This window comes from Neltuma alba, unplaced genomic scaffold, assembly GCF_004799145.2.
Source record: "Neltuma alba isolate B1F8T4 unplaced genomic scaffold, ASM479914v2 tig00011705_pilon, whole genome shotgun sequence".
In the NCBI taxonomy this organism is placed as follows: Eukaryota; Viridiplantae; Streptophyta; class Magnoliopsida; order Fabales; family Fabaceae; genus Neltuma; species Neltuma alba.
The window spans coordinates 123,188-267,366 of NW_021636342.1; the positions used below are offsets into that span (position 1 = coordinate 123,188).

A 144,179-nucleotide genomic window follows, 5' to 3' on the forward strand; every position below is an offset into this window, starting at 1 on the left:
TTTTACATATTCAAAACGTTTTTGTCGTCAAACTAAAATGCTATATCTTCGCAGCTAAATTAAAGCACTCTTAATATAAGGATGGAATAAGAGGAACTGCATGTCTTGGCTGCCGTTATTAAAATTGTCTTCAATGTGTCAGATAAACCAAAAGGGAAAAGAATATTAACAATTGCAGACATTGAAGTGACAAATATTATAACTACAGAACAAATCAAAAGTTATGTTTTACCTGTGATCTGTAGGCCTGAAGCAGAAGTTATTGACACGGTAGTTAAGGAGCTGTGGACCAAATTACGTTCCAGACTGCCACCTTATGGTGATGAACTAATTGGAATTGACAGTAAAGTGCAGAAAATGGAGCCACTGTTGAAGATAGGTTTGAATGATGTTCGCTTTGTAGGAATATGGGGCTTACCGGGTGTGGGTAAGACAACAATTGCTAGGGCTGTTTTGGAGAAATATCGTGGCCAATTTGAAATTAGTTGCTTTCTTCATAATGTTAGGGAAACTTCAGAAAGAGATGGTGAGGTTCACTTACAAAGTAAACTTCTTTCTCATCTCAAAATTAGAAACATGGAAATTGAAGACACCTATGAAGGGAAGAAAATAATCCAAAACCTTTGTTGCAACAAAAAAGTTTTACTTATCCTTGATGATGTTAGCCATACAACCCACTTAGAAAATTTGGCTAATAGCCCGAATTGGTTTGGTGCTGGGAGCAGAGTGATCATAACAACTAAAAATCGGCACTTATTGCGTAGAGCGCATGCAGTGCATGAACATGAGGTTAAAACTATGAACCCACATGAATCCCTTGAACTTTTCTGTAAGAAAGCATTTGGAAGACGTGAACCTCAAGAGAATTTGCTGCAGTTGTCTAAATCTGTTTGTGATTATGCAGGAGGCCTTCCTTTAGCTCTCTCTGTTTTGGGTTCTTTCTTTTGTGGAAGAAGAAGTGTGCCAGAATGGGAAGATGCTTTGGATATGTTGAAGAAAGATCCACATAAAGATATTTTTATGCCACTTGAAATGAGTTTTAATGCGTTAACCTCTATAGAAAAGACAATACTTTTAGATATTGCTTGCTTCTTTAATGGCTGGAGCAAAAAGGTAATAACACAAATATTGGAAAGTTGTGGTTTTAATGCAAAAATTGGAATAACAACTCTTCATGAGAAGTCTATGCTAAACGATTATGACAATCATTTAGTGATACATGATTTGCTAGAACAAATGGGTAAGAAAATTATTATAGATAAATCTTCTAATGAGATCGGAAGTCGTAGTAGATTGTGGTCCAAGGAAGATATTGATGAAGTTATGGAAAACAATTTGGTAAGTGTTGATATTATCTCTTATTTTTAAATTTATATCTCATTAATTAGTTTCTTACCAATTAATTTTGATGTCCTTTTCTTGGTGGCTATTGTTGTTTATCAGGGCACAAAAGAAATACAAGCTATGGTTTCATCCACATCTTGTGAGGCATGTTGGGATTCTGAAGCCTTTTCAGCATTGGGTAACCTCAGGTTACTCATGGTATCAAGTAATTTTTACCTCCCTCATGGCCTTAAATGTCTTCCTCATGCTTTGAAAGTACTTCATTGGACAAAATATCCTTTAGATACTCTTCCTTTCGGAACTCATCTTGCCAAACTTGTTGATCTTAGAATGCGTGATAGCAAATTAAAGAAATTTTGGAATAAAAGCTTGGTAAGATGCCTTATTCTTTGATGTTATAGATAGTGTAATTGATTATACTGGTTAGCACAACTTTCAATGACTCTCATATATTTGTTTGACCAGTGCTCAAAGAATTTGAAGTTTTTGGACTTGAGTTATTCCAAAAACTTGATTGAAAGTCCTGATTTTTCTGAACTTCCAAACCTAGAAAGATTGGAACTTGAAGGTTGTGAAGATCTTGTTGACCTTCATACTTCAATTGCACAACTCAAAAAGCTCCAAGCGTTGAACTTAAAAGGTTGCAAAACTCTTAGAGCTTGTTGTCCAAAAAAATTGGAAATGACTGCTCTGAAAGAATTTGTTCTTTCTGGATGTCTTCAAGTAAAATTTCTCCCAGAGTTTGGAGAAAGTATGAAAAATCTAGAAACACTTGATGCTGGGGAGACAAATTTAGTCAAACTTCCTGAGTCACTTGGCTTATTGATTGGTCTTAAGACTTTGAAATTAAGGGGCTGTAAAAATCTTGTTTGCCTTCCTCAAAGCATTCACAATTTGAAACGTCTTGTAGTTATTGATATATCTGGCTGCTCAAAGTTTGCTAGATTGCCAGAAAGGTTGAATGAAATTGAAGGCTTAGAGGAGCTCGACGCAAGTGAAACCGATATAACAGAGATACCTCCTTCCATTGGTGGTTTAGAGAAACTCAAGAAATTGTCATTTCGTTGGTGCAAAAGGTCAATGTCATACTCTTGGAGCATGATTCTTCCTTGGAGGCATTCAGTTCATAACGGCTTAACATTGCCTTCTTCAATACTGAGTATTAAATCATTGATAGAATTGGATTTAAGCTACTGCAGGATTGATGATGCATCCGTTCCGGATGACTGGAGGGGCTTATCATCATTGGAGAGATTAGATCTGAGTGGAAACAATTTTAAGAGTCTACCTGCTGGCTGCATATCTAATCTTTTGAAATTGAAACGTCTGGATTTAAATTCTTGCTCAGAACTTCAGTCGTTGCCGCAGCCTCCGCCAAGTTTATGTTTCCTGGAAGCAGAAGAATGTGCTTCGTTGGAAACAGTGGGAGGTGAACAATTATCACATCTCTTTGCTTCAATGGACCAAGTATGTAGAAATATCCACATATCATTATAGAACTCTATGTATTTATTTTGATTTTAATTATACATGTATATTCATTGGAAACAGTGGGAGGTGAAAACAACGCCTTGGATGGATGAAACTCTTTCGGTGACTATTCCTGGACGTGAAATACCATCATGGTTTGAGAATCAAATTGATCTTTGTCCGGATGAAGATGGTAGAGCTTTATTGATTGTAGACATACCTTCTTGGGAAGAAATGTTGGGAATTGGATTATGCATTCTGTTAGAAAGTAAGTTTTATAATTCCACTGAACCCGACACCAGAGAATCAGCTTTCTTGTGGTGGATTGTTGATTTTGGTAAAAATCCCGAAAATCGCAAGAAGATAAGGGCATTTGATTGTGATGGTGAGAAGAAAAGAAAGTCTTGTCACCGTTGGCTCGCGTTTTGGAAATATACAAAGGAATTCTGTGCTATGGTGTACTCAAGGAAGCATAGTCAGATTCCCTTTTATCTTAATGCGGGCCGTAATAATGCGAAAGTTTCAATGAAGTGTGGATGGCGTGTCATACGCAAAAGTGATTTTGAAAACAGCGGTAGCTCAATAATGAGCCGAAGTCGCCTTCCAAAATGGGACCACCTGTACCAAGTAAGTCACTTCGGTTTTACTTATTATTTTCATTTTTATTTCAAGCTACCCCCTCTATCCCTAGTATTTTGTAAACATTTGCCCCACATTATATACACGCTCTTTCATGCCTAAATATAGTTACCATTAGTATTAAGAAAATTTGTGCAATTAGTTATTTGTAACTAACTTGTCAAATCCCCTTTAACAATTTTTCCTAATATTTAGTGAGATGTATTAATTAGTAAATGTTTTTTTTACCAAAGTGAAAATTAAGCCTTTTCATTTACGAAAGGAAGATAAGTATTAACTAGGTAGGGGTATATTTTGATGTAGGAGAGAAAAGGGATGGATGGATTCTTGTAAAGGATTATTAAAGCTAAGTGAGCAAGAGGCTTCTACTTATAAAGGAGTAAATTAAACAAGCAGCCTTTCATATTTAGAAAGTTGGAAAGACGAAAAAGATGAGCATTAATTAAGGATATAAGTGAGAAAATATGATCAATTTTCAAATATTAACCAATCTGCTTAACTATCTTTTTAACATTTTTAGGCTAGATAGTTTTCTTTTATAGATGGCAGCAAGAGCCCAGAGATGGAGGGAGTGTGTGTGTGTGTGTGTACACACAAATAATAATTTTCTGCCTGCCTACTTTTCCAGTCCTTAGTTATTGAAATTTAGGGCTCTTTCAATGTTCAATTGATTCGCCGAAATGAAGCCATTATCAACACCCGCGCACATATGAGATTAAAAGTAAAATTAAAGTATTGGCGGAAGACGAAAACAAATGATTGTAAACTTACTCTTTAATTTCTGTAAATTGAGTGAATGTGTGGGGAAAATGGAGCAACGACGAGAAGTTAACTTGGTCTGTTATCATAAAATGAAAAACAATCAGGACATAGTAGTTACGTAGATGGTGGCATGTAACTTCAATTAATGGTAACTAAATAATGTAGCAGCAGCTTAGTTATTTTTGTGATTTGATTATGTTGTTATGATGACTGGGGTTGCAACAAACTGTGCAGGATCTTCGTATGCCTGGCCCCCCATGTATGCATACAGCATTTTACAGGTCCACTGCATTCACGAGGTATGGTTCCATAATGCTCCCTGGCCAAGGTTCAGGTTCAAGGCTCGGTAAGTTCCACCTAAACGCCACTAATATATTGCCTGATCTGGTTTCATGTATTATCCATACTCTACAATAAAAAAAAAAGAATTTCCATATATTAACCATTTTGGACCAAAAACTGAAGTATTTATTAAAATTTTAAATTATCTTTATTTACAACTTTAATATTTTTAATTAAAAATATACTTATAAATAAAGCTAAAGCATATACATTAACCACAAAAAAACAACAAATTAGTGATAAAATTTCTGTTGCTATCAAAATTAGTGACGAATTATCATCACTAAATATTTTTATTTTGTAAATTTAAAATACCACATGGCAATCGTCATTTGCTGTCATGTGTCACGGCTGCAATGTACCACTACCTCACCACCTTCTTTATACCATGTCGCCATGTGTGCATCATTCATAGTTATTTTCAAAATAACTATGATTATTAGTAAAAAAATTCTTTATTTGAGACTAACAATTAGGGTTAAAAGATTAAAAATATACTTTTTAAAAATTTTGTATAAAATTAAAGGATTAAAAGTATGTTTTAGCCTATAAATAATAGTAGACTTCAAATGTCATTTCATTTTAAAATTCCTTTAATGATTTAACTATATGTTTTATATTCTGATAAAATAATTAGAAATAAGTTATTATAATTAGGATTGGAACAATACTTTAGTATGATATTTATATGATATTAGTTCTTGAAAAAAGGAAAATGCTAGTATCAATACGTTGCAACCCCCCTCCTTTTATTTATGAATCTTATGTTTTAATAACTTTTAAGCCAGGCTGAGGCGCCTGGAAATTAAATGTAGCGGAGAGTGTGGATGGAGCTTGATACAAGAATGCTCAAATATGACTAATAGACCTCAATATTTTTATACATTTACATGTATAATTTTAGGTTTTTTAGCACTAATTATTAGTTAATTGGGGCATAATTAATGGTAAGTATGCACAAAGGGTAGTGAAGTTATTTTCGAGGTTTCATGTGCTTGTTTGTTGTCTGCGTGATTTTCTATGTTAAGATATTTAATCCCTTCGAGTTGATTGTGCGTGTAGGTGACCCTAGATGCAAGTTATGTGAATTGGAGATAAATACACAAAAATGGCAACAAGGACCATAACCTATTGCACTTGAGATCCAGAGAAATTACAGAAGAGACCAATCCAGCAAAATGACGATGAAGGATTAGACGAGATAGAACGCTACGTTTTGCTGAGGTTCCCATATTCGATTCGAGGTTGCACATGTTCAGATTCTCCTAACTCTCATCTATGTTTTGTTTGCCCATTTCTCTCGATCCTCCACCTCCGGTTGTCATCTTCTCCATATCCACCATCTCCATCTTCATCGACCACCGTCTCGGTCCTCTCAATTCCACCATCGATCTCCTCTCGTCCTTCAGTTGCAATTCCGTCGTCACTTGCTGAGAGCCATGATCGAGAGCCCTGTGAACCTCGGTGAAATGTGTGTCCGTCCATGAGCCGTTAGTCCTTCGATTCCTTGATGATGGAGGAGCCAATCTGAGTTCCTCAAGCTCTTGATTAAATGGCCAGGTGTCTAGGTCTGATTAAGAATGGACAGATACTCCTATCTAGTTTCAGTTTCCAATCTCTATGTTTATTGATTATAGTCTCTAGGTGTCTATGATTGTAATTGGTGCATATAGTTGAGGATTATCGTTGGTATGTGTAGTCTGAAGATTGATACTCAAATTAGATGTTGTATTCTGTGGATTGTTGATTGATTTGTGGCACTTTCTTTGCTATTTTGATTAACTCTCCATGTTCTCAAGCTCTTGATTAAATGGTCAGGTGTCTAGGTTTGATTAAGAATGGAGAGATCCTCCTAGCATTGGGTGGGAGTCTAATATGAGCTCAGCAGCATCCATAATAAAGTACAGGAATATAGGTGTCTATGTGAATTTAGGGAGTTACTGGTGTTGGCTAGGGATAACTGTCTTCGCTAGTTAAATTGCTTAGTTAGGTAATTGAAAGGGGAACTAGAAAAATTAGCTAAGTTATTCGTCAAAGAAGTCTCCTATCACTCATTCCATAATCCATTTCATTCATAAAATTGGGAAACCATAAAAAGTAGACCAGCTCATCCTAGTTTAAAATAGTTAATTTACTTCACTGCATCCCATTTGATTAACTTGTAATCAATACTTAATTAGTCAGAAATTTAGTAATTGACTGCTCAAAAGATATCCATCTAGATTAGCATCGCTATATAGTACATAGTTAATCTAGTTTATTTTATAATCTCTGCAGTATGGCTTGAAATAATCATATAGCTTTAATAACCATATAAACCATGGAAGTCAATTTTCAAGTCTATGGGGGAAGATATCAAAAATTTTTATTTCAATTGGGTCAAATCAACTAGCTTTTGTAATCTTCACTTTAAAAGATGAGCCATGTTTTTAAAAAAATATAAAAAATTTCATGAATAACTTTCTAAATTTCAGAACCGTCATCATCATCATTATGCCCGAAAGAGGAAGAGAAATTATATGATTAATGGCAATAGTTCATGACAGAAGACCAAGATGCGTGTTATGATTGTTCAAATTGGTTCGGTAACAGGAATCAACAATCTCAACTCGTTGCTCAATTGATGGCACACAAGTTCATACTTGAAAGCAGAATCATTCCAGGGAGAGAAATCATGCTGCCAGTGCTGAGGAGATATCAAAAGAACCTTCTCAAGTTCCAGACTTAGCAGACACTGATTTGGTGCAAATTTATATAATAGTCACTAGAAATCAAAGAGAGTATGAGTCATTTAAGGCTCTTCCTACTCCCTTATTGACAAAGCTTATATCAATCCAGATTACAAGATATTTCACTTTATTTGTAACCTTTGCAAGGTTTTGGTACAATAATCATTTTACTGGCTTGGCATTTTTTTTTTATGCTTATGAGGATTATGCCTTGGTAATGGAATTGGTTTTCGAGAAATACCGAAATGTAATTTTATTTTGTACTAGTTATATCCATATTCATGCTGATGCAATTCATATAATTGTAAATCGTAACGCGTAGTGCTTTCTTTTGTGTTTAGATGAATACGGGATTATGTATATTCTAAATTATAATAAAAAGGGAATATGCTGTAATATATATTCATAATTATTATAATACTCCTCCGGTTCTAAATATAAGATCCACTCAACATCTCCTTTGTTCTTAACAGGTCCCCTATTTGCTTAATAAGTTTGGCCAATCTTTTTTCAAAAGATTTTGATCATTTTTATAAAATAAATTGAATAATTTAACTTTCTAAAATTCAAAAGCTCATTTTTGTGGATCATTTTTAATTTTTTTAAAAAATTAGTAACATAGACACATATTTGTAGGTTAGATAAATATCAGTTACTTTTCAGAAGAGAAAAGTCATTACATGAGAACAAAATGTAAAAATTGTAGCATATTAAGGGAAGCATGGAGTCTTCACGTCAGGTTGACTTGACTTTGGTGATGCAAGTTGCAGTCATGCAGGAAGGAGCACGGAAACAATATCTTCAAGCTTGTGACAAATAAGTTGGCAATGGAAGTAATATTTCCTTAATTTCCCATTCATTTTTCCAAGTCTTTGGTAAATATCAGCATTTATGTCTTTGCTTCTATTTCATGCTACATTCGGTCCGTTAGTTTTTTTTTTTTCTGTTACAATATAAGTGTGAGTTGAATTTGATTTGGTCTTAAATATTATACTTTAATTCACCTTATATCCAATATTTATTCATTTTCTACTTAAGTAATTCTTATGAATTATATATGCTGTTAAGGAATTTCTATCAATAGATAATCTAAATTCACATGATTAATAAAGATACTTCTTCGATTCTAAATATAAGACTCTTTTTGTAGTGTAAATTAAACTATAAAAAAGGTTTTATATTTAGGATCGAATGAATATTTTAAAGAAAACAATATCAATTTATCATAAATAACTAATTTAACTAATTTTTTTAATATTTAAATTAGTTATCTCGTTTATTATTGAAAAAATAAAGATAGTATGATACAATTAATTGGAAGGAGTCGTGAGGGCAGGGCAAGGAAGGAAGGAAGGAAATGGGTCCTCTGCTCATTCTTACGTCTCCTTTTCTTGACTATTTTGGCAATTACACAGGCTAATAGAGCCCAACGGGTTCTGTTTACTAGATATATTGGTGCGTTCAGACTGGAAAGTGAGAAAACCATTCCCATCTATGCAACACAATTTTCTAATTGAGAAAAAGCAGAATTTTTTTAAAAAATTATTTAGAGCCTAAATAAAAATGGGAGAAACTGTGGAATATGAGTTTTGAGGACTTAGAAATTTTATGAAATAGTCTATTTCCAAAAAGCGTGTTGAATAATTTTAAAATTATTGTTCAGAGCAAAAAACGGCTTATTTTTCTAGAAAATTCAGGGAAAATGAGTTGAAAATTTTAGAATAATTATTTTATGAGGCAAAAATGCTAATTGAGATATAAAATCCTTAAAATGAGTTGAGGATTAATTTCTGAAATTAAAGGCTATTTTTTTGAAAAATTCAAAAAAAATTAAGAGTTGGGTTTTGATCCGAAATTTTTAGAGAAATTACTTTATAGGTCAAAAAAAGCTAATAGATACTCCTTTTGGTTTAAAATATAAGCTAAATTTTGTTAGAAAGGCTTAATTTTTTTTATAAGATAACATTCACTATTGTCTAAGCATTCAAAAAAAGCTAATAGATACTCCTTTTGGTTTAAAATATAAGCTAAATTTTGTTAGAAAGGCTTAATTTTTTTATAAGATAACATTCATTATTGTCTAAGTATTCAATGAATTTTTTTTTCAATTTTACCCCATATATTCTCTTTCCTTTTTGATTCATTTATCATATCTTTTACTTATTCTCTTCATTAATAAGGGCATATTTGGAAAAAAAAATGCATGCCTTTTATATTTATTGTTTAAAACTGATTTTAACTAGCTTCTTGATTAGTGTAAATGGATAAAATTTAGTTTATATTTTGAACTGGAAGGGGTAATATAAGTCCATACAAAACATTTTGGATTAATTTCTGGATTAACTTGTTGATTTCAGGAAACTTGAGTGAAGGACGGGATTAGAAACAACGGGTTGAAGCTTGCGCTAAATGGCCCAATTACATAAGGGGTGTTTGGATGAAACCAAACCATGGTTTGAAAAATAGCTTTTGAAAAATAGATTCTGGAAAAAAATAGATTTGTGAAGAATAGATTTTGTGAAAAAGTGATTCTGAAAAGTGAGGGTGTTTGGATAGTTATTGTCAAAAGCACTTTTTACATATGGAAATTACCAAAAAGGGTATAAGTTAATATACTAATTATATAAGGGATATTTTTATAATATATTTTGATTTGAAGAAATAAAATTGTTAATGAAATAATTTTTACTCACATAATTAATAATTTATAAGATAATATAATTAATAAATAATTAATATGTGTGTATATATATTATAAAACATAATATTAAAAACTTTTATAGAAAAAATGATTTTTTTTTGCTAACAGAAAAGTAATAATTTTTTTTCAAAGATTTAAACATGAAATCCCATAACATTTTTTCACAACTAGTTTTTGTAATAACATACTACCTCCGATATTTAATATCATTAATTAATTAATTGTCACCACATGTATATATATATATTCATAAAACATAATAGTAAAAATATTTTTACTATAAGGTATAATGTTAATTGGCGTGAGAATATAAGGTATAATGTTAATAAAAGGAATATAAATAAAGAAGTGTCATAATAATTAAGATGATGCATCGATACAGAGCATTTGTAATAGGTTTTTTTAAACTACATAGTACAATCTATGATAAAAGAATACAAATAAGAAATGACTACTATCTTTGTCTTTGTAATGAATTAACAAGTTCGTCTCTTATGCTGTCACGAACTTGAGCCATGTAAGATGAAGATTGAATTGATGAATGTATACGTGAAAATCCGACCCCATCATCATCTTCTTTTGCATAAGTATCTTCTTCTTCCAACTGAATGAATCCAGGATCAGTAATAGATGTCATTCTAATAAAATTATGTATAGCCATTGTTGCACAAACGATTTTAACTTGTGTTTCATACTCATAGGATGGCATGTTTCGTAAGATTGCGAACTTATTTTTTCAAACTTTGAAAGTTCTTTCAACTATACGCCTTAAACTTGAATGGAAATAATTAAAGACCTCATTGTCATTTTGAAACACAGATGTCCTTTGGAAATCGGGCAGATGGTAACGCTCCCGTCTGTATGGGCCGAGATATCCATCTGGTGTTGGATATCCAGCATCCACCAAATAATATTTTCCTATATCAAAAATGAAATTATTGTAAATTATGTTTCTATTGTTAAGGTAAATATAAATAAAATGTAAGAAATAAAAAAAATACCTTCAGGTGGATGGGGAAAATTCATTGAAGGAGTTGTGAGGGCATGATCAAATATCTGAGCATCATGTACGCTACCTTCCCGTCTGGCCAAGACAAAAGTAAAACACATGTCCCAATCACAAACTGCCATGACATTTTGCGACACTGTTCCTTTTCTAGAAATAAATTTAGTTTGATCTGTTGCACTGACAATGCAGGAAACATGTGTGCTATCAATTGCTCCAATAGCATGTTTAAAAAAAGGCTAGTATTTACCAAGCTGAATTTTTGTATGAATATGCCAGAATGTTGGATCTTTCGGTTTGATATTAGACATTGCAAGTCTACAGCATGCCATTAAGACATTATGAAAATGTCTGCTAATTGTCTCCCCTGAATGTTGAAATCTTTCTTGTTGCATTCTGCTACTAAGTGTATGGCCAACAGTATGTAAAAACATTACAACTGATTCATGTGTCCCTATATTTTTAGTTTCTTTTAGACCATGTTGTTGCAATTGTTCCACCTGACTTAAGAACACATGTTATAACAACGACTGGAGTTGCCATCTAAAACATCCCTTACCCATAAGCTGCTTGTATAAGCACTTATATGCCGAGTCTCTTTACACAAGTTCAAAGTAGCGTATGCATCGACCAATGCTGCAACTTTGTTAACCCTTTTTTTTCGTCCCTTAGCATGCTCTTCCACACGTTTAATTTCATCATCCATATTCGTTTTATCATGTGCACATACACATAAAGTTTAGAATTCTTACGTAGAAATTACGAAATATTTATAAAAGTTACAGAGTTGTCTAATTCATATAACAATCCACTAGTCACATAAAACGATACACATATGGAACTGTCTAATATAATAAACAAGTCATAAATTCCTAGTGTAATACTCCAAAATAGGCAGAAGTTGTTCCTTCTGATCCTTCAGAGCTGCATACATTTCCTGTGCCTCCGGCTGTTCCATAAAGAGTTGTGTGCACCGTCTAAAGAAATCAGGATCATTGACAACTTTAGGAATTGTTTTGAGGTGAGACAGGACTCCCCTAATTGAAATCTCATAAGCACGCGCTTCTTCTTCCAACCTTCTAGCTTCTTCTTCCAACCTTCTAGCTTCTACTCATGAAATGACCTCATTTCCACGCTCAGCCTCAGAAATATTTGTTTCAGCAATCTTGCTAAGTGCATCTGCTATTTTCATAGAGGGAGATGTGCGTTTCTTCATGACTTCACTCTTCCTTCTGACCCCTAGTGAGCTATTAGGTCGACTCCCACCTCTGTTTGTACCCCCACCACTGTTATCCTGCCTCAATTCAGTGTTGCCCCCACTACCTCCACTATCCTCATTAAAGTTTACTGAGTTAAATTCCCCACTTATACCAGTTGGTGCACCTAAAATTTCATCACTATCTCCGGACCCTTCTTCCAAATCTTCATTCGATGTTCCTTCACTTGGAAGTGTCATGGAAGAAGGTGCCCATGTTTGTGGTCCAGTTGCAGCCACACTCTCGAACAGTTGAGTTAATTGATCCCTAAATTGAAGTCCTCTTTCTCTAAATTTTTCGTAGTTTGGAACTTCCTGCACATTAGACACCAATAATATCATAAAATATTCAAAAAACAGTAAATATACACAAAACATTAATAGGTAGAGAAAATGTAAGATCAAAAGGCTCAATAATTACCCTTATTTTCCTCTCCCACCAATCATCAGTTGCATTGACAGTATTCCTTTCAGTATCCCATCCCAATCCTGTCTCACGAAGCAGCCTATCCCATGTCTGCCACTCCTTTCGTAGGGAATCATATTTATTCTTAAATTGAGATTTTTCATACACTCTCCCAGTTTTGGCCGTAAACTTATCACCAAGAATATCCCAAGCTTTCTTTGTTAAGCTAGTACCTTTTCTTTCCCCTTGTTGCACAAGTTCAATGCACAGGTCAAGAAACACTTTTGTGGTTCGTAGGTCCCAGGAAGCTTTCACCATATTCTTACCCATTATGCTATAGCACAATTACAGCTCGTCAGCCATCACGGGTTAATCAACTCAAAATCAATTGAAATAACAAGCGTGATTGTTACCTAAATCAACTATGAATACCATATTAACATTTTTCTTTCCTTCATTTTTATTTAAAACAAAAAGAAATTCATTCTATGTTTTTATAACATGTAATTAATTTTTTTAATCCAACATAAAATGAAACTATGTTCCCATTCCTTTCATGACTAGAAAAAAAATTAAATAAATTAATTTTAATTACCACAAATACAACATCCTATAATTTCATTTAAATAGGATTACAAAAAATAAAACATAAGGATTACAAATATATCTCTAGAAAAACTAGTCAAACTATATGGACCGAAAACCGATCCTCTGGTCCCAAAAGCAAAGACCATCCCTGAGAGTAGCACGATGTTTTGGTTTCAACAAAGGAAGCAAACCGAAATCAGATAAACCAAGTTACACAAATGAATCCATGAATGAAAATCAACCCACCACTGAAAGCAAAATGTCAGCCACAACTATCAACGAAGCAAAATCAGCACCAACCAAACACCCCAAGCCAGCACTGAAAAAAAAATTACTATGGTCAGACGACAAACTGTGATGCGACAAAAATTATGAATGTTGAACATTTTTGTTATCATGATTCAAACATTAAACACAAAGATTTGCATTTGGTATATTTGTGCGTCAGATAAACAGATTTAAGAACCAAAAAAAATTCAGAGATTATAAACCAACCGAAAATACCATATATCAGGCTCAAACCAACCGAATAATTTCTGTCCTATGGCATTCATAAACCAACCTAATATTAATAAGCAAGATTAAGCCGTGAGCGAAAGGGACTGAGAGATCGAAAGGCAGAGCTGGAGCTTGAGAGAAAGAGCTAAGAGAGATTGATGGAGTTTATGGGTGAGGTGCCGAACAAGTGAGGGACAAAGGGAACTAGAAGACCCTGTTTGGCTTCACTTTCATAGAATGTTTCTTCATAACAGACAAAAGAAGAAGACCCAGAAGCAGAAGGTCCAACTCGCAACACGCCAAATAATTGGAGTCGTAGAGGAAGAAACAGAGGTAGCTTTGGTTTTGGCTTGCAAGTTGCAAATTTGCAATTACAAATATGATCCAAAATCCACAAATAGTGAAACGAAAATTGAGCTAACAGCAGGAAATTAACAGACATTAACAGAAGAGCATGAAAACTCAAAAGGTATCAAGCAGCAGAGGATAATAGCAGGGACTATTTCGACACCATGGAGAAGAAGAAAACATCAGATCTGAGCCAGGGAACACCGACCACCGCCGAATGCTTCACAACGAACCTGAGCGCTAGAAATAGCTACGATCTTCTTCCGCAGAACTGCAATGTCTCTCACCGACACCTTCAAACCGTGGCTGGACGGCGACTTCTTCACCTGTGGCGACTCGTTCTGTGAAGGAGGAAAGGAAGACTGTGGACGACTGGGGAATGAGGACCGACTAGGGAAGAAAGCGTGAAAGAGGAGAGGAAGAAGAGCAATTATTTGAACACGAAAAAGAAGAACCTGATAATTGGAGCCTTTGGTCATCTGTTGAGGGGCCCACCGTGAGTTTTTAGTAATTGGAGCCGAGAAGCAGATCAGAGTTGCTTCTGATAAAACCATGGTTTCACCGGTTGAAACCATGGTTTTACCTGAACCAAGGTTTGCTTATTTTGTCTGTTTGTTTGGATGACATTGCAAACCATGGTTTGCAATGTCATCCAAACATGCCCTTAATTACTCACACTCCAGACGTGTTCGCCCCACTTGGTAACCTTCGGAATGCTTCTTTCCCTTTTCATGTTCCTTTGCTGCTCGAATTGAAACCAGAGAGAGGGTTGAGAGTATGAGAGAGACCGAAAAGGGAGAAGTGCTCGGAGGAGAGATTCTTTGCATGAAAAGGTGAAATCCAAGAAAGGTAAGCCTCCTGAATCTTCTCTTATCTTTATTCTCCTCTGATGGGGCACGTTTTGCAAAATGATGAAGATAATAAAACCTGGTTTTAGAGGGAAAAAGTGTAGAGTTTGGTGGCCAAGTTATGCAAACCGTGTTTAAAGGTTAGAACGGAGTGTATGGCTGTGATTTCTGCTCATGCATGTGCGTTTGTTGCTTTGCTTGTGTTGGTCGAAGAGAGCGTTGGGTGTTCAATTTTTGTGGCCCAAATTTTCTAAGATCTAAAGTAGTGAAAAATGTTTATGCATGAGATGGTGGGACTGTTTTGTGATGCTGTCAAATCTGTTACTCTGTTTTATTTTGATTATAGTGTAGAGTTCTTTGGAGTTAGGAGGAGATGTGATATAAACATATGTTAAGTGTTAGTTGTTCGGTTTGATATGGGTATATAATAATTCTTGAATCTGGAAGAGAGAAAAGCTTTAAAAAAAAAATTGATATGGAAACCGTGAGCTCTTGATGCTTGATATTGAGTCACTCAAATGTTGTAATGGAAAATTCTTTTAAAGGGATGGAGTGTCTTTGTGCAATGAAATGGTATGACTTAAGTGGAGATGAGTGCTATGGCTCGGACCCATTTAGTTGAACAAAGCTAAGATAAGGAATGTTCTCTGTTGCTCTAAGTTGCTGGACTATAATTTCAGAGTAGAAATGGAATCTGGAAATTCTAGATTAAACACCCTAAGTCACTTTAGAGCTTATAGGAAGGAAAATTTAAATTAATGTGAATGGTCTAAGTGTTAATGATAGGCTGGAAAAATAACTCCAGATTTAGAAGAATTGATTGAGATTCAAGTATGATGTTTTAAAATGATAGTTAGGCATTTCTATTGAAGTTAATTTGATGTTTTTATAGTTATAGATTAAAGGTATTTTAGAAATGAGGAAGGATTGTAAAGTGATTTGTGGATATTATACTATAAGTACATACTTGTATGGTCTTTTGAATTTGATGATGCTAATTAAGCATTTGGGTAGATTAAAAAAAATTTTACCCCATTATTCCCAAGTTAGAAACTTGGTGTTGGTGATTCACAGGCATTAAAATAACCCTATTAGTATGTAAAAGGTTAGGTGTTATATTTATGGTATCAGAGCAGAGGCTGATAGAACATAAGGCTCTATAGAGTTTGGCTCCATAGGATACCTTCTTTAAATACCGGCAGCATTAAAATGCTCTATAGAGTCACGTAAGGCTGATATGAACATGTCAATGAATCCTTCAGTTAAGCTTGTATATAATCCTCCTATATCTTGAAGTTCTCCAAAAAAGGAAGGTAACAGAACCCCCAATAATAATATTTAAAAAACTTTTCCCTGGCCATATCAATTCATCATCAATTGCCTTATACCCACCCATCACTGCATCAGCTATAATGGCATTTAGTTCAGCCGCAGAAGCAATTAAAAATAGGAAAATAACAATCTGACTATTTCTGCTCCAGCACCTAAAACCATTCTGCACTTCAAAGAATTCCAAACATCTACCATCCCTCAGATTAATTGATTAACCCTATCTTGATCAAAAAATCATCAAATTTCAACACACTTCCATCTTCCATCACTAAAGCAAAGCTGAAGTATATGTGCAGATTTAATGGCAGCAATTGCAACAGCATGCATATGAACAGGGAAGTCCATATCACTGGCATTATGAGCAGTTTGCAGTAGCATGGAGTAGATAATAACATACTGACAAAGCCAAGCGAATTGGAATGCTAGAAAGGGTTTTGTTGGCCCAAGTTATTGTGATTGTACATAATGCTTTTTAGACTCTTTGGAATTTACAGAGTTGCTGACTCACTAATAAACACCTTGCAATTTTAACTCAGTAGAATCAGTTCTTTATTTCTGCTTCATCTTCTAGTTTTTTAAATGGAAAGGAGGGGGGTTTAGGACATTCAAGATATACCTGTCCACGTTCCAGTTGCTATTTCTTCCCTGTTGATAAGGCTGAGAGCTTTATTCCGGTTATCTTTCAATAAATGCATGCATTCATTGTATTTTACACGCTCATGCAGACTGGTATAGTGGGAAGATTTCAGGGAGCCTTTTGATGAGCTTTCAAATGTTGATCTTCCAATGAAACAAGATCTACCGTGCCATTTGCTCATGGTTGGCTTATACTTCGTGCAGTCCTCTTCCTTTTCATCATCCATCACCACCAAAAAAAAAAAAAGATGATGCTGGCCCTCTACTGGTAGCGGGTCCTTGGGTTTTGGAGTTTTGCCACAACAGCTTCAGCTGACGAGGCTGGATAGGCCAAGCTATCCCATGAGATCCTCAGTTCACATGATCATGCTTCGTGAGTACGATTTTTTCACTCCTCCCTTACTATTAATGGTAGTTAGCACGTTTGAAACTTTATAGGCCTAAATATGGGTTTATATTTTGATTTCCTGGGACAGAAATTGCATCCTTTTTAACTCATTCGAGAGGGATAACATTATATGATCCTTATTTTCTTGGTGGAGCAATCACCATGCCTAAAACGCTTAATGATGGTGCTGTTGAATATGACTACATGAGAATCTCAGGTATGTTAGGTTGAGGAACTGTTTTAAGATCTTTACTATTCTGAACAATGTTTGACTTTTCTTTTTCTTTTCTTCTCTTTTTTGGGACACGCCCCCTCGCAATATCACAATGTTCACAACAGTAATTGCAAGAGGTAGCCCCTTCGTTGGCATTGTTAATCTCTGGTCATTAATTAGAAGCACTTTAAAAAGCTTGGCCTTCACAAAACAGGTACTCGACATGTAATTTAGGAGATATTTGGGTTGAAATCAAACTACGGTGATATATGAAATAAGTATGTTAGAGAGGTTTTGTGTGGACTTATGTGAAAATATTTTTTAAAAAGTTTTTTTTTTTTTTTAACTGAACCTCCCCTTTTAGTCTCTTGACAAAACATGAGATATATGTAGAAGCTCATCTAACAGAATCCGAATTTTAAATTAACTTCAAGTTGTCATAATTAAACGAGAAATCTAAGTATACGTGCGTAATAATGAGCAATAATGTTATGAAGACCCGATGGGTTAGTGGACTAGTCAAGTTTCTTATTTATGGTTTAATGGTTAGACTTATTAATCACCTTCGCATCTATTATAATTAAATTATTAATATATTTTATATAATAGTACTATATACTTAAAATAAAAAGATATCGATCGACATCCCATAATATGCGTCGACATCCATAAAATGGTGATGTTTAAATCTGATAAAGAAGGCCATATTATTTTGGGAAAAAGTAAAGCATATGAATTCCATATTCATTTTATATAAATAGTAAATAGATATGTTTCATGTTGGCCGTTTGGCTCACCTCTTTAAATTTTATTTAAGCACGAGGTTGAGTGTCTACGGACTATGGATATGTCAGATGCACAGATTCTTTCCATTGGGTGAAGAATAAAAGGAAAAAAAAAAACGTTTTATCTTTTTGACAAAAAAAATCAGCAGCGTATAAAATTCATAAAAATTACAAGAAAATGCTCCATTTTCAATTTTCATTGTGCATAATTTCCCATTGTGCTCAATAGCATTTCATATAATTAATGTAAATTTAAAAAATTAATTCATAAATCTTTATAGTTTTATATAAATTTTAGTTGGGTCGTAGTAGTTTTTTCTATTGGTACAATTTCTTCAATTATAGGTATTGGTCGTTATATTAATAATTTGTTGATCTGTAAAGGAAACATTGTTAATAGCTAATGACAATGTTGTTGGCCTAATTAACTCATATAATAGAAGGACTAATTTTTCACATAGATCTAAATAAATTTAACTTAAAATAAACTAGTCAGCAGATTGTATATACGTTCAAGGAGACAACCATAAGTATAATAATTTTTTCTTATGTTGATAGAAAATAAATGGTATTCTGCCATTTTATTTAAAATTTTTATTTTGTATTTTGCAATAACTTACATGTGACTTAGCATCCATACCAATCAAAATAATACATTATGAGCTAACAACTAATTTCTATGATTGAGAAAAGCTGTACGCACCTGATTAAAACTAAAGTAAAATTATAGAGACATACAATTAATTTTCTCAATTAAAGTAATAAGAAAAGTTGCTGCAAATTTCAGTTTCCAGTTGAGTTGCTTTATCTCTCTCTGCTCAATGAAATTCACCCTTGGAGAATTGTTTTATGCTTCTCAGTTTAAACCTTCCCAACCAGTGAAAAAGGTTTCAAGGATTGAACATGAAAATACCTGTAGAAACGTTACGTATGAGTAGGCTTGATTGATGTATGGAAAAAAAAAATGCTACTTTCAATTTTTAAGACAAAATTTGGTTTGCAATTTAAATTGAACTGTAAATTAAATCTTATATTGAAAATAGAATGCAATAATAAGATCCTCCACTGCATATAATTTAACTTGACAACAGGTGAATATATCCATACAGCCCGTGCACGCAAAAAAGCCCATAAACTCGTCACCCTAAGCCATGGTAACAATTTAACAAAGTCCCATCAGTATATTGTAAATATAATTGTGTTTCTGCCAATAATAAATACTCTTCCGATCCTTAATATAAGACTCATTTAACTAATTTAATTAGATTAAAAAAGTTAGATAAGTTAATTAATTATAAAAAATGTAACACGTTTTTCCTAAAATATTATCTTTTTTAATACCCCATCTCTCTCTTCTATTTGATTATAGTTGAGGAAGTATCTATAGGAGTAATTTAGAGAAAATTGATAAATATAAGAAATAGGTGTTATATTTAAGACCAAAATCAACTCAACAATTAGGTTCTATATTAAGGACCGGAGGAATAATTATGCATGGTGCATGTGCAATATGAATGAATTCAAAATGATCTCAACAAGTTGTAACATCCAGATATGAAAGATGCATAAAATGCAAATTCGTGTTCTTTGATTTGCGTGAAAACGAAAATAATTGCTAATTTTTACTGATTTTGCATATAATTCAATTTAATTACTTTTTCCTATTACTAAAAAGAAAATTAATTTGCCAACTTAATACTTTTGTTTAGTATGTATTATTTAGGGGATGAGTCCGTTTCTTGCCCTTAGCATTGTGTCTTGGAGACAATTAACGTCATGGAAAGATATATCTTAAAAAAAAAAGGGTTAGGCCGGTAAGATAAACAACAAAATCACAGAAAAATAGTTTACATTACATCCACTATATAAAAGTGAATCTTACATTAAAGATTGGAAATAATGTATGTGCATATATTAGCTGGATTAAATTAAAGAACACCATCTAATAAAAAAAATTGGAAAAGAGAAGTCTTTTACCCAATTATTTGGATTATCTTTTTAGAAATAATTTTATAATATACGAGATGATAAGCATATGAGAAAAATTTTATCTTGATTATGTGAAATGTTTTTTTTTTTTAATCCACGTCCCTGTGGATCACCCTCATTGGACTTATATAGTTTGGCAGGACATCTTTTAATTGATTTTTCATGACATAAAAACAAATTGTAATTAATATAGAAGAATAAATACATTAAAGACAAATAAGTGGTTGCTCCGTATGAATTCAATAGATGGAGGTTTTCTGCCGTGTATTGCATTTATTTGGAGCATGAGTGTTTTTGGAATCCAGAGTTTATAATTGCAAATTAGTCATAAAATTTCCCTACCTTTTGAAAATCCCAAATAAAGTTAATTAGGAGGGGAGGCTGAAGTCCAAACTAGCTCTTTTTCTTTATTTAAGGGTGAATATGAAATTCTGAAGGGAAAAAAAACTAAAGACATTTTCTCTATAATGTTTTCAAACAAATTACCTTTCCAACACAGCCTATTAGTTTTTTCAAGAGAAAATTCCAGAAAAGGTCCTTGAAATATATGAAATTCCAGATTGGGTCTTGGAATTTCAAAAATGACAGAAAGGGTCAGTGACCCAATCTGTCATTTGTGAAATTAAGACTAATTGACAATTTTGCCCCTGACTAAGCAAAAGTGAGTAGTTATTCTCTACACAAATCTATGTAACGCTTGCACTGTTCTAATAATTATATGATTAGTTGTAGTTAATAATAAGGTACCTGACAATAATAAGATACCTGATTATGAAAAAGTGAGTAGTTATTCTCTACACGAGTCTAGATAATGCTTACATTATTCGAGTTATTACAAAATTAGTTGTAGTTAATAACAAGATACCTGAATATGAAAAAGTGAGTAGTTATTCGCTACACGAATCTAGGTAATGTCTAAACCCTTATAGTGATTCTTTAAATCATTGTAGTGAATGAATACAAATGAGGGCAAAATTGTTAATTCCTCTTGATTTGACAAATGACAGATTGGGTCATTGACCCTTTCTGTCATTTTCGAAATTTCAGGACTCAATGTGAAATTTCTCATATTCCGAGGACCTTTTCTCAAATTTTCCCTTTTTCAATGGGAAATAACATAAAAATAACCTCAAAATTGTTATATTCTAATTAAGTAGAAATCTAAGAGGCCAAAATATTAGGGCAGGAAGTGATGCCTGATATGGTATTTTACAAATGTAGTTAAATAATAAAGATGCCATTGTATCAAAAAGCTTATCAACAAGTTGTGAACTGGTAATAATAAGTGTTAAGCAACAAATGACAAAAAATATAATGGAATGACAAGTTATTTATTAATAAGTTATGAATTGAAAATAACAAGTTTTGAATAATCAATGACAAGAAATGTACTAGCTAGAAATGACAAGTTTAATAGTTTTTTTCTAAAAAAAATCTAATACAAAAATATTTTAGTCATTTGACTGTATCCACAAAATACCAAATTAGGTATTATTTTCTTCACTGAATTTTTGACTTTTTAAGTGTCTGAATTGAAATATTATAATTTTCAGCTTCTTTTTACATGATTTTCCCTTTCTCAATCGCTCCATTCTTCTCCAATTAACATAGGAAAAATTGCAACAATGTCCCACTAATGGAATTAAGTATAAAAAAGTTTTTTAAAATTATCAAATTATTCTGAAATCCTAAGAAATCTCATTACAAGAGAATATATTTTTTAATTACCAAATTGCCTTTTTTTTAAAATTTGTATTGACGACTGTAAGAGCAGTTATTGGCAACTTAAGGTATAAAGATTAACAACTATCATAGCAAGTATTAATAATTCATGTATTATATTTTGTGATGTGTTGAAAAAATGTGTTGTCAATACTCACCGCGATAGTTGGTAATCCTTACATCTGAAATTGTCAATGACTACTTTTTCAGTTGTTAATATAAACTTAAAAAAAAAGAGAGAGTAATTTGGTAATTAAACAAATAAAATTCTCTTAAAATTTTAGAATAATTTGATATTTTAAAGGGTTCTTTTTTGTATTTAAGTTTCTTGAGTGGATTTATTGCAATTTTTCCATTAACATAAACAAGCCATTAGGATTTAGGACACGTTAAAATTGTACGGAACAAGCAGAAGAAGAATCAGAGCGTTTACGTTAGGTTGACTTGACCGAAGTCATGCCCTGCCTTCCATCATGCGCATGCCCACGTGGCCACATCACAAAGCAAATTACGGACTCTGCTTCTTTCCTCCGGTCAAACAGTGATGAATTCCATTTTCACTATGAAATTTCACGAGGATCATGAAAGTAAAGGGCAAAATTATATAAAAACTTAAAACCATTAATTTTATTTTCATGTACATATAATATCCAAAAATTCTGACTTAATTATATTTTAGCTCTCTAATTAAACTTTAAGTCATCCGTAAGTAAATAATAAAAAGTAATAGTGTGAAAGTTTTATGCAAAGTTGAAGGAGGTAATTTGTTGTAAACTTTTAGACTTACTCGAACATAATTTTTTTTTTTTATCTGGCACTGATGGGTAATTTTTCCTTTAAGAATCTCTTATTAACTAAATTTGTACTTGGGCCGTTGGGCCTCCTTCATAATAAAAAAAATAAAAACTGAGCTGTAAATTTTGTAGAAAGTCATGTGATGATGATTTATTTAGCATGGAAATGATTGAAGATCAATAATAAAGGGATAATGGCCGTTGATACAAAGTTTACGTGTTCATTATTACTTGTCCAAAATTTTACTGCAGTTCTACCATATTTTGCATCCAACTCGTTCAAATGTCCAAGAAATGAGTGTCATTATAAGATAGATAATGCATTACTCTTATAATATTATTTATAAGTCACTTCTAACATACTCTTTTAGTCCTATTTATAAAACACTTCCAATATATTTCACACAGATTAAAGAAAATCTTGAACTATATTAACTTTTTATTAAAATATAGCAACTTTTTTTTTTTTTTGATACAAGGCAAGTAAACTTGATTTAATAATTGGTAGCTGACATATTGGCTAGGGCCACATCCTCTTGTAGTCGTGAGAGGCACTCCTGTGGGGGTTCCATCCAGTAGACCAATTCCTCATCTATAAACTGGGCCTTTTTTGCCATCAGGTATTGGAGTGCATTCCTTGGTGCATATTTGATGCTAATGTCCCAATCTGAGTAAATTAACTCCCGGATCTCCGTTATCTCCGTGTGCAAGGGATGATTAGCACCTCTTTCAGTTTTGATCAGCCTAATAGCTTCTATAGAATCAGTGAAGACATTTATCCTGCTGAATCCTTGCTGTTTACACATTTGCAGACCCGTTCGGAGGGCCATAAGTTCTACTGCAGTTGGTGGGAAAACTCCTAGTCGTCTCTGAAATCCAATACGCCACCTACCTGCTGTGTCTCTGACTAGTCCTCCACATGCTGCTTGCCAGCTTTGATTGACTGAACCATCTACATCGAGCCTCAAGACACCTTCAGGTGGCAGCCTCCAGACTTCCTCTCTATCCACCACAAACCCAAATATTCTATGCTGTAGTCGTCCTCTCTCCGTAGTTTCCATTAGTTGGTGGAGTATCGCGTGTCTAACTTCTTTAGCTGAGTAGCGTCGACCTTCAAGAACACCTCTGCATCTGTTCTTCCAAATGAGCCAGCATGTTATGGTAAAGACCTTAGCCCACATCCACTTTGAGAAATATGTATTACCAGCTCTTTTTGAAAGGTTCTCCTTTATCCAGACCTGCAAGTTAGAACGAAAAAAACTAAAGAGAAGGTTAGGGTGTACAATATTAATCCATACTTCTCTAGCAATCTCACAGTCTCTCAGAATATGAAGTGTGTTTTCCTCACTTAAGCACTCAAAAGGACACTCTTCACTGGTTTGAATGCCTCTTTGTTTTCGAAGTGCATTGGTAGGTAGTCTCTCTTGAATTGCTTGCCACATGAAAAATTTCATTTTCTCCGGCACCGGGAGTTTCCAGATTGCTTTCCATTGAGCTCTAGTGTCTGTGGATGCTTTCTTGAAAACCATATTGTAAGCAGTCTTAACACTGAAATTCCCATCAGCGGCTGGGCGCCAACTAAACTTGTCTTCCTCACTGCATCTGGGGACTTTTATCCTCTCTAATATTTCGACAATTTCTTGAGAAAAGAACTCCCTCCATCTATTTGTGTCCCAACGTCCATTAGGGTGAATGAATTGGCTCACTTTCTCACCAGGAGTGATGTTTGTTATGTTTCTCTCCGCCAATTGTATTAGTGGTACATCAAGCGGTGTCCAGAGGTCCCACCAGAAATGGGTTTGATTCCCGCTTTTAATGCTCCGACCCATACCTTGATAGAATTGGTTCCACACTTTTGTGATGCTATTCCAAACTGTTGAGGCATTCTGTTTTTTACAAACCATAGGATACATTCCTTCCCCACATCTATATTTGTTCCTCAAGCATTGCACCCACAGCGCTTCTGGTTTGGTAAGAATTCCCCAACACAGCTTCATAATGAAAGCGATGTTCTGACTTTGGAGATCTTTCAACCCTAACCCTCCATGCATCTTATCCTGCTTTATTTTGTCCCACGAGATTAGGTGCATTTTCCGCCCTGTTGGTGTCTGATTCCATAAGAATTTCCTACTAGCTTTCTCTATTTCTTTGAGGACTCCTTTGGGCAGAAGCATGGTTTGCATATAGTAACTGGGAAGGGCGGAGATGACTGACTTTATAAGAGTTGATCGTCCCACCATTGAGAGAAGAGTACTCTTCCAGGAATTCAATCGGGCACGAACTCGCTGGATGATAGGGAGATACAAGGCTTTTGTCACCCTTTGATGTAGCAAGGGAATCCCTAGATACTTCCCTAAGTCAGCAGTAATCCCCACTCCCAAGTTGTGGCTGAGCTCTCTAGCTCTGTTGAAATAGACATTTCTTGAAAACTAGACTTTGGACTTGCTAAGACTGACTTTATGCCCCGACACAGCACATAAGAGACTCATAATGCTACTCATCAATTCAGCTTGTTCAGTAGAAGCTTCACCAAACAACAACAAATCATCCGCAAAGAAAAGATGGGACAGAATAGGTCCTGTAGAAGTGAGGCGCAGACCTTTCCATCTTTCAGTCTCTACTGCTCTGGTAATCATTTGGCTTAGTCTTTCCATACAAAGTACAAACAGGTAAGGGCTAAGAGGGTCCCCTTGTCTCACACCTCGTGACGGGAGAAAAGTGTGAGAGCACTCCCCATTCCAGAGCACTTGCATGGTCGTAGAGGAGATACATGCCATGATCAGATTCACGATAGGTTCTTCCAGTCCAATACTTTAAAGAGTTTCTCTGATGAAGTCCCAATCCAATCGGTCATAGGCCTTCTCCATATCAATCTTGACTGCTACAAATCCTTTGTGTCCTTTCTTAGTTCTCATGGTGTGGATTGCCTCTTGTGCAATAATAACATTGTCACTACTCTGCCTGCCTGAAATGAAGCTGCACTGTTGGGGAAGTACCAAATACTGCATTGCCTTCCTCATTCGATTTGCAAGAATCTTCGTGACAATCTTAAAGATTACATTGCATAGAGAAATCGGTCGAAAGTCCTTGAGAGTGGTAGGATGGTCCACTTTAGGAATCAACGCTATGTTAGTTTGGTTGACCTCCTTGATTTTATTTGGATGTAACCAAACCTCCTTGATAAAAGAGCAGACCGCAGCACCAATATGTTGCCATTGTGATTGAAAGAAGTGGGCTTGAAGTCCATCTGGTCCAGGTGCTTTGAAAGCCCCCATGACAAACGCTGCATTCTTAATCTCTAGGTCTGTTACTTCACTATGGATACTCAGATGGTCACTAGTTGCAAGTTGGGGAAATTCAGTATCCCAATTATACCTACCTGTTATAGCATTGTCCTTGGTGTAGAGTTTTTCGAAAAAATCACTAGCCATCTTTTTCAACTCTTCTTGGTTAGATATCCAATTCCCATGGTCATCCTGTATAGCTTCCACCCTCTGTTTCCTTCTTTTGATTTTGGTAGAGGCATGAAAGAATTTTGTATTTCTATCTCCCCATTGCAACCATTGGCACCTAGACTTCTGGTACCAAATAAGCTCTTCTTGTGTTGTGAGTTTGTTGTATTCCCTCCATAATTGCTTCTCTAATTTAAAGAGGCCTGAAGAGATTTTGTCACGCCTTGCTCGATCAATTCCTTCTAGCCGCTTCATTACCTGCTGCTTCTTCTTTGGGATACTGCCCAGATTCTCCTCATTCCACTTTGTGACTTTTTCTGCGAAAGTAGCAGCTCCGTCACACCAAGTTCTGTCCCCCCAGGAGTCTTGAACCACATTTTGAAAGCTGTCTTTGAGGGCCCACGCTGCATGATATTTAAACTTTCGTGTGGTTCTTCGTGGAACTCCCTGTTCTTGGACTGTTTTGATCACAACTACTCTGTGATCAGACTTGAATTTTAATTGGTGGCAACATTTACTATTTGGAAATTCAGTCTCCCAGCAAAGATTTCCAAAAGCCCAATCTAACCTCTCTTTCACATTTCTTTTCTCCCAAGTGAAGTGCTCGCCCAAAACTGGAAGTTCAAGAAGCCCCAGTGAATTAATACACTTTGCAAAGCTTTCCATTGCACCCAGTTGAGGTGGAGAGCCGCCTATTTTATCGGAGGGTGCTAGGTAAGTGTTAAAGTCTCCAACCACTAGCCAAGCCTTTGAGACTGAATCAGCAATTTCTTTAATGGAGTCCTAGAGAGAAGCCCTTCTAATGCGTGAAGGTTTCCCATACACAAACGTAGTCAGGAAGTCTTCTCCAGTATCCTTATTGGTGATCTGGCAATGTATCAACTGGGTTGTAGAGCAGATATAATTAATAGTGCACTGACTCTCGTCCCACAGAACCCAGATGCCACCAGCAAAACCCGTCGCCTCTAAACGAAGCCAATTATTGAACCCAAGATGGCGGACAACATTATCAGCTCTCTCACCACTGATTCTTGTTTCTAGGAGACAAAGCACGTCAATTCTGTATATTTTAACTATGTGTTTGACGGTGCTAGGAAAATTCCTGTTTCCCGCACCCCTACAATTCCAAGCAGCAACTATCATTTTAAATAAAAGGATAAAGAAGCAGAGGTACTTAGTAGTCAACTGACTCTCCATCCATCCATGTAGGCTCAGGTGGCTCCTCTATAATCTGGTCTTCATTCCTTTTATTCACCACAAATGGTCCCTCTATCTCTGTTTTCCCAGCCAAGTTCCCTATTCCTATTTCTAGGTCATCAGACATATTCCGGGCGCAGTAAGGAGTTGTGATTGGTTGGGCGTTTTGAATATTTCCATTATCTTCAGCCACAATAGCCTGTCCGCTTGTCCTCTGTAATAAGCCCAGAACGGGCCTTACTTCATGGGAGCCCACTTCCTTTAGGTGTCCACTCACCACAGTGTGAATTCTTTGGCCTATTTGTCCCTTTGCTCAGTTCTGTTTCCCTCCTTCAAGCCTCTTTTCTGTTTGCCCATCATTGGTTTGGGCCTTCCCCATATTTGTCTGCCCATTAATTTTAGATCCTCTATTTTCCTTCCCTTTAAATGCCACACTTGGCGCTTCTTTTTGTACTTCTCTCTTACTTTCCCTTTTTTTCGCAGCTCTTGTAGTTGCTCCCTGCCCTGCTCCAGATCTCCTTTCTCCATTTGGGGTCTGATTGTGGTCACCAGAAATCACGGGTTCAGAGCTGGCTTTCCTGCCGTCAGTAAACTCTTCTGACATTAGATCATCTTCTTCCAGATTTGCCAGTACCTCAAAGCTCGTCTGCAGCCCGCTTCTTCTGCTCTGTCTGACATACTTTTGTCCTTTTTCTTGATTAATTTTGCTTATTTTCAGCTCTTCCTTCCTCAAGTTACACACTCTGTTACCCCTTGCAATCATCCACATGCCAAACTCTTCCTCCACTATAGGACTTTTCTTCTCCGGCACCGGCACCGATGAGGATGATGGTTTATTATTTTGCGTTGGTTCTACATAACTCCAGGAGCAGCTCTCTTTTTTGTGCCCGTAGCGCCCACAGGCAAAGCAGATTAAGTTCAGCCCTTCATATTCAACATGGAAGAGCCTGTTCGCAGCCATTACTCTAGGTACCAACCTTTTTTGCAGATCCAGCTCCACGCATATCCTCGCGTAGCGACCCCTTTCCACTTTTGAGTCTTCTTCCGTTGACTAGGTTAATGTGTTCATATCGACTCTAAGTGTTTTGCCTATTCGGTCTCCCAGTCTGGATATGAACGTATTGTTATAGCATTGCAGGGGCACATGTGGAATACGGACCCAGGTGATGATTCTGCCAAGTGGGTTACAAAATGGGTCAAATTCCGGTTGCCAGCGTTGTACCAGGATACACTGTTGCTTCACTACCCATGGTCCCTCATACAGAATCTTCTTATAGAGTTCTGTCCAACCTTCCTTTTTGTGGAGCTTAACTACAAAGTAGTTATTTGGTATGTCGATAAGGTCGAAATTCGGTGTTGCCCAAATTTTCATTAGATGGTTTTTCAATGTGTAGACATTATATTTCCTCCCCAGTACTGTAACAATAAGTGAAGAATTCCATGGTCGGCACCATTCACTGTACTCCTCTGGCGTGATCGGCACAACTGGTATTTGGTTCATGAGTGCTTTCAGTTCGTCCGAGAATTCTGGTAGCTCCCATTCTTTACTCATAACGTCGGAGAGCAACTCGTCTTCCTCCATAGAGCTTCCTTGATTAGCTATTCCATTAAATCCCAATAGCGAATCTCGGTATGACACCCGAGGGCCTTTTGGTCCTTCTCCAGTACTCTTTGTCCCTGCGTCATGTTCCATTTCTCCCGCCTTCCCAGCAGCATCAGCTTCCTTTTGTGAATCCTGCATCACTGCATCACAGATGGGTGGTAGTGCCAGCACTTGCTTTGTTTTCTTCTTGCTTCCACAAACAAGAGCATCAGACGGTCGGTCCGGAGGAACTCTCCGATGGGAGATGTCTTCCATTTTCCACGGCTCGCAATTCAAGAGAGAGCGTTTTTTAGCAACTGCTTGTGTTATCCCCTTAAATATAGCAACTTTCCAATTTTACCCTATTTAATATATATACTCCTTTAAAAAAAACTATCTATAATATAAAAAATGAAGGACAATATGGTATATTCATGCCATTATCCCTATTTATAAAGCACTTCCAACATATTTCACATAGACTAAAGAAAATCTTGAACTATATTAACTTTTTATTAAAATATAGCAACTTTCCAATTTTACCCTATTTAATATATATACTCCTTTAAAAAAAAACTATCTATACTATAAAAAATGAAGGAGAATATGGTATATTCATGGTAAAAATTTAATGAAGTAACTTATAAATAGGATCTAAAAAAATATTTTCTCTCTGTCCTATAAACAGGACCAAAAAAAAAAACACTGCAATTCCTTCTCAAACATGAGTGCTATGTTAAAAAGAATAGCTAGTCTCGATTTGTTTGCCCACGTTTACTAATTTGTGCAAAACCAAGACTGTAAAAAAATTGACCTGTTTTTTGGTAACCTCAACGAGAGAGAGAGAGAGAGAGAGAGAGAGAGAGAGAGAGCTTTATTTTTTGGCAAGACAAAATATGAAACTATTGTAATTCGCTTGATGAGCAGGGTAATAGACGTAGGCATTTGCCTCTCTAAAAGCATAATTTAAAAGAACTGTCCAATCTTGCGTGAAGAGATTTTTTATAACCTAAATATTTGATGAAACACTTCGTCTAATTTCTCCCTTGAGCGTCCTAGATGAGGCCTTCGCATATGGGACTGCCCCATTGTAATCAACTGATCCATTAACATCAAATCTAAGCCATCAGGTTGAGGCGGGTGCCACTTGGAGTGCATATTCCTTTGTCTTGGTCAAGACTCAAATAGTAAAATTATTAAAGATGGGATAATATGTCACGATGATTGCATAATTGTAAATAGTAAATGTGCTCTCATTTCAAAAGTAACTATTTCGGACAACAACTCTAATATATGGAGAAAATCTATCCGAAAGGAAGCTATTCATTTACTTTTCATATCTTAAGAATATTGCTCTCTGAGTATTCATCAAGCATGGTCCCATGGAATATAGGAATTGATAAGAAATATGTAAGATTTCATTTTAGAAAAAGATGACTTTGCTATTGAGTTTTTATCTTATATTTTTAGTTTTCTTAGGGTGAAAGAAAATTAAGTTTTTTTTTTCTTTCTATTTTTGAAAAGTCAACATTTGCTGCTTGTTACTTTTTGTACTTAAGTCTCTTCACAGAAAGGAAAAGTAGTTTACTTCATAAGAAAGAAATCTCCTATAAATACCTAGGTTTCATTTGTTTAAAAAAAAAAAAAAAACGACTTGTTGAATGATATTCTGAGCTATGCGAAATCTCTTCTTTCAGCCTCTTTTCTATCTACATCTGGTCTGATCCTCTCTCCCTTTTTTCCTATGTTTCTGTTTGTTCTTTCCCTCCCCATCCCTCCTTCTATTTGCTTCCCTTAAGTCCATTTGTTTGCAAATTATTATGACCGTGAATGTGCGTTACATCAATTTGGTATTGGAGCTTAGGTTCCTACACTCCTAGGCCGCTTCTACCGGCCAGAAAACCCAAAAACACTAACACACTCACAACAATTTGCAATCTTAGAAGAATGGATATTCGACCAAAATATGTATAGCGATTTCTATCTACATGTGAATGGATAGTAAAAAAAGGGGGCTAATCTTTTTTCTCTCCCTTGTGCCAATAGACTATTCTTAAACCATAAATACACAGATTTTTTTTCTAAATAATTTTCATAGTATAAAATTGTTGCACTTGAGTTTAGCTAATCTAATCAGCACAGCCCTTGATTATGAAGAACTGCTAAAGGAGAAATCATTTGGAAATTACATGAATCCTCATACAATAAAACTAACTGAACAAAGAAAAAAGGACAAACTCAACATTACCGTGTAGCTTTTTCTTCTTCTTCTTCTTCTTCTTCTTTTTTTTGTTGCCCTCACATTACCATGTAGCTATCCTTACAAGATTTAACCAAGTGCTGTATTTCTGAGGAAAAAAAGGTGTGCTGTTTCTTTAATTTTCACAATTTCCACTATTAATTGCCTTTTGGCCAAACCATACCAATTCAACAAATTAAAGTTATGAAGGAAAAAACATATACTTTTTATAAGATCTTTGATTGATAGTCTTAAGGACTATTAAACACAGCGTAAGCTGCACTTTCAAGGATTATTAATCGTAGATTCTATATTAATTCCAAACCAAACCAATTCAACAAATTCCAACCCTCTCAAATCCTCAATCATCATCAAAGCAAAACCAAGAGACAAGTGCTCAGGTGCCCTTGCAACAGATAAAGTAGAGTGGAAGTGCCGCGTTTTAAGTACACGAGTCAAACACCAACCACATTCAGGACCTCAGGGATCAAAATTTCATATGGTAGTAACTAAAGCAGAAACTCAGTCCAGTATCATGAGAAAATTGGCAAATGGCAGAGGGGTAGTTTCCCACCAGTGATAAAGGTACACAAGCAAATGTGGAGAAGTATTTCTCTAAGTGAACGTTTGACGCAGAGGCATCCTCAAATCCTAGACATAATTCTTTCGTCATTGATAGAACCGAAGCGCCTTGTTCTCGGCAGCACAAAACTATAAATGGGCCAAAATCTCCAAAAATAGTTTCTGAGTATTCATCAAGCATTGTCCTTTGCCCATCCACTGTAATAACTAGATACTTTAGCAACCATATGACAGAGGAAAAACGAGCACTATTTTAGCCACCAGGGTCGAAAGTATTTGCCATGGAGTCTGACAAGCTACTCATATAGACATGAGGAGTTTGACTGCTTAAGAATACCTCCTGTAAATATCAGAAGCACTAAATGCTCTATAGAGTCACGTATGGCTGATATGAACGTGTCATTGAATCCTTCAATGATAGCTTGTACATAATCAACCCACAATTGAGGGACAAAATATTTACAAACTATAAAGTGAACCCATGGTCAGATACACTAAAGGTAACCTCTTCCAATAACATAGAATGGGCTTGAGCACACTGAAGATGCCAATTTCTATTCCATAATCCCCTATACAGAACATAGCTGTCTTTATCTAGAAGCTTTTCAAAAAAGGAAGGAAATAGAACCCTCAATAATAATATTTGGAAAATTTTTCGCTGGCCATATCAGCTCATCAATTGTCTTATGCCAACTCATCACTGTATCAACTCTAATGGCATCTAATTTAGCCGCAGAAGCAATTAAGAATAGGAAAATAACCGTCTGACTATTTTTGCTCCAACACCTAAATCTTCAATTATTAGAGCATAACTGAGGACGTATATGTGCAGATTTAATGGCAGCAATTGCTACAGTATATATATATATATAAACAGGGAAGTCCATATCACTGGCATTATAAGCAGCTTGCAATAGCATGGGATACATAGTAACATACTGACAAAGCTAATTACTTTGGAATGCTAGAAATGGTTTGCACTAGAGTACCCATTTTTCTGTGTTTTATTTCCCCAAGTTTATTGTAATTATACACAATGCTTTTCAGACTCTTTGGAATTTACAGAGTAGCTGACTCATTATTTAACACCTTGCAATTTTAACGCACTCTCCATGTTCTAGTTATTTACATGGAAAGGAGGAGGTCCAGGATATTCAAGATATAACTGTCCATGTTCCAGTTGCTATTTTTTCGCTGTTGAGAAGACTGAGAGCTTTATTCCAGTTATCTCTCAGTAAATGCATAAGGCATCGTACAGTGGGAAAATTTCAGTAACTTTTTGATGAGCTTCCAAATATTTTCTTCCTATGAAACAAGATTTACCGCGCCATTTGCTCATGGTTGGCTTGTACTTTGTGCAGTCATCTTCCTTTTTATCATCCATCATCACGGAAAGAGGTGATGCTTGAGAGCACTTGCATTAATTAAAGCCAGAGTCTTTGGGTTTTTGAGTTTTGCTCGATGCATAGAGATTTTGTTGTATGCGTTCTCCTCCCCTTTCCATTCCTTTCCTTTCCGTTTGGGGTTTGAAGAGCTCATGTGTTGTTGTTGAGATCACTTTACAAAACTTCATGAAGAGCTCACATTTTAACTTGCAGAATCATGCATCATTTCCATGGCATGTCCTTTCGATGGTGCTTGCAAACCCAAACAACACCCCTTGTACTTGCCTTTTGCACGCCTCTCAACCCATCTCATCGTTACACTTTCGGCCCTTGTAATTGGAATATTGACAAACAATTAACACTATTATAATTTGCAACAAAATTGAGTTAAAAAAATTCCACAAGTTGAGTTAAAATAAATCCAATAATATGAGTCGAGTCTTGCATGTTATGACAGCTTTATGTTGGCAAAATGCCACCTCCCGAATTCGGCTTGTTTCAAGCGGCACCCGTGGACTATCGCTTTGTAACTCGCCAACTCATGGGTTGGTTCACTTTTTCTTTTTTAATAATTTTATTATTCACTCTTAATAAGAAAATTTATTTTTTACTTATAATTTAAATTTAAAACTATTTTATATTAAGAACTTGATTCTATTTTTGTTTTCCCACCTCTTTATTCACTCAATATTTTTATATTAATAGACTATTTATGTAAAATAGATTATATGTTTATATTTAGGAGTGTTGGGGTTAATTTAATTATATACATTTATGAAAGTGCAAAAATAATTTGAATTTAGTGACCAAAACTTTTCATTTATTTTTTAAAATTTTTTTTAAAATATGAAAATATTACAAAAGTAAATTTGTTTTGTAAAGGAGGAGTTTGGCGGACTGTCAACCCATCTTAGGTGGGCTCGGGTTGCTGAATGCCAACCTGTCTGGAAGTGGGCCTTTTCAGCCTGCATCATACCTTCCAACCCGTGGGTTAATTAGTCCGCATTACCACCTCTTAAAATATAAACATAATCTTTTAGCTGTCGTTATAATTAACCTATTGTCAGGTCAAAGTGTGTGATACATGTGTTCATTTTTTATTTCCACACGTGTCACAGTTATGGCAAGTTGATTAGTTGAGCTGTGTCTGTTATAGAGAATTAACGGAATAAGACCAAGAGTGCAAGCTGCCATGGTCGAGAATGGTCGTCTTCGGCTGGAGAAAAACTCGATGGATACTGGCGAAATGGAACATTCAATGTCAAGGATCGAACCTTGCTCTCAAGATTTGGCTAATACGATCACGACTCTGGTTCAAACTCCTCATGATCAACCTGGAGGCTCGTCCAACAACTATCATCAAACCAAGAATGTTCAATTTGGCACGCCTTCGGAAGCGGATCTTCTTATTCACTTCCAACCAGGAACACTCGTGTTGAATTTCCTAAATTCGACGGCTCTGACTTTCGCAGGTGGGCATATCGCTACAAACAATTTTTCAACGTGGATGGTGCTTTAGGCGAGCAACGTATCAGAATGCTTAGCATTCATTTGGAGCGGAAAGCACTTAAATGGCATCAGAATTTTATGCGGAAAAGAAGTGAAGATGACATTTCTTGGGAGGATTATTTCTCACAAATGGAAGCCAGATTTTCAGAGGTACGTCATATTAACCCTATGGTTCAGATTAAGCAATTACACTAGTTATCGTTAACTGTGGATGAATATATCGAGGCTTTTGATGATCTTCTCTCTGAGGTGCATATAACAGAAGAGGTAACCATGTACTTTTTTTTAGGAGGTTTATGTGCTAATATCTAATTTGCTGTTGATGCGTTTCATACCTCCATCCTCGCTAGTATGATGAAAATGGCTAGAATCCAAGAATGCACAATTCGTGCCCTGTATGAGCCTGCTCCATCTTATCAGCGTTCTACCTTTCGTTCTTTTTCTTCCTTTACTTCTGGTTCAGCAACGACTCCTTTATCATCCAGACCGTCCACTATCAACAATTCTGAGACGTCTTCGTCAAATTCGCAATTGCCTGGCGGTGCCTAATAATTCCTCTGCTAGGAAGGTCGTGACCCTGTCAAAAAAGAAGATAGAAGATCATCGAAGAAAAGGGCTCTGTTACTGGTGCAATGATAAATATTGGTCTCACACAAAAGCAAAGAATCACAAATCATGATGTTGGTGATCCAAGAAATTGATAAGGATGACTCCGTTGATGCCCAGGACCAGTTGGAACTCAGTTCTGAACCAGTATCGGCGACTATCAATGCTGAAGGTCGCGATGGGTGCTCCACTCTGAAAATTGAAGGATTCATCAACAAGCAGCGCATCACGATTTAAATCGACACTGGGAGTACCCATAACGTCATCCATCCCTCCTTGGCCGAACGATTAGCCCACTTTGTTCTGCTGGATCGGAGTATGCGAGGGGGAGTTGCAGGCAGCAGGACGTTGATGGTCGATAGATTTTGCAATGACCTTACTTGGTCCATAGCAGATGCTTCTTTTTCTAATGATTCCTTGGTTATGGACCTAGGTAATTTTGATCTCATCTTGGGGGCCCAATGGCTTGGTAGATGAGTATTTTATGACCTTTTATTATAATAATCAATACCATGAGCTTCATGGGTTGGGTTTTCCGAAAGTGGGCTTAGCTATAGATGATCTGCGACCTCGTGATTTGGTGTACAACATATCTTCCTCATTTACGCTGCGTTTCAAGAGCAGCGAGCAAAGATTGCAGCTTGTGAGGTTACTTTCTTCCACCGACCCAGCGAAAACAAATCGATGATCTTCATTTTTCTTTCTCTGATGTGTTTGACGAACCTCGGTCCTTACCGCCTTTTAGAGATTTTGATCATCGTATTCGTATTCACCTCACACAAGAGCAGCCTATTAGTTGCAAACCATATAGGTATGGTCCATTACAAAAAGATGAGATTGAGAAATAGGTCTGACAAATGTTGACTACGGGAATTATTCATAACAGTCATAGCCCATTTGCTGCGCCGGTTGTGCTCGTTCACAAGAAGGATGGTATTTGGAGATTCTGTGTTGATTATTGCAGATTGAACAATGCTATCATTAAAGATAAATTTTTGATTCCCTTGATTGATGAGCTGTTGAATGAATTACATGGGGCTTGCTATTTCTAAAATGGACCTTCAATCCGTTTACCACCAGATTAGGATGCATCCAGATGATGCTCACAAAATAGTGTTTAGAATGCACGAGGGTCTCTACGAATTTCCTGTCATGCCCTTCGGTCTCAGTAACGCTCTAGCTATATTTCAGGGCTAAATGAATTTCATTTTTAAACCTTATTTACGAAAATTCATTTTAGTGCATTTTGACGATATTTTGATCTATTGTAGTGATTAGGATTCTCACTTAGACCATCTTACTAAGGCATTGACTATATTATGTGCGCACAGGTTATTTGCTAAAGTTAGCAAATGCACCTTTGCAGCCAACCAAGTCGATTATTTGGGGCACTATCTCAGCCAAAGGAGTAGAGGCAGATCCCCAAAAGCTTGCTACTATTTGGTCTTGGCCAGTTCCTTCTTTAGTCAAGGCTTTGCGAAGCTTTTTGGGGCTCACTGGCTATTATCGACGATTCATTTGCAATTATGGCGTTATGTGCTTGCCCCTGGCCAATTTGTTGAAGAAAGAAGAGAAGTTTTATTGATCTGCCGAAGCTGACTCTGCCTTTACTACCTTGAAGAATGCTATGATGACACCACTTGTGCTAGCTCTACCTAACATCAATAAACGCTTTATCATCGAAGCCGATGTTTCTAGTATTGGAATGGGAGCTGTCTTAACTCAAAAGGGTCAACCTTTGGCTTTTGTTAGCAAACCTTTTAGTATTAGGAAGTGTAACATCCTTAAAAATATATATATATATATTATATTTTATTACTATTAAATAATAATATTTTATTAAAAAAAACAAAAAAAATGGGGAAGGGGACAACACGTTCAGCTTTCCACCAAAAGCTGAATGTATTTAAGAGGAAGAGGAATTTGGGGGGAAGTTTTTGACTGAAGGAAGAAAAATATAGAGGGAGCATTAATGAATGAAGAAAAATTGAGGAAGGACGGTGGAATTTGAAGGATAAAAGAGAAGTTATCACAAAATGGAAAGAAAGAGTGAGATGCGCAGAAGGAGAGACTGAGAGAAAAGAAGAGAAGTGTTAGCAGTTTGAAAAGTCATACAAGCTTTGGGGATCATAGAGGTACATAAAAACACTTCTTTCTATTAAATTTTCCTTATGAATATTTCCTATATATTTAGAGCTTTATATTAGTAGTATTACTACACTGTTTAGAGAAAATTTTGTGATTTGGGTATAGAATAAATATTGAGTTTCGAAAATATTTAACAGTAGAAATTTAAAGATATATTATTAAGAAATTTTAATCGGTTTAGATTTGTCCATTTATTACTTTTGGTATTTAAAATTAAATTTATTTGTTGAAAAATCTGTCATTTATGATATATATCATAATTATACCGACTAAAATTAAGTTAAATAATTTATTTGGGTTGTTTGATATATTATTAAAATTTTAATCGGTTTATATTTGTTTATTGATTGTTTTGAGAATTTTAAACTAAGATTTTAGTTGGAAAATGTATTATTCAAGATATATAGAATGTTTTTACCGATTAAATTTAAGTTAAATAACTTATTCGGGTTACTTAATATATTATTGATATTGTAATCGGTTTAAAATGTAAAATAGGTTAAGACTATATTATTAGAAAAATTTTGAAACTAGCAACTTAACTGATAAATTGAGATTCTTATAATATTAGATAAAAACAATATTTTATAAATATTTATAATTTAAATGAGTTATTTGGGTAGAGAAAAATCGTTATTTGAAGTAAGAATTTTTGGATAGTAAATATATGTATAAATATTAATAATAATAAATTCTATGTAATTTAAGTTAATTATTTGTATGTATATTAAATTGTATCTATATTATTTGTAGATTATCTTGTACTTCGAGGTTTGTAATTTGTGCTCTTATTTCTCAAGCTGTGAGGTTAAAACTTGGAGTAGAGGTAACCAGAGTTAATTTATTTTATATACATGCCTTGGGATTGTAAGGTGTTTATTATGTTTTTATTTTCTCAAGTTAATTTGTGAAAGTATGCCTATGAATAAAATATATATTTTCTTATATGACAAATTTTGGTGAAGTGGGAAGTATGTTGATTTAAGTATGCTTGAGTTGCGTTTTATTGTAAATTTTGTTTTCTTGTGGTGCTGAATTTAATATACTAATATTTTGTTATTAAAAAAAATGAAAATGATGATGAAAATGTATCATACTTTGTTTGAAATTATATCATCTTACTTTGAAAAATTATGAGATTTTTAATATATATATATATACACACATATATTGTGACTACGCATGGGGTTCATATGTGGAGGTTGGGATTTTGTTATGTGGAGGATAATTGTTCTTGAAGCCCGCGCGGCATGCCTACACTATTGATCCCAGTGTTTGGCTTTTTTTTGTTAGACCCCTGTAGTTTTTCCTTTTCCTTGGCTCGGAATTGAGAATGAACTCTTGGGTAGACACCTCTTGCACCATAGTCCATTCTTGGGCGGTGTAGGTACAGGAGGGGGCCCGTTGCTTGATGTGAGTGGGGCGACCTTTGGCCGGGTTACTCAGCACAGAAAGCCCGGGTCCTTGTCAAGGAGTCATAAGGAGGAGCAAGGTGATGAGAGGATACATTTCATTGTGTTGTTGCATATATGTACTTTTATATGAATTGTATTGTGGATGGAGAGATATACTCTTTTTATGTGATCATATCTATTAAAGTACCATTTATTTCTTAAACTATATTTAAACACTACTTCACCAACTTGCCATCCTATTTGTATATGTCATAAATTAATACTTGGTTACTGGGACTTTACGTCTCACCCCGCTGTTCATCAATACTTTTCAGGAGAGCCATCTAGTTTGGCTCGGCTTGAAGGGAAGCAACCAGAGGCATAGGCGAGCATAGCCTAGTAGTCCTCTTTTGGTTTACGCATGTAATGTTATGTATATTGCCATCTTAGGGCCCACAACTGTGTTGACATATACTTTCTTTTGTTTGGATGACTGTATTTGATGGAATGCTGTTAAAATGGCTGAAGGCCATAAGACTCTGCTGTATGTGATACTCTTATGTGTATGCCTTATGGGCTGGGTTGAGCAACCTATGTTTCTTGTGCCCTAAGTCTCTGTGGGATGAATATTATGTTGGGCTTATGGGCGGTTACTGTGCCCTGAGGCTTTGTTCTACGTTGTTAAACCCATAGGTGTTTTATGTATCCTGAGCTACTTGGAACGTTTTCGAAATAAGTCAAACTCTTTATAACCATGGTAGTATTTTAACACTCTAACTCAATTCTTTTTCTACCATGGTTATCATTTTAAAAATAGTTTTATAATTATGTATTAAGAAGAGGTCTTTTCAGGAAGCGTTCTTTATCAGCTTATTAAAGGGAATTGATGGCAATCATTTATGCAGTACAACAGTCTCGATCATATTTGGTACGGTGTATGTTTACTATTCGTACTGACCATTTACCTCTTAAGCATCTTCTCGAACAAATATCATTCTCCCCTAAGCAGTTGAAATGGTTGAACAAGCTTTGTGGCCTGAGTTATGAAATTGAATATAAGAAAGGGCGTGATAACTTAGCAACTGACGCACTTTCTCGCCAACATGATGATCTTGGTGCCTCTGTGGCAGCTATTTCTAGCCGTGTGATGGATTTATATGATCGGGTTCAAAAGTCTTGGCACACTGATGATCAACTTCAAAAGCTTATTACTGAAATTCAACAAGATCCTACTTTCCATTCTCATTACTCTTGGGAAAATGGTATGCTTAAAAGGAAAGGTCACCTATATTTGGTACAGATAGAGGCCTCAGGACATATTTATTGACTTTCTTTCATTGTGACTCTTGTAGTGATCACTCAGGGATAACTCCAACTTATCGACGACTTTCTTCAGTTTTCTACTGGAAAGGCCTTGAAAAAGTGGTTCGTGAGTTTGTTCGCACTTGTGTTGTTTGTTGGCGATTTAAGTATGAGACAGTGCCTACACCAGGCCTCTTACAGCCCTTACCCATCCTCGAACACATTTGGACAGACTTGTCAATTGATTTTACTTGTAGATTGATGAAATCTTATGGTAAGATCACTATTTTAGTAGTTGTGGACCGACTAAGTAAAGCTGCTCACTTTGTTACTCTCAGGCACCCTTTTACTGCTGTTGATGTCACCCAATTGTTTATGGATTACGTGGTCCAACTTCATGAATTCCCTAAATCCATTTTTTGTGGGAAATTTTGGAAAGAGCTATTTTGGTTGCATGTTGTCAAGTTACAATATTCTTCAGCCTATAATCCTCAATCTGACGACCAAACTGAAGTTTTGAATAGATGTCTTGAGTCTTATCTTAGATGCATGACTGGCAATTTTCCCAAACAATGGGCCAAATGGTTATCCCTTGCGGAATTATGGTATAATACAACATGCCATTCGGCCACTGGTATGACACCATTTCAGGCAGTGTATGGCATTTCTCCTCCAACACACTTACCTTACATTCCTGGTGATTCAAATAATGAAGTGGTAAATAGGGGCTGTTTATCACGGGAATTGACCCTGCAATTGTTGAAAGACCACCTCCATAAGGTCCAGCACAGAATGATACAGGAAGCTAATAAACACAATACTGTGGGTGATTTTGTGTTTCTCAAGCTGCATCCATTTCGAAAGAACCTGATTAATAACACTTCCCTCCATAAATTAGCAGCAAGGTATTTTTGACCCTTTGAGGTCCTCAAACGAATTGGCAAGTTAGCTTATGAATTGAAATTGCCAGTAGGGTCTAGGATTCATCCTGTATTCCACGTATCTCTACTTAAAGGATCCACTCGAGCTGGAACTTCCCTGAGTCCTTAGTTACCATTAATTGATGAGGATCGTCAGTTTGCCATGGAACCAGCGGCCTTGCTGGGCAGGAAGATTGTTAAACGTGGCCATCTACCTGTCACACAAGTTCTTGTCCAGTGGAAGCATGCAAAGCCTAAAGATGCCCACGTGGGAGGACCTCACTTTTATTCAGCAACAGTTTCCAGACTTCCCTACTATGCTCCACCCACTCAAACGATCCTTGCGGACGAGGATGTCTTTTAGGGGGAGAGTAATTGATATATGTGTTCATTTTATATTTCCACACGTGTCACAATTATAGCATGTTGATTAGTTGAACTGAGTCTGTTACAGAGAATTAACGGAATGAGGCCAAGAGTGTTAAATATACAAAGGCCTACACGTGTATTACATGGATGGGCAATAAGAATTTAACTCATTCTCACTCTCTTTCCTTCCTCTTTTTCTCTCTTTCGCTGTGATTCTGCACTAGTGTGTTGCTCAGTTCATTATTTTGGTGACAAAAGCGTGACGCGTTAAAAATTTGACAACCAACTCTTTGTATAAGGTGATAGTGTTCTTTTTTTGGTTGAAAAAAACGATACTGTTCTATTCACCCAAATGTGGCAAATGTTTTAACGAATAACAGTAATATTTTAAACAATAATTATTTAAGTAGTAATAATAATTGGCTGATGTTTGATCCATTAGCATTTATTCATTACTTGTGCCCACCTCATCTCTTTGAACCTAGTTTATCGATTATAATTATCATTTTTTATCTAATGAAGAAAACTCGTGTATTCATTATATTTATGAAGGTCGAATTTATAACCTTTTATTTGAGCTCTTATTTAAGGTAGGACTGAAGGAAGTGATTGGTGTGACTTGAGTTTAAACGGCTTCCGCGCATTAATTTTGTTTTATCCATTTCAAAATGGGATTTTTGATGCATATTGATTTATAATATTTTACCATATTAAAATTTTTTTCACTTGTATCAAGCACCAAATGAGAAATTAAAATCTTGAAGTCCCCAGTTTACACAACGTTACTAAAAGCAAAATATGAGAGAAGGTTAGAAAGGTCCCATCCATGCTGCCAAGTGCAAGCAGAGTGTGCGTGTGTGTGTATATACTACCTCCGTTTAGAGTTTGGACACTTCACCTGTAATTGTAAGCCCAGGTCAGTATATTATCCATTTCCTTTCTTCTGTATTGATCATCTGATCGTCTCTTATTTGATTTGCTTTCCTTTAAGGCTAATGATATGGTTTAGTTGTTGTAAGTCCTAATTCATCAATCATAAGTTGGCTCACGCATTTATGGCAAGTCACCAAGAAGCATCTTCCTCAAGCTCTTCCGACTCCAATTCAATCTGAAGAACCTGCAGTAAGTTCGATGTCTTCTCAAGTTTTAGGGGCGAAGACACTCACAAAGGCTTCACAAGCCACTTGTATTAGCTGTTAAAGAGGAGAGGATTAAGAGTTTTTAGAGATGATAATGAACTTAGAATTGGAGATTTTAACTCGCAGGAACGGCCGCAAGCAATTGAAGAATCTTGCTTTGCAATTATTATTCTCTCCAAAAATTATGCTTCTTTTTCATGGTGTTTAGATGAGCTCTAACATATTCTTGCCTCAAGAAATAAACTAGGTCAAATAAGTTTTCCGATAGTTTATGATGTGGATCCATCTGTTATAAGAAACCAACGGAAAAGGTTTGGTGAAGCTCTCGCCAAACTTTAACACAGGTTCCAAGAAGACCAACCGAAGGTGCAAAAATGGAGGGATTCTCTAAGAGAAGTGGCTAATTTATCTAGTTTTTGATTCCAGTCAATATCGGCAAGCCTTTTTAATAATAAAATTGAATAACTTGTATATAATATTTGTATCAATTCATTGAACGCTGCATAGGTGCATCCAAGATATTTGCATGTGTCAACAAGTTCTTTTCAGACATATAAAACTTTTAGTTGAGGGTGAAAAATTTAATAATTACTTCTTACCATCAAATATATAAAATCCTTATATTGTTTATCTAGTTTCTTCAAGGCATGGTTCATGTCAATTATTTTTGTAAAAAGAAAAAGTTCACTTCTGGTTATTACAAAATATTCATTTCAAAATACATTAAAGACAAAGATCTATATCTCGCTAATAATGTTGTAGGAAGCCATGAATGTGGTTGAACATTTATGGGACCAACTTTGGTCTGAACTGCCACCTGTTAGTTTAAGTGATGCACTAATTGGAATTGACTAGAGAGTAGACGAAATGCTTTCACTCTTAGGGATAGGGTTCGATGATGTTCGGTTCATAGGAATATGGGGAATGGGCGGTGCTTGCAAGACCACTCTTGCTAGAGCTATCTATGAGAGGTTCCATCACCAATTTGACTTCCATTGCTTACTTGCCAATGTTAGGGAGCTTTCTGAAAGAAAAAATGGCCTAGTTCACTTACAGAACAAGCTACTTTCACATCGCAAGATAAAAAGCATGGAAATTGAAGACACTCATGAAGGAATTAAAAAAATGGGATGCCTATTTCGCTCTAGAAAGATTATGCTTATCCTCGATGATACAAGTCTTATAAGTCAATTGGAGAATTTAGCTGGAAGCCCGGAGTAGTGGTATGGTGATGGGAACAGAGTAATCATAACTACTAGGGATGTCCCCTTATTAAGATCTCATGAAGTGGATGAAATATCCGAGGTTAAACTGATGAACCATGATGAATCTCTTCAACTCGTGTCAAAAACCATTTAGAAGAAGAGGTGTCCCTGATGAAGAACAATTTCAGCAATTGGCTCTACCAGCAGTTCATTATACAGGAGGCCTTCCTTTGGCTTTGTGTTTTGGGTTCCTTCTTTTATGGCAGAGAGGATTTAAAAGAATGGGTAGATGCTTTGAATCTGTTAAGTGATGACTCAGATAATGACATTTATGAGACACTTAGAATAAGCTACTTTGAATTGAACTATGCAGAAAAGATTATACTTTTAGATATTGCCTGTTTTTTAATATGTGAGGCAAAGATGAAATAATTCGAATATTGTAAAGTTGTGAACCTCCTGCAAGAACTGTTTGCAAACCCTTTGAGAAAAATCTTTGCTTGCTAAAACTCATATTGGCAATACTATATATATAGAGATGCATGATTGGTTTCAATACATGGGTATTCTTATTGTTATTTAGGAATCTCCTGTTAATGTTGGAAGAAGTAGCAGATTGTGGCTTTCCAATGACATTGACTGACTACTAGAAAGAAATGCGGTAAGCAATTAATTTCTAGAAGTACTAGTCTTCTTATTTTTTTGTGAATGCTGAATTTTTATATTCCTTATTTGCACACCTTTTTCTTATTATGAGATCTCGGTGATTATAGTGTTTGTAATCTTCAGGCAACTGAAGCAACAAAAGGTGTGGTTTTGCCTCATACTTATGAGAAAGATGAAGTAAGGAATCCTAAAGCCTTCTTAAAAATGTTTTGGCTTCAATTAATTATCATATCATGTAAGTTTGACCTTCTCCTTCACCTTAAAAGCCTTCATGGGACATTAAATGTTCTTCATTGGTATGGATATCCCATTGAATCTCTTCCTTCTAATGCGAACATAGATAAACTTGGATATCTCAAAATGTTCAATAGCAAAATAAAGCACTTTCTAATGATAAACAGGTTAGATACTTTATAAGCATTCTCGCATAACTCAATGATCAGGGTAAAGTTTTTTTTATGATTGATTTCTCCAATCTTTTATTTGACCAGCCTATGAAGAATCTGAAGATTTTGGACTTGAGCATTCCAAAAACCTCCTTCAAACTCCAAATTTTATTAGATATCAAAATTTAAAAAGACTAGTTTTTGAAGGCCACACATCACTTGTTGAAATTCACTCTTCGTTAGGGCAGCTTCACTATCTTGTTGAAGTAAATTTGCAAGGTTGCTTGAATCTCAAAATCCTTCCAAAAAATTTGGAAATGAATTCTCTAGAAAAATTAGTTCTTTGTAGATGCATTCAAGTAAGAAATCTTCTGGAATTTGGAGAAAATATGGAAAAGCTCATAACAGTTGATGTCAAAGAGACAAGTGTAGCCAAACTTCCTTAGTCACTCCGATGTTTAATTAGGATAGAAACTTTAGATTTAAAGGGTTGCCAAAATCTTGTTGGCCTTCCCCATATCCTTTACAAATTGAAGTACCTGAAAGTTCTTGATGTCTCCGGCTGCTCAACTTTTTTCGAATTGCAAGAAAAGCTTGATGCAAGTGAAACAGCTAATCGCAGGAGTACCTCATTCTATATGGCGTTTAGAAAAATTAAAGACACTGGCATTTCATGGATGCAAAAAGCCAACTTCCAACTCAAGGATCTTGTCTTTTCTATGGAACCAAATGTTTCTTCGGCATTCATTTCCTAAGGGCTTAAAGATTGCCTGCTTCTATCTTCAAAATTGAATCATTGACGGAATTAGATTTGAGCTACTGCAATATTGTTGATGGAATCACTCCTAATGATCTCAGTGGCTTATCATCATTGCAGAAATTAGATTTGATTGGAAACGAGTTTGGGAATCTACCTGATGGCCGCATTTCTAATCTTTTTAATCTATAGTCTCTGTTTTTAAATTTCTGCTCAAAGTTTCAATTTCTACCGCAACCTTCGCCAGATTTAAATGTAATGGATGCAGGAGAATGTGGTTCGTTGATCTTTGCTTCAATCGAACTGGTATGTAAATACCTTGTCTTCATAATTTCCATCCTCAAACCCATATATATCTTTTGTTGTTAACTATATACAACTTGTCACATTATAAATTTCTTGATTTTAGGATGGCAAACTTGCTCAAGGATTAAGAAGAATTACAACTTTTTCAGTGACTATTCGAGGGCGTGAAATACCGTCATGGTTTGAGCATCAGAATCATCTTCATCTCAAAGAGAAACAGGTAGCTTCTACAACGATAGACATCCCTGAAGATGAATGGTGGGGAAGTGGGCTGTGCACTGTAATTGATGATAAGGTTTGTTTGCCTCGCTGGGGGTTTATTTTAAAGCCTCCGATGGTAAGTATGTAACTTTAGCAAGGACACGTCAAAATGAGAAAGAAACAAAACCTTCCCATCTGTGGATGGTGTTTTGGAAAATTAAAGAGGAAAACAGAGATGAACCATCAAGGAATTACAGCCTGGTAGCTTGAAGTATTGCACCAATGATTGGGAGGATTTTCATTCGCAAAGGGGATTTAGAACGGTTCAAGGATCGAGTAAGTTGCTCTCTCTCTACAGTCTCTGTCATGCTATTTTCTACTAGTATTGTTATTACTTTTTAATTGTTTTAGAAGCAGAGAGAAGTTAATAATAAACCAGAATTTAGATCTCTTTTAAGAATGAAAAAATTGTTATTTGACCACCTTGCAAAGATATTTTTACTGTACACTTCATGTTGTCGAGGAAAGCACAATCAGCTCCTGAAGAACAATGGCAATGCAGTTTGTTACAGAGTGAAACCTCCAAGACTATAATCAAAGAATCTGAATTTAGATGCACTCCCTTTGAGTTTATCGGATAAAATCTAACAGAGGAAAGCCACAAATACAATAACTAACGTCATTTGGTAAGCTCTCATCATGGTTCTTCACGTTTTATCAGTTCTTCCTCAATTGCCGCCTGCTTCAATTCATAAATTAAATACAGATTAACTTTCATTGCAGTATAATGCTTGCTACTACTGATGCATTTAAACCAATTTCAGGTGTTGGTTTTAGATAGATAAAGACAGCAATGAGCTTACTCATATTCCTGAATCTATTTCAGTCAACAGAGCCCATGGCCTAAGGCCTAATGTATTGTGGCACCCAGATGAAAAGATAACTTTACCCTTGACGGTTGGAAATTTATATGAAAAGCAGATACTAGCTAGTATTTATCAGATATCGATTATAACAGAACAGCCACATTTTATCTCTAGATTATGCACATATGAAAATGTTGATCCAAAACGAATCAAATGCACATAATATGGATATTAGGTTCGGTTTCATTGTTGAATAGTTAGGAAAGTCACAGGGTTTCTGTGTGTGTATTTATTAACCTTAATCCGATTTGATTTGGAAACGCAAATAGCTTCACTCGGTTTTAAACCAAACAGAGCCGCCTTTTGCTCACTTTTAAGTCATAAAGCGCCCCAGAAGGGGGAATAAAGCCTCGTTCTTTGTCTTCTTATTCCCTTAGCCTAGAAAGCCAATGCTCAACTTGACGTAACATATGGAAGACGTAGGGCCCATTTGGTTCAAACCTGCATATTTAGAGACAGGAATACAATGCGGTGAGATGCAATGTAATATAATATTTATTGGTATGTCATTAAGAAGATTAAGCAAAAATTCATTTTTTATAGTTAATAAAAATGAAAAGTCTATAATACCTCTCAATATGAAAAGAAAGAAAAAGAAAAAGAAATCATTCATTACTAGATTCATTGTCTCCCCAGGAGAAGGTGATAGTGACAGTGGAAGCGACGAGGGTGGCAGCTGTGGCAGTAGTGGTGTTGCCTGTAGCGAATGTGGTAGTAGCTGCTTAGGGCGGTGATGGTAGTTGTGGCAGCAATGATTGTGGTGGTGGTAATGGTTGTGGCAGCTGCAACATCAAGGGAGGTGATGGTGGTAGTTGTGATGTTGTGGTGGTGGTGGCAATGATTGTGGCAATATTGCAAGGATGGCCGTGGTGATAACGACATCAATTGTGGCAGTAGCAGTGGGGGGTAGCCGTGGCAGCCGGGGGGTGGTTGTGGTGGTAGCAACGGTGGGGATGGGTTAGTGAGTGGAATAAGATGATACTCCTCCAGTCCTTAATATAAGACTCATTTAACTAATTTGATTAGATTAAGGAAGTTAGGTAAGTTAGTTAATTATAAGAAATGTAACATGTTTTTCCTAAAATACCATAATTATCTTTCTTAATACCCCTTCTTTTTTCTACTTGATTATGGTTTAGGGAGTATCTATAGGAGTAATTTAGAGAAAACTGATAAATATGATAAATGGGTCTTGTATTTAGGACCAAAATTAACTCAACGATTGGGTCTTATATTAAGGACCAAAGGAGTATAAAGATAAATGGGACTAAAGGGCAAATTAGACTTTTTCAAACATTTAATGAGTGGTACGAAGTATTCAAAAGGGAAGTATAAATGGGGATTACCATTTTTTTTTTGTAATCGTCACTACCATGGTAAAACCTATTATCATACTAAAGAGCAACAAAACACCATCCTCTTATTAATGCAATCATGACTACCATTGTAAACATGTAATGGGGTTGAACCAAAAGGGCTCTTAATCATCAAATCAACCATCATCCATCAATTGGATCATCAATCAATCAATTGATCAATTAAATATATTCTTGAAATCTTCTTATATCCAGTTCATTTAAAAATGGATTAGTAGGACATTATGAAATTCAAATATATTCAATTAATGAGATTTGAATAATATTTTGATTAGAATTTGAATATATTAAATTACATGGGGAGTATTATAACTAAATGAGATTTCAAATGAAGGTTCAAATAGAAAAATTAATACTTAATTTCACATTTGAATAATGTCTTAATTGAAATTTGAATATATTAAATTGAATATGGAGTATCATTATTAAATTGGATTTTAATTAGAGGCCCAATAAAGAAATTAATAATTAATTTTAAAATTAAAAAATATCTTAATTGGATTTAAATATATTAAATTAAATGGGAAGTATCATTATTAAATGGGATTTGTATTGGAGGCTCAAATAAAAAAATTAACAATTAATTTTGAATTTAAACAAAAATGGATTGCATCAAAATTGAATTTGATTTATTATTTATTATGATTATAATAATTCTTGAGTTACCTAAAATAATTTAATCTATTAAAATTTCAAATCTAATTAAATATACTAGTCGGTGCATCAAGGAAAATTTTTTTAGTTAAAAAGTATAAACAGTGTGACTTGTGCGGGGTACTAATTTTAATTATAAATTAATAAATATGATCTTATATTATTTCAATTCTCTTCTCATTTATTTTTCTCTTCTACGAAAGATGGTATTTTAACAAGAATTTATGATTTTCATATTTCTCAATCTTTGAGGTGAGGAACAAGTGAGATTTTGTTATTCTTACACCTTGCTTTTCTTTTCTTTTTTTCAATTAAAATAAAAAGCCCACAATATAAGTTAAAATTGCATGGATCATATCAAGGGGAGAACTCGGAGTGCCCACGCTAGGTTGACTTGACTTGACTTGACTGTGGGGACCCAAGCCCCTAGTGCCTACGCTAGCTAGGTTGACTGGACTTGACTGTGGGGACCCAAGTCCCTATCGTGTGGGACGGTGCGTGGAAAGAAGCATGCGGACTCGTCCCAAATAATAGGCATTAAAGACGAAGCTCTCCCATTGGCCATATTTTCCTCTTATACAAAAGATATTATTTTAATATCTTTAATATTATTTTAATATTCTCACTTACCAGTGATAAATTTTTAATATACTTGTTTAATACTACCTCCGGTCTTTAATATAAAATCTCATTTGACTTTTATTTTATTTCTAATTATAAAACCTCAATCCACTTTTTTTCTTTTATTTATACTTTTTTTCAAGATAGTCTTTCTAATAATGATAGCTTTAACTAATACATTTGATTAGCAATGATATTTTAAGAAAGACAACACCTATTTATTACAAATAAATAATTTAACTTATTTTTTTAATCTCCTCAAATTAGTCAACTAGCTCTTATAATTAGGATTGGAGATAGTAGATGATTTGATTTGACTATTTTTTTTTTTGGCAAAAGTTGATTTATTATAGCAAGGGAAGGCTCCGAGTAATTAGGACCGGTTGACTTGACTTCGGTGGAGAAAGATTTTCATCTGCATTTTTCAATTATCAATATTTGAGGTCGGTGAGATTTTGTACTTTTCATCCCTATTTTTCCCAATTAAAATAAAAAGCCAATAAGATAATTTTAAATTGTATGGGCCATAGCAAGGGAATGCTCCGAGTAATTAGGACCCATTGACTTGACTTCATTGTGGGGGCATAGTAAGTCAAAGTCGTGTGGGAAGGCACATACGCACAAAACAAATAACATCCTAAAATTAAACATGAATAACGGTTATTTATAAAATATTAAAATTAAAACAAAATATTTCCTGATATAAGTAGGGTTAGAGCACACATTTAGTCGGAAAATTTTCATAGCGGTGGGAACCCATAAATTTTTTTAGTATACATTTGTCTAAAAAAATTTAAAATCATAACAATGTTATTTTTTACAGTGAAAAATGTTAATTGTCAATATTTATTTCATAATAGTATGAGACAATTCTGTTACAGTTTCAAAGCATCCAAAAGAAACTTTTGAGTACCCTGCTCCTAAATAAAAACTTTCACATAACTTATCCATATAACTAAATAATAAGAAAGAGAAATTTGTGGAAAATATGAGATTTGTAAGAAAGCACACTTGGAACATTTTTATTGGAGAGAACATGAATGACGTGACACTGCCAGTATAGTATTTCTCATTTCCTTGAAGCTCTCTCCTTTTACGCACGCTTCTTTAGCTTAGTGATTTTTATCTGTACACATCGGTAACAATTATCAATTGTCAATTTTTACACACACTTTATCCAATTAACTTTGCTGATTGAAATTTCAAAGATCTATCACGCGTATCTTTTTTCCCCTCCCTTGCAGATCACGCGTTTTTGTTTGGGAACAACTCATTTAATTTCATGAGTCACTCATATATAATTCAAATAAAACCAATTACCAAATTTTTAATGGGCGTTGGTGCAAAGATGAAGCGGTTCCAATTTGATAAGCCAATTTGTAGAAAAAATGGGAATAGACATATCTATCTATTACTATATAAAAATAGGGTACAAAACAGGATCTGATGAGAAATTGTCAAGTGGCCTCACTATGACGCAAATAAATAGGTTTTATTTTTCTATTTTTGTAAAAATTAAAATTTTATGCACACCTCTCTTATCTATGTGTTCCTCATCCTGTTTTGATAAAATTGGTAGTTATCTCTCATAATGAATTTGCCACTTATCTCACATTATTTCTATTTAAATTATTTTAGTTGAGTTGTTATTTACATTTTAGAATTAAAAGTTATCTTAAAAAATATCTTAAATTTAAAGTTAACAAGAGTTATTTATTCCAAAAATATTTATTGTTTATTCTCATTTGAATTGCATGAAATAACTTCCTTTATTCTGAAAATCATGGCAAGTATAACAGCCATGATATATTTTTAAAATTTGAAATTTACATTAATTTTAGTGTTAATAAATATTTTAAATTTTAAATTAAATAATACAAAAATAATATAACTTCCCAATCCTATTAACCAATTATTTTTTATCTATACAGTTTCAACAACTTAAAAAGATATTTAATTTCTCTCTCATACCTTCCTTTTTTAATTTATTGGTTGCTTCTTCAATAATTTTAAATAGAAAAATAAGTGTGAGCATTATTTTATAGATGAGAAATGGCCCATTTTGTCATTTCTTAGTTAATAGAATGGTTTTAGATTTTAGATTTTTATAACTGAAATATCTAAAATATTTAATTTTTAAAAAGCATTATATATATTATCATCAATCAAATAATATTCCAACTTGAAAAATATAACTATTCTACCGCTATGGTGATAACGAGTGCCACAAAAAAGTGGAATAAGCTCCAAATCATTTTCAAAACATGTTTAAAAATCTATTATTGGAGCATACTGTGCTAGAGGAAAGGAATGGGAGAGAGGCTTCTTGGTTCTACCACCTTGCAACTCGCATGCCTTGGTCTTTTGAGTTTGAAAAAATTGACTCACATCGCAATTATATTTGTAGCCCTTGAAGAGGCAATCAAATTCACAGTGACCGGTGGAAAAAAAAAACCAAACCATAAGTGAAGATCCCACTACCCAGAGAGCGGACCCCACGGTGCTGTAGGAGAAGGATCATCGTGCAAAAAAACATGAGATAGGACCAAAGATAACACAGAGAAAACCTAAATGGATGGTGAATTCATACCCGTGCAAATGCACGGGTGCTGAACTAGTTGTGGAAAAAATGCAGTTATATTGGTCAAAGTGGCCACTGGGAGAAGGAGTACGGAAGGAAGAGGGGACCCTTTCTTAACAGATTCTGTCCATGTATTTTTCCATTAATTTTTTTGAAAAAAAAATCAATATTTATGATTTAATATTCAACAAGTGCATGCCATCCACACACGTGGCGCCAATCACCCTCTTCACTCTCCAAATAAATAGAGCCTTCTGCTCTCCTCCCTCATTCCAGAAAAAGAGAGGGAGAAAGAAGATGAAAAGAGGATGATGGAAAGGAAAATAGAGAGAACGTGTGAAAAACTTGCGAGAAAATTATAGCTTCGCTCATCTAACAACACCATAAGGGAGGTAAACTCTTGAAGCTGGTATACAAATTAGACATTAGAGTTTAGACACTTCACTTATAGCTGTAAGCCGAGGTCAGTATGTTATACATCTACACCTTCCACTGTTTTTCTTTCCTTTTTTTTTTTCCCCTGCATTATCATCATCTCATATTTAGTTTGATTTGTTTTCCCTGTAGGGATAATAATGATATGATTTAATTGTTGTATGTAGGTCATAATATTACTCATTCATCAGATTATACTCCATTAGTTTTATGGCAATTGACCAAGAAGCATCTTCCTCAAATTCCTCCAACTCCAATTCAGCCCTAAGAACATGCAAGTATGACATTTTCTTGAGTTTTAGGGGCGAAGATACTCGTAAAGGCTTCACAGACCACTTGTATCATGCGTTAAAAAGGAGTGGATTAAGAGTTTTCAGAGATGATAATGAACTTGAAAGAGGAGAAGTCATCTCTGAACAACTCAAACAAGCAATTGAGGACTCTCATTTTGCAATTGTTATTCTCTCCAAAAATTATGCCTCTTCTTCATGGTGTTTAACTGAGCTCCAACATATTCTTTACTCAAGAGACAATGTGGGTCAACAAGTTTTTCCCATATTTTATGATGTAGATCCATCTCATGTACGGCATCAAAGCCAAAGTTTTGCTGAAGCTTTTGATAAGCATCAAAAGCGTGGAAAGGACAATAAAATCATGGAAAGTTGGAGAGATTCTCTCACAAAAGTTGCTAACTTATCTGGTTGGGATTGCGAGGATCGGTAAGTTACTTTGTCATTGGGTAAAATTATGTGACATATACATAGTAGTTATTATAATCAGTTAATGGAACATTAGATCTACGGGCAGTCAAGCTATTTGTTTGACTTTTTATGTGTCTTATTTTAAAGATTAAAAAAATTTCATTAAGAGGAACATTTTAGTTGTAATGCCGAACATATCAAATACTACAAATGTCATGAGTCTCTTTTATTGCGTATTAAACGGTTCCTTTATTTCTATCTGCCGCTAATTGATAAATGAGCTTTTACTGTTAAACTCTATAGGAAAAAAGTATGTAGTAAAACTTTTTTTTTTTTTTTACCATCCATGTTGTGTGTGGTGAGATAGACTTTGTACTATTAGGTCTTTTTTTAAAAGTAAATATACTATTTATTACAATAAATTTTGAAATTATTTTTTGATTTTGGAATTAAAATTTTTTATTTTTTTATTTTTCATATTCAAAGCATTTTGTCCTCAAACTAAACAGCTTTATCTTCGCACCTAATTAAATTAAAACACCCTCTTAAAATAAAAAATGGAATAAGAACTGCATATCTTGGCTGCCCTTATTAATACTGTCTCAATGTGTTGACAATCCAAAAGGAAAAGAATATTAACAATTGCAGACAATGAACTAACAAATATTATAATTACAGAAGAAATCAAAAGTTATATTCTACCCTTTATTTGTGTTATATATCACACATGGTGATTTATATGTTGTTGTAACTTGTAGGGCTGAAGCAGAACTTATTGACACGGTCGTTGAAGAGCTGTGGACCAAATTACGTCATAGACTACCACCTTATAGTGAAGGACTGATTGGAATTGATAATAAAGTAGACCAAGTGGAGCCACTACTTGAGATGGGTTTGAATGATGTTCGGATTGTGGGATTATGGGGCTTACCGGGTGTTGGGAAGACAACAATTGCTTGGGCTATTTTTGAGAAATATCGTAATCAATTTGAAATTAGTTGCTTTGTTCACAATGTTAGGACAGTTTCAGAAAGAGATGGTGGTGAGGTTCAATTACAAAGTCAACTTCTTTCACATCTCAAAGTAAGAAACATGGAAATTGAAAACACCTACGAAGGGAAGAAAATAATCCAAAACCGTTGTTGCAATAAAAAAGTTTTACTTATCCTTGATGATGTTAGCCATACTACCCATCTAGAAAATTTGGCTAGTAGCCCAAATTGGTTTGGTGCTGGGAGTAGAGTGATCATAACAACTAGACATTTAGACTTGTTGTGTAGAGAGCATATAGTATATGTACATGAGGTTCAAACTATGAACCCACATGAATCCCTTCAACTCTTTTGTCAGAAAGCATTTGTAGGAGGTAAGCCTTCCGAGGGTCTTTTGGAGTTGTCTAAAGCTGTTTGTGATTATGCAAATGGCCTTCCTTTAGCTCTTTCTGTTTTGGGTTCTTTCTTTTGTGGAAGAAGTAGCGTGCTCGAATGGGAAGATGCTTTAGATATGATGAAAAAAGTTCCACATAAAGATATTTTTAGGAAACTGGAAATAAGCTTTGATGCGTTAACTGATACAGAACAAACAATATTTTTAGATATTGCTTGCTTCTTCAATTGCCAGAGCAAAAACAAAATAACACGAATATTAGAAAGTTGTGGTTTTAATGCAAAAATTGGCATAACAACTCTTCAGGAAAAGTCTATGCTAAAGGAATATAACAATGTTTTGGTGATGCATGACTTGCTGGAACAGATGGGCAGGAAAATTGTTTTAGGTAAATCTTCTAATGATGTTGGCAATCGTAGTAGATTGTGGACTAAGGAAGACATTGATGAAGTTATGGAAAACAACTTGGTGAGTGTTGAATTTATTAGCTCTTGTTGTTTTTAATATATTTTATATTGTTAATTTATTGTCCATTAATTTTGATATTATTTTACTTGTGGCTAATGTTGTTTATCAGGGCACAAAAGAAATACAAGCTATGGTTTCATTCACATCTTGTGAGGCATTTTGGAATCCTAAAGCATTTTCAACATTACGTAACCTCAGATTACTCATGGTATCAAGTGATTTCAACCTTCCTCACGGCCTCAAATATCTTTCTCATACTTTGAAGGTAGTTCACTGGGAAAAATACCCTTTAGACACTCTTCCTTTTGGAAACTGGTTGTCTAAACTTGTTGATCTTAGAATGCGTCATAGCAAATTAAAGAAACTTTGGAATAAAAGCCTGGTAAGATATGCCTTATGCTTTGATGCTATCGATTATGCTAGTTAGCACAAAATAATTTTTTCATTGATTCTCATATATTTGTTTGACCAGTACTCAAAGAATTTGAAGTTTTTGGACTTACGGTATTCCAGAAACTTGATTGAAACTCCTAATTTCTCTGAACTTCCAAATCTGGAAAGATTAGAACTTGAAGGTTGTGAGGAACTTGTTGACCTCCATGTTCCAATTGGACAGCACAAAAAGCTTCAAGTGTTGAACTTGAAAGGTTGCAAAAGTCTTAGAGCCCATTGGCCAAAAAAGTTGGAAATGACTGCACTAAAAGAATTTGTTCTTTTTGGGTGCATTCATGTAAAACTTCTCCCAAACTTTGGGGAAAATATGAAAAATCTAGTAATGCTTGATGCTGGGGAGACAAATTTAGTCAAACTTCCTGAGTCACTTGGCTTGTTGACTAGTCTTAAAACTCTAAAATTAAGGGGTTGCAAAAATCTTGTTTGCCTTCCTCAAAGCATTCGCAATTTGAAACGTCTTGTACTTGTTGATGTTGCTGGGTGCTCAAAATTTGCTAGATTGCCAGAGAAGTTGAATGAAATTGAAGCCTTGGAGGAGCTGGACGCAAGTGAAACCGATATAACAGAAATACCTTGTTCCATTGGTGGTTTAGAAAAACTCAAGAAATTGTCATTCCGTGCAAGCAAAAGGTCAACGTCGAACTCTTGGAGTGTGATTCTTCCATTGAAGCACATGTTTGGGAGGCATTCAATTCATAAGGGCTTAACATTGCCAGCTTCAATGTTCAATCTTAAATCACTAACAGAATTGGATTTAAGCTACTGCGGTATTAATGATGAATCCATTCCGGATGACTTCAGTGGCTTATCATCATTGATGAGGTTAAATCTAAGTGGAAACAAGTTTAAGAATCTACCTGCTGGCTGCATATCAAATCTTTTGAATTTGAAAATTATGGCGATCAAGTCTTGCGCGGAACTTCAATCATTGCCGCAGATTCCGCCCAGATTATGGACCATGGATGCAAAAAAATGTGATTCATTGGATACAGTGGAAGGTGAACAATTATTACATGTCTTTGCTTCAATGGACCAGGTATATACATATAGTCATATATCATCATATAATTATATGTATTTATTTTGTGTTTGATCATACTATATAATTTGATTTGTGATTATTTATCGGTCTAGGTAGGAAATGGGGCACTTGATTGTTCCTCGCTGGTTATTCCTGGAAGTGAAATATTGCCATGGTGTGAGAATCAAATCGATCTTTATCTGGATCACAAAGGCCAAGCTGTAGTGATGATAGACATACCTCCTTGCGAAGAAATGTCGGGAATTGGATTATGCACTCTTATAGAAGAGGGGGATTGTTCGTGGCGGTGGAATCACAGTGTTTTTGGACATACGGCTGTCAAACACCTTTGGGAGTCTAATTGTAAGGGTGGGAAGAAAAGAAAGCCTTGTCACCTCTGGGTCTTATTTTGGAAGCCCAAAAAGGTTTTTTGTGATAGGGAGCAATTAAGGAAGTACGATTCGATTCCCTTCGTATTTCATGCCTGGCCTCACGATAAGAGAGTTTCAATAAAGTGTGGATGGCGTGTCTTCTGCAAAGTTGATGCTGAAAACAGTGGCAACTCAAAGAGTCAAAGTCTCCTTCCAATATTGGAACAACAAATGGACCGAGTAAGTCACCTCCATTAAACTCACTTTTGTTCATTTTGATTTCAAGCTACCTCCTCCATCCCTACATCTGGTGAACACTTAACCCACGTTATACACACTCTTTTTAAGTCCTAAACATAGCACCATTTTAACTAATTTATTAGTATTAAGAAAACGTGTACAATTAGTCAAATACTCCCTCCGGTCCCATAATATAAGACATTGGTTAAAAGAAAATTATGATAAAAAATGTAAGACGCTAATAGGATAATTAATGTGATTTTTTTCACTTTTGTCCCTTTTAAATATAGAAGAGATTAAAGGCAACTTTATCATTTTTTTAGGATAAAATAGGCAAACTTTATCATTTTAGGACACATTTAGTGACTACACTTACCATTTCTTAATGTGTGAGAAAAAGTTAACTAATTTTTTATATGATGCATTAGAGGTAGTACTCTTTTACAATTATTACTTTCTAACATTATACTGAATGAGATATATTAACTACAGTAGTAGTTAGGATTAGTGATAAATCCCTATTTTAATATGTTATTTGATATCTTTTTGGAGATATTTTTTAATTAAAGTGGGACAAATTACATTGATCATGGATATTTTGAATCAAATACTGATTGCATGAAATTAGAAATTTAAAAGAAAGTCTTATCATATTTTATCTCCTTTTAAATAATTGATTTTACACTTTATGATAATATCTTAATTTATCTTTTGTAGGCTAAAAAAAAAAGAAATAAAGATAGTAGGAAAGCTGAAAGGAAGAAGGAAAAAAATAAAAAAAGAAAATTGGAGACACAACTTGGGCATCAAGGCATCAGATTATGATATTATTTATATTTTTATTAATTCAAAAAGAGGACGCTGGAAATTTTCATTCACGCAATACATGGCCGCCAATCCTCCTCCTGATGGGATTCACATGTATCTCCTCTCCACACGCATAGAACAAGTCGCCAATACCCTTCAAATTCATTCCTCAACCGCAACATCAAATAAAAGACCGCACTCACGCAGCCTTCATATCCTCCTCAGCCATATACACACGCCACCTACCACCAGACCGCAATAATCCTCAATTTTCATTCAGCCACACAACGTCACTACTCACTCAATTTTCATACCTCTCCGGCGGTGAACAACAATTTTTCACATTCATCCTTCCTCTACAACCTCATGGACTCTCACTCCTTCAAACATGTTATGGATGCTGCTAGAGCCATGAGAGGCTAATCCCATTGTGCTTCTTGGAGATGGAGGAGTAGCTTGAGCTCGGAGCTTCAACCAGGAGAGTATTTAGTTTTCCAAATAATTTTTCTCTTAGACTTCATTAGATTTTTCCTATGTTAGGAATATTTTTATTTTATTGTTATCTTATTTTAATAATATATTTTGAAGATGTACTGTTGATGTATTATTTTCTACATATGCCATATGTATTGTTGGGCCAAGGATAGAAGGAGATTTGTATGGATATAAATTACCGTGTGTTATGCCATCACTCGGTGCACGATCGATGGCACTTGTCAGGGCCCCTTCTTCTATGTTTTCTTTTGGCCGGGAATTCATTCGAGCCATGGGACATGTGACGCCTCTTTGTTTTATTTGCAAAGGAGGGGAGCCATAGTCCGAACTTGAGCTCTATATCTTTGGCCGGATATATCTCTAGTATCAGTGAGCTTGGAATAATTTAATAAAATAAATTAGTTCCTATTGGACTATGTGTTAGCCTATGGCTGCAGTTAGAGTTATAAGGGTGGACACTGATATAAAGGAGGCAGCATATTGCATTATTTTTGGATACATTGGAAAAATGATGTTAGTATATTGTTGAATTAAAAATGAAATTGAGTTGAAGGTATGAATCTGTGATTTCCATACATAAATACATATATATACTCATATAAGCAGATTTTTGTTTATCATATATGATTTGCTTGTATAGGTTAGAATTTCAGTAGTTACTGAGATGTTTGATTTCATCCCTTATATTAATATTTTCAAGTGAAGAATCTAGTAGGAATCAAGGAAAAGCACCGATAGAGTAAGTCGTGAAGGCTTATGTGCTCCATAAGCACATGCTATGTTATATTTTTATTTGCCATGACTATAGTCTTCAATGGTCTATTTTGTTATGTCAGGAAAAAAATATTTTGAAATTATGACTTACTGGAGTATTAGAAATTACATATGTACTTTTAAATGAAGTATTTAATTGTGTATGTGGATACAATTATGTGAGGTTTATATGTAGTATGGAGATTGGTACTTATATTAGATGTTGCATTCAGTGGATTGTTGATTGATTTGTAGCACTTTCTTTGCTATTTTGATCAAGTCTCCATGTTCTAGAGCTCTTGATTAAATTGCTAGGTGTCTAGGTCTGGTTAGTAGTTTGGAGATCCTACTGTGAGTCTAATAAGAGCTAAGCATTTTAAAGCATCTCTAATGCAATAAGGTCCCATTCAGTAAAAAACATTAAAAATAACGGGTAAGGAATAGGACTAGTATTGAAAAAACTATTAAAAGAATGTTTAGTTTGAGGGATTGCTTGTTATTTGGGATTGGGCAAATTAATATTGGTGGGATTGGGGAGTACCAAAGAGAAAGGTGGTATTCTCCAATCCCACCTATGCCCAGTCTCAAATAACAAGTAATCCCTCATACTAAACACTCTTTTAATAAGTTTTCTCAATCTCAATCCCAATCCTCATCCCTTTATTTTTAATACTTTGTGCCAAATGGAAGCTAGAGGAATTCAGGTGTCTAGGTGAATTTTTGAAGTTATTGATGTTGGCTAGGGAAGTTGTCTTCACTAGCTTTATTGCTTAGTTAGGTAATTGAACTTAACAACATAAGTAGAACTAGGAATGTTAAGTAAGTCACTCATCAAGGAAGTCTCCCATCACCCATTCCATGATCCGTTTCATTCATAAAATTGGAAAATCATAAAAAGTATACTAGCTTATACTAGTTAAAAATAGTTAATTCACTTCACAACATCCCATATAGTTAACTTGTAATTAATACGTAGTTAGCTAGAGGTTTAGTAATTAGCTCCTCAATAGAGATCGACCTAGGTAGCATTGCTATAGTGTATAGTTAGTCTAGTTTATTTGATAGTTCCCATAACATGCCTTGTCAATGACATAATAATATTGAATAATAAATAACTATATAGAAAATATTTGAATCCTTTTGATATAAAAGTAACTAAATATTTATACGTTAAATTTTAAAAAATAAAATTATTTTAAAAATAATCGTGAAGTTTTAATAACCATATGGATAATAGAAGTCTTTTTTTTTTTTGTGGATAGTCAATTTTTAAGTCTACGGGGAAAATATCAAGGGAAAATGATATAAAAAAAATCTAAAAATCTTATATGCCAAAATAGGAAGCTAAGCAAATGTAATGACTAGTCAGGAAGTGTCGTCTGATGGGGGATTATGAAAATGTTGTTCAATTATAAAAAAGCCCTTGTATGACCTAAATAGTATAATTTTACGGTAGAGAGACGAAAGGTGTGGCAAGAGTTGGGGAAAAAATTTGGAAGGGAGCATGAACGTGGGAAGCAACTGTTGAACGAACAAAGCAAGTGAGGTAAGTATTCAGTGACCATTTTCTTCTTCTCCTTCTTTTCTCCATCTCCTTTATGTATTGGTTTATCTTCTTCTTTTCGTTGGATGGGAATGTCATCGGAGTGAGGCTGGTTTTGAGGTAGAGAGGGTGCACTGCCAGAAAAAGGCTCTTAACGGCGATTATTAAGGGTTTTTTACGGTGGTTTTGGAGGTACAGTGGATACAATCAATGTTGAAAGGTAAATAAAACACGGCGATTAAAAATCGATATGGAAAATGGACTTTCCACGGCGGTTCTGTTAAAAACTGCAGTGGAAAATCAAATTTCCACGCCAGTTATTAATAAAACCACTGTGGAAAGTTTCCACAGTAGTTTTTTACGTAACCACCTTGGAAATTCAATTTTTCACGGCAGTTTTTAACAGAACCGCCGTGATCAATTGTTTCAACGGCGGTTATTTAAATAACCAGCCTTAAAAACTTAATTTTTTTTTGATAACGCTGCATGAGTTTCTTTTTACCTCCCTGTAATTTACAGCTCCAAATAAATCCAGGCAGTACAGAATATGCAGAACTATTTCAAGATGACCATATGAACAAATAATCAACTAGCTAGTTAATATATATACATACAACGCAACAAGCGTTAAAATTTCTTTTAATATAGGTACAAAGCTTACAAGGGAATCTGTCTAGGCAGGACAGAAACTAATCCTATAACTACATGATGATACCTTAGAAGTAGCTTGCTACTTCTCCTAACAACAAATAAAGGCATGATTCAAAGAATAGTAACAAGCTAAGTGAATTCTGTCTACACAATAGAAGTAAGGAACATGTATAGGGGGAAACTAATAAGAGAAAAAATCTAACAATGAATTTCTTGAAGAATGACCTAACTATTTTAAATTTTCAAAACTCTATAGTAATGTTGTTGACAAAGTATCCCTCATCAAGTTGATTTCATCCATTTGATATGGTGCAATATTTTAAAATATCTGTAAATCAAAAATAACATAGTCAACTTAATCAAAAGTGTGAAAAGAATTGAAGAATTACATGCAACGTACCTTGTCTTTACCTCGTCTAATTTCTCAGTCACCCCTATCTCAATGATGTCATTCATGTAATGGATGACATAATATCCACGTTCAACACTCCCTTAATAAAATATAAAATTGAATATTAGACTTTGATTATAAACATCAACTTTAATTATTGAAAAAGATTTAAAAGTATATATTTAGCTCAAAACAACATACTTTTGGGAGAATCCATATTGGTGGTTGTCTATTTTGCTTCTTCACCACAACATTGAAACTATAGAAAGCCCTATCAACAATAAAATTTAATGATATTAGAGCATGTTTTTATAAACTTCACACGTAATAAATATATAAACATAAACTAACGTGTCGATGACATCTCTGGTTTCTTCGGATGGACTTCTACAGAGGGAATCAAACCAGTAGACTTTGTTATCAAAAGGGGCACAAACAAGTAGGGTCCAACGATAATTGCAAAATACGAACCATGTTAATTATAATCCTATACATACAACTTGTGTATCTCAAATACAATAATATACTTACCCTTCCACATAATATGCAAAATATATTTGCTTTCTCATCTAAGTCATTGTGGTCATCATGTAGATTGACCTTGCATCCATAGTATTGACTATTTTCTACATCCTTTAAGGACACATAAAGCCAAATGCTCCTTCAAGTCCTCCTTGTTGACAAATTTGAGTAAAGTGCCTGTTGTTCAAATAAGAAACATTAGGACATGCATAAATATAACATGAATCAAGAAAATGATTTTGTAACTTACAAAATAGCCAGCTGCATGAAGACTACATCTAGCTCCTCAAAGTTGAGGAATTAAACGAGGTCCTTCTTGTCAATGGTGAAATCGTATGTTACATCTGAACCCACAATCCCCAGCGGTATGTTGAAAGTAACGAGCTTATCCATGTTTACCACTATGGAATGAAGAACCTCCAAACTGGAATACATAAGGGCAAGATCACCAGGAAGAGGCAGGAGTATGGGATCTAATGATGCACTCTTTCTGGCCTTCTTCACCGTCACCTTCTTCGTTAATGGCTTTACAGCAAGTCTCTTTGGCCATAAAATGAAATGTCCTTTAACCTAAGCCAATAGTCAAATCTCATCAGTAGGATTGGGTACTGGTATACCACCATGACCACGAAGAATTCTATCCATCGTCACCCTCGCTTGATCCTTTAGAACTTTCATGCCAAGGATTGTTGTGCCCAAGAATGCCGTTGGCAACATGAATAGCTGAATCTTCAAAGTCCACATAAAGAGCACATGGCATTCCATCGTCTTTGACAGGGTCAGGACTAGAGTCAGGTGACGGAATAAGGTGCCCAGAAGCGACGAGCAGTCGTGGTCGAAGCTTGGCTCTAGGCGATAGGCTAGCAGTAAGCTTGGCTACAGCGAAGCGCTTACCAAGCACGAAGGAAAGCAGACACTGTCAGTTAATGTGTCTGATTATTACTGTCCTTCCTACTTTTTATCATAGGTGAACCCTGAAACATAACATGAAATTAGTTAAGGCACATTAAATAAGTTTAAATCGATCAAATAAACCTTTAAAAGATTTGAAAACATGTGTGATTATTACCTGAGAAAGTTCAGACACTCAGGGCATCTGGAATCTAGTTGTGCCCATCATCATCATAGCCTGTTGAAACTTGGCGTTGAACTCCTCACGTATCTTTTGCATCTCTGCCTTGTGCTGTTCACTGAGTTCAGCTCAAACTCTCTCCGTTTCTTCATTAGCTAGTTACATATCGTTCTTTCTTGGATTCAAGTTCTTCAGCATATTCTTGTGAGCATTCAAGTGAGGCAAACTTCATTCGTATTATTTAAAATGTATATATGTATTTGCATTACAACTTCTCTTGACATAGACCTCACTATAACACCCTGTGTTCCCTTGCTTCTCCCCTGATCATGTCAAGATTGAGAAAGTCCAACTGCCTTTACCCTATCAAGATATCCATTACAAAACTCAGTTGTCTCCTTAACTACATATCTCTCAACAATTGGTGCCTCAGGTCGATAAGAATTCTTAGAGTACCCTTTTAGGATTTTCATGTATCTCTCAAACAGGTACATCCACCCTAAACACATAGGGCCGCAAAGTCTTATCTCTCGCATAAGATGAGCTATCAAGTGGACCACAACGTCAAAAAATGATGGAGGAAAGTGCATTTCCAATTGGGAGAGGATCACATAACTTTTATTTTTTAATTCATCTAACTCAGCAAAATCAATGACTTTGTTACAAATAGCACTAAAAAACATACAAAGTCTTGTAATAGTATTTCTCACATCAGTTTTCATAATGCCTCGAATAGCAAGTGAAAGTAATTGTTACATCAACACATGACAATGATGAGACTTCATTCCCGTTATCTTCAAATCTTACATTAAAACAAGTTTGCTCAAATTAGAAGAATAACCTCGTGACACCTTAATGCTATTGACAAAACCACATAAACTTCTTTTCTCTTCTTTTGATAATGTGTGCGCAGTTGGCTGTAAATAAGCTCTCTTACCATCTCTTTCTTGTGGGTGGAGGAGTTTTCTTATTCCAATTTCAACCAAGTCTCATTTCGCATTGATTCCATCCTTAGTCTTTCCACTTATATGTAAAAGTATACCAACAAGGCTCTCACACACATTCTTCTCCACATGCATCACATCTAAACTATGCCTCACATCAAGACTTTGCCAATATGGAAGATCGAAAAAGATAGATCTTTTTTCCATATATCCCTCTCACTGGTAGTCTTCTTTTTCTTTTTACTAAAGACCACATTAATTCCCTTCACCTGTTGATAAACTTCTTCTCCAATTAATGGGATTGGAGCCATTTGATATTCTTGTGAGCCGTTAAATGCCTTCTTTAACCTATGGTAAGGGTGGTGCCGACCAAGAAATCTTCTGTGACCAAGGTAGAACGTCTTTCTGCCATGTTCAAGTTGCATGTAGTAGGTGCCTTCTTTGCATATCGAACATACTTTATGCCCTTTAACACTGTATCCTAACAAATTTTCATATGCTGGAAAGTCATTTATCGTGGTGAAGATCATGGCACGTAAATCAAAGGTCTCTTGTTTATATGCATCAAACACATCAACACCTTCCTCCTATAATTTCTTGAGATCCTCAATCAAAGATGCCAAATACACATCGATATCATTTCCTGGCTATTTTGGCCTCGAGATCATCAAAAATAGCATGATATACTTTCTTTTCATACATAACTAAGTAGGCAAGTTGTAAATTATGAGGAGTACCGGCCAAGCACTGTGTGTGCTACTAAGATTACCATATGGATTAATTCTGTTTGTACAAAGCCCTAGTCGAAGGGTTTTCGGCTTGCTACCGAATTGAGAAAGTTTTTTATCTATTGTTTTCCATTGAGGAGAATCTGTTGGGTGACGAAACTTTCTATCACATATTTTCCCATTGAAATGTCATCTCAAGTTCTTTGTTTCTGTGGCATTAGCAAATAGATGCTTAAATCGTGGTATTATTGGAAGATACCACAAAACCTTCAAAGGAGAACCTTTGGTCATCTCATTATAATCACTATCATCTTTCTTAACTTTGTATCTTAAAGTCACACATTTAGGGCACTTATTCAACCCTTCATACTCATTTCTGAATAATATATAGTCATTAGGGCACGCATGTATCTTCTTATATTACAAACCCATCAGACACAAAATTTTCTTTGCCTCATACATTCGTTTTGGAAGTGAATCCCCTTTGGAAGAATACAGCTTAGCAGTTCAAGTAATTCTATGAAACTAGCATCAGTCCAACTATTTTTTGCCTTTAAGTCCATCAATTTCAACACGGTTGTCAACCTTGTGTAATCATCTTTACACTCTGGGTATAAAGGCATCTCTGCATTACTACACAAAGTTTCAAAAGTGGGAGAGAACAGTATAGAAGATTCAGACCTTACGTCATGAGACATATCCAAAATTCTATCGCCAAAGTCTACATTCACAACCTTCTCCTTTTCAGACAGTGTACTCTTTCTAATTTCTTCATATCATATTCAATTTGTATACCTCAAATTTATCTCATCACAAATAAGATGCTCTTTTATCTTAGAAGTACTCTGCCAACTATTGTTTAAGCATTTGACACAAGGACAATAGCACAATCCATCTCTTTTACTAAGGGCATTTCTCTAAGCAAACCTAAGAAACCTTTCAACCCCATCCTCATATTCTTTGCTAATTCTCTTAGCTTTCATCCAACCATGATCCATTATTCTACAGAGTCAATAAACATAGTTATCAAGCTCAGTTCTAACTCCTTAATTCAAATATTGAAATAATAAAATAATTAAATATTAGTCAATAAATTAACATTGACTAACACTTAATTACAAAGTAAAGGAAATGTCTCTTTTTTAAAAATAAAAAATTCGACAGAATTTTCCCTTAAATATATAATAAAGGAAAAATTAGAGTGAAGGACCAAGAAAAAGTTATATTTATGATAAAGAATCTTAAAAATTGTAATTATTTAAAAGGAACATAAATATATTAAATATATTATAATAAAAAATGAAATATATAATTACTTTTAAAAATTAGATTAAGTAATTTCTTAAAAATTGGTATATATAGTGAATGAGCAAAAATGTTGATAAAAATATAAAATCAAACAAACATATATAAGTTTTGTAAAATAGTTAAACAAAAATTATTTTAATCAAAATTAAAACTATTCTTCATAACATATTTCAACATGCATAAAGTTTTATAAAATATTAAATTTATTTTCAAACTATACAGAGTCAATAAAGTTTGATGGTATCACAAATGGGTCAGAGTGATTAGTGTTAGAAAAAAGAACAATATTGAAGGGGGATTCAAATAATGGGATGGCTTTATCTGAGAAAATAAAGCATGAGTGTAGAGAGCAAAGAGATGAGTGTTTTGTTGCAAATTATTAGCATGAATGTGTCGAACCCTAATCTGGTCATGTAAGCTAATGATGATTGTATTATGTTGATAAAATTGAAGTGATGACCTAAGTGTTAAGTCATATAATCATTATTGTTATGTTATTAGTGCAGGTAATGATGCAAAATGAATTTCGAAGCTGGGTCATCTGGTAGAAAGCAGTTGTTCTGTTATTTTCATATAGGTGGGAAATTTATGACAAATGGTAAAGGTGAAGTGAGATATAATAGAGGTAACATGATGGTAAAGAAGCATTAAGGATGGGTTGACACTTGAAGAATTGAGGCTAATGATATGTGAGTGGATTGGTGGTAATGGAAGAGATTGTGACATTAAGTACACAGTAGCCTTTAATGAGAAGACATTAATTGACCTTCATGACAATGCTAAAATGTATAACCTCTTTCAATACAGTAGGAACAACGGTCATGTGTATGTGGCAGAAAAAGGGGAGGGGGATCTGCAACCAAGGAATAATACAAAAACGTAAGTGGAAGTTTGTGTTATGAATTTCATCTTGTCATTTGTGTTAACCACTCTTGTCATTGTGAATGTAGAACAAAGAGATTCATGGATATGTAATAGTAAACAGAATTAGATGCATCTCCTATTAGTTTGTGTTATGATTATGGCTAGCTCAGTGAAGAAAATACAAGTGAATGTGACAATGATGGAGGAAGTGGGTCCTCTAATATGGATACGTCCATCAGAGTTGAAGATATTGATGATAGTGAGATGAGCAGTGTGAAATGGAGGGTACTTTTTACAGGAATGGGTCAACGTTTTCCAAATGTAGATGCATTTCGAGTGTCTGCATATAAGTTTGCACTTGCACACAAGTTTGTGCCCAAATATGTGAGGAATAGCAAGGAATTCATATAAGTGAGGTGTAGAGTTGAAGGTTGTCCATGAAAGCTATGTGCAAATCATGTAAGGAAGAGTTGTCATGTGCTATGAGTGATGACATTTATAAATTGGCATGTTCATTCAGCCCAGGATAGCTTGGAAGTGATGCATAGTAGAAGAGCTAGTTTGAACTCATCAATAATAATTGATTAGATGAGAGATCATGTAGACAAGCACACTTATGAGATAAGGAAGAAGTTAAAACTAGAGCATGGGATTGATCTAACATATAAACAGGCTTATAAAGTAAAAGAGAAGTCATTAGAAGACATATATGGTAGGCCTGAACAATGATACATGCTCATACCATGGATATACCAAAGGCTAAAGGAAATAGATGAAAAAATTGTGGCTAAATGGAGTGCTATTAGGAACCAGTTTGAGTGTGTTTTCATAACCTACGAGTTATGCATTAAGGGCTTCTTGGGTGGTACGAGGCATATTCTGTATGTTGATGGAACTCACTTAAGCAGACCATACAAGGGAACGATGTTGTCAGCTTCTACTTATGATGTAGATAACGAGCTGCTACTCTTTGCAATTGCAATTGTGAAGGGAGAAACACTAGATCACTGGACATGATTTTTTTGGGTACTATGGAAGTGACAATGTATCAGATCAACACAATGCTATCATCAAAGGAGTGGCATCAATATTTGGGGGTCAAAGGCATGCCTTTTATTATAGATATATTAAGGAGAATTTTAGCTCGGAAGTGATGAAAATGAATAAGGGGCAAACAAGGACAAATGGCCTATCAAAAGAGGATGTACTACATATATTGGATAAAATTGTGTATACAAGGACGAATGAGAAATTTAAGTCAGCAATGGATGACATGAGAGACTTCTGTCCAAGGCTATTTGATTGGCTTATCAATCATAGGGATTTAGATAAGTGGGCTAGAAGCAAGTTCCCATATAAAAGATGGGGATAATATTATAAGTAATATTGCAGAGTCATTCAATGCATAGATGATCAATGAGAGAAAGCATACTGTACCCCAATTAATCCATGAGCACCGAGAGAAAGTAACAAGAAAGCTACATACCTCCCATGTGGGTATGACCAAATGGAAGAATTGTGTTGGTCCAAATATAGACAGTAAGGTGATGGATATGATGGCTGGGTCTAAGCACATGTATGCTGAAAATTATGGTGGGGAAAGAGTAAATGTGACAACATCATGTGAAGACCATCAGGTTGATCTTGTACTACACCAATACAGTTGCAGATCTTGATAAATAACAGGAATCCCTTGTGCCCATGCTTGTAGAGCCATCAAGGTTATCCATGGCAATATTTATGATTATGTTGATAATTGCTATAAAAAGTCATCACAAGAAAAGATTTATGCTCGCAGTATGATTCTTGTGGTAACAACAGACATGCCTCACCCAAATGATTATTATAGGATAGGAAATGTCAGTGATCGAATATTCTTGCTACCTTCCATAACATCTCGACGACCTATAAGGCTAAAAACAAATAGGAATGAATCACAATTCCAAAACAAACAGATACACGATTATAGAAGATGTTGCTAACCTGGACGCACAAAGAAGAATTGAAGAAATCCTAACCCATCATGAAGTTTCAAGTACAATTGGGATGGGTCATTTTTTGGTGTACATAGATGTATGCTTTACCCTTATCAACTTTTTTGGGACTCAGGTTCTAGTTAGGAGCTAGGTGCAAACATTATTTTTGTAAGTAAGGTGATAGAAATGTCAGTGATAAGAGAGCATTAAGTATGGCTAGTATCTTAATGTGCACTTGTCATTGAATATCTAAAACTAAGTTACTGTTATGGAGATGTTATCTTTTGTTAATGGCACATTAGTTGTTGTCATTTTCATATTTGGTCTTGTTATTGGCAGTGATGTAATCAGGCTAATTTGACAGTTTATGTGAAACTGATGTTATATATGAAGAATATGTTATGTCATCCTTCATTACTGTTATGTTCGGATTAGTTGTTGTCATTTTCAAATTTAGTCTTGTTATTAGCAGTGATATAATCAAGGTAATCTGACAGTTCATGTGAAACTGATGTTATACATGAACATGTTTTGTCATCATTCATTGTTGTTATTTTCATATTAGTTGTTGTCATTTTGACATGGATACGGACAGTACATATCCAAGTAAAATTGAATGACTTTGAAAGAAATGGATACCAACAGCACATATTTAATATGGCTATTGTCATCATCTGTTTTTATGTGGTTAAATTCCAATTAATTGATATCATTAGGGAAAAAAATTAGTATCATGTATTTCAACATACACTGATATCATTCGGTACACGTATCTAACAAAGAACAAGTACATATTAGGTCAGCCTACAATGCACATTACATACAGCAATTTAACAAAAAACAAGTCAATTATCATCCTAACATCGAGACATCTAGGACAGATGCCTTTTCTTTGACTTTTTGCTCTTATGTGGTTGTGATTGTCAAATAAGATCCAATACCCCGTCATGTTTTTCATTCATTTCATGATTCACCAACCACCATGTCAGATCATGATAAAAGCCAGCAACTTCTTCCTTTGTGTAGTTAAGGGTCATACTAGGTTCCCATCTTCTCAGCCACATCATACAGTGCACCCCACAATCCCTCATGTGGACACAACAATATCAACATAGTTAGTTAACGCCTCTGACATGTTCATTTACCAAACAAAATTCCAAATTGACAAGACTGACTGGTTATTTTGCTAAGAAACTTTTGCAAATATCATTTCAGACATTGGCTTTTCCCAACTAGTCTTGGCTTGACTAAGTCGAAGATCATATTGAACCTCTTCCTCTACAAAAAGATTCAGGTGTGCTTCACCATGTTCAGTACTAACACCAAAAGTTGAATGATTTTAAAAGTATAAAAACTAGGGTAAACATAATGAGTTTTTTCTTACACAATCCTTCACAGCCATTTCTATTGGGTCCTTGATGACAACCTTCTTCCTCTTCCTTCTGTCCTTACTCCCAAAATGGTCACTTATAAAGTCTAATAAGTAGAAATCCAATATGCCGGGTTGAATGGAAACACAAAACCAATGTTGGGCACAAGAGCAAGACTAATTATGAAATCACATTCATCTAAGTTATAACCAATAAACTCAAGAAGAATAAGCTTCTTATATTTTTGGGCTTTCCCGGTTGGGTCAAGTATCATCATGTTCTGCATGATATGAAATTGTTAATCCATTATTTGACCTTGTAATTTTCAATTCCATTATTGCCATTGGTATTTGGATTTGAAATTAAGTAATCTCACCATGAAATCCACATTGAAGATATGCCTCTTTCATATCCCCAACTTTGCCTTCATGTCCTCTATCACTGCCTTGCACACCAAATTAAACACCTACAATGCACAGTAAAAACATCATTCTGACATAATAATTTCACCAAACATTATCAAAGATAAGCATGGGTGTAAACATAGGACATTCAAAAATACCCTGTTATTTACTCTATTCATTCTAGCCAAGAAAAACAGTAGTTGTTGGTTTATATCTTCATCAAACATTTTAATCACAGTCCTACAAACATTGTTAGAAGTCAGTGACAAAGAGCACGATTTTGGGGACATCATCACTTGTCATTCCTATATAGCTTATTATTATTATCAATTCGATTCCTGTCATTGTCAGTATACATCGTGTCATTTAAAACTCAGGCCAACTAGGGATATACTTACTTCTTTCCCTCGTTCACATTCTTGGGTCTACGGGAAATTAAAGTAAGAAAAAGGTCCCTTTCCTCTTTTGGCTTCTTTGTCCCCAGAGCTGCTTTGAACTCCATCCACAGAGATTTAATCATTGAACTCTTTGCCTTTGTTGACCTCCTCAGTTCAGTTGATTTTTTAGATTCTACTTCCTCCCCACTATCACTACTCTCATATTTGTAACATACTGAAAAAAAATTATAAATAAAATATATATAATAATATTTTATTATAAAAAGAAAGAAAAAAAAAAGGGGGGGACAACTTTCCACCAAATCGGTGGAAAGTTGGAGGCAAAGAAGAATTTGAGGGGGGTGTATTAAATGAAAGAGGAATGTTGAGGGGGAGTGTTCAATGGGTTGGAAAAATTGGAAGGTAATAAATGAAAGAAGAAATTGGATGGAAGAAAAAGAGGGGGAAGGTACGGATGGAAGTAAAAAGTGGGAGATGAGCCGTGGAAAAATGAAACATTGGGGTATTATATATATCATCATCCCCGGTGATCTCCTTCAAGCAAGAGCAAGAGAGTGTGGGAGAAAAAGAGAGAGCGAGGGAAAAGAAAGAGAGCGAGAGGAAGAAAGGAAAATCAAGAGAGTGTGGAAGTACATGCTGTCTGAAGGATAGGAGAAGATTTGAGGATCATTTAGGTACACAAATATACTTCTTTTTATCAAATTTTCTTTATGAGTATTTCTTAAATATTTAGAGCTTAATATTATTAGTATTATTATAATGTTTAGAGAAAATTTTACCGTTTGGGTATAGAGTAAATATGGAGTTTTGACAATATATGACCGTAGAAATTTAAAAATACATTATTAAGGAATTTTAATCGGTTTATTTTTGTTGAATGATTATTTTGAGAATTTTAAACTAAGATTTTAGTTGAAAAGTTTGTTATTTAGACTTGTAATATGTTTTTACCGATTAAATTTGAGTTAAATAATTTATATGAGTTATTTAATATATTATTGAGATTTTAATCGGTTTAAATATTAAATAAGTTAAAGATATATTTTCGAAATAATTTTTGAAGGCTTGAAAAATTGTAAATTGAGAATTTTGTGAAATTAGATAAAGTTACAATTTGTTTATAATTTAAAGAAGTTGTTTGGTTTGAAGGGAAAAAAAAAAGTTAAATGAGATTATAATAAATAATTGAGAATTTTAATACGAAATATTTAGATTTTGGGTAATAAAAATATATTCACTTAAGTTGTTAAATTTAAATAGCCTTTTATATGTTATATTTTTCAAAATAATATTATATCTATTATAAATGCCTAGATTTGGGAGAGTTAATATATTTATGTAATTTTGGTTTAGAGGGTAGTTTTAGAATTTTAGAGTAGTTTTGAAGTAGTTGAGTTTATATTAATAAATATTTATGTGCAATTTTGTAGACCCTTGAGATTTTGAAGTAATCCTTGTGTGAATATTTGTAAGCTAAAAAGTACCAAGTAACTCTAAAAATTCTTTCTTGTACATGTGAATTGTGTATGATTGTATTATGAATTTACTATATTTTTATATATTGAAATATAATATTGTGATTTTTCAAATAAATGTTTTGGAATGTTATTTGATTTTGTTAAGATTTATTGCTATTAATTATGATTAATATTTAAATATATTGATGGCTATGGAATTGTCATGAGTTGTTATTAAGTGGTATATAAGTTTTATTGCTATCTTATTTTTAATATATTTGTGGATGTATTTATGATGTAATATTATTGGCGTCTGACATGCATTGTTGGGTTAAGGATAGAAGGAGATTGTATGGATATAAAATTACCACGTGGTATGTCATCATTCAGTGCACAGTGGATGACACTTGTCAGGGCCCCTTTTTCCATGTTTTCCTTTGGCTGGGAATTCATTGGAGTTGTGGGACATGTGACACCTCCCTATTCACAAAGGAGGGGAGCCATAGTCCGAGCTTGAGCTCTATATCTTTGGCCGGATATATCTCTCGTATCGGTGAACTTGGAATAATTCAATAAAATGGATTAGTTCCTATCAGACTATGTGTTAGCCTATGGCTCCAGTCAGCGGTATAAGGGTGGACGGTGATATAAGGGAGGCATCATATTGCATTATTTTTGAATATAATGAAAAGAGAAAAATGAAATTGAATTGAGTATATCAAATCCGTGATTTTTAATATATGCATATATAGACAGGTAAACAGATTTTTGATTTATCATATATGGTTTGCTTGTATAGGTTAGAATTTCAGTAGTTACTGAGACGTTTGAGCTCATCCCCTATATTAACAATTTTTCAGGCGAAGGATCTAGTATGAATCAAGGGAAGGCACCAACGGAGTGAGCCGTGAAGGCTTTTGTGCTCCTTAAGCACATACTATATTATATTTTTATTTGCTATGACTATAAGACTTTAATAGTTTATGTTGTTAAGTTATGTTAGAAATGTTTTAAAATTTTGACTTGTTTGCAGTGTTAGAAATATGTATGGACTTTTAAATATTTTATTACGTATATTGACATAATTATGTGAGGTGTTACAATATTCACTATCCAACAGCAAAGGAAGATTTGTAGGGATTACTGTCTTTGCATGTGTGTCTTCCTCACCCTCATCTTCTAAATCCTTAACCTCCTTATCATCATCTTCCACCTCTTCAACCACATAATCATAACCTCTTTCCCTGTCATCATAGTCATGTTCCTCCTTATCAATCACATAATCATGACCTCGTTTCTTGTTATCATGATCATGTTCCTCCTTATCCTCGTCCTCATCCTTATCATCATCTCCTCCACGACCATCATGGTCACCCTCATCCTCTTCCTCCTCAACCTTATAATCATGACCTTCTTCTCGGTCATAAAGGTCATGTTCTTCCTCATCCTTATCCTAATCATCTCCTTTGTTGGTGTCATTCTCATCAAGTTCCTCATCTCCACTTCCCACTACAACCTCTCTTGCAATATCCTCTACCAATCAATCAAAATCTTTATTTGCAACTTCATCAGCAATGTTACCACCTACATCACCAACTGTTTCACCCCCTTCTTTTAGCAGTGCCCTTCTCATTCCCCATCCCTTTCACTTTAGCGTTTAATCCAATTTGCACTTTTATTAGCTCATCATTAAGAGCCTTTGTTAACATCCTTTGGCTTTATTGAAGCTTCTTCATGAAATGACCCCTCAACTACTTCAATGCATGCATACACAATAAATGAAGATATGAAACAAATTGATCACTATTATCATTCCAATATCTGACTAGTTATTTGTAAATCAAGTCTTGTCATCTCAAGTATCAACCTTGATAATAGAGTTATTTAAGCTCAGTTCAGCCAAATTAACTTTTCTAAATTCCCACATACCGGATCTAAAGACTACAGAATTGAATTGTCATCATCCCCTGCTGAGTAAATCTCACTGCCACTAGTTCCATAAAATATTCCCATGCTGCTATCTCTCTTTTTTTCCACCCTCTCCTTTATCCTCTACAAGGTCCAAAATTTAATGGGGTTTGTTGAACCCCACTTAACAGTTTTCCGGGGGAAATTCTCAGCAAAATATAGTTGCAAAACCAAATAAATATCAGTTACACTTCTGTAACAGTAACATAAAACAAAATTATAGTAACTAATAAAAATATTGACTTACCAGCAGCAAATAAAGACACTCTCTAACATTGCAAGTTCCTTTTTTCTTCTCCTTTGTCATCTTCATAAAGTCTCCCATTTCCTTCCATAGGTTCCTAACAATGTATGTTCACCAATCATACTTTCTAAACCTGTCCATCATGTGACGCATCTCTTTCAACAAACTTGAATGTACAGTTGTGCTTGACCCAGGACATAAAAAAGCTCCAACTGTATAAAGTATAAATAGGAACTTAAAATTGTTGTTTTTTGTCCTAGATAATATTTTTTTCAATATTTGGGTAAATGAAACCTTCTAATATGTGTCCTTTAATGTCTTATATGTTGGGTCATCCTCACCAACATTAGATTTTACTTCCTCCCCAATGTGAGGTACACCTAAAAACTCATGAGCATCTTTTGCTTCAATTCCTCCCCTTGCCCCCTAATGGTAAAAAAAATATGTTAGTGGGTCATAGGATCTCAATAATGACACAAGTAGATCACTTGGAATTTTTTCACATTTACATTAAGCAAGTTCCCAAATCCCATCCTCTCAACTTTCTGCCTTAATTGCTTATTCTTTTTCATATACTCAACCAATAACTTAAATCTGGGCAATAAGCACTGAGTGTACAAGGGAACATTATACTTCTTCTTCTTACCTTTCTCTGGCTTCGATTTCTTTGCCCTCTCAATATAACTATCTCTCTTTTCTTGACTCAGTGCCTTCCACGCCTTCCCCATTTCAATTTTTTGTTCTATTGTATTTTTACACTTCTCCTCTTATTTTGCCATATAGTCCCTTGTGAACAACATGAGTCCACTATGTACTCCTTTGCTTGTGGACCCTTTCCCGTCTTGCAATACCATCTCATATAATTCTGCAAAGTCATCAATGTATGGTCATTAAATAATAAATGTTATCTATAGACTAAATCTCTAGTTATTTCCTAATACGTTATGGTCATTTAATTTTCAGTTCCTTTATTGTCATTACGAATATGGTCACTACATATGAGAATATAGTCATTACTATGAATATGGTCATTTCTAGTTCCTTTATTTTCATTACGAATATAGTCATTACAGACTGAGAACATGGTCATTATTATGAATATTGTCATTTCCAGTTCCTTCAATGTCACTACCAATATGGTCATTATAGACTGAGAATATGGTCATCACGATGACTGTGGTTATTTCCAATTCCTTCATTGTCATTACCAATATGTTATTGTCATTCCAGTTTGTTCATATAATCTTTCTAGTCAATTAGACAATTTTTCTAGTCATTTGAAAACCCATTTTTCGCTAATGTCACAGTTTTCATCTTCGTTACAAAAAAACACTAGCATGCAACAGAGACTCAGAATAAACCCTGGATTACTATTCCAGTCATTCACAAACTTAATCATGTCATTTCTAAATATTGACTAATCATTACTTCCCCCACTCACCCAGAAACGTCAACCATAGGACAAAACTTAAATCCTTAAACCTACCTCAGTCAAATACCGCTGATACTTGCTAACTGCAATGGTGAATCACCAACTGCCAACCTTCATCCTTCCACCCAATCAGCCAAAGCCGAGGATGTTCGCCCTTTAAACAAAACAACCTTCCACCTTGAACTCCTCTCCTCTCTTACTCACACACCATTTCAGAGTCATCAACTATCCAACTTGCCGACATTTTTAAGGTACCAATGGGATGGTGGAACCAAGAAACCAGGAAGCACGACAGGGTCAATTCGCGCCTCTCTCTTTCTCTTTGCTTTCAAACTCTGCCAGAAGGGCTTTTTCGTAATTAAACTATATTTTTATAATCTCCCACTAGGCAACACGTCCTAACTTGTCATTACATTTGCTTAGCTTCCTATTTTGGCATGTAAGATTTTCAGGTTTCTTTTTAAGTCATTTTTCCAAATATTAACTTTGATTATTTTAATTGGGTCAAACCAGCTTTTGTAATTTTTACTTTAAAAAATGAGCAATGTTTTAAACAATAATAATTTTTTTTATGAACAACTTTCTAAATTTCAGAACCGTCTTAACTTTCTAAATTTCAGAGCTATTATCACCCTGCTTGGAAGAGGATGACAAATTAGACGATTAATGGAAGTAATTCATGACAGAAAATTGAGGAACGTGTGATGAAATGTAATCTAATATGTTTCATTTCATCTTGAAGGTGAATTTCAAAGTCGCAGTAAGGAATATAATTCTATGCCACTCTCATAATTAACTGGCAATTACTTTTGTGGCCTTTATGTTATCTAGGTGCCTCTTGCGTCGACAATAATGTAACTAGTGTGTTTGGTTTTACTATTAAAGCTTGGATAGAATTATCTCTGTAAATTGCTTTTAGGCAAATTGAAGTTAGCCAAAATTGAATTTTGACATATTGAAGTTGGCCAAAATTGAGATTAGCCAAAAGCATCTCACACGTCACTTCTTTGTTGACCAAGATTTTGGACTCTAACATGATTTGAAAATAAAAATTGTGATGTTTGGTTTTCAAGTTCCTTTTGGAATTAGTGATGTTGTAACTGCTTTCAATAAAACGTAATTTGGGCTTCAAAACCATAGTTCTTAACCTCCAACATGTGTTGAAAACGTGGTTGGTTAAAAAAAAAAAAAAAAAAGGCAATGTACATTGTGGATTGTTCTGACCATTGAATTTAATTTTCTATCTATCATGATATTATCCTCAAAATTATAACTCAATCTAACGGTGAACGAACTTAAAAATGCTAATTTACCATTCAGGACTCTATCTACCAAATCTAAAAGATAAGTTGAAACCTAATAATTTGTAACTTAGAGATTGAACTGATGATCTAGCCATTAAAATTGACGATTTGATGTCTCAAGTTTTAGTCTAATCCAATGGTTAATAAACTCAAAACTAGCATTTTTCTGAGACTATCTCAAATATGTGCAAAAATTATTTATCCACTCCAAACTTCACCCACCACGTCCTATATATAGGTTCCTCAAGTTCCTTCACTCTAGTAATTAGTCAATATGAGACTTCTATACCATGCTATACTTTTCTAGAATATCACCCACACACACACACAAAATCATGATAAAAAATTATAATAATAATAATAATTTGCTTATATCTAAATTTTTATTAACTTAATACTAAAATATATTTATTTATAAATTTAATTAAATTGTAGATATAAAAATAAAGATGCTACATATGGCATACGTAGGAACCGAGAAAAGCACTCTGTTGTATCTTTCTCTGATTTACGTAATTGATATGCTGGAGTTTCTTTGGGCGATTTAGCTGAGATTCTTGTATTTTGATTTCATTCTTAACGGGAATTAACAGTTTCAACTTGTGATTGAATTGACGGCACATAAGTTCGTACTCGAAAGCAGAATCATTCAAGGTGAAGAAATTATGCTCCTGGTGTTGGCTCCAATGCTAACATGCTAATGCTGAGGATATATGGAAAGAATTTTCTCAAGTTCCAGACTTAACAGTCACTAAATAGGGGCAAATTTATATAATAGTTACTGGAAATCAAAGAGAGTATGAGTCATTTAAGGCTCTTCGTACTCCCTTATTTACAAAGCTTTGGATATCAACCATGTTTTACTTAATTTTTAATCTTTGCAAGGTTTTGATACAATAATCATTTTACTAGCTTAGCATTTTTTTTGTGCTTATGGGGATTATGCGTTGGTAATGAAATTGAATTTCGAGATACATCGAAATGCAATTTGGGTTAATTTGTACTAGTTATATGCATGTTCATGCTGATGCAATTCATATTATAAACCGTAACACATAGTGCTTTCTTTTGTGTTTAGATGAATACAGGATTATGTATATTCTAAATTATAAGAAAAAGGGAATATATGCTATAGCATATATTCATAATTATTATAATGTTTTTTACTCATCCAAGCAGTAGAATTGGATTTGGAAATAAAATTACTTTCTCAGATTCTCTATTGACTGAAGCATGAGGTTGAAAACGCATTCTAATTCTGGCTCACAATTTCTTGTCCCTAAAATACTCTCATTATTTCTCATAATCCACACTTACTTGGCCTTACCCTTTTATCTTCACCTCCAACTCCTTCATCTTTTTCAAATTGTTCAGATTACAGCTCCCTCCATTACCACATTCAACGTCTTCTTTGTTCTCACGGGTCCACTATTTTTCTTAATAAGTTCAGCCAGTCTTTTTTCAAAAGATTTTGATCATTTTTAAAGTAAATTGAATAGTTTAGCTTCCTAAAATTCAAAAGGTAATTTTTTCGATCAATTTTATTTTTTTGAAGAAAATTAGTAATATAGACACATATTTGTAAGTTAGATAAATATTTGGTTACTTTTCTCAAAAAAGAAAAGTCATTACGTGACAACAAAATTTAAAAATTGTAGCAAATTTGGGGAAGATGTGGAGTCTTCACGCCAGGTTGACTTGACTTTGGTGATATGAGTCGCATGTGCGGGAAGAAGCATGGAAATAATACTTCCAAGCTTGTAAGAAATAAGTTGTCAGTCTCATTTTGGTCTAAAAGTCTAATTGGGGATTTGTTGAATTTAAAGGCGCCTGATTATGAATTTGGATATTTTAGATGCCTTTAAAATGGATTTTCTCATCAGGGTTTGAATTATTGCACAAACCAAAAAAAAAAAATTATAGTTGCAACAAAATAATCTATATCTTTATATGGTAAAATGATCTTGACGATCTTCATTTTATTTTATCTTAATTATATAGATTTTCTTTGTGAACATATACTTTAATATGATATATTACTTCTATTATACTTTAAAGGAATCTAAACATACATTTGTTAAAATATTTTTAAAAAAATTTGCTTGCTAATCTATTCATCAATACAGTAAAATCCTAATTCATCTATGTAGATTTATCCTCTTAATTTGTCTCATTTCTAAATTTTGATTTAGCCCTGATCCATTTAACAATTCATTTTTTTCCCCTTTCTTTCTTTCTTTCTTTTTTCCCCGAAACAAAGGGGACCTATGTCCCAAAGGAAATAAATATTGTAACCTTCTAATTTACCTGGAGGAAGCAGTACAACAATTTAAATCAATATGACAGTTAGAATGTAAAATTGAAACAAGATGAAGGAATCGTAGATTGAGAGGATCCAAATTTATAATCCATCTGACCGTCTCTGCATGCCTTCCCATGGAACAAGTCATGATTTTTATCTTCATGACCTCGCCACCACTTCGTCTTCTCGAAATGAGTCATAAAATGATCAATATACATAAACACACACATGTTATTCAAAAAGAAAAGTAAAGCAAAAGTGAAAAATGGCAGCATATTCAAGAAAAGGGTCGGTGTCTTTACGCCAAGTTGACCGGACTATGGAGATGCAAGTTGCAGTCATGCGGGAAGCAGCATCGAAAAAAGAATTCCTTTTCTCATCCTCATTTACTTCCCAATAAAAATAGATAAAAGGGGAGTCCACCATATTAACTATAGGAAAAATCGGTGGAAAATCTCTATTTAACAATTTTATTAGTCAAAATTTTACTTTCTATGTATTAAAAACATATCACGTCCTGATATGGTTTTTTTTTTTTTTAAATGAAGAACTGTATTCATCATAAAACAGGACAAAAGCTAGCAGGCTGAGAAAGAGTTTGATGATGGGACCTTGAGACCTAGGCCTGCTAGCATTTGTACTGTTTTATGATGAATCCAGTTCTTCATTCAAAAAAAAAAAAGTACAAAGGACATAGCAGGTCCTTCTAGGTATGAAAATTTTATCGGGCAAAAGGACCTGAATTGAAAATAGTATTTTCCTGAGTTCACATTCATTTTGCCGAGTAGTGGGCATATTGCAAGAGTTGTGACGGAAGGGGCATGGAAAGTAAAAAATGGGCTCTCTGCTCATTCTCTCTTGTCTCCTTTTGTCTCTCACTTTTTGGCAAGTCATATGGTAATGGAGCCTAGCAAAAATCATCTACATTCTCCTCTCCCCCCCCCCAAAAAAAAAAGATTAAGCGTTTTTGTTTGAGAGCACTCATTATTTTCATAACTCACTAATAATAATTCATAAAAAGAACCAACCAATTTTTTAGTGGTTGCTGAAAAGACGAAGTGGTTGTTGAAATGTAATTTCATTTATTTTGTAGTGGTTAGATAGATGCATATTCATGCTGATGATAAAATTCATCTTGTAAACTGTAACATGTAGTACTTTCTTTTGTGTATGCAAAGAGTAAAATTTTGAATTGGATGTGGAAATAAAATTCCGTTCTCAAATGCTTTGCATGACCAAAGCATGAGTTTAAAGATGAATTCTACCAAATACCTTATAACCTAGTGATATTAATGCTTCCTTATAAGTGGGAGGTCACAAATCCTGCGTATAACTTCAAACTATCAGTGTCTGTCCTTTTAATTCAACAAAACAAAAATGCACTGTAATTCTAATTCCTTGGCAGTCGCTCTATATGCTGATTGATGGCAATTTATTGTCCCTCCACTCATCATTTAATAAATTAATAAATTCAGTTAACTTCCCAATATTCCAAAGTTAACTTTTGTGGACTGAATTCTTCTACACATTTGTAAGTGAGTTAGAGAAATACTACTTTCGATCCTAAATATAAAAAATAGTTGACTAATTTAAGTAGATTAAAAAATAAATTAAATTAGTTACTTGTAATAAATAGAAATTATTTTTCTTAAAATATCCTTGCTAATTTAGTTTACTGGCTAAAAGGAAAAAACAGATACATAAGAGAGATAAAGTAGATTAGGATTCTATATTGAGGACCAAAATAAAAATCAAATATCTTATATTAAGAATCAAAAGTAGTATCAGCTATTTTTCCCCAAAAAGAAAATCATAAAATAAGAATAAAAGTTAAAACTTGAAGCATATTCAGAGAAGACAAGGGGTCCTTTTTCGAGATTAAAAGTAGCCTTAGTAAAAGAGAAGTTGTGTGCTGGGCATTTTGTTCATCTAATGCTCCTTGTTCCCCGTCAACAATAGCTAGTTCTTAATATAAGCTTAATTAATTAATTTGAGAAAATAAAAAAAGTTAGAAAATTACTTAGTTGTAGTATATGTTACATAATCTCTCTAAAATACTTATATGTATTATTATATTATATATTAGTTTATAAATTCGGAAAATTAGTTTGAAAAAAAAAAGGTAAATATAATATTTTAAAGTAATTTGTTTAGTCTCCTTAATCTCTACAAATTAATCAACTCTATCTTATATTAAAAACCAGTATTATTTATATTCTATAACAAATTGATAATGATCCGAGATGTTGATTTGATATATTATTCGGTTAAAAATTCCAACAGTTGAGTTAGAAAATTATCTTTATAGCTATATTGTAATAATTTTTTTCCTACGAGATCTTAGAACTTTTCATGAAATGTTACATAATCTCTCTAAAATACTTATATGTATTATTACATTATATATTAGTTTATAAATTGGGAAAATTAGTTTGAAAAAAAAAGGTAAATAAAATATTTTAAAGTAATTTGTTTAGCCTCCTTAATCTTTACAAATTAGTCAACCCTATCTTATATTAAAAACCAGTATTATTTATATTCTATAACAAATTGATAATGATCCGAGATGTTGATTTGATATATTATTCGGTTAAAAATTCCAACAGTTGAGTTAGAAAATATCTTTATAGCTATATTGTAATAATTTTCTTCCTACGAGATCTTAGAACTTTTCATGACATGTTACATAATCTCTTTAAAATACTTATATGTATTATTACATTATATATTAGTTTATATATTATTACATTATATATTAGTTTATAAATTCGGAAAATTAGTTTGAAAAAAAAAGGTAAATATAATATTTTAAAGTAATTTGTTTAGCCTCCTTAATCTCTACAAATTAGTCAACTCTATCCCATATTAAAAACCAGTATTATTTATATTCTATAACAAATTGATAATGATCCGAGATGTTGATTTGATATATTATTCGGTTAAAAATTCCAACAGTTGAGTTAGAAAATATCTTTATAGCTATATTGTAATAATTCCTACGAGATCTTAGAACTTTTCATGAAACGACAACGAGGGCCATCTCCATTGTGAATTCTTTTTAGTTTCTTCATTCTCCTCCCTGTTTCCTCGAACCTCTCCTCCTTTCACACTTCTTTTACAGATTTGGCCAATAAAAGGTCTCTGATTTCATGCATGTTTATTTTAGTGGTTTGCTGCAAAAGTTGAAGTGGTTCAAATTTGATAAGCTATTTATTTATTTTAATCACATTGTTTGAATTACATGTTTAGCCTCCTTACACGAAGTGCTTAGCGCTCAAAATGTCCAATGGACATTTATTTATTTATTTATGCTTTTTTTTTCACTGCAAAGAAAATTATGTATTAGAATTATGTTATTATTTATCTAATATCTTAAAATATTTTTTCATGTACGTCTAGTGTCTTAAAGTATTTTGTGACAACTCACTTAGAAAAATATTTAAGAGCCAGTATCTTAAAGTATTTTGTGGTTCATCTACTATCCTAAATTATTTTTTCAAGTGCATTCATTATTCAAAAATATTTTGTGATGCAACATCACAAGATACTTTAGAACAGTGGGCCTATCTAGAAAAATATTTCAGGTTTTAGTATTCTAAAATGTTTTATGATTTATATAATATCCTAAAATATTTTTTCATTATTTCAGAATATTTTGTGACGCAATATAACAGAATAGAAAATATTTTAAAACACTTAATGCACATTCAAAAATATTTTAGGTTGCTGGACTAATCACAAATTACTTTAAGATACTGAAAGTAGTTGAAAAACTATTTTAGAGTACTGGATAAATCTTAACCAAGAATTCTTTTAATACATATATTTTTTTGTAGCAAAAAACAAAAAAAATAAAGCAAGGAAAAAAAGGGTCCCGCTGTCTCTCTAACTTTAGCACGATTACGTTATAATCCAACGCTATTCTCTATCTTTAGCACGATTACGTTATAATCCAACTTAACTTCTATTATATGCAACTTAACTTTTTTTTTGGTGCAATTTATCTTCCCTTGTGTGTAATAATCTTCCTTTGTGCAATGTGCAACTTAATTTCTCTTTATGCAAATGAAATTCTCTTATGTGCAAGTCATCTTCCTTATATGCAAACTAATCTCTTATATCCTAATAATGTTTTGTGCAAACCGTCTTCTCTTTACGTAACTTACCTTCCTTTATGTGTAACTTGAGAGAGGGGAAGTCATTTCCAAAAAACTCCTACAAACAATTGAGGACTCTCATTTTGCAATTGTTGTTTTCTCAAAAAAGTATGCCTCTTCTTCATGGTGTTTAAATGAGCTTCGACATATTCTTCAATCAAGAAATAATTTATCGGGTCAAAAAAAATCAAGAAATAATTTGGGCCAATAGGTTTTTTCTATATTTTATGATGTAGATCTGTCTGATGTACAGCATCAAGTAGGAAGTTTGGCTAAAGCTTTTGCTAGGCATCAAATGCTTCAAAGGGACAATAAGGACATGAAAATTTGTAGAGATTCTTTCACCAAAGTTGCCAACTTATCTGGTTGGAATTACAAGGATGGGTAAGTTAACTTTTTATTGGGTAAACTCATGTATGTGTTCTTGTATATTTTGAATATACAAAAATTTAATTATTGATATGAACATTTTAGTTTTAACACCAACTTATACTTCATATTTCAAGTTTCATGAGCCTTTTTATGGTTTATCCAGTTGTTCCTTCCATTTCTGTTTACCACTATTTGATAAATGAGTCAGGAAAAATTTAGTTCCCATAGTGTTGCCTTAATTATAACTTAGTCCCTAAATGTTCATTTGATGCAGCTTAGAACCTATAATTTAGCCATTCAAAATATTATTTCCTAAATTTAAGAAAATAACTTTAGTCATTGTAATTTTATTTTTTTAAAAACTATAGGGATCCAACATTTTAAGTGGTTAAGGAATGAGTTGTATGGAGTCAAAATTTAGGGACTAAGTTTTAATAGAATCAAGAACATAGGACACCAAATGATCCATTTTCCCAATAAGTTTCCACTGATAAACTTTTTTTTTTTTGGGTGACAACCGCTGATAAACTTTATATAAAAAAGTATTGTAAAGCTTTTTTAATACAATTATTTGTCATTGATACTGTTTGTTATATTTAAGTATTGTGGAATCAACGTTTTATTTTTTAAGTTATGATATTATTTATTCTAATAAAATTTAAATTTTAAAATTTTTGAAATTATTTTTATTTAAAATTAAAACTTTTAAAATTTTAAATTTGTGTAGTTTTTTTTTCAATAATTTTTGTCCTCAAATTAGAAAGCTTTACCTTCATAAAGCACTTTCGTAAAATAAAAATGAAATTAGAAGTGCATATCTTGGCTGCCCTTATTAAAATTGTTTTAAAGTGCTGACAATCCAAAAAGGAAAAAGAGTACTAAAAATTGCAGACATTGAAGTAACAGATATTATAATTACAGAACAAATCAAAAGTTGTATTTTACATTGCCATTCATATGTTGTTACTTGTAGGCCCGAAGCAGAACTTATTAACGAGGTGGTTGAGGAGCTATGGACAAAATCAGGTTCCAGACTGCTGCCTGCTAGTGAAAACCTAATTGGAATTCGCGATAAACTAGAACAACTGAGGCCACTCTTTCAGATAGGTCTCAATAATGTTCAATTTGTAGGAAAATGGGGCTTACCAGTTGTTGGTAAGACAGGGCCGTTTTTGACAAATTAATATCATAGCCAATCTGAAATTAGCTGCTTTCTTCCCTATGTGCGGACAATTTCAGAAAGAGATGGTGATGTTCAATTGCAAAGTAAACTTTCACATTCCAAGATCGAAGACACGTACGAAGGGAAGAAAATAACCCAAAACCATTGTCACAAGAACAATGTTTTACTTATACATATGATGTTAGCCGTACAATCCCTTTAGGGAAGTTTGTAATACCGGAGTAGAGTGATCATGTGTCTTTGGATTAGCAGTGACAAAACCAATTTTTATTCTATCTAATTTTTGTAAAAACCAATTAGGATAAAAGTTGATTAGTGTAATGTAATTTATGTTTGAATTGACGTTTCTAAAAAGTTAATTTAAAAAGTTGAAATTTTTTGGATAGATAATGAAAAAAATAAATTTAGATATAAAATGACTGAAAAATGTATAATTTTTATAAATATATATTATAAATGTATAATTTGATAACTTTAAAAGTAAGAAAAATCTCAAAAAAAGTACTTCTAAAATTTCAAAATTCCAAATTGGAAATGAATACAAAAATATGTTATTATTTGCTTTTTAAATATTGTCAATTGTTATTATAGTGAACAAGAATGATTTGAAATTTTAAAATTCAAAGATATTTTTTTAAGATTCTCCCTTAAAAGTATTGAAATTATAATTATAATTATAATTATAAAAGTATTTAACATATTATTACAAAAACTTGTAAATATTTAAACGAAATAATTATCTATATTTAATAAACATATATAAATTACAAATAACAACAATAATTAAAAGATTAAAGGTAACAAAAAATCCAACTAAAAAAATATTAAAAAAAGAAAAACACAACCACCAAAAAAAAAAACCCTTAAAACACAACCCACATTCACATAATGAGAGGAGAGAGGCATCATTCAGAGAAAAGGAGAGAGGCATCATTCAGAGAAAAGGAGAGAGGACAAATCTAGAAAATAATGTGACAATGAGATGAAAAAGCATGGAACCCCAACGCACCAAACGTAAAAGTAAAAAATAATTTTAAAAAAAAAAAAGTTCAGCCACAGCACAGGTTACGAGGCAAAATAATTTCTGAGTCACCACTGATGCAAACAAGAAAAATTAAACAAACGTAGCTTTTTTTCTTCTGAACGGACCTTTGGGGTGACCCAACACCATTCCAAACACAGCCCATATATAGTGCTCCCACGCCTAGCCTCTGATTCAAAGCTTGGTGTTTGTTGTTTGACGAAAACGCCAAAAATACATTGTTGGGTTAATTTCCAATTTTATCATGAAAGTTTATGCATAGGACTAGGGCTGCACAATGGACGGACCGGACCGGTAGAATAAATAGAAATAGAATAAGAAAGCTTAACCTAACCCCCTTTTCTTTTTAAAGTTCTTCAGAGAATTCTAACAAAAACCAGCTCCTCCAGACCAGAGCCCAACTCGAAATCTAGTCTGATTTTTTGGTCGGACTGGGTTTGATAGTCTGTGGTCTGGTCTGGTCCAGTGATGACCCGAGGTCGGGTTAGACTGGACTTGGTCTACCAGACTGGTGGATTGGTCCAGGCAGTCCAGTTGTCCAATTTTCTTTCTTTTTTTTTAATTTTTTTCTTTATGAGAAATAAGATTTCAACATGATAAGTACAATTAAGACAATAAAAAATACCTATAATCATATGAAACTCGTCCTAAAATATTAAGACTTCATCATAAATACATAAAAATATCTAAAAACATTAAAAACAATTAAAGGCACCATCTAAATTACAAATTATTGAAAAATAAAAAATTCACCTAGACTGGACTGGATCAGTCTAGGTGATATGATCACTTGGTCTGAAACCCAATCCAGCCTGACCAACTAGTCTAGTCTAGTCTAGTCTAATTCCATTATATAGTTAATTTGGACTGGATTGGACCGGACAAGACCACTTCAAGTTGGACTGGACTGGACCGGACCACCAGGTTTTTGCACACCCCTGCATAGGACCTATGAGTATCTGAATTTTTTTTTAAATTGATATTAATCTAAAAGTGTTAAAAAGAAGAAGCAAGATTGTCCTAATCGTTAAAAAAACAATATTGACAGTTAAAAAACTAACATTAACCTTTAATATTTTTAACAGTTAAGGATGGCATTGCTTCTGTTTTAACACTTTTGAAGTGATATTAATCTAACAAAAAATTCTGGATATATGAGGTAAAATTGCATCTTAATTCATATGTTGCCTTTGGTTTTATATATGATTTATACTCTAAAATTAAATAATGAATTTCCATATATTAACATTTTGCACTAAAAGTGAAGTATTTATTAATTTTATAAATTATCTTTTTTTATTCTCATAAATTATCTTTTATTTACAAATAAGGATACACTTAAAGTGTTAGTTTATTTTAATGATTTAAATGTATCTGTTTTATTCTGATAAAATAATTGGAAATAATTTATTACAATTAGGATGGGAACATTACTTTTGTATGATATAAATTTTGTTATGATATTAACTCTTGATCAAAGGAAGATGCTAGTATCAATATGTTGCAACACCCACTCTTTTTCTTTTCTTTTATAAATAAAAGTTTAGATAATTTGGGTCTTAAGAATTTGCCCAGATCAGGGTATGTCTCCAGACTTTAATATTTGTGAGAATTAAATGTAATGGAGAGTGTGGATAGAGCTTCTCATAATTAGATCCAATAATGCTTAAGTATGACAGACGGAGCTTATTATTTCTATACATCCACATATATAATCTTAGGTTTCTAATTAGCACTCATTATTAGTTAACTGGACATAATTAATGGTAAATGTTCGTAAAGGGTAGTGACGTCATTTTAGAGATTTTGCGTGCTTGTTTGTAGTCTGTTTAGGACATTTAATCCCATGGGTCGATTATGTATGCAGGTTATTGTCGATGCAATATTTGTCGGTCGGAAAGAAATTCACAAAATAGCAATCAAGGACAATAACCTATTGCACATTTGCACTTAGGAACACAAAGAAATGACCAAAAAAAGGACAAATCTAGCAAAATAACGATGAAGATCAGAGGAGATAGATTGCTGCGTTTTGCTAATTCAGGGATCGCATGTTTGATTTCGAGATCGCACATTTTCAGATTCATCTCCCTCTCATCTTTGTTTGTCCATTCCTCTCGAAGCCAACCGGAGTTCCTCACGTTAATAGGGGAGTTTAATCTTTCCTAGTCTCAGTCTCCACTCTCTGTGTATATTGATTATAGTCTCTAGGTGTCTGTGGATCGCAATTGACATATATAGCTGGGCATTATCACTGGTATGTGTAGTCTGGAGATTGATACTCATATTAGATGTTGTATTCAGTGGATTGTTGATTGATTTGTAGCATTTTCTTTTCTATTGTGATTAACTCCCCATGTTCTCAAGCTCTCGATTGAATAGCTAGGTGAACGTCTAGGTGAATTTAAGAATTATTGGTGTTGATCAACTCCCCATGCTCTCTAGAAACGTTAGCCAGGTCATTCATCAAGAAAGTCTGCATAATCCATTTCATTTGTAAGATTGGAAAATCATAGAAAGTAGAGCTTATCCTAGTTTAAAATAGTTAATTCACTTCATTGCATCCCATTTGTTTAACTTGTAATTAATTTTGGTTAACTTGTAATTAATACTTAGTTAGCTAGAGGCTTATTGACTCTTCAACAGTGATGGACCTAGGTAGCATTGCTATAGTGTATACTCATCTGGTCCTATTTATAAAGTACTTCCAATATATTTTACATAGACTAAAAAAAACCTTAAATTTCATTAACTTTCATTTGAAATTTAATAACTTTCTAACTTTATCTCTATTTAATATATATTATACCTCATATAAACAAAGTCAACACAATAATAAATAAGGAGTAAAATTGTACATCCATATAAAAAATTTCTCTCAACGCCCTATAAATAGGACAAAATAATATATTCTCTCTCTGTCCTAAAAATAGGACCAGAGGCATAGTTAATTTAGTTTATTTGATAGGCCCCACTCCATGACATGACTTTTCAATGACATAATAATGTTGAATAGCAAATAAATGTGTAAAAAATATTCAAATCCTTTTGATATAGAAGAAGCGAAAGAGAGTTATACATTAAATTTTAAAAAATAAAAATCATTTATAAATAATCGTGTAGTTTCAATAACCATATGAACAATGCAGGTCAATTTTCATTATTTTAATTGGGTTAAACCAACTTTTATAATTTTCACTTTAAAAAATGAGCCACATTTAAAACAATAATAGCTTCTTTTATAAATAACTTTCTAAATTTCAGAATCATCATCACCCACTTAGGATGAGAAATTAGATGAAATGGAACTAGTTCAAGACAGAAGACTGAGGAACGTGTTATAAAATGTAATCTAGTATGTTTCAATACATCTTAATGCTGAAGTTCAGGGTTGTATAGTTAATTAATTGGCAATTACCTTTGTGGCCTTTGCGTTATCCTCGAGCCTCTTACTTCAACAATAACTAACTAGTATGTTTGGTTTTACGTTAGTCAAAGTTAAAGTTAGGATAGAATTGATTCTGCAAATTGCTTTTAGGTAGATTGAAGTTAGCCAAAATCGAATTTTGACAAATTGAAGTTGGCCAAAACTGAGATTAGCCAAAAGCTTGTCACATGTCACTTCTTTCGTAGCATGATTTGGAAAAAGAAAACAATTGTGTTGTTTGGTTTTTAAGTTCTCTTTGGAATTAGTGATGGTGGCAACCCTTTTCAATATTTTCACATTCCAATTCTTCATCCTTTTGGAAGCCTTCAGGTTATAGCTCACTCCCTCACCACACTCAACATCTCCTCTGTTCTTCACAGCTCCACTATTTACTTTATAACATCAGCCTGTCTCTTTTTTCTTCTGAAAAGATTTTTATCATTTTTATTAAATAAATTATTTAAGCTAACTTTCTAAAATTCATGAGCTAATTTTGGTGGATCAATTATTAATACACACTCTCTCATACATTTGTAAGTAAGTTAGAGAAATATTAGTTACTCCTCCGGTCCTTAATATAGGACCTAATTGTTAAATTGATTTTAATCCTAAATATAAGACTTATTTATCATATTTATCAATTTTTTTAATTATCCTTATGGATAATCCCTCAACTATAATCAAGTAAAGAGGAAAAGAAAATATTAAAGAAAATGATTATGATATTTTAGAAAAAAACCTTTCATATTTTTTATAATTAATTAACTTACCTAACTTTTTTGATCTAATTAAATTAATTAAATAGATCTTATATTAAGGATAAGGGGAGAACTTTATCCAGAAGGAAAAATCATAGGAACCAAAGTTAAAAACTGCAGCTTATTGAAGAAAGAAGGAGCATGGAGATTTCCACTTGAGAAATATGAGTCTTAGGTGGAAGCAGCATTTCCTTAGTTTCACACTCATTTTTCCAAGTCTTTGACAGTCAATGACAGCATAATTTATGGGAAGGGGCATGGAAGGAGCAAAGTGGGCCCTCTGCTCATTCTATTGAAATTAACCGTTGTTATTTTTGGCTTCTATTTCATATAATCTTTCACAATTCTTTTTCCTCGTCCTTCTCCCAATTTCCTCCGACCTCTCCCTCGATCCTTTCACACTTCTTTTCCATATTTTTGTCTGTACGTACTCATCAATAGCAACTCCCAATTATATATTTATTTTTAGTGGTTGTTCGAAACATAAAAGGGTTCAAATTTTTACAAGTCAAAGTCGTGTTGGAAGGCACATGAAAGAAGAATAAGGACGCGTCCCAAATAACACGCATTAAAGAAGAATCTCTCCCATATTTTACACTTTTTCTTCCCATTCACATTCTTTTTTTTTTTTTTCCTTTTTCCAAAGAAAAGCTGCAGCATTTGTAAGCACATGAAAAAACTTGGCCACTCATATCAAATTTTCTTAAAGGCACAACATGCACACCCTAATGCTTTGAGCAAGAAATATTTTATACTTTGTATCAGAGACAATTTAGTAACCAAGAGGATTGGGCTTAGCAGCGAAACGGAAAGGAACAGACTCCCACAATATTATGAGTCAAGGTTTGAATTTTTGTTAGGAGAGATAGTCATATTTATTATCCAACAGTGTCTCAAATAAGATTATCTATACTGCACCTCAAAAACTAGAAATGGACAGTGCACACAAAATATAACCTACACTTGCGCCTTCTTCTATAACATAATGGTCCAAGCAATATGATCCTCCCTCCGTCCTATGTATAAATAAGTTATAAACAATTAAATTACATTAATAAAAATTAATTCAAATTGGAAATTTTTTTTGGCTGAATAATTCAAATTGGCTAATTAAAGACAATAAAAATGTAGGAGACGTATTTTCTTAAAAAAAAAAAAATAATACCTTATTCATGAAGAGGGTGAGTAAGATGGAGAGGGTGAGTATGCAAGACAATAGGCATAAAAAAGATGAGAGACAATGTAATTAATTGAGGATAAAAATTAAAAAATATATTAAATTTTTAGATAAGTACAAACGGTAACTTATAAAAAAGGACCTTATCCCAAAAATTGTAACTATTACACACACACACATGATTGTTGGGTCTAGGGACTGTAGTGGTATTAAGAAGAATTATATAACCACGTAAAAATGTTCAATTTTTTAGGAAAAATCTTTTTGGAAAGATATTAAAATAACTCAAATTCTTATTTGTATTATTGAATTTATCAAAATCCTAATCAAGTTATATGATCCAAAAAAAAATTTTAAAATTTTATAAAATAACTCTAATACTCAAATCTATAAAGATAAAGATTTTTCACTATTCTTGTGTTGCGTAAGAGTTTTTAACAAGACAAATTTGGTGTTTACCATCATGTGAGAAGAACAGGAAGGGACCCATCCTTGCCCCCCCATCATGCGTGCCCACATGGCCACATCATAAAGCAAATTACGGACTCTTCTTTTCTCCGGTTAAAAAGTGACGAATTTCATTTTCATTATGATAATTTCGCGAGCATCATGAAAGTAAAGAGCAAAATTATATAAATACTTAAAACCATTAATTTTATTTTTATGTACATAAAATATCCTAAAATTCTGACTTAATTATATTTTAACTCTTTAATTAAAGTTTAAATCATCCGTAAATAAATAATAAAAACTAATAGTGTGAAAGTTTTGTGCAAAGTTTAAGGAGGTTTACCGTGAACTTTTAAAAAGTCTAAACAGTGCAACTTACTGAGGGTAGTAATTATTAAAAAAATACCGACACATCCTAGGCAACACGTATCAAAGAGGAAGCTAGTCCTTCACAATTTGACGAATCAAGGTTTAAATTCTTATTAGGAAAGGTGTTCACATTTAGTATCTAATAGTGCCTCGAATAAGATTACCTCTAATAGAAGGATTCATACATTTTAGTTAAAAAAAAAAAAAGAAGCTCTCATATTTTCATACGTTGCCTTCCATTCACGTTCACTATTTCCTTTTTGCCGATTAAAATAAAAAATAGGGACACATCCCAGGCAACACGCATTAAAGGCGAAGCTCTCTCATATTTTCACACGTTGCTTTCCATTCACGTTCGCTTTTAAAAAGAAAAGCTGCTGCTCCTGTAAGCACAGGGAGGGAGCTTTGGTTTATTCAATAGAGGGGGCTTTTCATCTGCATATTACGTTTATTTGGAGCATTGGTGTTTTTGGAATAGAGTTTAGTCATAAAATTGCCTATCTTTTGAAAATTCCAAGTAAAGTTAATTGGGAGGGGAGAGCCTGAACTATCTATTTTTCTTAATGCAGAGAATCTGTACCCTTCATTTTCTCCCTAATTTTTTAAGCACACTATTTAGGATAGTCAAAGTTGTACGGACCACATCAAGAGAAGAATTGGAAAGTTCAGGCCTAACATCAGGTTGACCGCGGTCGTGTGAGAAGAATACGGACGCATTTTCCTATCCAATGCCTCTCATCATTCCTACATTACTAACATGCACACGCACACGCACACATCATCAAGCACATCTTGTGAGGCAGAGGATTACTGGCTGTAAAATGGGAAAATATTGTGGGGAAAAAAAGCTGGTTATGCAAGTCAAAGTGATCACTGGCGTGTCGTGGTGAGGGAAGGAGCATGGAAGAAAGACTGTGGACCCTTTCGGCCTTTTCTCCAAACAAGCTTTCACAATAAGTAGGGCTTTAGCTCTCTTCCCTTATTGCAGACAAAGAGAGAGGAAAAGAGGAAGATAGGAAAGGAACAGAGAGATATTGTGAGAAACTTGCCAGAAAATTCTAGTTTCAGCCATCTAATAACACCATCAGGAAGGTAGACACTTGAAAGCTTGTATATATTAAGAATTAGAGTTAAGACACTTCACCCCTAGCTGTAAGCCCAGATCAGTATATCATACATCTACAGCTTCCACTATTTTTTTTTCCATTTTTTTTTTCCTTTGCAATCTGATCATCTCATATTTCATTTGTTTCCTTTAGTCAAATGAAATGGTCTAGTTGTGTTGCAGGTCGTAATATTGCCGGTTCTTCAAATTATTGGCTTGAACATTTATGGCAAGTAACCAAGCAGCATCTTCTTCAAACTCTTCCAACTCCAATTCAACCCAAAGAACTTGGAAGTATGACATCTTCTTGAGTTTTCGGGGTGAAGACACTCGTAAAGGCTTCACTGGCCACTTGTACCATGCGTTAAAGAGGAGTGGATTCACAGTCTTTAGAGACGATGAAGAACTTGAGAGAGGAGAGGTCATTTCCGAAGAACTCAAACAAGCAATTGAGGATTCTCTTTTTGCAATTGTTGTTCTCTCAAAAAATTATGCCTCTTCTTCATGGTGTTTAGATGAGCTTAAGCATATTCTTTACTCAAGAAACAATTTGTCTCAACAAGTTTTCCCCATATTTTATGATGTAAATCCATCTGATGTACGGCATCAAAGAGAAAGTTTTACCGAAGCTTTTGCTGGGCATCAGATGCTTCAAAGGGACAATGATATCATGGAAAGTTGGAGAGATTCTCTCAGAAAAGTTTCGAACTTATCAGGTTGGGATTGCAAGGATCGGTGAGTCAATTTCTTATTGGGTAAAATTATGCAACAAATATTTTATATTTATATAATCATTTTATGGAACATATATTGATCTAGATGCACTCAGACTATTTATTTGACATCTATTTGTTCTTATTTTAAAAACTAAAAAAATTAATTGTTAAGATGATCATTTTAGTTGTAATACACAATTATACCTTGTATTGCAAGTGTCATGATTCTTCTTATTGTTTATTCAATTGTTCTTTCCATTTTTGTTTCCCACTATTTAATAAGTGAGTTCTCACTGCTAAATTTTATGGAAAAAAGAATTGTAAAACTTTTTCAATACAATTATTTGACATTAGTGCTATTAGTTATATTTGAGTATTGTGGAATCAACTTTATAGTACCTGGTCATTTTTTAGTTATGTTGTCATTTCTTCTTATAAATTTTGTAACTATTCCTTTTTTCTTGTATTCGAAGTTAAAAGTTTAAAATTTTAAATTTGTATTTTGTTAATTTGTATATTTTTTTTCACATCCACAACTTTTTATCCTTGAACTGAAAAGTTTTAACATCACAATTAAATTAAAGCGCCCGTTGAAAAAAAAAATGAACAAGAACTGCATGAAATTGTTTCAATGTGTTGATAATACAAAAGGAAAAGAATATTAACAATTGCAGACATTGGAGTAACAAATATTATATTACTTTCAATCCTAATTATAAGACATCGTTTATAGGTCCTATAATTAGGACCAGAGGTAGTATAATTGCATAATAAATCAAAATTTATATTTCACATGGCCATTCATACGTTGTTGTAACTTGTAGGTCTGAAGCAGAACTTGTTGAGACAGTGGTTGAGGAGCTGTGGACCAAATTTCATCCTAGACTGCCACCTTATACTGAAGGACTCATTGGAATTGACAATAAAGTGAAACAACTGGAGCCATTGTTGGAGATAGTTTCGAATGATGTTCGGTTTGTAGGAATATGGGGCCCAGGGGGTGTTGGGAAGACAACAATTGCTTGGGCTGTTTTTGAAAAATATCGTAGCCAATTTGATATTAGTTGCTTTCTTCACAATGTTAGGGCAACTTCAGAAAGAGATGGTGGCGAGGTTCAGTTACAAAGTCTATTTCTTTCAAATCTCAAAATAAGAAACATGAAGATTGAAAACAGTTATGAAGGGAAGAAAATAATCCAAAACCGTTGTTGCAATAAAAAGGTTTTACTTATCCTTGATGATGTTAGCCATACAACCCATCTAGAAAATTTGGCTAATAGCCCAAACTGGTTTGGTGCTGGGAGTAGAGTGATCATAACAACTAGGCATTTAGACTTGTTGCGCGGAGCGTGTGTAGCATATCAACATGAGGTTAAAACTATGAACCCAAATGAAGCCCTTCAACTCTTTTGTCAGACAGCATTTAGAAGAAGTGAGCCTCAGAAGGATTTGTTGGAGCTGTCTAAAATTGTTTGTGATTATGCCGGAGGCCTTCCTTTAGCTCTCTCTGTTTTGGGCTCCTTTTTCTATGGAAGAAGTACTGTACAATGGGAAGATGCTTTAGATATGTTGAGCAAAGATGCTTTGGGAATGTTGAAGAAAGATCCCCATAAAGATATTTTTGGGATACTTAAAATAAGTTTTGATGCATTAACCAATACAGAACAAGCAATATTTTTAGATATTGCTTGCTTCTTCAATGGTTGGCGCAAAAACAAAATAACAAAAATATTAGAAAGTTGTGGTTTTAATGCAAAAATTGGAATAACAACTCTCCATGAAAAGTCTATGCTGAAGGAATATGACAGTATTTTGGTGATGCATGATTTGGTGGAACAAATGGGTAGGAAAATTGTTGTGGACAAGTCCTCTAATTGTGTTGGAAATCGTAGTAGATTGTGGACTAATGAAGATATTGATAAAGTTATGCAAAACAATTGGGTGAGTATCGATCTTATCTCTAATTGTTTTAATATATTTTACATGTTATTAGGTTTTAATGTATTTTACATCTCATTAATTTATTGTATAGTAAATTTGATACCATTTTTCTTGTGGCTCATCTTGTTTATCAGGGTACAAAAGAAATAGAAGGTATGATTTCGTCCCAATTTTGTGAGGCATTTTGTGGTCGTAAGCCATTTTCAACATTGCATAATGTTGTTTATCAAGGCACAAGAGAAATACAAGGTGTGATTTCGTCCACATCTTGTGAGGTACTTTGGGATCCTGAAGCATTTTCAACATTGCATAACCTTAGATTACTCATGATATCAAGTGATTTCCATGTTCCTATTGGCCTCAAATGTCTTTCTCATGCTTTGAAAGTACTTTATTGGACAAAATATCCTTTAGACACTCTTCCTTCTGGAACTCGACTGCATGAACTTGTTGATCTTAGAATGCATCATAGCAAATTAAAGAAACTTAGCTTGGTAAGATATCTTATCCTTTGATGTTGTTGATAGTGTCATTGATTATCATAGTTAGCAAAATACATATTTTTTTCATTGGTTCTCATACATTTGTTTGACCAGTGCTTGAAGAATCTGAAGTTTTTGGACTTGAGTTTTTCCAAAAACTTGATTGAAACTCCTGATTTCTCTAAACTCCCAAATCTGGAAAAACTAGCACTTGAAGGTTGTGAAAAACTTATTGACCTTCATGCTTCAATTGGACAACACAAAAAGCTTCAGGTATTGAACTTGAAAGGTTGCAAAAGTCTTACAGCCCATTGTCTCAAAAAACTGGAAATGACTCCGCTGAAAGAATTTGTTCTTTGTGGGTGCACTCGAGTAAAATTTCTCCCAAAGTTTGGGGAAAGTATGAAAAATCTAGAAACACTTGATGCTGGGGAGACAAATTTAGTCAAACTTCCCAAGTCACTTGGCTTGTTGACTGGTCTCAAAACTTTGAAATTAAGGGGTTGCAAAAATCTTGTTTGCCTTCCTCGAAGCATTCACAATTTGAAATGTCTTGTACTTCTTGATATTGCTGGGTGCTCAAAATTTGCTAGATTGCCAGAGAAGTTAAATGAAATTGAAGCCTTGGAGGAGCTGGACGCAAGTGAAACTGATATAACAGAAATACCTTGTTCCGTTGGTGGTTTAGAAAAACTCAAGAAATTGTCATTCCATGGGTGCGAAAGGTCAACGTTGAACTCTTGGAGCATGATTCTTCCTTGGAGGCATTCAATTCATAAGGGCTTAACATTGCCTATTTCAATGTTCAATCTTAAATCACTAAAAAAATTGGATTTAAGCTACTGCGGTATTGATGATGGATCCATTCCAGATGACTTCGGTGGCTTATCATCGTTGTGGTGGTTAGATCTAAGTGGAAACAAGTTTAAGAATCTACCTGCTGGCTGCATATCAAATCTTTTGAATTTGGGAATTCTAGTGATGAATTCTTGCATGGAACTTCAGTCGTTGCCACAGATTCCGCCCAGAGTAACGAGTATGTGTGCAGAAAAATGTGATTCATTGGATACAGTGGAAGGTGAACAATTATCACATCTCTTTGCTTCAAGGGACCAGGTATATACATATAGTCATATATCATCATATAATTATATGTATTTATTTTGTGTTTAATCATACTATATAATTTGATACGTGATTATTTTTCGATTTAGGAATTTTCACTTACTAATTTCGAGATGAATATTGCTGCAAGTGAAATATCGCCATGGTTTGAGAATCAAGTCGATCTTTATCGGGATCACAAAGGCGACGCTTTAGTGATGATAGACATACCCCCTTGCGAAGAAATATTGGGAATTGGATTATGCACTCTTCTAGAAAGTAACTTTTATTTCAGAGAAGGGAGGTTGCTTTTGTGGCGGTTGCGCGGTTGTGGGTTTATTATGGGTCCCCGTCACAGAAACCATGCTATGCCAGCGTCCAATTGTAAGGGTGGGAAGAAAAGAAAGTCTTGTCACCTCTGGGTCTTATTTTACTATCCAACAAAGTATTACCGTGATATGTGGCAATCAAGGAAGTACAGTCAGATTCCCTTCGTATTTACAGCCCGTCCCGACAATGCGGAAGTTTTAATAAAGTGTGGATGGCATGTCATTCGCAAAGTTGATGTTGAAAACAGTGGCAGCTCAAAGAGTCAAAGTCTCCTTCCAATATTGGAACAACAAACGGACCGAGTAAGTCTCTTTCATTAAACTCACTTTTTTTCATTTTTATTTCAAGCTACCTCCTCCATCCCTCTATCTTGTAAACACTTAACCCGCATTATACATACTCTTTTAAGTCCTAAACATACATAGCACCATTTTAACTAATTTATTAGTATTAAGAAAATGTGTGCAATTAGTCAAACACTCCCTCTGGTCCTATAATATAAGATATTGGTTAAAAGAAATCTATAATCCAAAATATAAGACATTAGGGGATAATTAATGTGCTTTTCTCACTTTTGTCCCTATTAAATATAGAAGAAATATGTGAGATAATAAAAATATAATACTAAAAGAACTTTATCATTTCTTTAGGATAAAATGAGCAGACTTTATCATTTTAGAACACATTTAATGACTACACTTCTATTTCTTAATGTGTGAGAAAAATTTAACCAATTTTTAAACTATGCATTAGAGATAGTACTCTTTTACAATTATTCTTTCCTAACACTATACAGAATGAGATAGAGTAACTATAGGAGTAGTGACCTTCTTAGCAAAGTGAAAATTGAGCTTTTTTTCACTTACGAAAGAAAATGAAGTATCAACTAGCTAGGGGCATTCTGATGTAAGAGAGTAAATGGATAGATGGGTTCCTTTTTTTTTTTTTTGGGGGCTGGCGGATAGATGGGTTCTTATTGTGTTGATTGAGGGCTGCAACACATTGTGCAGGTTGTTGATCATAACCCGGTGCTGATGACAGGCCTTGGGAGCCCATGGCATTTCCAAACCGCATTCACGAAAGATGGTCCAATAACGCTCCCAGACCCACGTTTAGATCCAAACCTCGGTATTCCACACAAATTCCTCTAATGTATTGTCTCTGGTTTTATATATTATATATTCATACTCTCAAACAAATTAATGAATTTCCATATATTCACTATCTTGCACTACAAAGTGAAGTATTTATTAACTTTTAAAAATTAATTATTTTTGTTTACAACTTTTAATATTTCCACACAAACTATATCGTTTTTTCAGCCTCATAAAATAATTGGAAATAATTTATCATAATTACGATTGGAACAATACTTTAGTATGATATCAATATTATATTGGTTCTTGACCAGAGGAAAATGCCAATATTAATATGTTGGAAGGTTAACCCCTCCCCCACTCTTGTTATTTATGTTTCTTATGTTTTTGACTTTTGAGCCAAGCTAACACCTGTGGAAATTAAATGTAGTGGAGAGTGGGGATAGAACTTTTTATGATTAGATCCACCAATACTCAAATATGACTGACAGAGCTCATTATTGTACATTTACATAATTACATATATAATTTTAGGTTAGGTTAATGTAATTTCTCATCTCTCAAATTTATTTTTATTTTAGTTTTGGTCTCTTAAGTTTTAAACTATAAGTTCTAGTCTTTTAAATTTCTTTTCATTTAAAATACTGGTCGTTATAATTTAATAAAAATTTAGACCACTTTACCTATTGAGAAATCAAACCAAAATAAGAATAAATTTGAAGGACTAAAAATTATATTAATCCTTTTGTGTCGTGTGTGTGATTTTTTACGGGGATGTAATGCATGGTTTGATGGTGTGTGCAGGTGATTGTCGTTGGGAGGCCAAGGAGGCATTTTGCGGGCTCTGGAGTCTAGTCTAGAACCAAAAAGACCAATCCGGCAAAACGACGATGAAGGATCGACGGACATGGAACGCTGCGTTTTTGCTGAGGGTTCCCATATCTAAATCGAGATCGCACTTCCAGTCATCATCCTCTCCATATCCACCACCTCCGTCCTCTTAATTCCACCATCTCTGCTCCTCCTTGAATCGCAATTCCGTCTTCCCTTGCCGGGCACTATGGCCGAGAGTCTTGCGAACCTCGGTGAGGTGCTGTCTTCGTCCACGAGCAGTAGGGGCTTCCATTCCTTGATGATGATGAAGCCAAGCTGAGTTCCACAAGGCAATAGGGGATTTTAATTGTTCCCTGTTAAAGGTTTCAATCTCTATGCATATTGATTGTAGTTTCTAGGTATCTGTGGAATTTGTATTTAATGTGTAAAGCTGAGGATTATCAGTGGCATGTGTAGTCTGGAGATTGTTACTTATATTAGATGTTGCATTCAGTGGATTGTTGATTGATTTGTGGCACTTTCTTTGCTATTTTGATCAAGTCTCCACGTTCTAAAGCTCTTGATTAAACTGCTAGCTAGGTGTCTAGGTCTGATTATTAGTGTAGATATCCTTCTGCGAGTCTAATATGAGCTAAGCACTTTAAAGCATCTCCAATGAACTAAAGGAAGAATGTAGGTGTCTAGGTGAATTTTGGGAGTTATTAGCGTTGGCTAGGGAAGGTGTCTCTCTAGCTCTATTGCTTAGTTAGGTAATTGACTTGACATAAGTAGAACTAGGAATGTTAAGTAAGTAGTCGTTCATCAAGGAAGTCTCCTATTACCCATTCCACGATCCATTTCATTCGTAAAATTGGAAAATCATAAAAAGTATACTAGCTTATACTAGTTTAAAATCGTTAATTCAGCTCACTGCATCCCATTTGGTTAATTTGTGATTAATATTTAGTTAGCTAGAGGTTTAGTAATTAGCTCCTCAATAGAGGTCGACCTAGGTAGCATCGCTATAGTGTAGTTGATCTAGTTTATTTGATAGCTACCATAACATGCCTTTTCAATGACATAATAATATGAACAATGGCGGTCTTTTTTTTTTTTTTTTGGTTAATGGTCAATTTTCAAGTCGATGGGGCGAAAATATTAACTTTGGTTATTTTAACTGGGTCAAACCAGCTTTTGTAACTTTTACGTTAAAAAATGAGCAATGTTTTCCAATAATAACTTTTTTATGAATAACTTTCTAATTAAGTTTGGATAGAATTGGCTGTGCAAATTGCTTTAGAGAGATTGAAGTTAGCCAAAATTGAATTTTGCTATTTGAAGTTGGCCAAAACTGAGATTAGCCAAAAGCTTGTCACATGTTACTTCTTTCCTAACATGAATTGGAAAAAGAAAACAATTGCATTGTTTGGTTTTGAAGTTCTCTTTGGAATCAGTGATGGTGACAATTATTTTCAGTATTTTCATATTCCAATTCTTCATCCTTTTGGAAGCCCTCAGGTTATAGTTCCTTATCTCACCACACTTAAGATCTCCTCTGTTCATGCCCTGTTCTTCACAGTTCCACTATTTGCTTTATAAGATCAGCCTGCCTCTTTTTTCTTTTGAAAAGATTTTGATGATTTTTATTAAATAAATTAGTTACGCTAATTTTCTAGAATTCAGGAGTTAATTTTGATGGATGAATTATTAATACACACACTCTCGTATATTTGCAAGTAAGTTATGGAAATACTAGTTACTCTTTTTAGAAGGAAAAATTATAAGAATCGAAGTTAAAAACTGCAGCTTATTCAAGAAAGACTCAGAGGAACTTTAAACCAAGCTTGGCTTGACTGTGGTGAGACGAGTCAAAGTCATGCGAGAAGGACCATGGAGGTTTCCACTTGAGAAATATGAGTTTTAGGTGGAATTAGCATTTTCTTAGTTTCACATTCATTTTTCCAAGTCTTTGCTAGTCAATAACAGCATTATATGTGTCTTTTGCTTCTATTTCATATAACACCATAATTTATGAGAAGGAGTGGGTGAGGGAAGGGGCATGGAAGGAGCAAAGTGGGCCCCCTGCTCACTCTAGTGTCTCTTGTTCTTTCACTTTTTGACAACGTCATCCACCAATATTTTATGATCTGCAAATAGATATATTGATATGTTGCAGGTGAGAAAGCAGTCTTTTTTCGACGCAAACGCCATTTTTATCGTTTGTTTATCTAATTGCCGTCTACTTCAACTAATAACTAGAGGTTAAATTGATTTGCATTCATTGCATTATAATGATTGCTGCTGGTGATGCAATTAGACCAATTTCAAGTTTTGGTTTGAGACACAGAAAGACAGCAATGAGCTTACTAGTCCTAATGTCTGAGATAGAATATTGGGGCCCTACTCATAGTCCTGAATCTATTTTAGTCTGCAGAGCCCAAGGCCTAAGGCTTGTGTATTGTGGCTCCTACATGAAAAGATAACTTTTCTTTTGATACATGGTTGAAAATTTAGACGAATAGCAGGTACTGGCATTGATCAGATATTGACTATAACAGAACATCTAGATTTTATCAGTAGACGAAGCACATGTGAGAGTGTTGATGCAAAACGAATCGAATGACATAATATAGATATTGGGTTGGTTTTCATGCTTGATTTGATTTGATTTGGAAACACAAATAACTTTAGGGCCCGTTTTAAATGACTTGTTTACGAGATAAGTATATGCAAAAAGCTTAATCCGGTTTACGTAAAATATATTTATAAATAATTTAAAAAACTAATCCAAACGGGGCCTTAATCAGTTGCAAACCAAATACAACCGCCTTTTGTTCACTCTTAAACAATAAATCACCCCCCCCGGGGGGCTAGTTCTGCGTTTTCTTCTTCTCTTAGCCTAGCTAGAAACCCAATGCTCAACTTGAAAGTAAACATATGGAAGGCTTAACTGAAAACGATATACATTGCAACATATGGAGGGTACTAATTATAAATTAACACATGTGATCTTATATTATTTCAATTCTCTTCTCATTTACTTTTGTCTTTTACGAAAGATGATATTTTAACAAGAACTTATGATTTTTATTTCTCAATCCTTGAGGTGATGAACAATTGAGATTTCGTTATTTTCGTCACTTAGTTTTCCTTTTTTTTTTTTGCCAACTAAAATAAAAGCCCATAATATAAGTTAAAATTGCACGGAGCATATGAAGCGAGGATTCGGAGTACTACTTGCGCTGGGTTGACTTGACTCGATTGTGTGGACACAAGGTGAAGTCGTGTGGGAAGGTTCAAGGAAAGAAAAAGAAAAGTAACAAAAAAGAATCTATTAAATTTTGAAAAGATATAGAGGTCATATTGATTATTTTTATAATGGTTTTTATTATCCTCATAATGGTTTTGACTCGTTAAAATTTATCAAAATCATCTTTATATTTATCATTTTGAAATTTTACAAATATTTTTTTATCATTTTTCAAAAAAAAAAAAGAGAGACCTATCCCAAGCAATACCCGTTTTATTTAACTCACAAGACGTATAAAGCAGATACGTTGAGGTATTGTTCATAGACTTCAATGTAATTGTGGGACATCAGACAGCAACCTAAAATTCTAAAAATTGAATGTAAATAATTAGTAATAAAAGATTAAAATCAATAAGCGATCATTTTTGGCATTGGGCGATCGTATGTTTGAAAATTAGTAGTGTGAATTTAATTCTAAATATAAAAAGTTAATTTATTTTATCTCTCACATATGTATTTAATAGGTTTTCCTTTGTGATTTTTATTTCTCAATCTTTAAGGTGATGAACAAGCGGGATTTTGTTATTTTCATCCCCAATTTTCTTTTTTCCCCAATTAAATTGAAAAGTCCATTAGTTAAAATTGTATCAAGGGAAGCCTCGAATTGTTCAGGTCAGGTTGACTTGGTGCTTGTTTGCAATCACTTAAATAAGTATTTATAAACAAGTTTTATAAGTCAAGACAAATTCTTTTTACATACTTACCTCATAAACTGTAAACTACAATTAAAAAACTGTTTGCAAGTCATACTAAGTGGACCTTTGATTGTGTGCACACAAGTCGAAGTCAGGTGGGATGGTGCAGAAGAAGGTTTGAGACCAATCCCAAACAATACGCATTATTGGGTTTTTTTTTTTGGTTTTTTTTTTTTTGTCTTTGAGAGAATCAGAGAGACAAACCTACCGTGGATAATATTTATTTAAATGGATATTTAAAAACTAAAAACTGTAATTATTTAAAAGGATCAAATGCTAAAATATAAATTTAAAAATATTAATTTAGTTTGTTTCTAACCAAATCCCCCATATTTCCTCTCACCACACCCTATAATTAAGCTATTTTTAAAACCAAAGGATCAAAACTTACTCGTATTAATTCAACTAATCGCCATTACAAAGTTAGGAAGCAATTTTAGTTAATCAAATTAAATTTACGTAACAACCTACAGTAATTAATTTATTTCCCCATCATTTTTTAATTAATAAAAGTCTTTTTTGGCTTTTTTGGAAAAATGAGCCTATTAAAGTTATAAAGTTTAATTGTTATTTATTTATTTATTATATACTATCATTCTATCTCATGCCTTATAGTTTTGATATAAGATTAAATTGAATCCTCTAAGTTAATACAACTACAAATTTAAAAATATAATAAAATAATAAATAATATATAACTTAATTCTTTTTTTACCTGAATATATAACTTGTTCATAACTTATAAAAATAAGTAAATAAAATAATGTAGCAATTTTTATGCATGTTACCGCTTAATATATTCATATTGTGTGGTACATAATGTTGGCATGTCGTGCTCTAGACTTTGATATCATTTTCTTTGTAGAATCTTAATGTGATTTTTGATACTTGAGTCATTAATTATTAACATAATGAAAGTCCCAGATCTTTTATCTGTGAAATTGAATACTTAGAATTTATTAGGGAAAAATAAAGAGGAAAAAGTACAATAAACACTGAACCCAAATAGAAAGCTCTTTTATTCAATGTTTAATGCTAACTCCGATCCTTAATATAAGGGTTAAATAACTAATTTAAGAAGATTAATAAAATTTGTTAAGCTAGTTATTTATAATAAACCTGTTTTGACTTTTCTAAATTACCTTATTTGATCATGTGTCTTGAAACTTCGCTTTGGTAAGAACCCTTACAATCAGTAGGGATATTTTGGAGAAAACATTATAAATTTGAGAGAAAAAAATAGATTGAAGTCTTATATTTAGAATTAAAACTATCATCCCAACTAACTCTTATATTTAGAACCAGAGATTACTCCTCTAGTCCTTAATATAGGACCTAATTGTGAAATTGATTTTAGTCCTAAATATAAGACCTATTTCTTATATCTATCAATTTTTTCCAAATCACCCTTATTGATACTCCTTCAACCATAATTAAGTATGAGAAGGAGGGAGGATATAATGAAGATGATTGAGGTATTTTAGAAAAAAACATGTCGTATTTATTATAACTTACATAACTTTCTTAATCTAATCAGATTAATTAAATAGATTTTATATTAAGGATAAGAGGAGTATTAGCTCAAATTTTTATCAAACCTAAATAGAGGTAGCTCTTTCAATTTTATGTTTTATATTTAGGTGGACTTAAATTTGAATTCTCTCACTTAAACTATTATATATAGCTACTTTTATTACCAGTCCTAATCTGGGACAGAATACTACGCCTACACTCCTCGATGGTTGAAATTTTTCCTTACTGGTTCAGTTAGCTCCACGTTTTACATGCTCATTATGTTTGTTTTATTCATATTTCACCATTTTCATTGGCTGCTTTGCCTCCGTAAACTTCATTATCTTTGAGCTCCTTGTATCCGCAAGAGGTCAACAGATGTACTTTTTTGCATTGACCTTGTTGTTGCATTTCAATGCAGGGTTCTGACTTTAGCTACATAGTTTATACAATTTTAACAAATGAGGAGCTCAATTAAGCTTTTTATATGAATATCATGTACTAGTGTTTATCAGATATAGAGCACCCAGCTTTAGTCTCTAAGCGAAGCACATATGACAGTTTTTGTTTGGAAATCTAAACATAAGTATTTTGGGCTTTTGAAACTGAGCTTGTGATGGCTTAATTTTTATTTCCGAAATTTTCCGAACAATCTTCGAAGCGTGTATAGATAACGCAGTTTCAAATTGGTATGCCTTTTTTCAAGGAAACATGGCTTTATGGGGAACTAATTTTAGCGCTAATTGCGGTGCTCATCGCAGTGCTTATCATAGTAGTGAAATACACAACATTCAGATGCAACTTTAACCGTCTAAATTTAAAATTTTTAACTAATAATTTTTAAATAAAAAAATATTTTTAAAGAACTCACAGTTAAAAGATTACATTTATTTTGGTGACTATCTATCTATTAAACGAAAACATTCAAAAAGACATATAACAACAATAAGTCTTATCTCAGTAAGTGGGATCAGTTACATAGATCGCATGATATTATTGTACTTTATCAACAACCAAGTCTTTAAATAGATTATTAACTAGGAGATCTCTTTTAATAGCTTTATTGAGTGTTCTTCTCAGCCTTCTTTTGTCCTTTTTAAATGACTTCAAACTGTTTGATATGTTCTTCTCATCTGTGCTTCTAATAACCTTTTTTCTACATGTCCAAACTACCTCAAGTGATATTCAGCTATTTTCTCTTTGATAGACATCATACTTATTCTTGCTATGATATTTTCATTTAAAAAAACATAAATGTAAAAATTTAAATCTCAACCATTCATATTAAATTTGCACGTTGAGGTTTAATGAGTATGATGATCTGGTGGAAACTGTTTCTCTTTTGTGGTGGCTTTTAACCTTGATTTGATTGAGGGGACGCAAATTGGAGTGGTGTACGAAGGTGCATGGAAAGAAGAACAGGGACCCATCCCAAACAACACACGTTATTGAGCTTGTTTTATGATCCCATGCCTCTCATCAATTGGGATAAGTGTCATTTCGCCATTTCATGAATCAAATTACTGCCGGCTTTTCTTGTTTTCTCTTGTCAAAAGGTGAAATCCATTTCCCTTGTGATTTGCGAGTCCATTTTTTTCCTCGTAGCTCTCACATACTTTTACACGCTCAACTTTTGAAAGAAAAGCTGATACATTTGTCCGAGCTTTATGGAAAAGAATTTGTGACTTAAATTAACTAGAACTATACTGATTGTTAGTCCTTGACAATTAGGAAGCACACGGAAAAGCTTGGCCAATCATCTCCAATTCTTTGCGGTTGAGGTGTAAAACGCGTACACACGCCCACATCAATGTATATGAATTATGAAATGATCATATCATCTTTGAATTATTCTGAAGTTTAGTTTAATGATTTTAAATTGAAATTGTGCTCTCTTATCTTTAAGTCTTTAATTTCCTATTATGAAAATTATACGCACACTTTTGATTTTGATGTTGCAACATTGACGTTTGTGCTGCTGGCAATGCAAGCATAACGAACCCAGCCATCGCGAAGTCACCATCTGAGACGCGTTCTTCGTCAAATTGCTCTATTAAAAATTGTAGCATACCGGCGTAGACTGGGAGTCCTTACACTAGGTTGACTTGATTATGGCGATACAAGTCGCTGTCATGTATGGCAAGAATGCCTCGATCCTAGCTTATTTATAAAAAATAAATCAATTATAATTGGAAGTAGTATTTTCCTTAATTTCATATTCATTTTTCCAAGTGCTTGGTAAATAAAAGCATTTATGTCTTTGGGCATACGGTGACAAGAGGTATCCGGGAAAGATCACATGCCTGCTGTCAGTCGCAAGTCTTGAAGATTGTACATTATACACACACACACACACATATATATATATATATATATTAAGCTTTACAGTTTAGACGCTTCCCTCATATAGCTGTCAGCCCAGCTCAGCATATATTATATATCTACTCCTTTTTTTCTCCCTATTCTCACTATCTCACATTCTGATCATCCAAGATATTTCCTTTGGTTGTTGTAGGCCGTGATATATATTAGTGGTTGATCAAATTATTCTTCGTAAGTTGGCTCCTACATATACGGGAAATAACAAACAAGCATTTTCGTCAGAATCTTCTAACTCCAGTCCAACTCGAACAACCGGAAAGTATGATGTTTTCTTGAGTTTTAGAGGTGAAGACACTCATGGATGGGAGCTTCATAAGCCACTTGCATCGAGCGTTGGATGGGAGGGGACTCGAAGTTTTTATAGGCTATGTATTGACAAGAGGAGAAGTTATCTCACAGGAATTGCTGCAAGCAATTGAATGATCTCGCTTTGCAATTGTTGTTCCCAAATTGAAGCTCATTCATAGAGAACTTGTTTTGTTGAATTTGTGCACCATGAAGAAGAGAGCTAAAATGTGTTATATGCCTCATTCCAAAAGAAACTGGCATGTCTGGTTATATTCTAGATGAGCATGTTGCTTGATGGTTGTGGTTGACAATTTAGACCTTAATTATGTCTGTTTCATAATTTATATGTCAACTTTTGTAGTATATAACTCTATGCCACTCCCATAGTTAATGAAGTGTTCGATTACCTTCGTGGCCTTTGTTCTTGCATCAATAATAATTTAACAATGTCCACTTGTGATTCAATTGAAGGCACACGCAAGTTCCTACTTCAAAACAGAATCATCCAAGGGAGAGATCAGAGCAGGATATACTAAAAGAACTTTTATTTTTCAAGTTCCAGACTTTACAGACACTAATTTATTTAACTTTGTAAAATTCTAAAGTTAAATTTTGTGCATCAATTATTAATACATACACTTTTATATTCAGGAAATGCTGGGAGTCTTTATGCCAGGCCAGGTTGATTTGACCGTGGTCCTTGCTCATTCTCATTTACTTTCCACCAACCCGGGGGGGGGGGGGGGAACGAAGCCCTCAGTATTCACAATATTAACCATATTGAATGTGTTAGTATATAGTACTTCTGAGCCCATTCATGGAAAGCAAATCATAATTGTAAGTAGTATTTGCTTACTTAATTTCACATTCATTATCCCAAGTCACATTGCAAGAGTAATAACAGCATTTACGTCTTTGCTTCTATTTCATATAATGATATAATTAATTGGAAGGAAGAAAATGGGTTCTCTGCTCATTGTCATGCCTCCTTTTCACTGACCCTTTGGCAATGACATGCGGTGATGGAGCCTAGCGGATTCCATTTGTGATCTGCAGGTAGATATCTACATTGGCGTATTCAGACTGGAAGCTGAGAAAACATTTATCTACTTTTATATTCATAAGAAAGAAAAAGCATTTTAACTTTTAAGATTCATAAATCTTAAAAGTAGACCTTGAAAATGAAAATGAAAAAGAAAGAGAAGGTGGGGGTGGGCATAATGAAGTAGCCAGCGTTGTGTATCCCTTGAATAATATTCAGAAAAGGGTTGCTGAGCACTTTGTTGGTCGAAAGCCACAAGATTTAATCATTCCCCTGTTTCAGGTTCAAAGCTCTTTTTCCGACACCATGTGACTGGAACAGTGACAAACAATTAACATTATTATAGAGTTGAAAATTCAGTCAAAATTCCCACAAGTTGAGTTAAAATATCTTTTGTAGCTATTTGTTACTTTAATTTTTTCCGACAAGATCTTAAAACTTTCATAAAAAGGACGATGTGGGCGGCCTCTCTTGTAAATTCTTTTTCTTGGTTCTTCTCCTTCTCCCTCCTTTCACAGTTCTTTTTACCGATTTTGCAGCAAAGTCTCCTATTTCATTCAAATGTCACAGAATCTTCCTTCCTCGGTTGCGAAAGATCTTTGTGAACCTGACGAATGGCATATGGTGGTGGCTATATTAGGTTCCTCTTCCCAATATCTTTGATTCACCGGTTGTGCTTGACAATTTACAGGTTAATTATGTCTGTTTCATAATTAATATTTCAATTTTTGTAGAATACATGCCACTTCCATAGTTAATTATATGTTCGTAACCTTTATGGCCTTTGTTACCGTAGAGCCTCTAGTTTGATCACATGCGATTTTATCCTTAAGAGGAATCAACAATCTCCACTTGTGATTCAAGTGATGGCACACAAGTTCCTACTCGAAAGTTGAATCCTCCAAGGGAGAGAAATCGTGCTGCTTGTGTTGGTTCCAATGCTAACATGGCAGTGCTGAGGATATATTACTTCCGGTCCTTAATATAAGAGCTACTTAACTAATTTGAATAGACTAAAAAAGTTTGTTAGTTAATTATTTATAACAAAATATGAGTTGAATTCTCTAAAGTGTCTTTTTAATCATGACTACCTTAGATAAAAATTCCCTTAATGGGGATAATTTATAAATGAATTATAAATTTGGGAGACGAAGTGGATTGGAATCTTATATTTATAATCAAATATAATTTCTAACTAGCTCTTACATTAAGCATAGAAAGTAGTATTAAAATAACTTCTCAAGTTGCAGACTTAACAGACACTGATTTGGTGCAAATTTATATAATAGTTACTGGAAATCAAAGAGAGTATATAATGAGTCACTTAAGGCTCTTCCTACTCCCTTGTCGACAAAGCTTCGGATATCAACCTACATTACAAGATATTGTAGTTATTTTGTAATCTTGGCAAGGTTTTGGTACAATAATCATTTTGCTAGCTTAGCATTGTTCTATGCATGTGGGGATTATGGGTTGGTAATGAAACTGGATTTCGAGATATATCTCGAAATGCTGTTTGATTTATTCTGTACTAGTTATATGCGTATTCATGCTTCTAATGAAACTCATTTTGTAAACCGTAACACAGTGCTTTCTTTTGTGTTCGGATGAATGCAGAGTTATGCATAATCTAAATTAAGAAAAAGGGAATATGCTATAATATATATTCATGATGATTTATTACTCATCGAAACAGTTAAATTTTGAATTGGATTCGGAAATAAAATTCGATTCTCAAATGGTTTGCATGAGCAAAGCGTGAGTTTAATGATGGATTCTAATTCTAATTCCTCCGCAATAGCTCTATATGCTGATTGCCTGGCAATTTCTTGTCCCTCCACTCATCATTTAATAGGTTAATTATTTCAGCTAACTTTCTAAGATTTGAAAGTTAATTTTTATTGATGGTTTTTTAAAGATACTAAGTGCTACTAAAAAATTATTTTAGAATATCATATGCACTAAAAGTTAGTTTAAAATACCTAATGCTACTAGAAAAATACTTTAGTATAATGGATGCCATAGATATAGGTATTGCTGAAAAATATTTGGAAAATGGAATGCCAACAATACTTCAGACTACTAGGGGTTAGATACTGAGTGCTATTAGAAAACTATTTTAGGGTGTTGAATATAATAAAATGCTGAAGGAGATTGAAGAAATATTATAGAATGTTAGTTTTTTTAAAATAATAAAAAGCATTCACCCTCTTATTTCCATTCAAAACGACATAACTTTGAATTCAGATTTAGATTAATATATATAATGGATAAATAAAAACATAAACCAAGCATTCGCCCTCTGGTTTTATATATTATTCATACTCTCAAATAAATGGATGAATTTCCATCTATAAATGATGTATGCACTAATTTTTAAAACTTATCTTTATTTCCAACTTTTAATATTTTTTAAACTATACTTACAAACAAGGGTAAATTTAAAATGGTATTCGATTTTAAAATTATTTTAATAATTTAACTATATCTTTTTTATATTCTGATAAAATAATTACAAATATTTAAAATAACAGTATAGTTTTAATAACCATATGAACAATTCAATTTTCGGATTTATGGGGGAAAATATCAACTTTGGTTATTCTAATGTTTGTAATCTTCACTTTAAAAAATGAGCCATGTGAATAAACAATAAATTTTCTTACGCATAACTCTGGAAGTTTCGGAATTGTCTTTATGAAGATGAGAAATTAGATCATCAACGGAAGTAGTTCACGACAGAAGACCAAGGCAAGTGTCATAAAACATAATCTAATACTACTTCAGATCCTTAATATAAAAGTTAATTAATTAATTTGTGTAGCTTAAAGAAGCTTGTTGAGTTAGTTATTTATAATAATTAGTTGTTATCTTTCCTAAATACTATTGCTAATCATGTATTGGCTAAAACTACTACTTGATTGAACCTTTAACATGTGCAACTACTACAAAGACTACTTAAAAAAAAAAGATAAATATGAGAGACATAGTGGATGGTAGTCTTATATTTTATGATTAAAATAAAAGCCAAATAAGCTTTTAATATAAAGTAGTATGTTTTATTAGATCTTAATGCTGAATTTCAAATTTGTAGTAATAAATATAATTCTATCCCACACTCAGTTAAATAAATTGGCGATCACCTTTGTGGCCTTTGTGTTATCTTGGAGCTTCTTGCGTCAACCGTAATCTAACTAGTGTGTTTGGTTTTGCGTTAGTCAAAATTAAGGTTCGGATAGCACTGGCTCTGCAAATTGCTTTTAGGTAGATTGAAGTTAGCCAAAATATGAATTTCGATAACTTGAAGTTGGCCAAAACTGAGATTGTTGGCCAAAAGCATGTCACATGCTACTTCTTTCCTAACCATGATTTTGGACTGTCAACATGATTTGGAGAGGAAGGAAAAAAATTTGCTGTTTGGCTTTCAAGTTCCTTGAGGAATTAATGATGTTGGCAACTACTTTGAACAAAACGTAATTTGAGCTTCAAAACCATGCTTCTCAACCTCCAACATGTTTTCTGACTTGGTTAGTTGAAAAAAAGACAATGTACGGTGTACTTTGCCCTGCTTCTCCATTTAGCAGACGAGGAAATTTGTTATGGGTCTAACAAGTGCACAGAAAGTATTGAATCTGGATTTATATTGATATAGCTATAATCTTTCACAGTGTATGAACGATTACTCAACAGAATACAAATCACAACGCAAGCATGAAAACATTAAGAAATAACTGAAAGATCAGAAAGATACCCACTAGGGTCCAGGAGGAGATAACAGAGCAGAGAGTGTCACAGAGGAGAATGACCCACACATAATCCAACCCTCTCTCTCTCACGTAATGGCCTTTTTATTCTCTTAGCCTCCAAGATACACATCTAAGGGCCTGTTTGGGTGACCCTCAAAACCATAGTTTGGGAGGCAAAACCATGGTTTTGGTGAGATGTCACCCAAACAGCATCAATTTTGGGCCAATAATCTGAAACCATGGTTTGGACCGAAACCATGGTTTTGGACATGGTTTCAGGAGAAATGAATTCATTCTGCTTTTGGCTCAAATTAGAGAGATGATTATGCCTGTTAGAGTATATCTCAACAATAATATGACTTTAACATTTCTCAATTATTTTTTATAAACATATTTAACATTATATCTTATAAACATATATACACATATTAATTATTTATTAATTACATTATCTTATGTATTATTAATTATGTTGGTAAAAAAATATATTATTAACCATTTTATTCTTTCAAATTAAAATATATCATAAAATATATCATTTATATAATTATCATATTAACTTATGTTTTTTTTAGTAATTTGTATATATAAAAAGTACTTCTGATAACAACTATCCAAATACTCTCATTTCTCAGAATCACTTTTTTACAAAATCTATTCTTTACAGAATCTATTCTTTCCAAAATCTATTTTCCAAAAGTTATTCTCCAAACCATGGTTTGGTTTCATCCAAACACACCCTAACACGTGCACTACGATGGTGCGTAATCGAATGGGCTCGATTTCCATTGTCCCCTGTATGGACTATATTATTCTCGTCCGCTGTATGGGCCATAACATCCCCCCCCCCCCCCCCAAAGCAGCGACCTTGTCCTCAAGGTCGAAGGAGGGATAAAACTCAGTCATATCAGCAGCAAATTCCCTAGTGGGTCTAAAACAGATTAGGGAGGCCCCTTGGATGATATGAAGAGCACCTCAGGTTATTGTTTTGCTTTGAGTTATGGGGTATTTTCTTGGAGTTCAAAGAAGCAGGAAACGGTGGCTCAATCAACTGCAGAAGCTGAATGCATAGCAGCAAATGCAGTTGTTAAGCAAGCTCTTTGGTTGAGGAAGATGCTGATTGATTTACAGTTTATGCAGCAGGAAAGCACACCGATTTATGTGGACAATCAAGTAGCCTTTGCAATATCCAAGAATCCTGTTTTTCGTGGCAAAACGAAGCATTTCAACATCAAGTTGTATTTTATCAGAGATGTACAGCAAAGTGGTCAGTCACACTGACTTATTGTAGAACCTCTGATCAAGTTGCTGATATTTTCACTAAGGCTTTATTCAGAGACAAGTTTGAAGAGCTGAGGATGAAGCAAGGCATGTGCAGCTACTGATGCAAGGAGGACTGTTGAGATGTGCCTTGTTAGCTGTCAATTATCTATTGCTAGTTTTTAGGAATTAATTACTGTTTAAAAATTAAATTTCCTGTAGTTTGAATTTGTCAAAGATTGTTCCTGATTTTTTGTCATGTATTTGCTGATTTAGTGGATTGTTATTAGTGAGCCACGTGGCTGCTGATTCAAGGGATATTAGCGGATATTATTATTATTTTTATCATCATTTGGTGTATTTAAATATCCAGTCGCAGATTCAATAATATACACCTCCGAGAAATATTTTTTTAGCTCTCTTTCTTCACAATTTCTCTGTCAGTTTTTTGCTTAAACCTTCAGTTATACATAAATTTTAAAAAATAAAACTTATTTATAAATAATCGCATAGTTTTAACAACACGATATGAACAATGAAAGTCATTTTTCAAGCCTACGCGGGGAATATCAACTTTGGTCATTTTAATTGGGTTAAACCAGCTTTTGTAATTTTCACTTTGAAAAATGAGCCATCATATAATAATTTTTTTATGAATAACTTTTTAAGTTTCATAACCGTCATCACCCTGCTTAGGATGAGAAATTAGATGATGAGCGGTAGCTCATGACAGAAGACCGAGGAATGTGCTCTGAAATGTAATCTAATATGTTTCACTACCTCTTGATGCTGAATTTCAGAGTTGCAGTAATGAATACACCACTCTCATAGTTAGTTCATTGGCAATTACCTTTGTGGCCTTTTGTGTTATCTTGGAGCCTATTACTTCAACAATAATTTAACTAGCGTGTTTGGTTTTATATAAGTCGAAATTGAAGTTTGGATAGAATTGGCTCTGCAAATTGCTTTTAGATAGATTGAAGTTAGCCAAAATTGAATTTTGCAAACTGATATTAGCCAAAACTGATATTAGCGAAAAGCTTGTCACCCGTTACTTCTTTCCTAACATGATTCGGAAAAAGAAAACAATTGTGTTGTTTGGTTTTTAAGTTCTCTTTGGAATTAGTGATGGTGGTAACCATTTTTAATATTTTCATCTTTCAATTCTTCATCCTTTGGAAGCCCTCAAGTTACAGTTCCCTCCCTTACCACACTCAACATCTCCCCTGTTCATTCTCTGTTTGTCACAGCTACACTATTTGCCCTATAAGAGCCTGTCTTCCGCCCCCTCCCCAAAAAAAAAAAAGATTTTGATCATTTTTATTAAATAAATTAGTTAAGTTAGCTTTTTAAAATGCATGAGTTAACTTTGGTGGACCAATTATTAATACACACACTCTCATACGTTAGCAAGTAAGTTAGAGAAATATTAGTTAATTTTTTCAGAAAGAAAAGTCATAAAAACCAAAGTTAAAAACTGCAGCTTATTCAAGAAATACAAGTTTTAGGTGGAAGAAGCATTTTCTTAGTTTCACATTCATTTTTCCAAGTCTTTGGTAGTCAATAACAGCATTATATGTGTCTTTTGCTTCTATTTCACATAACAACATAATTTACGGGAAAGAGTGGGTGAGGGACGGGGCATGGAAGGAGCAAAGTGGGCCCTCTGCTCATTCTAGTATCTCTTTTTCTTTCACTTTTTGACAATGTCATCCAGCAATGGATCCTAGTGGTGGAATCCATGCATGTAATTTTTTTTTATATATAAGAAAAAATCGATATTTATATCTGCAAATGGATATATTGATCTGTTGCAGGTGAGAAAGACATCGTTTTTCCACGCAAACGCCATTTATATATATATATATATATATAGACACACACACACATGTATACTCTTCCGGTCATTAATATAAGACTCATTTAATTAATTTGATTAGATTAAGAAAGTTATGTAAGTTAGTTAATTATAAGAAAAGGGACACATTTTTCCTAAAATACCATAATCATCTTTTTTAATACCCCATCTCCCTCTTCTACTTGATTATGGTTGAGGGAGTATCCATAAAGGTAATTTAGAAAAAATCAATAAATATGAGAAATGAGTCTCATATTTAGGATCAAAACCAACTCAAGAACTGGGTTCTATATTGAGAACCAGAGAAGTATATATATATGTATTGCCTCTGCTTTTATAAACTATTTTTATTGTAAGACAAATTGATGGTGCTTGCTTTTCCACCACAAATTATGCAAAACCCAAACAACACCTATTGTGCTTGCTTTTTGCACGCCTCTCAATTATCCCATCTCATCGTTACACTTTCGGCCCCTTTAATTGGAACATTCATAACCAATTAACAATATTGTAATTTGAAAGGGACTAGAATTTAATTATTTAGTTGAAAAATTGAGTTGGAAATTCCACAAGTCGAGTTAAAATATAAATATAATCTTTAGCTGTTGTCATTTTCTTGCAACAAGATCTTCAAATTAACTTTGATAAAAGCACAATGCGGGTCACCTCCATTGTGAATTCTTTTTCACCGTCCTTCTCCCTATTTTCTCCAGCCTCTTCCTCAATCCTTTCACACTCTTTTTACATATTTTTGTCTATACGTACTCATCAATAACAACTCCCGATTATCTATCTATTTTTAGAGGTTGCTCGAAACATAAAAGTGGTTCAAATTTGAAAAGCTAGTTTGTGGGGGGAAAAATGGGAACAGAAAAAAGTTGATTATACAAGAAAGTTTGAGATCCAAAACTGCACCAAAAACACTTGAAACCTTTTAAGCATTATTCATATAATTGTTTCATCCTAAAGCAAATGGCACAAATAAAATTGGCAGAATGTTTGAAGAAGTGAGAGACAATATACACTGGTTTCAAAATTGATATTAGATGAGCTGCCTTTGAGTTTATTGGATAAAATCTAACAGAGGAAGGCCACAAATACAATAACCAATGTCATTTGGTAAGCACTCATCATGGTTCTTCAGCATTTATCATTTCTTACAGAGATGAAACGCCAAGGAATGTTTACAGTAAGATCTGCTCGAAGTTTTGTACTGATTGGGAGCGGCCTCCATCAGAATCGGTTGTTGCAGAGTCACTTATTAAGTGGGGATGGCGTTTCATACGCCAGAGGATTTAGAACGACTCATTGATGGAGTAAGTTGCTTTTTGCCTACTGCCACTTTCATAATATACATGCAGTAGAGGGAAATTAAAATGATAATAAACCCCCAAATTAGATCTCCTTTAAGTTTGAATAAATTGATATTTGATGACTTTGCTGGATATATTATTTTCAATCCTTAATATAAGAGTTAGTTTGACTTTCAATTTGATATTAAATATAAGCCTAACTTATTTTCTTTCTCATATTTATTTATTTTTAAAGTAGTTCTTCTATCAAATAGTAGTTCTAGTTAACATACATGATTAATAAGGATATTTTAAGAAAGATAATACTTAGGTATTACAAATAACTAATATAACAAACTTCTTTAATCTACTCAAATTAGTCAACTAGTTATTATATATTAAGGACCAGAGATAATAATTATTATATACTTCATGTTTTTAAGGAAAACACAACTGGCTCTGAAGCTGAAGAAGACAGGCAATAAAGTTTGGGGAAAATGGCAAAAAAAAAAAAAAGACCGTCAAAATACAAAAATTATACACAGGGACCGGTTTATAAAAAGTCTTGTCAAAACCTATATTAATATTGTTATGGGTTTTTATTTATAATTTTTCTATTTTGATGGTTCTTTTTTTTTTTGGTTATTTTCCCTAAAGTTTGTTACGGGGCGAAACTTCCCAAGCTATAATCGGAGAATGTGGAATCATGCCTTCTGAAACCCAATCCTCAGCTTGAAAGTAATATATGGAAGGCTTAACCAGAAGGTGTAAACAGTGCAACTTACGGAGCGTACTAATTATAAATTAACGGATATGATCTTCTATTACTTCAATTCTCTCCACACTTATTTTTCTCTTTCACGAAGGATTTCATTTCTCAATCTTTGAGGTGATGAAGATGTGAGATTTTGTTATTTTCATCCCTAATTTTCTTTTTTCCGATTGTGGGGATGCAAGTCAAAATCGTGTGGGAAGGCTCATGGAAAGAAGAATGAGGACCCGTCCCAAATAACACGCATTAAAGACGAAGCTCTCCCATATTTTTACGCCTTTTCTTCCCATTCACGTTCATTCTTTTTCAAAGAAAAGCTGCAGCATTTGTAAGCACATGGAAAAACCTGGCCACTCATCTCAAAGTGTTTTAAAGAACCAACATGCACACCCCAATACTTTGAGTTAGAAATACTCTATACTTTGCATCAGAGACAATATAGTAACAAAGAGGATTGGGGTTCACAGCGGAACGGAAGGCTAGTCTCTCGCAACATAGTGATGTTTAAATTCTAGTTGGAAGATGTGGTCATATTTAGTACTTGACAATGTCTTAAATAAGATTATTTCTAATAAAAGTATACATGTGCCTAAAAAACAAAAATGTACAGTGCAGACAAAATATAACCGAGCTCTAGACACTTGGTCTCTCTTCTATAACATAATGGTTCAGGCAATATGATGCTCCCTCCGTCCTATGTATAAATAAGTTATAAATAATTAAATTACATTAATAAAAAATTAATTCAAATTGGTTAATTTTTTTGGCTGAATAATTCAAATTGGTTAATTAAAGACAATAAAAATGTAGGAGATGTGTTTTCTTAGGAAAAAAATAATACCTTATTCATGGAGAGGGTGAGGAAGAAAGACAATGGGCATAAAAAAGATAAGAGAGAATGTAATTAATTAGGGATAAAAATTAAAAAAATATATTAAATTTTTAGATAAGTACGAACGGCAACTTATTAAAAAGGACCCTATCCCAAAAATTGTAACTATTACACACACACACACACATATGATTTTTGGGTCTAGGGACTGCAGTGGTATTAAAAAGAATTAGATAACTATGTCAAAATATTCAATTTTTTTAAGAAAAATTTTCTAGAAATATATTTAAATACCTCAAATTCTTATTTAGGTTACTGAATTTGTTAAAATCCTAACCAGTCATATAACCCAAAAATAGATTTTAAAATTTTATGAAATAACTCTAATGTCCTTTTTATTATCAATCTAGAGAGATGAGGATTTTTTTTTATCATTCTCCACTTGTGTACGAGCTTTGAATAAGGGAAACTTGGTGTCTACTATTACAAAGTTAGAAAATCACTCAAGGAGGCAATGATGAGTTGGTTTTTTACGTTAAATCTTCCTCCCTCAATCCTGATAGTTTCATCTTGATTTTCATCCCTAGTTTTCATGTTAGATCGATCGAGGATAATTTTTTAAATGATTTTTCATATCATATAAAAGTATATTTTAATTAATATAGAAGAATAAATACATAAAGACAAACAATAAGTGGTTGCTCCATGTGAATTCAATAGATGGAGGTTTTGTCTTGTGTATTGCGTTTATTTCGAGCATAAGTGTTTTTGGAATCCCAAGTTTGTAATTGCAAATTAGAGGGTGTTTAGATGCCCTTAAAATCACTTTTCAGAAGCACTTTTCTGCAAATCGAGACAATCTTCTCCATATATTTGCTTTGTATACCGTAAAAGTACTTCTGAAACCATGATTTTAATCTTATCCAAACACCCTTTTTAGTCATAAAATTTGCCTATCTTTTGAAGATCCCAAATAAAGTTAATTAGGAGGGGAGTCTGAAGTTAGAACTATCTATTTTTCTTAATCTACTGAAGGAAAAACTAAAGAAAAGGAAAAGGAGAAAATCTGTACCCCTCATTTTCTTTATAATTTTTTCAAACAAATTATTTTTCCAACGCAGCCTAATAATTTTCTCAGTCTTTCCGTTTTTTCCTAATTAACGTAAAGAAGCCATTAGGATGCATTAAATTTGTACGGAACATATAAAGAAGAATCGGGCGTTTACGTCAGATTGACTTGACCGAAGTCATGTGAGAAGCACAGGAAGGGACCCATCCCCTGGGCCCCATCATGCTTATGCCCACATGGCCACATCATAGAGCCAATTACGGACTCTGCTTTCTCCGGTCAAAAAGTGACGGATTTTATTTTCATTATGATAATTTCACAAGCATCATGAAAGTAAAGAGCAAAATTTGTAAAAACTTAATTAAAACCATTAATTTTATTTTTATGTACATATAATATCCTAAAATTATGACTTAATTATATTTTAACTCTTTAATTAAACTTTAAATCATCCGTAAATAAATAATAAAAAGTAATAGTGTGAAAGTTTTATGCAAAGTTTAAGGAGGTTTGGTGTAAAAACTTTTTTAAAAGTCTAAACAATACAACTTACGGAGGGTACTAATTATAAAATATAACTAAACAAGTATACTGTTGTATATTTTCAGTTCTCTTCTCACTTATTTTTCTCTTTTACGAATGATGGTGTTTTCACTTTTCACAAGAATTCATGGTTTTCATTTCTCAATCTTTGAGATGATGATCGAGTGAGATTTTGTTACTTTTACCCCTCCTTTCCTTTTTTCCGATTAAAATAAAAGATGGGGACCCATCCCAGGTAACACGCATTAAAGACGAAGCTCTCTCATATTTTCACACATTGCTTTCCATTCAAGTTCACTTTTTCCATTTTTCCGAATAAAACAAAAAAGAGGGACCCATCCTGAGGAACACGCATTAAAGACGAAGCTCTTTCATATTCTCACACATTGCTTTCCATTCACGTTCACCTAAAGCTGCTAACGGGGAAGGGAGCTTTGGGGTATTCAGTAGAGGGAGCTTTTCATCTGTCTATGACATTTACTCACATCATTCTATATAAAATATTTTCAGTATATTTTATACAGATTAAAAAAAATCTTAAATTTTATTAACTTTATTTAAAATTTAATAACTTTTTAATTTTATTCTTATTTAATATACATTATAGTTCATGTAAACAAAATCAAAATAAACAAAAATGAGAGGTAAAATTGTACATTCATATAAAAATTTCTTTCAGTATTCTATAAATAAGACCAAAAAAAGGCTTATCTCTCTGTTCTATAAATAGAATCAGAGAAGTATTTGGAGCATTGATGTTTTTGGAATATAGAGTAGCTTAGTTATAAAATTTGCCTATCTTTTGAAAATTCCAAGTAAAGTTAATTGGCAATCTGAAGTCAGAACTGTCTATTTTTCTTAATTTAAGGGTAAATATGAAACCTTGAGATAAAAAGCTAAAGAAAAGGAAAAGGAGAGAATCTGTACCCTTCATTGTCTCCCTAATTTTTCAAACACATTATTTGGTATAGTCAAAGTTGTATGGACCACATCAAGAGAAGACTTGGAAAGGTTAGGCCTCACGTCAGGTTGACTTGACCAAAGAATAGGAGGGAACCATCCCAAATAACACGCATTTTCCCATCCGATGCCTATCATCGTTCCTACATTACTGACATCCACATGCACAGATCATCAAGCAGATCGCGGGCTTTGCTTCTTTTTTACGGTCAAAAAGTGACGAATTCCATTCTCATTGTGATTTCCCACGGCATTATGGATTAATAGGCACTTCAAAATTTCCTTGGCTTCATATTGTTTCAGAAATATGGAAAAAAAATACTACCTTCCGTCTCTAATAATATAAGAACTAGTTAAAAATTTAATTTAATTCTAAATATAAAACCTTAATTTATTTTGTTTTTAATATTCATTCATTTTGTTCTCTTGATTATATACGTTAAAAAGTTATTATCACGGGATAATTCAAATGCATATTATTTATAAAAATATTTTAGAAAAGATAATATTTATTTATTACAAGTGGCTGACTAACATAACTAATTTTTTTTAAAAATATTCACAAATTAGTTTTCTAGTTCTTATATTAATCACAAGAGATAATATAATATAACGTTATCATACTCCGTTAACAGCCAAATGACTATAAGTCCCGACGGACTTTATGCCCCGCATAACTCCATGTATGTATGGTCATGCTTTCATCTTTAGTTGTCACCCTGAAAGTATTAATAAAATTTAATTAATAATAAACACCCCACATTTTCAAGCCTATGCATATAATATTAAATCATCATTTTTATATCTCCTTAAACTTTATATATATATATATATAATACCCTAAAACTTCGACAGAATTATATGCATATATCTCTTTAATTAAACTTTAAGTCATCCATAACTAAATAATAAAAACTTATAGCATGGAAGCTTTATACGCAAATGTAAAAGGTCAAGAAGGTTTATTGTAAACTTTTAAAAATTAATAATGAGGTTTTTGATGAAAAAAGGCTGAGAAGATTATTTGCATATAACTTTGGAGATTTGTACATTTTAATGTGAAAGAATGAGAACACAGCACCGAAAGACCCTGGTCATTTAACAATCCAAATGCATCCAAAGTAATGAGTATTTTTAGATGGTCAAAAGATTAAAAGTAGCCTTAGAAAAAGAAAAGCAGAAGGGACGTGGGGATGAGGAACAGGTCCTTGCTTTACCTTTGATGGGTGAAAATTTATATAAACAGCAGGTAATAATGTTGACTGTACTACCTCCTATGTTTAATATAAAAATTAACTAGTTAATTAATTTGAATAGGTTAAAAAAATTTATTAAGTTAGTTTAGTTTGTTAAGTTAGTTATTTATAATAAATATTTGTTGTCTTCTTTAAAATATTCTCATTAATCATATATATTAACTAGAACAATGAAATCTTTAACATATACAACTATTACAATGACTATTTTGAAAACAATAGATAAATATGATAAACAAAATAAATTGTGGTATTATATTTAGGACTAACTTCAAAGTTAAACTAACTTTCATATTAAGAATCGGAGGTGTCATAACATAACATCTAGATTTTAATCTCCGACGCACATATGAAAATGTTGATTGAAAACGAATCAAATACACATAATACAGATATTGGGGTGGGCTTCATGCTTGATAGTTAGGAAAATCATAGGGGTTCTACGTGTGTATTTAATTATTAACGGAAAAATCACAGGGGTTCTACGTGTACATTAAATTATTAGCCTTAACTTGATTCGATTTGCAAACACATATAGCTTTTTTCGGCTGTAGACCAAACAGAAACACCTTTTGCTCAGCCCCAAAAAGAAAAAAACTGCTTCTCTGTTTCCTTCCAATGCCCAGCTTGAAAGTAAATATATGGAAAACTTGACTAAAAATAAATACAGTAATGGGTACCATGATGCTTATTGAATCTCAACTGTTTAAATTTAATATGGATCGTTGAGACTTAATTTTTTTTTAATTTTTGTTTTTCTAAAAAAATGTTTTCTTTTCATAGGCAAATAATCCAAAATAAATATAACATTTTAACTGTAATTCTTTTAAAAATAATTTTTTATTTAAAATCTATTAGTTAAAATTTTAAATCTAGACGATTAAAACTGTATTTAAATGGTGTAGATTTTACAGTAATAAGTATTCACTCAGGAGGAGCACGTGTAGCACATCAACATGAGGTTGAAACTATGAACTAACAAAGACATGGGAGAAGGAGCATGGAGATTTCCACTTGAGAAATGTGAGTTTTAGGTGGAAGCAGCATTTCCTTAGTTTCACATTCATTTTTCCGAGTCTTTGGTAGTCAATGATAGCATTATATTTGCCATTTGCTTCTTTTCACGAGAACATAATTTATGGGAAGAAGTGGGTGAGGGAAGGGGCATGGAAGGAGCAAAGTGGGCGCTCTGCTCATTCTAGTGTCTCTTTTTCTTTCACTTTTTGACAATGTCATCCGCCAATATTTATGATCTGCAAATAGATATATTGATATGTTGGAGGTGAGAAAACCATCGTTTTTCCACGCAAACGCCATTTTTATACATCGTTACAGTTTCGGCCTTTTTAATTGGAACATTCACAACCAATTAACAATATTATAATTTGACAGGGACCGGAATTTAATTATTTAGTTGAAAGATTGAGTTAGAAATTCCACAAGTTGAGTTAAAATATAAATATAATCTTTAGCTGTTGTTATTTTGTTGAAATTAACTTTGATAAAAGCACAATTCTTTTTCCTCGTCCTTCTCCCAATTTCCTCCGACCTCTCCCTCGATCCTTTCACTTTTCCTTTCCATATTTTTGTCTGTACGTACTCGTCAATAACAACTCCCAATTATACTACTTTTGATGTTATGAATAAGAACTAGTTGACTAATTTGAGAAGATTAAGAAAAAAAAATTAAATTAGTTATTTGTAATAAATAAATATTGTCTTTCTTAAAATATATTTATTAATCAACTATATTGGCTAGAACTACTATTATTAGAAAAACTATATTTAAAAAAATGTATAAGTTTTGGAGTCTTATATTTAAAATAAAAATAAAAATTAAATAAAATTTTATATTAAGAAGCGAAAGCAGTATATATATTTTTACCGATTGTTCGAAAGATAAAGTGGCTCAAATTTTTACAGTATGATTCGCTTGAAGTTTTGGACGGATTGGGAGCGGTCTCCATCAGTTTTTGCTTGAAGTGTGGATGGCGTTTCTTACGCCGGGGGATTTAGAACGAATCAACGATGGCGTTTCATAATATACAGTAGAGGGAAACTAAAATGATAAACCACCAAATTAAATCTCTTTTTAAGTTTGAATAAAATGATACTTGATGACTTTGCGAGATATACTACGTCCGATCTTTAATATAAAAGTTAATTTGACTTTTGATTTGGTATTAAATATAAGCCTAATTTATTTTGTTTCTCATATTTCTCTATTTTTTTTAAACTAGTCTTTTTATCAAATGATAGTTCTAGTTAATATACATGAATAGTAAGGATTTTTTTGGAGAAGATAATATTTAATTATTACAAATAACTAACCCAATAAATTTTCTTAATCTACTCAAATTACTCAACTAACTCTTATATTAAAGATTACAGATAATAATTATGATATATTTCATGTTTTTAAGGAAAACACAGCTGGCTCTGAAGCTGAGAACACAGGCAATAAAGTTTGTCGCAGGGCGAAACCTCCCGAGCTATAATCGGAGAATGTGGAATCATACCTTCTGAAACCCAATGCTCAACTTGGAAGTACTATATGGAAGACTTAACTAGAAGGTGTAAACAGTGCAACTTACGGAGGTACTAATTATAAATTAACGAATACGATCTTCTATTATTTCAATTCTCTTCACAATTATCTCTCTCTTTCACGAAAGATGGTATTTTAACAACAATTTATTATTTTCATTTCTCAATTCTTGAGGTGATGAACAGGTGAGATTTTGTTATTTTTATCCCTAACTTTCTTTTTTCCTATTAAAATAAAAGGCCCCATCCTTAAAATTGACGCCTAGTTGATTTGATTGTGGGGATGCTAGTCAAAGTCGTGCGGGAAGGGCGGAAGGCTCATGGAAAGAAGAATAGGGACCCGTCCCAAAAAACACGCATTAAAGACAAAGCTCTCCCATATTTTTACACCTTTTCTTCCCATTCACATTCATTTTTTTTCCCCAAAGAAAAGCTGCAGCACTTGTAAGCACATGGGAAAACTTGGCCGCTTATCTCAAATTTTCTTAAAGACGCAACATGCACACCCCACTACTTTCAGTTAGAAATATTGTATACTTTGTATCAGAGACAATTTAGTAACCAACAGGATTGGGTTTCAGCAGTGGAACAGAAAGGGCTAGTCTTCCACAACATGGTGAGTTAAGGTTTGAATCATTGTTAGGAGAGGTGGCCATATTTAATACTCGACAGTATCTCAAATAAAATTATTTCTAATAAAAATATACCTACGCCTAAAAAAACAGAAATGTACAATGCAGACAAAATATAACCTAGCTCTAGACATACACTTGGGTTCTCTTCTATAGCATAATGGTTCAGGCAATATGATACTCCCTCCGTCCTGTGAACAAATAAGTTATAAATGATTAAATTACATTAATAAAAAATTAATTGAAATTGGTTAATTTTTTTGGCTGAATAATTTAAATTGGTTAATTAAAGACAATAAAAATGCAGGAGATGTGTTTTCTCAGGAAAACAATAATACCTTATTCATGAGGGTGAGTAAGAAAGACAATGAGCATTAAAAAAAACAGAGAGAATGTAATTAATTGCAGATAAAAATTTAAAAATATGTTAAATTTTTAGATAAGTACAAACAGTGACTTATAAAAAAGGACCCTATCCCAAAAATTGTAACTACTACACACACATATATATGATTGTTGGGTCTAGGGACTGCAGTGATACTAAAAAGAATTAGATAACTACGTAAAAATATTCAAATCTTTTAGGAAAAATCTTTTGAAAAGATATTTAAATAACTCAAATTTTTATTTGGATTATTTTTCAAAATTTTAATCAGGTTATATGACTCAAAAAAAGATTTTATAATTTTATAAAATGACTCTAATATCTATTTTATTAGAAATCCATAAAGATAAGGATTTTTAACTATTCTTGTGTCGTGTAAAAGTTTTGAGCAAGACAAATTTAGGGTCTTACCATCATGTGAGAAGAACAAGACGGGACCCATCTCCTGCCTCCCATCATGGGATGCCCATGATGAGCAAGACAAATTTGCTTCTTTTCGCCGGTCAAAAAGTGACGGACTCCATTTTCATTATGATAATTTCACGAGCATCGTGAAAGTAAAGAGCAAAATTATATAAAAACTTAAAATCATTAATTTTATTTTTAGATACATATAATACCCCAAAATTTTGACTTAATTATATTTTAAATCTTTAATTAAACTTTAAATCATCCATAAATAAATAATACTCCTCTGATTTTTAAGATAGGATTTAATTATTAAGTTGATTTTGATCCTAAATATAAGACCTATTTCTCATATTTATCATTTTTTTCTAAATTACACATATGCATACTCCCTCAACCATAATCAAGTAGAAGAGGGAGGGAGATATTAAGAAAGATAATTATGATGTTTTAAGAAAAATATATCATATTTTTTATAATTAATTAACTTACCTAATTTTGTTAATCTAATCAAATTAGTTAAATAGATTTTATATTAAAAAATGAAAGAATAAGAAGTAACAGCGTGAAAGTTTTATGCATAGTTTAGGGAGGTTTGTTGTAAACTTTTAAAAAATCTAAACAACGCAACTTACGGAGGGTACTAATTATAAAAAAAGATGGGGACACATCGCAGGTAACACGCATTAGAGACGAAGCTCTCTCATATTTTCACACGTTGCTTACCATTCACGTTCACTTTTTCAAAGAAAAGCTGCTACACCTGTAAGCACAGCGAGGGAGCTTTGGCTTATTCAATAGAGGGGGCTTTTCATCTGCGTTTTTTTTTTTTGACCAGCTTTTCATCTGCGTATTATGTTTATTTGGAGCATTGGTGTTTTTGGAACAGAGTTTAGTCATAAAATTTGCCTATCTTTTGAAAATCCCAAGTAAGGGTAAATATGAAATTTTGAGATAAAAAACTAAAGAAATGGAAAAGGAGAGAATCTGCACCCTTCATTTCCTCCCTAATTTTTTAAACACATTATTTAGGATAGTCAAAGTTGTACGGACCACATCAAGAGAAGAATTGGAAAGTTCAGGCCTAACGTCAGGTTGACTTGACCGAGGTCGTGTGAGAAGAACAGGGACGAATTTTCCCATCCAATGCCTCCCATCATTCCTACATTACTGACATGCACATGCACACATCATCAAGCAAATCGCGGGCTTTGCTTCTTTTCTACGTTTCACACGCCAGAGGATTACTGGCTGTAAAATGGGAAAATACTGTGTGGAAAAAAAGCTGGTTATGCAAGTCAAAGTGATTACTGGCGTGTCGTGGTGAGGGAAGGAGCATGGAAGGAAGACTGTAGACCCTTTTGGCCTTTTCTCCAAACAAGTTTTCACAATAAGTAGGGCCTTTAGCTCTCTTCCCTTATTGTAGACAAAAAGAGAGGAAAAGAGGAAGAAAAGAGGAAGATAGGAAAGGAACAGAGAGAAATTGTGAGAAACTTGCCAGAAAATTCTAGTTTCAGCCATCTAATAACACTATCAGGAAGGTAGACACCTGAAAGCTTGTATATATTAAGAATTAGAGTTTAGACACTTCACCTCCGGCTGTAAGCCCAGGTCAGTATATCATACATCTACGGCTTTCACTATTTTTCTTTTCCATTTTTTTCCTTTGCAATCTGACCATCTCATATTTCATTTGTTTCCTTTAGCCAAATGAAATTGTCTGGTTTTGTTGTAGTCGTAATATTGCTGGTTCTTCAAATTATTGGCTTAAACATTTATGGCAAGTAACCAAGGAGGATCTTCTTCAAACTCTTCCAACTCCAATTCAACCAAAAGAACTTGGAAGTATGACATCTTCTTGAGTTTTAGAGGTGAAGACACGCGTAAAGGCTTTACTGACCACTTGTACCATGCACTAAAGAGGTGTGGGTTCGAGGTTTTCAGAGATGATGAAGAACTTGAGAGAGGAGAAGTCATTTCCAAAGAACTCATACAAGCAATTGAGGATTCTCTATTTGCAATTGTTGTTCTCTCAGAAAACTATGCCTCTTCTTCATGGTGTTTAGATGAGCTTAAACATATTCTTTACTCAAGAAAAAATTTGTCTCGACTAGTTTTCCCCATATTTTATTATGTAAATCCATCTGATGTAAGGCATCAAAGAGGAAGTTTTGCCAAAGCTTTTGCTAGGCATGAGATGCTTCAAAGGGGCGATGAGGTCATGAAAAGTTGGAGAGATTCTCTCAAGGAGGTTTCAAACTTATCTGGTTGGGATTGCAATAAGAATCAGTAAGTTAATTTCTTATTGGGTAAAATTATGCAAAAAATATTTTATATTTATATAATCATTTTATGGAACATATATTGATCTAGATGCCGTCAAACTATTTGGTTGACATGTATGTGTTCTTAGTTTAAAAATTAAAAAAAAATTAATTATTAAGATGAACATTTTGGTTGTAATACACAATTATACCTTGTATTGGAAGTGTCATCATTCTTTTTATTGTTTATTCAATCGTTCTTTCCATTTCTATTTACCACTATTTAATAAATGAGTTCTCACTGCTAACTTTTGTAGAGAAAAGAATTGTAAAACTTTTTTAATACAATTATTTGATATTGATACTATTAGTTATATTTGAGTATTGTGGAATCAACTTTACAGTACCTGGTCATTTTTTAGTTATGTCGTCATTTATTCTTAAAAATTTTGTAACTATTCCTTTTTTTTTTGGTATTGAAGTTAAAAGTTTTAAATTTTAAATTTGTATTTTGTTAATTTGTAATTTTTTTTTCACATCCACAACTTTTTATCCTTGAACTGAAAAGCTTTAATATCACAATTAAATTAAAGCGCTCATTGAAAAAAAAAAAACAAGAACTGCATGAAATTGTTTCATGTGTTGATAATCCAAAAGGAAAAGAATATTAACAATTGCAGACATTGGAGTAACAAAATATTATACTAACTCTGATCCTAATTATAAGACCTCATTTGTAGGTCTATAATTAAGAAAGAAGGTAGTATAATATTATAGAATAAATCAAATGTTATATTTCACATGGCCATTCATATGTTGTTGTAACTTGTAGGTCTGAAGCAAAACTTATTGAGACAGTGGTTGAGGAGCTATGGAGCAAATTCTGTCCTAGACTCCACCTTATACTGAAGAGCTCATTGGAATTGACAATAAAGTGAAACAACTAGAGCCATTATTGGAGATAGGTTCGGATGGTGTTCGGTTTTGTAGGAATATGGGGCTCAGGGGGTGTTGGGAAGACAACAATTGCTTGGGCTTTTTGAAAAATATCGTAGCCAATTTGATATTAGGTGCTTTCTTCACAATGTCAGGGCAACTTCAGAAAAAGATGGTGGCGAGGTTCATTACAAAGGCAATTGCTTTCACATCTCAAAATAAGAAACATGAAAATTGAAAACTGCTATGAAGGGAAGAAAATAAAATCCAAAACCGTTGTTGCAATAAAAAGGTTTTACTTATCCTGATGATGTTAGCCATACAACCCATCTAGAAAATTTGGCTAATAGCCCAAACTGGTTTGGTGCTGGGAGTAGAGTGATCATAACAACTAGGCATTTAGACTTGTTACATGGAGCGCGTGTAGCATATCAACATGAGGTTGAAACTATGAACCCAAATGAAGCCCTTCAACTCTTTTGTCAGAAAGCATTTGGAGGAAGTGAGCCTCAGGAGGATTTGTTGGAGCTGTCTAAAATTGTTTGTGATTATGTAGGAGGCCTTCCTTTAGCTCTCTCTGTTTTGGGCTCCTTTTTCTGTGGAAGAAGTACTGTGCAATGGGAAGATGCTTTGGATATGTTGAGGAAAGATGCTTTGGGAATGTTGAAGAAAGATCCCGATAAAGATATTTTTGGGATACTTAAAATAAGTTTTGATGCATTATCTGATACAATACAAGCAATATTTTTAGATATTGCTTGCTTCTTCAATGGTTGGAGCAAAAACAAAATAACAAAAATATTGGAAAGTTGTGGTTTTAATGCAAAAATTGGAATAACAATTCTCCAGGAAAAGTCTATGCTAAAGAACTATGGCGATATTTTAGTGATGCATAATTTGGTGGAACAAATGGGTAGGAAGATTGTTGTGGATAAGTCTTTTAATGATGTTGGAAATCGTAGTAGATTGTGGACTAATGAAGACATTGATAAAGTTATGGAAAACAATTTGGTGAGTATCGCTCTTATCTCTTATTGGTTTAAATATATTTTACACCTTATTTTCTTATATTGTAAATTTGATACCATTTTTCTTGTGGCTAATGTTGTTTTTCAGGGTACAAAAGAAATACAAGGTATGGTTTCGTCCACATCTTGGGACGCATTTCAGGATCTTGAACCATTTTCAACATTGCATAATGTTGTTTATCAAGGCACAAAAGAAATAGAAGGTATGGTTTCGTCCACATCTTATGAGGCATTTTGGGATCCTAAAGCATTTTCAACATTGCATAACCTCAGATGTGATGATATCAAGTGATTTTCATCTCCCTAATGGCCTCAAATGTCTTTCTCATGCTTTGAAAGTACTTTATTGGACAAAATATCCTCTAAACACTCTTCCTCTGGAACCCGACTGCGTGAACTTGTTGATCTTAGAATGCATCATAGCAAATTAAAGAAACTTGCCTGGTAAGATATCTTGTCTTTTGATGTACTGATAGTGTAATTGATTATGCTAGTTAGCACATTGTGTTTTTTTTCCAATGATTCTCATATATTTGTTTGGCCAGTGCTCGAAGAATTTGAAGTTTTTGGACCTGCGTTACTCCAAAAGCTTGATTGAAACTCCTGATTTTCGGAACTTCCAAACCTGGAAAGATTGGAACTTGAAGGTTGTGAAAAACTGTTGACCTCATGCTTCAATTGGACAACTCAAAAAGCTTCAAGCATTGAATTTGAAAGGTTGCAAAAATCTTAGAGCCCGTTGTCCAAAAAAATTGGAAATGACTGCTCTTAAAGAACTTGTTCTTTGTGGATGTATTCAAGTAAAATTTCTCCCAGAGTTTGGAGAAAGTATGAAAAATCTAGAAACACTTGATGCTGGGGAGACAAATATAGTCAAACTTCCTGAGTCACTTGGCTTATTGATTGGTCTTAAGACTTTGAAATTAAGGGGCTGTAAATATCTTGTTTGCCTTCCTCAAAGCATTCACAATTTGAAACGTCTTGTTATTATCGATATATCTGGCTGCTCAAAATTTGCTAGATTGCCAGAAAAGATGAATGAGATCGAAGGCTTGGAAGAGCTCGACGCAAGTAAAACTGCTATAACAGAAATACCTTGTTCCATTGGTGGTGTAGAAAAACTCAGGATATTGTCACTCCGTGGGTGCAAAAGGTTAACATTGAACTCTTGGAGCATGATTCCTTTGTTGAAGCACATGTTTTGGAGGCAGTCAATTCATAAGGGCTTAACAATGCCTGCTTCAATTGTCAATCTTAAATCACTGACAGAATTAGATTTAAGCTGCTGCGGCATGGGTGATGGATCCATTCCAGATGACTTGTCTGGCTTATCATCATTGGAGAGATTAGATCTAAGTGGAAACAATTTTAAGAATCTACCGATTGGCTGCATATCTAATCTTCTGAATTTGAATAGTGTGATGTTGAATTCTTGCTCAGAACTTCAGTTGTTGCCGCAGATTCCGCCAAGTTTACGTTTCATGGAAGCAGAAGGCTGTCCTTCATTGGAAACAGGGGGAGGCGAACAATTATCACATCTCTTTGCATCAATGGACCAGGTACGTACATATATCCCTATATCATTATAGAATTCTATGCATTTATTTTGTTTTTAATTATACCATATAATTTCATGCCCGATTATTTATCGGTTTAGGGGATAAATTCTTGGATGAACGAAAGACTCTCGGTGACTATTCCTGGAAGTGAAATACCGTCATGGTTTGAGAATCAAGTTGATCTTTGTACGGATGAAGAGGGTAGGGCTTTCTTGTTCATGGACATACCTTCATGGGAAGAAATGGTGGGAATTGGATTATGCACTCTGTTAGAAAGCAAGTTTTATTCCACTGAACCCGACACAAGAGAACGGGAATTCTTGTGGTGGCTCTATGATTATTATGGACATCCCAGAAGCACCAAGAAGTTAAGGGTGTTTGATTGTGATGGTGAGAATAAAAGGAAGTCTCCTCACCTTTGGGTCATGTTTTGGAAACAAAGAGAGGTAAGGAGTGCTATGATGGACTTAAGAGAGCGGAGTCAGATTCCCTTCATATTCAATGCCGACTACAATGATGCGAAAGTTACAATAAAGTGTGGATGGCGTGTCATGCGCAAAGGTGATTCGAAAACAGCGGTTGCTCAAGGAATCAAAGTCTTATTCCAATATTAGAACAGGAAATGGACCGAGTAAGTCAACTCCGTTATGCTTATTATTTCCATTTTTATTTCAAGCTACCCCCTCCGTCCTTATATTCCCTTTCGGCCCTAATATATATATATAGTACCATTTTAACTAATTATTGATTAGTATTAATTGTTATTCGTAACTAATAGTATGTCAAATACTCTTTTACAGTTATTACTAACATTTAATGAGAAGTATTAATTAGTAATGGTTTTTTCGCCAAAGTGAAAATTGAGCCTTTTCATTTACATGCAGAAGAGAATAAATATTAACTAGCTAGGGGTATTTTGGTGTAGGAGAGAAAAATGGATGGATGGGTTCTTATCCTCATAAAGGATTATTAAAGCAAGTAAGCAAGAGGCTTCTACTTATAAAGGAGTAAATCAAACAAGCAGCCTTTCATATTTAGGAAGTTGGAAAGATAAAAAAGATGAGCATTAATCAAGGATGTTTAACTAATCTGCTTAACTATCTTTTTAACATGTTAGGCTAGATAATTTTCTTTATAGATTGTAGCAAGAGCCCAAAGATGGAGGGAGTGTACACACACAAAATACTCCTCCGATCTTTAATATAAGACCCAATTTTGAGTTGATTTTGTGTCCTAAATATAAAACTCATTTCTTATATTATTAATTTTCTCTATATTATCCTTATGAATACTCCATCAACCATAATCAAGTAGAAGAGAGGGAGAGGATATTAAGAAAGATAATTATGGTATTTTAGGAAAAATATGTAACTTTTCTTATAATTAACTAACTTATCTAACTTTCTTAATCTAATTAAATTAGTTAAATGTGTCTTATATTAAGGACTGGAGGAGTAATAATTTTCTGCCTGCAGCCTACTTTTCCCAGACTTTTGGTTATTGAAATAATAACTCTTTCTGTAAATTGAATGAATGTGTGGCAAAAATGGAACAACGACGAGAAGTTAACTTGGTTTGTTATCATAAATGAAAAACAAGCAAGATACACGCACAGATGGCGGCATGTAACTTAAATTAATGATAACTAAATGATACGTAGCAGCAGCTTAATTATTTTTGTGATTTGATTGTGTTATTGTGCAGATTTTTCGTTTCCCTGGCCCCCCATGTATCCATTCACTATTTGCTGCTGGCGACATCGACACTGTATTCACGAGATATGGTCCCGTGATGATCGGTAAGTTCCACGTAAACGCCACTAATATATTGCCTCTGCCCTCTTGTTTTATATATTATTCATACCATATAGTAACCAGTTTGGACCAAAAAACTGAAGTATTTATTAATTTGTTAGATTATCTTTATTTAAAATTTTAAAATTTTTAATTAAAATATACCTATAAAAAGGCTACACTATATATATCACAAAAAAGAAAAAAAAAACAGCAACTCAGTGACGAATTATCATTTCGCCAAATATTTTTATTATGCATTTAAAATACCGGCCAGTTGCCATCATGTGTGACGCCATCAGCCGCCACGTGTCCCTTGTTGACTACTACCACTTCACCACCTTCTTTATGCCATGCTGCCACATGTCCATATCATTATGGTTTTCTTAGTCATGATTGTTACAAAAAATTATTATTTAAACTCCTAATTTTTAGAATTAAAAAAATTAAAAATATACTTTTGGAAAAACTTTGTATAAAATTAAAATACTAAAAATATGCTGGTATGACAAAAGGAAAACGATATTGGTTGCAACGATATGTTATACCACGATCACTTGTGCATTCTGGTAAAATAATTAGAAATAATTTATCATAATTAGGATTGGATCAATACTTTATTATGATATCTATTTGATATTAGTTCTTGACAAAAGGAAAATGCTAGTACCAATATGTTGCAAGCCCCCTCCTTTTATTTATGTATCTTATGTTTTAACAACTAATTTTAAGCCAGGCTAAGGCACGTGGAAATTAAATGTAGTGGAGAGTGTGGATGGAGCTTGAGACAACAATGCTCAAATATGACTTATGGATCTCATTACTTTAATACATTTACGTGTATAATTTTGGGTTTTTTAGCACTAATTATTAGTTAATTGGGGCATAATTAATGATAAACATGCACAAAGGGTAGTGAAGTTATTTTAGAGGTTTTGTGTGCTTGTTTGTTGTCTGTGTGATCTTCTATGTTATGATATTTAATCCCTTGAGTTGATTGTGCGTGCAGGTCACAAAGACCGTACTTGCATGTTATGCGAGTTGGAGATAAATACACAAACATGGCAACAAGGACCACAACTTGTTGCACCTGAGATCCAGAGAAATTACAGAAACGACCAATCCAGCAAAATAACGATGAAGGATTAGAGGAGATAGAACGCTGCGTTTTTGCTGAGGTTCCCATATCCGATTCGAGATTGCAGATGCTCAGATTCATCTCACTTTCATCTTTGTTTTGTTTGCCCATTCCTCCCGACCCTATCCTCCACCTCTGGTCATCATCTTCTCCAGATCCACCATCTCCATCTTTATCGACCACCGTCTTGGTCCTCTCAATTCCACCATTTCCTCTCGTCCTTCGGTTGCAATTCCGTCTTCACTTGCTGAGAACCATGATCGAGAGTCCTGTGAACTTGGTGAAATGTGTGTCCGTCCATGAGCAGCTAGGCCTTCCATTCCTTGATGATGATGAACCCAATATGAGTTCCTCAAGCTAATATACGGGAGTTTAACCTTCCTATCTAGTTTCAGTTTCCAATCTCTATGTTTATTGATTATAGTCTCTAGGTGTCTATGGATTGTAATTGGTGCATATAGCTGAGGATTGTCGCTGTTATGTGTAGTCTGAAGATTGATACTTATATTAGATGTTGCATTCAGTGGATTGTTGATTGATTTGTAGCATTTTCTTTTCTATTTTGATATTTGACTCTCCATGTTCTGAAGCTCTTGATGAAATGGCCAGGTGTCCAGGTTTGATTAAGAATGGAGAGATCCTTCTAGCATTGGTATCAGCTAAGCATCATCTATAATAAACTAAAGGAATGTAGGTGTCCAGGTGAGTTTAGGTAGTTATTGGCGTTGGCTAGGGATTAAGTGTCTTCGCGAGTTATATTGCTTAGTTAGGCAATTGAAAGGGGAACTAGAGAAGTTAGCTAAGTCATTCATCAAAGAAGTCTCCTATCACTCATTCCATAATCCATTTAATTCATAAAATTGGGAAGCCATAAAAAGTAGACTAGCTTGTTGACACCACTGTCGAATAGCATCAAAATAATATAAAACTAGATTTTTGCAGTAAATCGCAACCAAGGTTGTCTCCCAATGAGCCAATGAATTAATCACTTCAATTAAGAACTTCAATAAGAAAAAGATCACTTGAAAACGCTTAAAAAGTGGGGGGGTCATAAACTGAAGATTAGAAGTGTAATTAACTAGTAAAAATAAATGACAACAGAGCAAATTGACAACTAACAAGAATTTATAATGGCGATGCAATTAATTATAAGTTCTTCTCTTAGGATGTAATGGTCCTTGTCCAGATAAAAAATTCAATTCCTTTGATTGAGATTCCTTAAGAAAATTCGAAACTAAAATTCTTGAATTATCATTCAAGTTTTATACTCTTGTTTAAATCAAAGTTCAATAACATCTCACTTAAACCCCAAATTAAACTTAAGCAACAATTAATTCTGTAATCTTAACAAACAGATAAAATCAATCAATTTCCTCCTTTAACTTTCCTCTCAAACTTCCAATCAATCGATTAAGGGCTTATGACCTCTCAATATTTCAAGAAAAGTAGCAAAGTAAACATATTCCAAATCTGGAAAATATAAACTTGCACAGATTAAATCCTAACAAAAAGCAATTGTTAAAACTGTCAAATCTGAAATTTCAAAAGCCTACTAGTGCAAGTTATAAATCTATAATCAGGAACTTTCAGCACAAATCCTCACAAAATATACCACAGATTATATTCAAATCTGAATATACATTAAGCACAGAGAAATTACATATAAAAGAGAGTCAAAAGAAAGGAAAATTAAGCAAGAATCTCAACCAAAAGAGTTCCCATTACACGTCTTGGACTCTCATTACAAACCTAAGGTTCAAACTTATAGTTAACTACAGATGAAATTAGAAGTTCATGACAGAAAATAAGAGCACAACATTATTGATCATGGAGGAGAGAAGAAGACGTTGCAGAAAATTGGAGAAGAAGGAATTTGTGGAAGTCGCTCCTCTGGTCCTCTGTTCTCCTTGTATGTTCCCTACTTCTCGTGATCTCTCCCCTTTTCTAACTGACGATCCTTCTTTTTCAATTCTCTTGTTAAAACTTCCGCCACGCCTCCCACTTCCAAAATAAAGTAATATAAAATAAAATAAAATAATTAAACTACCTTTAACTACCCTAAAACTATTTACACAATTCACCCAAGAGAAAAATCAATATTAAGATAATAAATTTAATCAACTTCAGCCCAAATAATCTCCATCATCAATCTTCAATTTATGTCCCAAAATCTGCACAAGATAAGATAATAATCAATAGCAACATGTGCAAAAATATTAAATGAAGATTTAATCATAAATTTCTAAGGTTTAATCAATTAATTTCCATTAAGTGTAAAATGCCTAATAAAATAAAATATAATCTCCTTAAACTCAATTAGCCACAATTTATCACTAAAAAGACTAAACGAAGAGGATAAAAAAATATAAAAATGTGATTTATCACTTATCCTAGTTTAAAATAGTTAATTCAGTTCACTGCATCCCATGTGGCTAACTTGTAATTAATACTATCACTTAATTAATCAGAAATTTAGTAATTGACTCCTCAAAAGAGATCAATCTAGGTTAGCATCACTATAGTGCATACATAGTTAATCTAGTTTATTCAATAATCCCCACAGTATGGCTTATTAATGACATAATAATATTGAATAGCAAATCACTTCGTAAAAATATTCAAATCTTTTTTTTTTATATAGAAATAACTAAAAAGAATTATACATTAAATTCTTAAAAAATAAAAGTTATTTAAAAATATTATTTAGAAAATAATATTTTTTTTATGAATAACTTTCTAAATTTCAGCACCGTCATCATCATTATGCTTGGAAGACGAAGAAATCATTAATGGCAGTAGTTCATATCAGAAGACCAAGGTGCGTTTTATGATTGTTCAAATTGGTTCGGTAACAGGAATCAACAATCTCAACTCGTTGTTCAATTGATGGCACTGATAACCCATTATTTTAAATATCTTGAAAGAATATTTTGAGTGATTTTTAGAGAGTTATTAATAGGATTTTGAATGATTTAAAAGAGATTTGAAAAGAAATTAATTGTGAGCATTATTTGGGAGATTTTCTTTGTAAATATTTAGTTTTAAATAAATAAAGGTAGTTAATAATAGTTTTAAGATTTATCTCATTTTATTTCAGTTTTTTTTAATTTTCGTTTCTTTCCCTTTTCTATTTTATTTTATTTTCTTTTCAGCTTTTCTTTATTTTATTATTATATCTATATTAGTCTTTTCTCTTCAAGGGCTAAAACATGCGCAGTGTTACAATGGAAACGTGAAAAAGAGCTGCGACACCGTTTAGAGCGTGGGTGTTGTGGAGCAAGGACGCAGCGTTTTGAGAGGAGACCTAGGACACTGTTCATTTTTGGGGGGTCTCTGCCGGGAAGGAGTGGAACGCGGAGGCGGAGAGCGCGAAACTGTTCTGTATCTGGTTCTTCTTCACTAGACAGAGGAACAGAGCTGGAACGCCGAACTGGGTTTGAGAGGGGAACTGTTCATCATCTTCCTCCCTTGAATCATAGAGGCCGAAAATGTATTGGGGGGCTGTTCATCGTCTTGAGGAGGAGCAAACTGGTTTTGTGACAGAGGCCGAACAGGTGTGGAAGAAGGAACTGGAGACTGTTCTTCGCTGGACCTGAGGAGAAACGCCGACTGGTTCTGTGGAGAGGAAGACGCTGGTTCCGAATCAGCGGGAGCAGAGGAGCACGAGCTACAGTGTTTTGTTTCCAATCTTCCTTTCTATTCATTATGATTTTGAATCTGGATTTATTTGTCCTCGTGATAATTCTTTTCAAAGTCATGTGTAGCTAATTTTGTTTTGCAACCTAGATAGAGTACTATGACGTTGTTTGTGATTTAGAGATTATTTCCACTATTTAGTTATATTTTTATTTAATTCAGTTTACTTAATCTTGTTTCTAATTATAACTTGCTTAGTGTTTCGCCATCATTGAGTTTGTTTTGAAAATTTAGAATTGAACTTGACAAAGGGAATTTTAAATAGACCATAGGCTTAAGTAATGTGGAATTGGATTTAATCTAATTTGCATCTAGGATAGACATATACTTAGGGGCTCCACCTAATCAAATTAGAGTGAAATTGGACTAAATTGCACTTTATATAATTGTGTGAGAGATTACATAATCAATTGAGGTAGAGTTATAAATGGACCGACAGGCACTTTTAACTATTAAGACTCTAGATTAACGAATTGAGATTAAGTATGATTAATTCAGTGGGGATAAAATTTAAGGAGCAAACAATTGATGAGTAACTCTAGGCTGTTCTTTTTGTCTTTTGAAAATTGTTAATCGGTAACTTTTGCTTTATTTCATTTCAATTTTATTTCACTTAATCCCAGTTCAATTTGGATTTACTCAACTTAAATGAAACAAGAATTTTTATTGCCTAATCACTGTCAACTGAGTTCTCTGTAGGATCTACCTTCATTTGTCACTATCTATTTCTGTGACCCGTACATTTGTGGTGCGTCTTAATATTTGGTAACATCAAGCACGCAAGTTCCTAATCAAAAGCAGAATCATTCCCGGGAGAGAAATCATGGCGCCAGTGTTGAGGAGATATTAAAAGAACCTTCTCAATTTCCAGGCTTAGCAGACACTGATTTGGTGCAAATTTATATAATAGTTATTGGAAATCAAAAAGAGTATGAGTCATTTAAGGCTTTTCATACTCCCTTATTGACAAAGCTTTGGATATCAGCCCTATTTTACTTAATTTTTAATCTTTGCAAGGTTTTGGTACAATAATCATTTTGCTAGCTTAGCATTTTTTTAATGCTTATGTGGATTATGCGTTGGCAATGAAATTGGATATCGAGATATATCGAAATGCAATTTGATTTATTTTGTACTATTTATATGCATATTCATGCTGATGCAATTCATATTGTAAACCGGAACATATAGTGCTTCATCTTCACCTCCAACTCCTCCATCTTTTTCAAATTGCTCAGATTACAGCTCCCTCCATGGCCACACTCAACATCTCCTCTGTTCTCACAGGGCCACTATTTGCTTAAGGGAGAATTACAATAAAGTCTCACAAAAGAGAAATAATTATCAAAATGCTCCAATAACAACCTCAACAACCTATAATGACAAGTTTTATAGTAAAAATGACAATTTCTAGAACTTATTTTTCAATTGTTTTCCTTACTTGGAACTTCATTGTAATTCTCCCTTTGTTTAATAAGTTTAGCCAATCTTTTTTTTAAAAGACTTTGATCATTTTTATAAAATAAATTTAATAGTTTAACTTCTAAAATTCAAAAGGTAGTTTTTTTGGATCAATTTTAATTTTTTTAAAAAAATTAGTAATAGAGGCACATATTTGTAAGTTAGATAAATATTATTCCTTCAGTCCTAAATATAAGAAATGGGTCTTATATTTAGAACTGGAAGAGTAATTACTTTTCTCATAAAAGAAAAGTCATTACATGAGAACAAAATTTAAAAATTGGAGCATCTTCACGGAAGACTTGGAGTCTCAGGCCAGATTGACTTGACTTTGGTGATACAAGTCGCAGTCATTCGGGGAGGACCATGGAAACAATACCTCCAAGCTTGAAACAAATAAGTTGTCAGTGGAAGTAATATTTCCTTAATTTCCCATTCATTTTTCCAAGTCTTTGGTCAATAACTGCATTTATGTATTTGCTTCAGTTTCATGCTACGTTGGATCCGTTAGTTTTTTTTTTGTTACAATATCAGCATTAATTGAAGGGTTGATTTAGTCTTAAATATAATAACCTAATCTACGTTATATCCAATATTTCTTTATTTTCCCCTCAAGTAATTCTTATGGATTACATATGTTGTTAAGTAATTTCTATTAATAAATAATCCAAATTCACATAATTAATAAAGATATTTTAGAAAAAACAACATCAATTTATTATAAATAACTAACTTAACTAATTTTTTTTAATATTTATAAATTAATTATCTAATTTTTATATTAAAAAATAAAGATAGTATAATATAATCTATTACTATTATAAGGGAGGGGTCTTCGCTGGGCCATCTAGAAGTGCGGCAAGTGGCACAATGAGAAAGGAGATAAATGCATCAATTTTTTAATCATTTTGAAATAAAAAGTCATCTCTTTTACTATTTAATAAATCATTTAATATTGTTTGATTACTGCATATCTTGGTTGCCTCACGTTTAAGATCATGCATTGTGGAACGTGGATAGACAGTTTGCATTATAAGTAATTTCAAAATTGAATTCAATTTATAGAACTGTTTATGTATGACAACAACAAAAATTAAGATCCCATGTTTCAAATTTATTTTTAATTTCTGATTACAAGTAATTTTGAATGTGGACAGTTTTTATATTAAAAAATAAATAGAATAAATTTTTATATTAAAAAAAATTCAGATATCATGTTACAGATTTGTTTTTAATTTCCTGATCCTAAGTAATTTTGAAGGTGGATAGTTTTTGGAATATATGATAGTTGTTAAATTAAAAAATTATCTACTTTAATGTTGAACGAGGGCAGTTTTTTTTATTACAATTAAGTGCAATAATATGTTTTGTTTTGTAAATATATGATAGCTGTTAAATTAAAAAATTATCCACATTGTCCCATATTTCAAGGCTGTTATGGGCAGTTTTCTGATTTCAAATTAATATTTTATGTTTTAAATTAATTTAATTAATATTTTAAATTTTGAATTAAAACTAATATTTCATTAAAAAGACGCAATTAGTTACTCTTTGGGTTCAAATTAATATTATTTTAAATTACATTTAATAATCTTTCAAATGTTAAATTAAAATTAATATTTCATAAAACTAAAATTAAAATTTATAGATTAAAAAGTTATGAACTTACAAATATATTTATAAAATTAAATAACCAAATAATTGAATAGTCTTATGTGCTCACGTTGTTATGTTTTTGGGTGGAATTTTTTAAGAATGGTTAGTCTTTCAGAAATCAAATTAATATTTCATATTTTAATTTATTTACTAAATTAAAATTAAAATTAAAATTTCATCAAAACCAGCAAAAGTTAAGGTGTTAACATTATGGGTAAGGTCACTATGCGCACAAAATCCGCTGCCCACTATGCGCACAAAATCACTTGCATCATCCCAATATATAGGCCACTATGCTCACAAAATCCGGTGCCCACTCGCACAACTATATGGTATTTTGTGCTCTATAACTGTTATGTATTATGGATGGAACTATTGCTACATAACACACGTGCATTGCTAATAACATTCATTTTTTTATTGTAACTGTAGATGAATTTTTTGCTGTATAAAGAGCAGGAGCTTATAGATTTATTCAAGGAAAATAACCGGACTGGACCGGCCGGTTCAACCGGAAAACTGGTGAACCGGCCTCTAGTCCGATCCGGTCTAGAAAAAAAACCGTTGCTGATGTGAACCGGTGGTGAATCGGTCCAACCGGTAAAAACCGGTGTTAAACCGGGTAAAAACCGGTTGGGTGGTTCACCTGGTTTTATTTTTTTTGCTGCCCAACCAGGAAAAACGACGCTGTATAATTTAAAAAAAAAAAAAAAAAACTCTCTCTCCCTCACATTCAACTCGTCGTCTCATGCTTGTAGCTCGCCTCATCAATCTCTTCCCCCATTTCTGAAAATCCAAATCCTCTTCCCCCTAAATCGCCGAGATTCCTTTCTCTTTCTCCCCGACTCCAGTCGTTCCCCCACCAAAATCCATAGCATCGCTGACAGCAGGCCTCATAGTTCGGCCGTTCACTAACAGTGGCACTCCCTCCTTTGTTCGCCTCTCGTATTGCAAGTGCCACCTAGTCGACGAAAGTCCTAGTGGCACCCTACTTCGCCTTCGCCGTTCAGTGTTCAGTGATGTGGTGCT

General features: G+C 33.6%; 4 protein-coding genes across 4 annotated transcripts in view; all 4 read left to right on the forward strand.

Moving 5' to 3' along the window:
- Nucleotides 1-6,025, forward strand: part of LOC114717021 (TMV resistance protein N-like) — a 6,806-nt gene extending 781 nt beyond the window's left edge. The window contains exons 2-8 of the mRNA XM_028902100.1: nucleotides 246-1,338; nucleotides 1,444-1,549; nucleotides 1,628-1,716; nucleotides 1,810-2,811; nucleotides 2,896-3,441; nucleotides 4,450-4,561; nucleotides 5,706-6,025. Coding sequence (XP_028757933.1) covers nucleotides 246-1,338; nucleotides 1,444-1,549; nucleotides 1,628-1,716; nucleotides 1,810-2,811; nucleotides 2,896-3,441; nucleotides 4,450-4,561; nucleotides 5,706-6,025 — 3,268 coding nt within the window. The remainder of the gene's footprint in view (nucleotides 1-245; nucleotides 1,339-1,443; nucleotides 1,550-1,627; nucleotides 1,717-1,809; nucleotides 2,812-2,895; nucleotides 3,442-4,449; nucleotides 4,562-5,705) is intronic.
- Nucleotides 6,026-52,513: 46,488 nt separating this feature from the next.
- Nucleotides 52,514-100,071, forward strand: LOC114717022 (TMV resistance protein N-like). The gene is made up of 7 exons (XM_028902101.1): nucleotides 52,514-52,762; nucleotides 52,902-53,453; nucleotides 54,194-55,289; nucleotides 55,399-55,671; nucleotides 97,601-98,602; nucleotides 98,701-99,222; nucleotides 99,931-100,071. Exons 2-7 carry the CDS (start codon nucleotides 52,945-52,947, stop codon nucleotides 100,069-100,071), a joined length of 3,543 nt encoding a protein of 1,180 aa, XP_028757934.1. The 5' UTR covers nucleotides 52,514-52,762; nucleotides 52,902-52,944.
- LOC114717069 (disease resistance protein RPP2B-like) lies at nucleotides 96,668-97,657 on the forward strand. Its single transcript, XM_028902152.1, has 3 exons — nucleotides 96,668-97,004; nucleotides 97,139-97,157; nucleotides 97,254-97,657. Exons 1-3 carry the CDS (start codon nucleotides 96,852-96,854, stop codon nucleotides 97,517-97,519), a joined length of 438 nt encoding a protein of 145 aa, XP_028757985.1. The 5' UTR covers nucleotides 96,668-96,851; the 3' UTR covers nucleotides 97,520-97,657.
- Nucleotides 100,072-131,269: 31,198 nt separating the features above from the next.
- Nucleotides 131,270-131,715, forward strand: LOC114717023 (disease resistance-like protein DSC1). Its single transcript, XM_028902102.1, has 2 exons — nucleotides 131,270-131,591; nucleotides 131,669-131,715. The coding sequence occupies exons 1-2, from the start codon at nucleotides 131,270-131,272 to the stop codon at nucleotides 131,713-131,715; spliced, it is 369 nt and encodes a 122-aa protein (XP_028757935.1).
- Nucleotides 131,716-144,179: the final 12,464 nt, after the last annotated feature.

What these genes read in the sequence shown, in the direction of transcription:
- LOC114717022 (XM_028902101.1), top strand. Translation starts at nt 52,945, where the DNA reads ATGGCAATTGACCAAGAAGCATCTTCCTCAAATTCCTCCAACTCCAAT. An exon ending in TCTTTGCTTCAAGGGACCAG is followed by an intron (nt 98,603 to 98,700) that starts GTATATACATAT and finishes TTTTCGATTTAG; the next exon opens with GAATTTTCACTTACTAATTT. An exon ending in TGGAACAACAAACGGACCGA is followed by an intron (nt 99,223 to 99,930) that starts GTAAGTCTCTTT and finishes CACATTGTGCAG; the next exon opens with GTTGTTGATCATAACCCGGT.
- LOC114717069 (XM_028902152.1), top strand. Translation starts at nt 96,852, where the DNA reads ATGCTGAAGGAATATGACAGTATTTTGGTGATGCATGATTTGGTGGAA.
- LOC114717023 (XM_028902102.1), top strand. Translation starts at nt 131,270, where the DNA reads ATGAACCCAAATGAAGCCCTTCAACTCTTTTGTCAGAAAGCATTTGGA. An exon ending in TATTGCTTGCTTCTTCAATG is followed by an intron (nt 131,592 to 131,668) that starts GTTGGAGCAAAA and finishes ACAATTCTCCAG; the next exon opens with GAAAAGTCTATGCTAAAGAA.